We start from the raw sequence: 119685 nt of genomic DNA, 5'->3' as shown, positions 1-119685 counted from the left end.
TCTCTCTCTCTCTCTTTCTCTTTCTCTCTCATTGTGTGTTTCCCCTCCCCCTCTCTGTGTGCACACAAACCTGTGTAGGTTGGAGATTAACCTTGGGGAGTTGTTCCTCAGTGCCAACCACCTTGATTTTTGAGATACAGTATCTTATTGGCTTGGAACCCTCTTATTAGGTAAGGCTGGCTGACCAGCAAACTGCAGGGAGCCTCCCGTCTGCCCCACTGGTGCTGGTAGTCAGGTGGCTTTTTTTGCTTTTTTTTTTTTTTTTTTTAAAGACTAGTCCTGGGAATTGAACTCAAGTCTTGTGCTTGTAAGACGAACACTTTTCCAACTGACCTGTCTTGCTGGCACGATGTTTTCTTCATGTGCCTTGGATTTATACACATTCTCACCCATGGATAATTTTACAGCGATTGTTTAAAAAAGAAATACCAGTTTGAAATTCAAGAGACAAAAATGAGAAAAAAAAAACCCACAAGTTATGCAGACAGCTGGGTACAGTAAAATAGTCTGGTCTAAGCCATTTTTTTTTTTAGTTGTAAAATTTTGGGAGGAAGTGAACCTTACAAACGCATGTTAGAATGAACTATACCAGCGCCTGTCTAAAATGGAAACTCCTGAGTTATCTTGGCTTAGGAAAGTCCCTAGGGAGGCGTGAGCTCATTATCTCTACCATTTACCTACCTGATTTCTCTCTCTTTTCTGACACACCCTTAAAAGGCTGAGGGATGTTAGTGCCCGGTCTAAATGTACACATTAGCTCCCCGGGAAGAAAGTAATTTATTTGGGCTGTTAACATCAGTGGACCTCTGGCTGCTCGGTACAGGCGAGTTATGTTTTAAAGGCTGTTTTGAATGTTAATTCCACTTCGAAACGCTCACAGTCTTTCCTGCAGGCAGCCATTTGGCAAATGGAGCTACAGGAGCCAATGGAAAACTGCGAACGCGAGGGAGGGCACCATTTACACAATGTCCGTTTAACAGGCATTCCCTGCTCCCACAAGCAACTGCTCTGTATGAGGCTAAGGATGTGAATATATATGGATTCATTCCTTCAAGAGCTCATTGTTTGCAGAGAAGATGACTGTGGTCTGTACGGTAAATATAGCCTAGAAATAACTCCAAAGACGAGTCACCCGCTCTTCCCGTGGGATCGGGGGTATTCCTTAAGAAGTTAACATCTACAAGTATGTATGCCTACAATTAGTATGAATTGCATATTGTTATAATTATGTATCAAGGTATTCAGCTATCTGGGAGAGAGACAGACATGTCTAACAAGTTCGTGTGGGGGCTAAATAGCTAGAAATGGGCTTGTTCACAGCACTAAGAGCCATCTTGGAAGAGAACTCAACTTGAAGAAAGACACAAAACAAAACAATAACAAAACTTGACTGTTCTATAGAAAGCCTTAGCTGTCACACACCAGGGCAACGCAGTGTGTCTATGCACCGGTTAATAAGGTTTTATGTGTTATCTTTAGAGGACGTCTTGTAAGTGATGTTGGGGCTGGGACTCTGCCAGTATTGGTGGCGGAAGATGGACGGCTTTCAGAGAGAGAGAGAAGGGACATTTCTGCTCCTTTGTTCTGTCTTGTGTCTCCGTGGTAACAAGGAACCTGTTACTTCTCTTGTTGGTGGTGTGGACCTGGGAGAGTGGGGTCTAAGAACAAGGTGGACTAAAGTCTCATGCAATAGCCAACCTTCCTCAGAGCTTTAGACAACTTATGCTCTGAGAGTGAAGAAGAGCAACCTGAGTAAAGCAGACGAGCCACACATGGTAAAAAAACATGTTTTTCCAGAGAGGCCTATAAACACCAACAGCTGGAGTGAGCGCCCTCCTATTCCCTACACCTGGGAGGGGCATGAAAACTCATTCCAATACCAATTCCGTGTTTTCAAGAAGCCGAGGTCACAAGACTCTTGTTTTCTTAAGAGTTTTTCTCATGAGCACCCAGAATTCCCCCTGTTGCGAGATTCCGTTCTTGGCCTATGCTGCAACAATCCCAAGCACCCCAGAGAGCTGTCAATCCTCACAGGGACCAGTTGCTACTGGGTGGTGCTGTTCTTTAAATGTCAAATCCCAGCTTGGTAGGCCACCTCCTCCAAGCTACTTTAGGACTGAAAAAAAAAAAAAAAAAATATATATATATATATATATCAGCCTTCCCCCCTTGTTTCCCAGCTCTCCGCAGAGTAGCTTTTTCCTGATATTATTATTTAAATATTCCTTTGATCCTTTGATGTTTCCTCCTTTTTTTGTGACCCTCCTATACCTGTGTAACTAATCCTCTACAAGGAATTCTTTTTTGTTGAAAAGATGAGGTCTCGTCCTTTTTGTATCTCCAAGCCTCGGCACAATTGCCTGGGAGATAGCGAGTGTTCACTAAGCTTTAATGCCTGACTGAATGGGCGAGTCGGTGTTTAAGAGCCAGACTGATCTGTGTAAACGCTTGCGAGTTAGACGCCTGTCCATCATCCTGCCGAGTGACTCTGAGAGACCACTTAACTCCCTAAAACTTTCTAGCCAGTGAAACAGAGATCCTGCATCTTCTGAGGTTTTCAACTTCGATTATTTACTAAAAACTCCCAACTTAAGGTCTTTTCGCTTTAGTTTTTAGTCTGGTTTTATTAAAGTCATTCAGGTGAAAGCGTCTTGAGGGGTGGTTATTCTAATTACAGGCGGTACAGAGGGCTCACAGTTGTCTGGTTTCACAGCCTGCTCTGCATCTGTGGCAGAACTAACCCTGATCCCAATCCAGAGCATCGTAGTCCGTCACTATGTCACCTGCACCCGCTGGCAAGCGTGGAGAGGATTCAGTTATTGTATCGTGAACACTGGATTGCATTCCCCTCCAAATCATTCATCTACACAGCACATTAAGCCACCGCAGGGAGGAAAGCCTTCCAGTCTCCACATTAGCGCAGCTTTGCTCTTTCCCATTGTTTGGAAGGGTGAGTATTTGATGGGTTTTTCCATTTCTGCAGCATCTAGGGAAATGATCTGAGCAAGCAGAACCTCTTCTGAAATGTGCCTTTTGGATTTCTTCCTAGAAATCATGTAGCTTACCCATTCTCAGGTTATGTCAAAGAATGAAGCCCAGCGCACCACAAGGTTGTGAAGTTTGTGGCTCTGTGGTCCCATAGAAACCACGCCTTCAACTCTTCGCTTTGGGCCATCTTGGAAACAGTCCCACCAGCTGCCCTGGTGCCCAAGGTCCCAGTCTCTCCTGTTTTCCCCAGTGCTTCTCCTTCGTTGCCACTGTTCAGTCAAATGTGAACTTGGTTTGTTGATGGGAAACTAAAGGTTAATTGACTTCAGTGAGTGCAGATCCTGGGGAGACAGGATCCACAGAGTTAGACTGATTGAACTGAATGTGTTTGTCATTCCTTTGCTTCAGGGTGACCTGTATCTGTCAGGGCAACAGCTTTTTATAGATAACTTCTAGCTCTAAGTCTTCTTGGCCATTGTCCCCCACCCTCTACCTCCATCCTCACATCCAAGAAGGAATTCCAAAGCTTTGTGTCTTAGTTAGGGTTTCTATTGCTGTGAAGAGACATCATGACCACTGAAACTCTTAGAAAGGAAAAACTCTTAACTGGGGCTGGCTTCCAGTTTCAAAGGCTTGGTCCATTATCCTCACGGTGGGAAGCATGGCATTGCACATGCAGACATGGTGCTGGAGAAGGAGCTGAGAGTTCTACATCTGGATCTGCAGCCAGTAAGAAAAGAAGAAAAACTCACTGGGCCTGGCTTGAGCATCTGAGACCTCAAAGCCCACCCAAAGTGACACACTTCCTGCAACAAAGCCACACCTACTCCAACAAGGCCACACCTCCTCGTAGGACTGCTCCCTACGGGTCTATTGGGGGCCATTTTTATTCAAACTACCACACTTTGCTATCCTAACTCTTCTAGTTACCAAGGAAACAGACCTCTCTGTAATATACCCTGCAGGAGTGACTTTCATCTTTAGTTAGAACTTTTCTGACTGAGTGAAGAGTTTCTAAAAGTTTTGACACAGCCAGAGAATAGGCATTCCCTAACACTTTGGAGAGGGGTAAAGAAAATAAGGAAGAAGAGGATGCACCTCAAAATCCTAGCAATGCCTTTTTCATTTCTTAGAACTGGAAAAAGGTGATTTTCAGATCTTGTAGAAATATAGGTCACAAGAACCAACACAATTTGAGATAAGAACCAAAGCAGATGGTTTATACTAGCTAGTTTTAATCATTGTAAAGCTATCAAAACCAGACAGTGGTTACTGTCATAAAAATGACAACCATAGGCCAACAGAGTACTATAGATTCCATGAACAGATATGCACATGACAGCTAGCTCGATTTTGCAAAGGGTGTCAAAGAAATTCAGTAGGGCATCGAGTAGTCTTTAACAAACAGGCCTGATATGACTGGAATTTAGTCCAACGTCTATCCTTAGCTGACAAAATATATCACTTTATAATGCCTATGGAATGGGTTATAGATTTGATTTCAGTGTAAAGAACCAAAAGTATAAAAGCCTCAGAAGAAAACATATGAGAAAAAATATGATGTCAGTGTAGAAAGAATTTACTAGCTAGGCCACAGAAGCACAAACCTGTGATATTAAAGTATCTCATCAGCCGGGCTCAATAGACAGAAACACGGTCAATCATTACTGCTGCTCCTGTGCACAGGTGGCTTCCGGGTAAGACCAACATTTCAGTAATGTTGATGTGGACAGGTCTCATCTAATCATTAGAAGAATTTGTGGAACACAGATTGATGAAGCTCTGTCACCAGAAAGCCTTAAATACTCTTGTGGAGTCTCCATTCTCCCAGCCCATCCCATCAGATACTGGACTCAACAAACCTCCACAGCCGCATGAGTCAAATTCTTGTTGATCTCTCTCTCTAGAGCCAGGACTAGATAACCATTTGTACAGACAACTGCAGAAGGATGATAGCAGGGGGTGTTAGGAATAAGGATTGCTGCTGGAAATATAAAGTGGTACCAACGCTTTGGTATGCCTTGTAAAATGTAAGCATATAGTTACCGTATTAGTAAGGGAGCTTGCTTCTATATAAGAGCTTCAGCAAAAGGTCTAGCAGAAAGTAAGTCTCTAAGCAGAGTCTGTGTATCCATATTGTGGAATATCATCCTGCAATACTACAAAACACGGCAGAAATAGATGGATTAAAAAGCCAGTCTCACTGGACGGTGGTGGCACATGCCTGTATAATCCCAGCACTTGTGAGTCAAAGGTAGGTGGATCTCAGTGAGTTTGAGGCCAGCCTGGACTCCAAAGCAAGTTCTAGGACAGCCAGGGCTACACAGAGAAATCCTGTCTCGAAAACCCAAACAATAAAATAAATATATAAATAATAATCAGGCTCAACAAAGGAAGCTACACAAAAAGGTGTATGGCTTATGATTTCACTTATATAAAATTCTGTAAAATGTAATCACATGTGTCATGACAGAAAACAGGACAGTGGCTGAGAACAAGGCTGGAGGAGGCATGCATTTCAAAGAAGCTCAGGGACATTTTTGGAAGTGATGAACTATTCTGGTGTCTTAATTAGGATGACAGCTTTCTGAGAAAACGCCTCATTTTTTGAGGGCTGTGATGTAGCTGAGTTGGAGAGCGGCTGCCTAGCACACCAAAGGCCCTGCGCTCCAACTCCCTTACCACACACAGAAATCATTTGCTTCAAATGCGTGCAGGTTACTGCACATAACTGTACACTAGTAAGGCATAAAGCTTAAGATTTTGCTGACTTTGATTGGCATACCTTTAATGTCAGCACTAGAGAGGCAGACGCAGGAGGATCTCTGTGAATCCGGGCCAGTTTTGTCTTAATATCCAGCTCTAGGTCAGCCAAGGCTATGTATTGAGACTCTGTTGTCGTGGGATTCCCCTCTGTACGCTGTGAGTATGTTTTATTACCATTGGTTAGAAAAGAAGCTGCTTTGGCCTATAGCAGGGCAGAATATAGGTAGGTGAGAAAACTAACCTGAATGCAGGGGAAAAGAAGGCAGAGTCAGGCAGATGCCATGTAGCTGTTGAAGGAGAAAGAAGCGAGAATCTTACCCGTAAGCCACAACTTTGTGGGGATATACACATTAATAGAAATGGGTTATTTTAAGATGGAAGAGCCAATCTAGAAATACGCCTGAGCCATCAGCCAAACAGTGCTGTAATTAATACAGTTTCTGTGTGATTATTCAGGTCTGGGCGGCCCAGAAACAAGTGTAGTCTGTTTACACTTCGTCTCAAAACAAAACAAAATAAAACATACAAACAAAAGCAAGCAAAAAACAAACAAATGTAAAATTGTAAAAAACCATTAGTACAAACACTTATTTAACACTGTTATGTAAATGGAGGAAACAGGAGAAAAAAAACCATTTTGAAATTTACTTGGATTTTGCTGGCAATTGTGTTATCTAGATTAAGATAAAGGGCCACACCCTTTGTATAAAGAGCATGCCTTATGAGCAGGCCATGTTGTGTCTCCATCTCAAAATATCACTTTAAAAACATAAAATCCATTTATAGCTCACAGGCTTTTAAAACAGGCTGTGGGTCAGATTTCTTTCAATCCACGGAGATGACTCAGCCGTTACTTACTCATGATCTATTCTGGTTTAATATCAGATTTTCAAAACGGCCTTCCTCTCATCCTCTTTTTTGAGGAGGTAACAACGATTTTTCAGGATGGTAGGGCAGGCTCTTCATTTCACCCCCCTCCCAGGAACTGGCTCCCCAGGAGCTCCCCAGGAGCGTAAGCAGACGGTCTCATAGTTAATTCCAGCCTTAGAAGGTTAGCTGGAGCATTCTACTTTTTAGGACATAATATTTAGATTAAGAAAGCAACAAAAGAGCTGTAGAAATGGCTCAGTGGTTAAGAGCACTGGCTGTTCTTCCACAGGACCATGGTTCAATTCCTAGCACCCACATGGTGCTGTAACTGGCTGTAACCCCAGTTCCATGGAATCTGGTCCCCTAACATTGATATAGTGAATACTATATCATGCAAGCAAAACACCAATGTACGTAAAGTAAACCAAATATTTAAAAAAGAGAGAAAGTAATAGGAAGACAGCCTAGCCTTTGTGAGCATCTTAATACGTAGACCCGGAGTAATTCAGCTTTCCTTCTTTATGATTGCATTTTGGCCAGAAGAATTTATATACAAGGATAATGTATAGTTATTTCGTTTTCAGTCCTGTCTGTGTTTGAACTCTAGAAAGTATGTTTGTATACTGCTATGCCCATATCACCAGCAGGTGCTTCCAGGGTGAGATCTACACTGTGTCTGTAGTATAGGCAAAACTGCTTCATTACTATGTTGTCAAATTTTATATTAATTTTCATCTCTTTTGTTAAAAGGAGACAATACTCATGCAAAATGTCCTTAATATTCACTATAAAAATGAAGATGTTGCTTGAAACATCTTATGAGTGATGTGTCTAGTACCTTGGTTGCAGTGATGGTTCCATGGGAATACACAAATATTCAATTCCATCAAATTGTTACACATTAAATATCTGGCTTAGGGGAATCAGATTTATGACAACCACATTTTGATGTAGGATTCCCCTCTGTATGCTGTGAATACCAATGATTAATAAAGAAGCTGATTTGGGCCTATTGTAGCCCAGAGTAGGGCAAGGTGGGAGTTCCGAGCAGACAGAGTAGGAGCAAGGAGGCAGAGTCAAGGAGAAGCCATGTAGCTACCGCAGGAGACAGATGCAGAGGACGGAATCTTACCAGTAGGCCACAACCACATGGCTATACACAGATTAATAGAGATGGGTTAATTTAAGATATAAGAGTGAGCTAGAAATATGCATAAGCTAATAGGCCAAGTAGTGTTGTAATTAATACAGTTTCTGTGTGATTATTTCGGGTCTGGGTGGCCAGGTCTCTGCCTATAACATTTTGTTTTTTAAATGATCTAAAACTTTACAAAATCAATTGCAAAGTAGAAACTATACGGGTAAAGTCTTATTTAGTATCCTTTGGTGTACTCTCGGCAGAAAGTAATTAGTTTCAACTAACAATTTCCATTTTATAACCTATAAAGCAATAAAATTAGTAGTAGCAGAAAGCCTTTAAAATGTTTAAGTGTACATGTGTGTATGTACATATATCTTAGGTATAGGTATGGCTCCAGTATCGTATTTGGTCAAATTACATACATCTCAAGGTGCTAAAGCATTGCTCCTACAGTTCAAATATAGACATGATTAGAAGTGAAACAAAACAAAGCTTACTTGAAAGACTCTACAATTACTAAACAACAGACTCAGACTTGATCTCCTTAGATAGAACAGTAGGAAAAAAAGTGAGTAAAATGCTATTTTTAACCCTGGATATTTTTTCGATAGTTAAGACTATGCCTAGAAAGATACTTTTAAAAGTGTTTGAATAAGATGAATTATTACATTATTAATGTCTTGAACTCATTGTAATTTCCTAAAGATTTCTTCTTGACTTTTCTCTGTTAGGTTAAAAATAGGAAAGTGAAAATTACACGTTGAAAGAATGATGAGTTGTATTATTTTCTCTGCTGCTTTCTTGACGTAATTGATTTGGGCGCGTACATAAACCAGGGACAATTGATCTGGTTTGTGTAGAATTGTAATCCCCCTATGTAATTTTGCCCAGTTTCTGCAGAAACTCATTTTGGATGAGCCTCGATGGCTAATACATCATTTGAATGAATTCACTTTGGGATCTGTGTAATTAATAATCAGGACTTCCAGACCCATTCCTTCAAAGCTTTCTGTGCTAATCAAATTACGTACATTCATAAAGGCATTTACAGGCACCGTGGACTTTTTTCAGGATATATAAATTGCATTAATGATGAATATCATGGATGCATAATTATGCTTTTCCAAGTCTATACTTCTTGACTCGTGGGGTTTGAGTTGAAAACAGCTGTGGACTTATTTGAGTCAATTTGATTTTCAGAAGAATGAAATTGGGGAAATGGAGAATACTGAAAACTCTGAGAGGGTTTCTGAGTTTGAATCTTCTTGAGGAATGACAAGGGGGAGAAACATAACATTGGGGGATATTTGGGGGAATGTTCTGAAGAAACTTGTGCATCATCATCTTGCCTTTTGAAACACACATTGCCGTTTCCTAGAGGATTTGGTTTTTTTTTTAGAGTCCATTAATGAACCCTTCCATTAACTGGATGGAAATTCAGTGTGGAGCAGGCTTTCTTTTCTTTTCTTTTCTTTTCTTTTCTTTTCTTTTCTTTTCTTTTCTTTTCTTTTCTTTTCTTTTCCTCTCCTTGTCATTGGTATTGTGGAGATGGGCTTGTCCTCTGTAGCCCAGGTTAGCTTAGAACTCGGTAGGATCTCAGGCAGACTTTGAACTCATAGCAGTCTTTCCAACTCAGCTTCTTCAGAGTTAGGATTAAAGGTTCTGTCATGGTGCCCAGCTAAGGTGTCCAGTTCTTGATCAGGATCAAGCCGCGCTTCTATCATGCCTCGGTAAGCCCTCGAGAAAGGTAAAACAGATGTCCTAACAATCCTAATAACCCTCATGTGTTGGCTTCCACCAGGCAGGGCTGTTAGTAACTCACAGTAAGAAAGTATGCCAACCACACTGTCTGGAAGCCATTATGTATGTAAAGTTGCATCTCTGGTATATGCAAAACCACTGCTGATGCCTGCGATTCCAGGGCCCAGGCCATCTGCACCCCAGATCTGGTTGCCTTTGTCTCTGCTACATGCCACTCAGGAGTGGCAACCTCTGGTGGCAGATACGGAGTTTCCAGGCCTGGCTGTACAGAATAGCTCATGTTCAACATAAAACAACCACTGGCACCCGGGATGACCTTCTCTTCCTGTCAGGGTTTGATGTCCTTGTGGCTAGTTGTGTCTGGGGAAGAGATTCTCAGGAAACCAACATTACTAGTAATTTTTCAAGACACTGGATGTCACTAGATATCTTAACAGGTATGTCCATATGCGTGTATGAACATGCACACAGGAACACATGTTCTCATTCTCATACCCACGCCTTCAGACCACCAATAATGTTCACAAACCTGTGCACACACACTCATACATGCACATACCCCCCTACATACATGCCCACATACACACCACTGACACAAACATACACATACCATACACACTTATACCATTGACATAACATACACACATCACACACACACACACCACTGACACACACACACCACGGATATACACATACACACACTACAACACTCACACCACTGACACACACATATACATACCACACTCACACACACACACCCCATTGACTCACACTCTTATCACTGACACACACCACACACACACTACTGACTCACACACAAAGAAATAACAGACAGAAATAGGGGCCCAGATGATGACTCAACGTGAAAGGCTAGCCCTGCAGTCCTGAGGACCAGTCTCATCCCCGGAATCCATGCTAAAATTCAGATGTGGTGGCACATATCTGGAATCCCGGTGTTCCTACAGTAAGATGGTGAAGACGGAAGAATCACCTCGAAGCCCATGAGCCCGCTAGCCTGGAGTACACAGCGCAGCAGTAAAAACAAGAACCATGCCTCAACGTGTGGGGGTGGGGGGGCAGACTCGACCTACCCTCTGCCTCCTCTAGACGATACTTCCAAACTGTGTCCCAGAGTGCATCGCACCACTTTTATGGCAATTGAACTTCACACCTGGGGAAGCCTCCCACAGCTGTTTCTTAGGGTTTAATCTAGACTAAAAATCAGATGTAAATTACATAGGGAAAATCTGCAATGGGATGGATACAGATGTAAGCTCATATTCTAACTTATAAATGAATTGTCCTAAATCTGGTAATATTTTTCTTGCATAGGTTTATTGTGAGGTTAATTAAAATAACAGTGCTTATCTACAGGGTAGTTTCTCAATAAAATAAGAAGTTAGCTCATCTATTCATCTATTACTCCCATGGTAATACAATGGCGGACAACATGGAACAAATTGGTAATTTGACTTCCTTCATACTAAGTCTCCGAACAAAGGTCTCCTTGGTAGACTATGTGGAAGACAGCTGGGAACTGGTTTGTGAAGTCTGCATTGCAGCAGTTGTGGGGTACAGGAAATCGGGGCTCCCATTTAGGACTGCCCAGGTTGTGCGCTGCATAGCTCAAAAGGATATCATTCTTAGAGCTAACGGTGTGAGCGACACCCCCACTACCTGCCTGCTTAGGGACACAGGCATGAGGATAATTTGACTGCACTTGGATGCAGCAACTTTCTTAGTCTTTTTTTTATTACAGTTCAGAGAAATAAAGTTTCCTAGCTGGTTGTTTCATATTTTTTCAGATCTGTTTGAATCATTTTATTTTAATCTTTTAACACATAAAGCAGGATTCGAAGGGAAGAGAAACAATGTGTGACTTGTTTACAGATAATAATAAACATTACATAAATTTATTTTAACCCAAGCTCATTGATCAAAAGGAAAAGACAACTAGAAAAAATTTTTCCTTCATAATTCTTACACAAGTTATTTTCTCAAAACAACACATTGGCTGACTGATTCGAGTTTCCTGGTTCAGCAGCAACAACAACAAAATGTATTTTCTCCTCATTCCTAGCTGTTGTTGCTCCATCTGAACCAAGGCTCCCCTTGGCAGAGTTTCCCAGACTTGTTTAGAAAATACCAAGAGGGAGTGTGTTCCATTTGTAGATATTAGTGTACTGGAAGTGCCATGGAAAAAGACAATCATGCCTTGAATTCATTCATTCCCAGTAGAATAACTGGTGTGGGTTTATATAGTGCTGTCCCTGGTACCATATGGCTATGAACGTTTTATAGATTTTTGATACAGGCCAAAGAAAACAAATGACAACAAATCCCCCTCACGTTGTCAATTAGGTAAGCAGATGTGACTTCTCCGAGGCAGGGTCTTTGGAGAGTCATTGCTGTGTTATCAAAATTAAAACTGGGGTAGCTGTGAGGGGCCTCCAGACCCCTAATTGTATTTAGCGAAGCAAATCTTTAAAAATTAAAAACCCTCAGTACTGCTTTATTGGTACGATCCAGAAGGTCTTTAGTAGTCCATTAAGGATGAAGACAAAATGATTAGATGTCAATTACTACTATTTTTACACTTTAGGGCACCAGGGCTCTTTGGTGATGTTCCTATCCTAACGTTCGTTCCGGAGAAAATGAACTTGCCCACAGTGACGCTGGCTTTGCTACCTGGCTCGTTCTCTGACATTTTGACAACTCCCAAATGTCTGACTATATCCTTCGGATTCAGCTCTGCTGGGCAAGAAATGGAATCATTTGGAAAACAGTCTTGTTAGCGTCATGTGCTGTCAAACCAATAGAGGTCGTGCTCCTGTGGGTAGCTCCTTCACCCCTCTTCACTACCAATGAGAATTTCTTTGCCTGGCTTAAATTTGTGTGTGTTCTGGCTTTAGCCAAGCTCTGTCCATTTTTTAAAATAGAAACTTAATGAACATCAAATTAATGTTAGAGCTAATTATAGTGATTTACATAAATTAGAAGACATTTTTATTGATTTCTGAGGCCCTATCTCCACAAGAGAGGACATATAAATTTGGATGCTAATTAAGCCAAGATTATCTTTGTTAATGCGTGTTAGCATGCATTAGGCTTTCCAGCATGGAGGAGGGGGACAGTTGGCGAGTGAGGATGCTCAACCGTTCATGTTGGCAGAAATGATCACACCTCATCCCCTGACCAGGGTTTCTTTGTAGTAGGAATACTTGGTTGGTCTATTAGTGATTCTCAGCCTTCCTAACGCTGTGACTCTTTAATACAGGTTCTTATGTTGTGTTGACCCCCCCCATCCAAAAATTATTTCACCGCTACTTCATAACTGTAATTTAGCTATAGTTATAAATGGCAACGTAAACATCTGATATGAGACCTCGAAAGGGGTCACGATCCACAGGTTGAGAACTGCTACTCTCTCTCTCTCTCTCTCTCTCTCTCTCTCTCTCTCTGTGTGTGTGTGTGTGTGTGTAGGATGTCATTTGCGTCGTTTTCCTCTATCTCTACCTTATGCTTTGACAGGAGCTCTCAGCGAATCCCATGCTTACTGATGGGTGGGCTGGCTGGACAGCCACTTAGGGCTGTCTGTCCACTTGTCTGCCTTCAGCCCCAGGGTTGCAGACCTGTGGCACCTTATGGACTAAGTCATCTCCATGACTCTCACTCTGCATTTATTTATTTTCATAACAAATAAAGCAGAAATAATTATAGAACCATTTATCTTTGTGGGGGAAAGTTTGTAAAAAAAAAAAAAAAGGCATGCTACCTGGACAGTAAAAAGAAAAAAAGGAAAAAGGAATGACGTCGCTGGAGATAACCCAATCTTCCTTCTTGATCTGCTCCCGATTACAGCAATCACCCTCTCCAGTTGGCCTCAATTTGAAATGGATACTCTGTGTCTGTTTCTTCAGCCGAGTTATGATTACCCAACATTACTGGCCGTCTGTATTTTATTGATGCTACAGAGAGATGTGGAGCACTCGGAGCAGGTCAGAGGCAAAGTCTTCCAAGAAAATGGCAGTACTTTACAGCAGAGTCAGGGAAGGCCAGCTTTGTAAATTCTTAGCCGGGTAGAACTGGCCTCTAGAATTTTCTCTTCTTTGTGTGCGTGCATGTGTGTGTGTGTGTGGGGGGGGTGTCCTTACACACACCCACACCCTTGACCCTTTCATCTTTCCTTCTACTTTTCTTTCCCTAATGTGTTTCTGCTGTAGGCTTGCCTCAAATGAGGAGCCAGCCATCCTATTCTCTGAACTTCTCTCTCTTTCCTGTCATTGAACCCTGGTGCCCTGGTTTGCTGGGTGACTGGCTAAGTGACTGGATCAGAGCAAGTGTTGGTGCTTAAATGAGTTACTTCCCTGAGACTAGAGGCAGGAGTCTTACTGGGCAGCACCCTACCTGGAGCACATTGGAAATATTGTAATTTTACGAAAATCAGTTAGGTTGTTAAAGTTTTGGCTCTGGGCTGGAGAGATGGCCAGTTTAAGAGCACCTAGTTATCATATGGGCAACCTAGTTATCATATGGGCAACAGAAGGAAGAGCATCTGCAGGAATCTGTGCCAAAGGTCAGGCCTCCTGGCCTAGGGACACTATCCAAATAGGGAGGAAAGGAGTCCTGTTGTAAAGGGGAGTCCCCCATTTTGCACCAAGCCCAGTGAGCTGTCTGGACACAGCAGACTGCAACCTGAAGAGCACAGTACCCCATTGTTCCCCTCTGCCTTCCTGGTCCCTTTCTCGGGTCCTTCCTCTCCCATCTGTCTGTCCCACAGACTGAGTTGGGCACTTCTGCTCTTTATCTCATGGCACTGGTGGCACCGATTGCTGACCTGGCTCACAATCCCACCCCAAACCTTCCACAGCTCTGAAGTTAGGCATCTGAAATCCAAAGCACTTCTATCTTGACAAACAACTGTGTTCACACTGGGTTGGGTTTCATGTCTCAGGCTCAGAGACAAGAAGAAAGAGGGAGAAGGCTTGCTGGAATCCCAGGGGTGGAACGGATCGAAGGCCTCAGAACACTGCTAGTATATTCTTATGTCTCCCATCACCCCACAGTCTGAGCCTCACAGACCCAGAGGGCCCCAGCACTACCCCAGTCCAACAAACAGCATGTTCACATTCTCAGTGATTATCTCTGCAAGATTCCTCACTATATCAGGTTTCCCTCCCTGGGGAATTTATCCTAAGGTCCTGTGATAAGACCTCGGCCTGGTATAGTTGAAATCACACCCCTAGCTTCCTTCACGTAAGTCCCCGTGCTTGCCTTACTGGACAAGTTTTGACTAGTTATCCAATTGTCTATAACCCATTAGCTACAATTACATCAATGTTTTAAAACATTAATTCCCAGGGTACCAGCGCCGATTTGCTATAATTGTTACCAGCTTAGATATTTGGAAATCCACCTCAGGCAGTGTTAGGAACAATGCTTCTGATGTAGTTGAATACAGAGGGTAGTCACGACCTGCCCAGTTGCTGTTTAAGGAACTGAGTTCCCTCAGCGTGTTTTAAGCATGAACAATAGGCACAATTTCATTTTTCTTAGGGTGGGTGCCTTTCTGTTGTGAGCTTCTGGTTTTACTTTTAGCATCCTAAGTAGAGCAGACAACTTTGTTGGTCTTGAGGATGGCCCAAGATGTTGCAGGCTGTTTTGGCCTGGTTCTTCCCTTGCCTGTAGGCAACTTATGTGTCTCCTCCCCCACTTTGGTTTTTGGATTTTTGAGACGGGGTATTACTGTGTCACTCTGGCTGTCCTGAAAATCACTCTGTAGACCAGGCTGGCCTCAAACTCACAGAGCTCCATCTGCCCTTGTCTCCAGAGTGCTGAGACTAAAGCCTGGGCCACTATGTCTGGCTTTTGTTCTTTTTTTTTTTTTTTTTTTAACTTATCGGGTGCCTTGCTTTCTCTTCCTACAGTATATCCCCTCTGCCATCATGTCACTGAATGTGGTGGCTTGAAGAGGAATGGCCCCATAGGCTCATATATCTGTATAATATTACTTGGACATTAGGGAGTGGCACTACGTAATAGGGCTTAGAAGGTGTTGCCTAGATATGGCCTTGTTTGAAGTAGGTGTAGCTTTATTAGAGGAACTGTGGCCTCAGGATGGAGGGTGTCCTTGGGGGTGTGCTTTGAGGTTTAAAGGGACTACTAAACGGAGCCTAGCGTCACTTTATCTTTTTGCTGCCTGTGGATCCAATGCTCCAGCACTATTTCTGCCTACATGCCACCATGCAGGAACACCCCTGCATGACGATAATAGACTAAACCTCTGAAACTGTAAGCCAGCCCCAGTTAAATGTTTTCCTTATAAGAGTTGCCATGGTCATGGTGTCTCTTCACAGCAAAAGGACACGAACTAAGACTAAGTTTTACAGAATACTATTTTTATCGTCTAGGCTGGGGTGGCGTCACTGTGAAGGTTTCCTGAAGCCTTTTCACTGAAGCAATACATACAACCGCAAATATATTGGCGCATTTCCCTCCCTTCCCACCCCAAACCATCTCCTTTTGTTGTGTCCTGCACAGAAACGATTTGTTGGACTTGAGCCCATTTCCATATTTTTTTTATTTTGTTTCATTTTATGCTTATCCGTGTCTACGCTTCAAGTAGACTATGAGTTTGTTTGAGCTTAGAGTGCTTCAGACTGGTGGCAACAGAGAGTTAGACTCCATTGGTGTAAACAAATAAATAGGGCTCTTTTTTCTGTGCAAAACACCAGATTGGAAGCAGCAAGATGCTGGCCCGTTTTCAGTAGCTCTTGGTGGAGCTCCGGTATCTAACCTACTTCTTCTTTGTGGCAGGAGAATACCACGATCTAATACTTTTTTTTTTATTAAAAATTTCTACCTCGGGAGCTGGAGAGATGGTTCAGAGGTTAAGAGCACTGACTGCTCTTCCAGAGGTCCTGAGTTCAATTCCCAGTAACCAGATGGTGGCTCACAACCATCTGTAATAAGATCTGGTGCCCTCTTCTGGCCTGCAGCAGACATGCAGACAGAATACTGTATACATAATTGATAAATAAATCATAAAAAAAATTTCCACCTCCTCCCCGCCTTCCTTTTCCCTCCCCCTCCCCCCACCCCCCACCCACATTCCCCTCCCCATCCTTCTCCAATCCGAAGAGCAGTCAGGGTTCCCTGCCCTGTGGGAAGTCCAAGGTTTTCCCCCCTCCATCCAGGTCTAGGAAGGTGATCATCCGAACAGGCTAGGCTCCCACACAGCCAGTACATGCAGTAGGATCAAAACCCAGTGCCGTTGTCCTTGGCTTCTCAGCAGCCCTCATTGTCCGCCTTGTTGACAGAGTCCGGTTTTATCCCATGTTTTTCAGTCCCAGTCCAGCTGGCCTTGGTGAGCTCCCGTTAGATCAGCCCCACAGTCTCAATGGGATGGTTGGGATAACGGAAGGGCAGATATGGGAGCAGGGAAGTATATATCTTAATTAAGGGAGCCATTTTAGGGTTGGCAAGAGTCTTGACTCTAGAGGGGTTCCCAGGGGTCCAGAGAGATGTGCCCAACTAGGTCGTTGGGCAGCTGAGGAGAGAGAGCCTGAAATGGCCCGATCCTAAAGCCATACTAATGAATATCTTGCATATCACCATAGAACCTTCATCTGGCGATGTATGGAGATAGAGACAGAGACCCACATTGGAGCACTGGACTGAGCTCCCAAGGTCCAAATGAGGACAGAAGGAGGGAGAACATGAGCAAGGAAGTCAGGACCGCGAGGGGTGCACCCACCCATGGATCTAATACTTTTTATACTTTCATGCTTTGGTGATACCAGGCTTTAAGAGAAAGTAATTTGAATTTTTGCCTTTAAATAAACATGTAGGGGAAAAAAATCTTTTCTGTTTGAAGGACTCAGATTGGACCTGTGAAAGAAATGAATGTCACATAAAGTTGCTTTTTTTTTTTTTTTTTTTTTTTTTTTTTTTTTTTAAAAAGACTACCTGTTAGATAAGAACAGAATCCAGTCACAGTCTTCTTTTTAAAAAGAGCCAGGCTTGGGGGCAGTTAGTATAAGTTCTCTGTCTGCCCTGTCAAGTGAGAAGGACTGAATACTTAACAGGTGGCTTAGCAAATGCTGCACAGAATAAAGAATTGCAGCGCCGTGACTGCTTGCAGATGGCCTGGGTGCAAATATCCTTGCTGCTTCTGTTGTGTGGTATAGTCATTGGCTGTCATGCTGCATCCTTGGTGGGGCTGTCTAGAAATGATTCCACCTGGTTTTCTATTTATAACCAGGTGAATTCAAGTGTGTGTGGGGTGGGGTGGGGAGGATATGTCAGTTTAAGGGAGCGAATGGGAATTGATAGACTCACAGTGAGAGTTTGGTTTTTATTGGTGGAACTAAGAATGTGATGGAGTAGTGGGCACAACAGAAATCCCATCTGGATTCTGGAGTTCTCTGATTCCCGAAAGAGCTACTCTGATATCTGCAACCTTGTCACTCTTTGTTGCTCCTAGCAACATTACAAAGCTAAGTATTGTCTGGGCAGCCTGCTGTGGTCCCAGTCCTCACCTTATTGACTCCAGTTGGTCTTAGAGTGTGAGAGAATGTATACCAATAAGGAAAAAAATGCCCTCTCCACAAAAAGAAAATCAAGAGTATGCCTTCATTATTGTGAGAATTGGTATAACCCCCCCCCCCCCCCCCGCCCCAAATGCTGACACAAATCCCCAGTGAGGTAAGAGGGCTAGGGAAATATCATCTGGGGTTGTTCACATCCTAGAACAGCAACAGGATGTTTTGCGATTCCTCCTGGAAGTTTGCAGTATCACCTACAAAGCACAATCAGATATGGTGGGTGCCTAAGTGGGTGGGTGGGACGTCCTCAATTATTACCTGATCAAGATTCTAGTTCTAGCTGCCAGTTTGTATTGAAGGAAAGGAGTTAGAAATGAAGAAAGGAAGAACAGAAATCGAGTCAGTAAAACCAAAAATTTGAGAAACCACAAAGGACAATTCGGTGAATTGAATAATAAATTATAAGGATGAAAATGTGCAGAGCTTGTAGATAAAATATGAGAAACCACAAAGGACAATTCGGTGAATTGAATAATAAATTATAAGGATGAAAATGTGCAGAGCTTGTAGATAAAGGCTCTTTAGTATTAAAACAAAACAGAAAAAAATATTGAGCTGTCTTGTTTAGGGTCAAATTGGTATAAGCCATCTACACACGCTTTTGCATTTAGTTATTTGTCTTGGCTTTATCAATGCGTGTGCGCATGCACACATATGTGCATACAAGGGTGAGTGTGGTACAGCGTGAGCGTGGAGGTCAGTTGTTGGTTGGTCCTCTGTCAGATTGGTTCTAGAGACTGAACGCAGGTCTAAGACTTGGCAACAAGCGCCTTGACCTGCTGAACGCCAACTCATTGGCCCAACACGTTTTAAATTAGCACAGTTGGGGGAACCTGCCTGTTGAATAGCTTGTTATTTAATGCTTTTTAAAAAATTTTATACGTGATGATAACAATGAGATTTTTATTTGCAACGTTCTTCACTTTTAGAACTGTATACTTCTTGTCTTGTGAATTAAACAATAACCCTTTATAAGATTGTCCATGGGGAGTTGATGTTTAGATGGAAGATGGCTGACTGTGACAGATTGTTAATGCCGTCCAAGAAGCATTTGGCGATGGGGATTTGTTCATGCTGTCCTTTTCCTGTATTTTACATTCCCCAAATTCAAAGCAGACACGCAAATTTAACCACCCTCTCCCGACCCCCAGAAACCATTTCTCAGACTCTGTCCCAACAGCCTCCCTCCTCGGGGCTTCCCAAGCTTTTCTGGCTCTCACATTGGGATTGATTATCTGGAGTTCTTCTAGAGGTGGGATTTACCGAGTGCCTGCTTCTCCGCTCTGACTTTTGTTTGACATTGTGTTGTAATGGCTGAGTCCGCGGCAGGGTGGAGTAATACTTTCCAGTCTTGTTTCCTGTTTCTTCTTATCTCTCAGCCTTTATCCCATTCGGACAGCTATTTTAGTTCGGTGTCCCCAGGGGAAAGGTGACAGAGAAGACACGTAGCTTCTGACTCTCAGCATCCTAAACAGGAAGATCGCATGTGGAGACAATAAAGTCAACGCTCCGTATGAGGTGTTTGAGAAGAGCCAGGATTCTCTGGCTGAGATAAGTTAGGGACACAAGAAGGGAACATAGGGAGACAGAGAAAAGCAAGATCTTGACTGAAGACCTGGAGGACGCAGATAGGTCCAGGGCCAGATTCCAGAAAGAGTGTAGCTTATAACTGGACTTTTCTCTACAGCCAAGGCTCTCAATCTTCCTCATGCTGTGGTGACCCCCAACCATAAAATTATTTTCATTGTTACTTCATAACTGTAGTTTTATGAATTATAATGCAAATATCTGATAATCAGGATATCTGGTATGCGACCCCGGTGAAAGACTGGTTCGACCCACAAAGGGGTCACAACTTGCAGGTTGAGAACAACTGCTCTGGAGTGTGCTACTTTGTTGTCTGAGATTTCTGTCCTGCTCAGTTCCTATGCTGCCTGGTTCCCACAATCGTTAAGTCCCAAAGAAATCACACAGAGATCTGCATTAACTATAAACTGATTGGCCCATTAGCTCAGGCTTCTTATTAACTCTTATAAGGTATATCAGCCCATTATTCTTGTCTATGCCAGCCACATGGTACAGTACCTTTTTCAGTCGGGCAGTCACATCTTGCTTCTTTTCTGGTTGGGGAAAGGACGGCAGAGGAATGGGTTTCCTTCTTCCCAGAATTCCTTGACCCACCTCTACTTCCTGTCTGGTTGTCCCACCTATACTTCCTGCCTGGCTACTGGCCAATCAGTGTTTATTTAAAACATAATTGACAGAATATAAACAAGTATCTCACACCACTGCTTGGCACCAGAACCAGGAATACGGACAAGACTTGGCTCCTTACCCACTCATTACCCAGCCATCTGATCCAAGTGGGACAACCAAGTGGAATTTCTAGCCTTGTCCCTCTTGGATCCTCTCTGCTGTAGGGATGGAGCAGTAACTCCTAGGGGTTTGAATTTGAGATCACTCCTGCCTCAATGTCCCAAGTGCTGAAAATAAAGATATGTATCACTATACTGTACCAGACCTATTTGTTCTTGACAACATTTGTTCTGTATATCCTTTCTTGTCAGGGTGGCCAGATATTGGAAGATATTCATGCAACAGAAAGAATAAAAGGCATGTGGCTGCCTGTCCTTGGAAAATATTACCTCAGCTCACTGAGGCGTCCGTGACAAAGCTACCCTCAAGATGACTGATGGGGTTGGCTTTAGAGTCACGGAAGAAAAACTGCTGACATGTTACGTTAAGCTAAAATAGAGTCTAGTAAGCAGGTTTTTTCTGTAAGACACCCTGCCTTTGGACAGCTTGGTTCTGTTAGGAGTCTGGGGAACGTGTACACTGCCTCTGGTTTGGGAGTAACTATCACTGACTGTTGCCTGGTATTTCCAGGCTTTCCCTCCCTCTGATTTTATCACACTAGGACTGCTTCAAGGTGGATTGGTGCTTTCAGTGACCCTGAATGCTGGCCACAGCAGGCATCAACTGTCAAATGCTTTCAATTTCAAGTCAGCTCTGTGGTTATTGTACTTTACCTGTCATGGCTTGAAGGCTCAGTAAATAGTCGAGACTCATATCTCAGGAAAATTAGACACTAATGATTTTTACAGCTAGTGTGGATACTGTAAAAAACACTTGCAAACTCTACTGTGTGTTCACCATGAATAGCCTGCATATGGCTTGCCTCACCACCATGGATGGAGATTGATGACATCATTGGCTTCATATGGACGGCTGCTTAGGAACAGGGCTGGTAGACCACTTGATTTAGGGTCTTATCTGAGACAGCAATTCCAACCAAGCTTGCGAGATACCACCAGGTCCTGGCCTTTGTGGGCTCCACAGTGCGGTCTATGACATCAGCCCTCTCCTGCTTGTCTTCCACGGCTCAGTTGTTCTTGTTATTGCTGCCAGTGCCCAAATCAATCACGAGATACTTGTTCCTGAAGAAAAACATGACAGGACACGGATTGTGCACGTCACATGTTCTGTTAAAGTCAGGCACTCCTGCAATATCTGTGAGATAACTGCAAACGTTTAACCTTTTCAGGGATGCCGTACAGAGCCGCCTCCATTTCTGCGCATGTGGGGTTCCCGATAGTGTTCAAAAGAATGGTCAGCCACTGTGCTGGTGAGGGGGCATGCATTGCCACCTGCTGAGAGCTGCCTCCTGTGGGTCCCTGTGCCTGACCGTCTGGTCCTCCCTGCAGCATCGGCACCACAGGCACAGAAGGACCTCCCAGCACGTTCGCTGACTTTGGCTGTATTCTTTCAGCTTAGCTTTGAATGATGTCCTTCCTCCTATATGTCTCCCTGGCTAATACGTGTGGCCACCAGTAAGACTTTGCCAAATTTAGCACACTTCTTGCATTCCACGTGACTGCCTGCTGAGGCAGTGGTGAGAACGGGTCCCTCCTCAGGCGAAGCACACGAGGGCATTTTTGGAAGAGCTTCTGTGTCAAGCTTCCATGCCACCGTCCGTAGAGACTGTACTCCTGAGTTCTCTCCGCTTATGGTGTACCCAGCACCTGCTCACGTCACATCCAAGTGTCTCTCTGCCTGATCAGTCTCGTCTCTCTGATGACTGTTCTCCAAGAAGGAACATCATCTACCTGGCAGTTACTGTTAACCATGTCCCAGCATGGTCGGCTTGATGTAGCTGGTGCCAATGGGTGGTCATTCTTGAACTCAGGGAAGATCAGATTTTCCAGGTCCTATCTCTCACTGTTTCTTTTATTCTCAGCTCTTACTCTCACTGCAATAGCCTTAAAAAAGATCATGACTCTATAAGTCACAGGGAGACAGATTTAAGCTCTCTTCCCCCTCAGCTCTACAGAGTGGTTTGTATGCGTGTGTATCACTCATCAAAGCCAGCTCTGTGCCTGTTTGTTGCACTGGAGCTGGGCCACCTCTCCTACTGGTGCCGTCCCCACTCGGGTGTGGTTATGTCATAGTGTGTAGTAGTAATAATTGATGCTGGTTGAGGGCCTGCTATATACCAAGAACTCCATACATAATATAATATTTATAACAACTTTGATACGGGTTCTATTATCATTCACATTTTTGAGACAGGCTAGTAGTAGCCCAGGGCTTGAGGAGTGCCCAAGCTGGCTTAGAGTTTGTAGAGATCTTTCTGTCTCAGCCTTGTGAGTAGCTCTGATTACAGGAATGAACCATTGTTCTCGCTTTAATACCAACATTTGCTGAGCGGTGGTGGTGGCACACCTTTAATCCCAGCACTCAGGAGGCAGAGGCAGCCGGATCTCTGTGAGTTCGAGGCCAGCCTGATCTACAAGAGCTAGTTCCAGGACAGGCTCCAAAGCTCAGAGAAACCCTGTCTCAAAAAAAAAAAAAAAAAAAAAAAAAAAAAAAAAAAAAAAAAAAAAAAAAAAAAAAAAAAAAAAAAAAAAAAAAAAAAAACAAACAAACAAACAAAAAAAACCCAACAACACCACCAAAAAAATCCCCGACATTTTACAGACGTCTAATGTCAGAGTCCCTTCTGTGTACTGTGATTACCATTAATGAATAAAGAAACTGCTTTGGATCTATAGCAGGGCAGAACTTAGGTATGCAGGGAAAGCTAGGCTGAATGCTGGAAGAAAAGGGTGGAGTCAGAGAAACGCCATGGAGCCACTAGAGATAGATGTGCTAGAGATAGAATGAGACTGAGACTGAGACCTTTCTCCTCTCGTTTCATAATTCTTTCTAGGGCTAGGATTAAAGGTGTGCACCACTAGGATTAAAGGCATGCACTGCCTGGTTTCTATGGCAATTAGTGTGGCTACTGGGATTAATGGTATGTGTCACCACTGCCTGGTCTGTAAGGCTGACCAGTGGGGCCTTTTTACTCTCTGATCTTCAGGCAAGCTTTATTTATTAAAATGCAAAGGAACTGTCCCTAAATAAACATTGTGATTCTACAAGCACAAATTTAGCACCCCTATGACAAGTACAACATTACCTCTGTGTTTAGTTAAGCCGCAACCCATTCTTCCTCCCTTTTTTGTTATTATAAACTCAATGGAGTTCACACTTCAAGTGTATCGATGTCTCTAGTCTCTGCATCAGCAGGCAAATGGGTGTGAGGCTTTGGGCTTAAACCGGAATCGGGGCTTCCCTTGCTGTCGCTTGCTTGGATGTGACTGTAGCAGCATCACCTCCGTGTGTCTGTCTGTCTGTCTGTCTGTCTGTCTGTGTGACTGCAACCGAGGTGAGGGTGATGATTGTTTTTGAGATGTCTTGAGACTGGAGACTGGATTAGGAGAAAAATAAATAAAAGAAAAAACTATATAACCCATAACCCAGTCCCCACTCCATCCCACCTCCATGTGCCGGAAGTGGAAGTTCTTTCGTGTTATCATTTTCTTCCTGTTTGGGACTTCTTGGCGTGATCTCTTAGGAAGATGCAGTACTGCTGCTTCAAAAGATGCAGACTCCAACCTAAGGAGTCACCCTGGCAGCGTTTCCTCCTCCTCCTGTTCCTTTTGAACATGCTGGGACCTGGGAAGGAGAAACCTTAATTCAGGCTTCGGCCTCGTGCAGATTTTGTCAACAAGCATCTTATTTGGACGAGGACCCCCACAGAGCCGGTTCCTTTTGCTTTTGGATGAGTTTGGCTTCACAGCAAGGATAGCTTTGAAATGCTCTTTTGTTTTATTTTTCAGACTTCTCTTTTGAAGCATTGGGGTAAGCGAACCCCTCCCGTAGATGATTTGTATTGTCTTCCATTGTTTCTCTTTCCTCTATGGGTAAAAGGAAAAATTAAAAGACTCTCCCGCCTATTTCTGATGTTAGTGATTTAAAAAGCTTGGGCTTCTTCCTCCAAAGAGAGCAAGCATGTTTGGTCTTTGGGGCCACACAGAGTTCTGATTTGCTGAAGGGATTAGAGCTCGGTCTGGAGTCCTGACAGAGCTTGTTGATTGGGGTAGAAGGGCTCAGGAATTCTGTGGCAACAGCTGCTGTTTTTGCAAAGCTGTGAGAGCAATGTCACCTTTTGACCCCCAAGCCATCTCTCTCTGTCCCAATCGAGTTACAGAAGCCATTTTTAAAAAAAGAAAATGGGTGTGGCTATCAAACACAAATCGTTTCACTCCTCAAGTACATTTAAAATTGACAATTTTGCTGTCTACCATAAACTTTTTACATTGTGAATTCATCCAGTCAACATATAGCAGGGAACGTGGGGTCAAATACGATGCTAGAACAAAGAAGCATTCCTGTCTTCATAGTTTATATATTAGTAGATAATAAAAATCAACAAAGAAACTTATGTTACATTTCAGCTTTTAAAGTAGTAACAGAAAGATTATGTCAGAAACATATTCTGTCCCACAGTTGAGGAATCAGGCATGGCACGTGGCCACCAAAATGATCTTTGCATAGTTCTGAGAGGACAGTCCAATAGTTATTGGCACACTAGATTTGTTTGTTTGTTTGTTATGAAACAATGCCATTCTATTCTGCAGCCCATTTCCTTCAAGAAGGTGGAAAATTAATTTCTCAGTGACTGGCTCTGTAATAACCCATGATAAGCTTATTGGGGTTTATGACTAAACAAACGTAAGTAATCATAAGTCACTTAAAATGGGAAATTTGAAGGATGCAGCTGATGCCCATGATTTCAGTACTCATGAGATACAATTTTATGAGTTTGTCAACTATGAGGTTAATCATCAAGTTGATAGGGTTTAGAGCAACCTAGTAGACAAACCTCTGGTGTGTCCACAAGGGTTTTTCCAGAGAGACTGAAGTTGCATGACATCCCCTTCCTTTGAGAGTACGGATAGAACCATTCCGTGGACTGGGGTCCTACATCGAACAGAATAAAGAAAATAAATAGACCATTGATTTCTCTTTGCTTCTTTTTTTTTTAAATTACCTTTAAATAGTGTTTAGTATTACAATATAGCTTACCGTTTCCCCTTCCTTTCCTCCTTCCATACTCTCCCATGCAGCCCCCACCCTTGTTCTTTTTCAAATTCATGGACCTTTTCTTAGTATTGTTGTGCGTCTGTGTGGGTGATGGGATGCAGGGCCAACAGCATCACCCTTTGCTACCACGTCGTGTTTGCTGTGGTGGAGTGCACTCCTGAACATGAGCCAAACCAAACCTTGCTTTCCTCACGTAGCTTTTCTTGTCCATTTTGCCACAGGAACGAGCAAACTAACTAATATGGCAACTTTTTAAGACTCTGGATACATACATAGAGTCTCACGTTCTACATCAGTGATTCAATTTGTAAAAGAACAAACGGGCTCTTTGACATGAATCTCCTAACGGTTAAAGCTCTGAGAGAAAACTGAAAACATCAGTGAATCTAATTCACTATAATTTTAAGTGGTATGGTTTATTTTTAAAATTATGCATATATACATGTGTGTCTATGTGTCTGTGGTATGTGCATATGAGTTCTTGTTCCCTGAGAGACTGCAGGCGTTAGATCCTATGGAGCTAGAGTTATAGTTATATGGTTGTGAGCTACCAAATTGCCAGGAATGGAACCAGGTCCTCTGCAAGAGCGGCGTACACTCTTAATCGTTGAGCCATTGCCCTAGCCCTGTGTCTAATTTTATTTTGTTGGTCCCCTTAGAAGTGTAGTCACATCTACTTTTGATCCAGGTCAAGCCTCTAGGACTCTCAGTTCTAGACGGAGATAGAATCCCTCCCTCATCCCTGCCAAGTTTCCAAAAGAATGACCCCTTGGAAATCAGGGCCAAACAAGAGAATCTATCCCCTCTGAATGTCTATCATTGAATCATAGTTCTTAAGTGTATTTTTGTCTCTGGAGGGAACCAGAGAGGTGATATCATTTCTGATATAGAATCTGTTAATGCTGAAGTGGGTTTCACCATAACTTTACTGTGTAGAGCAAGCACACAGTGCTTTTATAGAGCAATCCATTTCCCAAACCAGTTTTAAATATAGCTTATATTTAATTACCTCATTATAAACAGATATTTACCAGTTAGTGTGAGAGCATTAACTTTAAAAGGGCCTCCCAGATCTAGCTGATATATGGATCCTCATATTTCTTTTTAATGATCTTATTCGTAGCTTCCTTCTCTCCTGACATGCTCAGTCTAATTTAGAATAATTCAGATATTTGAATAGTTCGTACAAGGAGTTGAAATTTCCGTTTTGGGTGTTTACGTAATTGCTCGCTTGCATAATTGACCTTTGCAGGGGACCAAGGGGGAAAAACTAACACTGGTAGTTGGAACTTGCAAGGAGCCTGATTTGTACTGCATCTAGGATTTTCTCCCGGTCAGAATTGTCTTAGCATGGAATAGTCTGCTTCGGAGGGTGGTGTCGAGACAGTCGTTGCTGGAAGGGTTTCAGGTAGGCTGAAGGGCGCTTAAAAGAAATCCCACACTAGCTCAGAATTGATACCAGTATACTGAAGAGGTCATGGGCAGAAATGCTGTACACAGGATTCAAGACATTGGGTGTCGATAATTAAAGGAACACCCAAGCTTGACATAATGTCCCAGGCATTGTGTCTTACCGCTTTCGGTATAGCTGTTGGACTCTCGCATCTGACGTCTCCATCACGTCTGAACATCATTTCAAACTGAACACATCTGAGACATCTATTTTTGATTTTCCTTTCTAGTCCTGTTCATCCAACAATCGTCAGGTTTTTTTTTTTTTTAAATATCTTTAAATAACTCCCCGTGCAGCACCCAGAATAATTCCTTACAAACGCCTGCTGCTTCTCACCCTAGTCCCCGTTGACTCACCTGGAACTTGACTCTAGTTTTCCATGTGTTTTTATGGCTAATTTCTGATTTCCTTGGCCTCTGTTCAGATAGTAAAGTACCATTGCAGACTTGCTGCTGGACCGGGCTATCTGATGTGACACTTCCTGTCACCTTGTCCCCACCCGCTCTCCTTTACCTACTCTAATTTTCCATGATAAATTGAGATCAATGTTTAGCCTTTGTTGAAATGACACAAATGAAAAGGTGTTAAACAGGAAAGCTAAGAAGGCTATAGGATAAGCTATGACCTATAGGACAAGAAGGACCGTCCTGAATTGTTTGTTGTAAAGGGAGGTAAATAAGGGCTTTAATGCTTATTTACATGATTATTCTGTCCTAGTGGCCTTCTTCCTAGGAGCCTCAAGTGGATATTAGTGAACATACATAGTAATGGTCTTCAAAAGGAATTTACAAATCGCTCTAAACAATACAGGTTCCTGGAAGTCTTGCTTACTGGAGGTGCTTGATGCTGGTGGGTGGCCGGGTGGGTGGAGCTATCATTGGTTTGGTTCCTGCAGGATTGTAGGTGGGAGGTATCCATTCTGCCTATCTGGAGAGAAGGGTCTGCTTTCTCCTTCCACAGACACGTTCTTCCTCACCCCAAGCCCTCTGCGACTGGGGCTTCTGAGCTGCACAGTTTTTTACTTATTCAGCAAATTTCCTATCTTAAATAATCTTAGATGGGATGACGAAACGGCTTCGGGCTCACAGAACCACGTGGGTTTTTATCGCGATGTTTCCTCTCTGCTCTTCAGTAAAACAGTTTTGTCCTGAATAATAACTAATGGCTTGGATTTTTTTTAATATAAAATTGATACTGCTAGATTTTAAATTCATTTTTTAGTTTCTATTACCAAGAGGAAACAAGTGGGTATTATCAGAATGAATGAACTTTAAAACTTCCTTATATTGCAATAATTTTTAATGCTAGTGTGGAAGGCATTCCATTTTTATTTTTTCCTGATACCTGACTATATCATCACATAATTGCCAGAGAATTTTAAAATTGTTCTTCATAAAATTTTGTGGGCATTATTTATTTCAATTTTCAAAGACCCTTGTAGTTAAACAAGAGATACAGAAGAAAAAAGTAAAGAAAAAATGTGCCTGGATTCTCAAGGAATGTCGTTTTAGAAGTCATAATCAGAGTTAAACGTTAAACCAACGGAAGGATGTCATAAATCCATGGACCTTTCTGGAACACATTTCAACAACTTGGAAAAATGTTGATTCTAGGTATTTCCCCTGTCAAGATAATGACAACAGAATAAGATTTAAAATCATGCATGTTTTTTATGAGTCTGTTTTTAATTTAGAAAAAAATGGAGATTTCCCAAAAATCCCTCAGTAGGGGACTGATTAAATTATATATACAAATAGTAAAATTTACTTCATTTACTTAGTGAAGTCCAGTGTTTACTGGCATGGAAGGATATTTGTAACATACTGTTGAGCAAAAGAAAATACAATTCCATTTATGTAAAATTCTATCTTTTTTTAGGAAGGCATTCATTGAAATATTATTATTTATGGGGAATGAGAATTTTTTATTTAGGCATTTTTGGTTTTTGCATTTTGATTATATATGTATAATCATAAAAATGATGCAAATTTATAGTTATATTTCTTAAAATGAGCAAAATCTAATTGTAAATATACCCTAGAATTTTTTTTTTAGTAGTGAAATCTCAGTATCATTAATCTTTGGTCTATTTGTTCAATGTAAGAAGCAACTATTTGTAAATAATATTGTATATTGAGTTTTTTCATAAAAATTAAATTTTTCTATCTCTCTCTTTTATTCTCTCTCTCTTTCCTTCTTTTTTCTTTTTTAATATTTATTTATTATGTATACAGTATTCTGTCTGTGTGTATGTCTGCAGGCCAGAAGAAGGTGCCAGATCTCATTACAGATGGTTGTGAGCCATCATGTGGTTGCCGGGAATTGAACTCAGGACCTTTGGAAGAGCAGGCAATGCTCTTAACCACTGAGCCATCTCTCCAGCCCCTTTTTTTCTTCCTTGTATTTTGAGACAGAGTCTTGCTTTATAGTTCTGACTGTCCTGAAATTCATTATGTAGACCAGGCTTCAAATTCACAGAGATCTGCTTGACTCTGAGTCCTCGGAATAAAGGCATAGTGTTACCTTGCCTGGCCATAAAAATCAAGATTCAGAAACAAATTTAAGAGATAAGAGTCATGACAAAGTATGTCATGCCTGCGTATTGATTGAGAAATATTAGCTGTATTTAAGGTAAACAATATGTGCTTTGATATATATGCATTATGAAGTAGCCACCAACTTCAATAGGTAAATAACCCATCACCTCACCTAACAACGTTTGTAACTGTGGTAAGGTTAACATTTGAGCTCTCTCAGCATGGATCAAGTATTGAAGATACTGTCTTAATAATGAAGTCAATATGCATTAGGTCTTTAGAATGTGTTTATTCTGTAACCGCAAAGTTATACCTCTGCATCAGCATCTCTGTAGCAATCTCATAAGATTAGCTGAAATTCTTTACAAAAAATATGTATCAGTGACAGCATACAGAATTTCTCTCTCTCTCTCTTCTCTCTCTCTCTCTCTCTCTCTCTCTCTCTCTCTCTCTCTCTCTCTCTCTCTCTCTATCTCTCTGTGTGTGTGTGTATGTGTTTGGTCTGACTTATTTGTCACAGTATCAAGTCTTCCAGGATCATCTAGATTGATATACAGAACAAAACTGCCACAAATTGGTGTCTACATATTTGACGACACCTCCCAGTCTTAGGGACTTGTTTGGGTAGCAAGCATCCTTCACAGATCTCAAAAGTCCATGAGAGGTTTGTTTTGGGCAAGTGTGATACATTACTGCCTAGCTCCATCCAGTGCCATCTAAAGTCTGGATTCCTAAGAGTATCCATGTAACCTGTGTTGCAGAGTCTCTGAGGCCAACTTGAGTCATCATTGAACCCACTGGTGTCTTCCCTGTTGCCAGAATAGGTTTGTCACCCGAATCGTCAGGACCAGGCCTGGGTCTTTGGTTGGTCTAGTAAGGCCAGGGCTTGAACTCAAGTGTACCGTGGTCATTCTGGTCTTTGGGTCCATGGTGGCCAAATTGACACTGAGATCTTCCAAGGTGGCCTTAACTATTTGTCTTTTTGGGTAGACGTGGTTTCTGAGCTCACTGAAACCGCTGGCCACAGAACTAACTATTAGTATCTGGAACTTGCTCGAATCTGGAAAGGACTTGATGTCTGGGTCTACGGAGCAAGGATATTGTCCAAGGTGACAGGGACTGTCTTAAAGCTGGAGTCTGTGGCTTCCAGCCTAGCATCAGGGGAGAGGCGGAGTCTGAATTTTCCCTGGGCAAATTCTCTGGGAGACAGCCTGAGGCAAAGGGACCAGCCAGGCACTTAGTATGCTCAGAGCCTATACCTTAAGGCCTAGCCTGGGACTTCTGTGTGTTTGTCTGTTGCCTGGGATCATGGGAGAACAGCCAGGTGCCCCAGTTCACAGTAGTTCCAAGTGCTAACTTCGTTCTCCTTTTCCTAGAGGGAAAGCATCTTACTTTGCTGTGCTGTGTTTTGCTGCCGAGGCTCTGACAGGGGTGGGAGTGCAGGGGTGGGGTGGAAGGATGGGGGTTGCTGCTGCCACACAGGTATATGACCCTACCTTTTCATTTTATCTGTTATATCCAAGACCTCTCACGGGCATCCCTTCGTTCTTTGAAGGTGTTTTTGTACTTGAATGCAATGTTATTAATCACTTAGTAATTATTTACTGGTTCTTCAGGCTGGATGACTAAGAAAATAAATATTTAATTGGTTCCTTAGTTCCTTTCTTTACTTGCCCTCTTAAAGCACAGACCTCAATGAAATCACACCAATAGCTCAAACTGCTGCTTGTACCAGGGGTGCATGTTGCAGCCATCTGGCTGATGTCACCCTTCCATCTTTCCCGAGAGAGGACCCTATGCCTCTTCCTCTGTTCCCCTAGACCCCTTCCACTGCACCTATACACCCTCCCCCAGCCTTAATGTCATTATTCTCCTAACAGTTCTGCCCCGACTCTTCCAAATGTCAGCCTCAGCTTCCTGGAGCTGCTGTGCCCACAGACACACAGGAGCCTGAGAATTGATTACCCTCTAGCACGGTGGTTCTCAACCTTCCCAATGCTGCGATCCTTTTACACAGTCCTTCATGTTGTGGTGACCCCCAACCATAACATTATTTCTGTTGCTACTTCATAACTGTAATGTTTGTGTTTTCCAGTGGTCTTAGGCGACCCCCGTGAAAGAGTTATTTGGCCCCCCCCAAAGGGGTCGCAACCTACAGGTTGAGAACCACTGCTCTGCGTGATGCTTAGCTAATGAGGAACCAGTCTGGGAGACCAGAGTTTAGCTTCCCTCTGTTATAACACAATGTGGAGGCTGCCGCCGTATATTCCAGAGATCTTGTCTAGTATCTGGCTAAAACCACTCTCCTGGGAGTCTGCTGAATTCATAGCATTCTTGGCTCTCTTTTCGGCTTTGTTGGGCTCTCCCCTTCCCTTACCCATTTCCTAAGAGAACAGTTCTTGCAGACAAATACTCGTGTAGGAGTCTGCTTGGGGGGAGTCTAGTATAACAGCTGGTAATACGGTGCTTTCCAGATGTTGCAGATGATTTTCCTGAACTGAATTCAGTGCTTGGAACATCTGTATTTTGCGCGCGGAATAAACGTCTCTGTTCAAAGGTGGACTGGTGGAGTCATAGTTAATTTGGTACTTTCTCTTATCTACTGGAAAGAAGGGTTTCTACTGGGGAGTTAAATGAGTGACGAATTAGAAGGCATGGGTCCGTGTCTGCCTCTCATGTAGGGTGTTAGGAAATCTGTGTTTCTTGTCATAGCTCCAGCACGTAAATTAGCCTTGTATCTTCAAACAATAGATGCTTCATTTATATAAGCCACTGTTAGGGACTGAATGACAATGATGCGTGTCACCTCGGACTTGTTTCAGTTCTCAAGAGTTAGATGAATAAAGATAAAACCACCTCCTCACTCATGATAAATTGCCTCTCTTTTATACTGTGTTAGGGAAGAAGGGGAGTGACTTTTCTTCTGTCAGTCTGTAAATTTATCTTTGCCAGCACAGCTCTGGAAATGGAGGACATATATTATTTGTGACGTGAAGCCTGCAAGCTTGTAATCAGTGTGGCTTGGTGATATGTCACCTAACTGAGGTCTGTTCTTCTTCCTTTTCTACATGATGGGGAACCAGCAGTATTATGGGATATTAGGTTAACTGGTAGAACTTTGCTATTCAAGCTGGGCATGAAAATCAGTTTCCCATTGATTTGATTTAAATCTGTGCAGCAGGAAGCGGATAGAAAAAGAATTAAAGTGGTTATTAAATGTGATTTCCTTTCTTAGTCGTTCATTCTTAGAAACTGATAATAGCACTCTGTAGAAAAATGAATGCCCTTTGGATAAAAATTTCCTCTAGCGGGTGTGGCGGCACACACTTTTAACCCCTGCACCCTCAAGGCAGAAGAAGGTGATTGTCTGTGAATCCCAGGCCAGCCAGGACCACATAGTGAGTCCTTGTCTCAAAAAGCAAGACTTCACTTTGTACAAGTGGTTTTTATATCTGAATATATATTTGCTATTCAAGGAGCAACTGGTTAGAATTCTAGACTAGAATTTGTCTAACAATGCGACTATTCATTGGGATGTCATTTTGATTTGATTTCTCTCTTTCTATTCCCACGTTTCTATTCTCAAGAACATAGCACAGGAAGAGCTGGGCACTTTCTCCTTGCGTCTGTCAGTGAATGTGTGCAGATGACCCTTTTCAGGTGGAAAGCTAAGAACTTGGAAACTTGCTGCCATAAGCACACACCCTTCTGAAGCTTGTCATTCATAGTGAGCATGCACCCCTGAGACATCGGCCAAGTGACTAGGGAAGAAAAGTCAAAAGTTTTCTGGAAAAATCTGGTCTTCGCTGTGCCATATTTGTTTCCTCCTCCTCCTCCTCCTTTTCTTCCTCCTCCTTCTCCTCCTCCTCCTCCTCCTCCTCCTCCTCCTCCTCCTCCTTCTTTTCCCTGAAGTAGTTCTTAGATTGTGATTCTTTCTGAGATGCTTAGCTTTAAAGGAAACACTATAATTATGCTAATTGAGTCAAGTTATTTGACAAATACAAAGAGCTTAGAATAGCTCGGTGGACATTACACATTCTCGCTGCAGATTGATTACCTGAGAGCCCCCAATTCCTTGCTGAGATCATTGAAGTCACATCTATTTCTTTTCTTTTCTTTTTTTTTTAAAGTTTTATTTATTTATTATGTATACGGTGTTCTGCCTGCATGCATACCTGCATGCCAGAAGAGGGCATCAAATCTTATTATAAATGGTTGTGAGTCACTATGTGGTTTCTAGAAAGTGAACTCGGGTCCTCTGGAAGAGCAGACAGTGTGCTCTTAATCTCTGAGCCATCTCTCCAGCCCCATGTATTTCTTAATTTGGAGGGTTTTTTGTTTGTTTGTTTGTTTTTGTATTTTAAAATAAAAGTAAGGTGCATATGCTGTATCATCTAGAATAGCTGTAGCAGCCCCAAATCAAACGCATGGGTATTTCTGCAGTTACATGCAGAATTTTTGTTGTTGTTATTTTGTTTTCAAAATCAGTTTTCAGATTTCAAAATTGTTTTCAGAATATCAGTTATATTCACACACACACTATAATATAACTGATAGTCTCAGGTTATTTGTCAAACTCAAGTGTGAGTTTGTCACCGTGAAAGTTTTAAAACTTTTGGGTTATAAAAGTTCATGGATCTTGCCAGATGGTGGTGCACACCTTTAATTCCAGCACTCAGGAGGCAGAGGCAAGTGGCCTTCTTGAGTTCAGGGCCAGCCTGTTCTATGGAGTGAGTTAGTTCCCCAACAGCCTGAGCTAAAAACACAGAGAAATCCTATCTTGAAAAACCAAAAAAAAAAAAAAGAAGAAGAACAAAACAAAATAACAACAACAAAAAGCTTCAAGGATCTTATAGGCATAAACAAAGATTTTAAATGTTCTTAGATAACTTTGATTGGCAATGTTTTTAAGTTTTTAAATGCCAAATAATCCCCTTCGTCAGACACTGAGGGCTTCAATTAATCTAAGACTAAGAGGTCCTAGTAACCAGAGGGAGGAGTGATGTAGAGGTTTAAAAGAGGAAGGATCTCCTTCCCAAACAAGTGTAGCTCAGTGCTCCAACTGTGCCCTGACTGAGAGACAACTGAGGTTCAGAAAGAAACAGATCTGGAATTCAGAAAACACAGCTACTCTGCTGAAGGACAGGCTTCTGGGACCCTTTGCGTACACAGTTAGTGTTCGGTATTTGTTACCATCCTTCCTTCGCCTTTCCCTCTCTTCTCAGTTTTTCTTTCTTTGTGATCCATTCTTCTATATGGATATTTCTCATGCACGGTTCTAAATATAGATGACAATATAATAACTCTACAATTGAAATCAGAACAGAAAAGTAAGATTTCTTTTTAATTGTTTTTCATCGTTTTGCTTTTGAGTCAGGATCTCACCATGTAGCCCAGGTCAGCCTTGAACTTCTCCCATAAAGGGAGAGGCAATGCGAGAGTTATCTTGATGACGCTTCAAAGGGAATGGGGATTCAAAGGAAAATGCAGACTCACAGAATACAGGACCAAGGTGGAAGCTACCTTGTCTTGCTGCTCTGCCCCAGAGCATAAGCTTGCTTCTGCTCAGACCTTCCTAGAGAGCAAGAGAGACCCCTTCTCTTCCATATAAGAGATCACAAACAGAAGTCATGTCCTAAAGGCTGGTACCCAAAAAGCTATTGATGGAAATGAATTCCCACAATACTTTCAAGTTTTTTTTTTTAAATTACATTGTTTTACCTATTTAATATGTGTGAAGGACACACATCTTGTGGTGTGTGTGTATTGTGTGTATGTGTGTGTGTGCGTGTGGGTACGTGTGGGTGTGTGTAGGTAAGAGGACAATCCTTGGGGGTCTGTTTCCTCCTTTCATCAAGTATGTCCTGGGGGTTGAACTCAGGTCATCAGGCTATGAGACAAAGCACCTTTTCTTACTCAGCCATCCTGCCAGCCTGGGTTGTTATTATTGGCCCTACCCAACAAACAGTAGCTACGCTAACTGTAATTTTGACTTCCTCCTTTCTGTGTTGTCAGTAGCTACAGAATCACTGGCTCTTTAAAACACAGCATGGAGAAATAATGGTCCATTCCCAGACGGCCGTGCCCTGCTTTGTTATTTTTGATATTCCCTCGAATATCGTCATCTCGCACTTGGAAAGGCCTCTCCAGGTCAGTTTGTCACATTTCCTCGGTTTAGAGATGAGCACAGTACTATAGAGCGTCTTTTAAAAAAAAACCATCACCCCGCCCGGCAGTGTCAGCGCTGGGGCCTTCACTCCTAGTTGAGCTGGCCAGAAAGACTCTGTCTAAAGCTCACTAGGGAGGTGGTTTTCACTATCAAAGTGCAGCTGGGAATGGCTTTGAGCTTCTAGGAGAGCTTCATCACTGTGTGAAAGTGTCTGATTTCTCAGAAGGCTCATGCCAAGGTGCTGATTTTTACCTTAAAACAGTATCACTGGGGATTTTTTTTTTTTAGTAATTTTGTCAGTTTTCCTGAATAATTTCAAGGAAAGGAAACTATTAGGTTTGCTGTTTGCTGAAGGAAATCAAGTGAAAATTGAAAACTGTCCAAACCAACCTGAAGAAAGGAAGAGAAAGAGGGGGAACTCCCGGGTGAGGCAGAAGGCATTTGCCGAGGGCAGAAAAATGGGTGCTGGAGGTGATGAAGGGGCACCAGCAGCCAGGAATCCTTAAAACGGCCTTGAAAGTCAAATGAGAAAGGCTGGTTTGGCTTCTTTGCAGAATACACGAGCGTCTGTGTGGCCACACTCTCAGAGGCATTTGGTCAGATGTTAAGCCTTTCTGAAAATGAGCATATATTAATGCTAAAAAATAAAATAAAAAGGGCCAAATGATACAGTAAGGGAACAGCAGAACTGAGATTCAAATCTGTTCCTTCAACCTCAAATCCCATCGTCAGTGACCATATGATCACTGAGGGAACGGGGAGTCACCGAAGACAGACTCGGTTCCCAGCAGGATCTCAGTTCTGGGCCGAGGGGAGACAGGTAAAAGCTGCCCAGTTATCCTCCACCTCCGTCCACACGGCTCTGCAGTGCCTTCCTACCAGCTTGTGGGGTCTATTTCTCTGCCTCTTAAATTCGGCCAGCCTTGTGACTTGACTCTAGACATCGCCGGAATTATGACTGATCAGGAAAGAGCTTGCTGGCAAGAGCCCTTCCATACGCCTTGCTCCTCTCTGCTTTGAATTCCTGCCTTATTCTCCACGAGGAAATGTCTGAGCTAGCCAACCGGAAGACGGGATGCCACTTAGAGCTCATTCCATCAGCCGTGGACTTGCAGAACCAGCCATCACCTAACCAGCCCACCGGCTAATGGGTAACATGTGAGAGAGCCCAGAGCACAGCTGGACCGCCAGACCTTCCCAGTACAGTCGGAAGCTGCTTCAGCCATTGTACGTCGGGATGGTGTGGCTTTAAGCAACTGCTATCTGACACAAGGGGAATCTTGCTTTGAGAGCCCAGAATGATGATTAGGTCATAGGAACGATTCATGAAATGTCCCCGAGCACCATAGGATTGTACAGTTCTCCCTGGGTACTTATAAGACAGATTCTAGACCCCTGCAGACACCAGAATCTATCAATGTTCAAGACTCTTCCAAAAAATGCATACCCTTCCATTCACCTTACCTGAGGTCACCTTCAGCTTACCTACCACACCCAATGCGACGTAGACGGTACACGAATGAGCATCGTTCAGTGTCGCAGAACAAGAAGAGAACTGCCAGAACGTGATCAGTACAGAAGCAGTTTTCCCCAGCAGTCAACCTATTTTACACCCACTTTTCCTCATCTGATCTTCTCCCGCTCCCTCTCTTCCGTCTGCTCTCACTCTTGTGTCCCCAGACTGTCCTGGAACTCACCGCAAGCCCAGGGCGACTTCAAACTGGTACTGATCCTCCTGCCTCAGCACCCTGAGTGCAGGGATTTCAGGGCCAAACCACCTCAACTGGCTCCAAATATTGATCTGAGGTCACTCAAATCCATGGATATGAATGTATGTATATGGGAGAATAGTTTGTAATACTAGAAATGCATTCTGGTTACCTCTGGCTCCCATGGTTTTCTCTTATAACGATATGGTTCCTGCTTCTGACAAAATAAAAACCCTACAGTGAAAAACAAACCTTAGCTCTTCTCACTCCTGTCTATGCCCTCATTAAGTTAACATCCAACGGATAGTGTAGATTAAGCCATGAGACGCCAAATCAGGAGTGTGGCCAAGGAGCCCGATTGTGCTTATCTGGTTGCCTGCTTTGTACGTAATCATGGCTCATACAGTGCTCTGTCTTCCTGTCCTTGGAAACCCTTGGGGAAAAAAAAAAAAAGACACGAGGAAAATGTTATCCTAGCATAAGATATGTTGTTAGGATTTGGAGAGGTAACATCAGGACAAGAAGTGATGGGTCAAAATACGACGTCCCGGCTTCTGTCTTCACAGGCTAACTTCCTTCCTGAGAGTGGTCCTGGACCACAGCCCCACACCCACCCCGCACTTGGCAATATCAGTTCCAGACAGAAGCTCATCCCCAGACGCTGCTGAGCTTGGAGTTTGGAGAGTAGGGTTTCCAGAAAGCCGGGCAAAGTCATTTCTGTGCTACGTGAGGCTGAAAAATACATATGGTTTCTGACTTATAAAAAGTAAAATAATATTTTCAAAAAAAAAAAAAAAAACAAACCTCGATCTTCTCTACCCCAGCCTGTTTTCTTTAAGTACAACCTCTCTGTGGTTACTCGCTAAAGGGAAGTATTTTAAAAGGTCTCCTTTGGAAAGAGGAGACGTTATTCAACTCAGAAGTTTGTGCTGTGTCAGCAAGTAGGAGCCGGGACTGCGTGCCAGGAGGCTGCTGGCACTGAACAATCCCGCAGTGGCTGCCTGCCTGCCTTCAGACCTCACTGAGAAAGGAGATGGAGAAGGATTTGACAGCTTCATATATTAGGTTATAATAGCCTCAGTTCTTACAAGTCAGGAATTAAGCCAATTATCGACCGTTCCCCATCCTTTCACTTCAAGGCAGAAATGCTCTATAGTTAAAAGCAAGGACTTGGGATTCCAGTTTCATCTGCGAGTTACTGCAGTTTTCTCTGCAGAATGGGGATAATGCTAGGAGATTTTAGGAGGGTATGCCGGATTGGTAATAATAGCTAATACTGAGCTGGGCCCTGCGCTAAACATAGAATATTTTGAATTATGTCAAAACCGTCATACTTTGGAGTCCATTGTGTGATATGTTGTCTGTGATGGCCGAGCCCCCCGCCTTTGGGAATAAAGCATGCGTGAAGGGTGATGGAGCAAAAGCTAAGCCCATGGTCTTCCATTCCAACACCAGGAATTTATTTAACCTCCACGAGCCTTGGCAAGCCAGTTAGAATGTGGGGGTGACAATCACACAAGGGTTTTGTCGGGACTGAATGACTCATGACTGAGTGTTCAGTGCAATGACTGGACCCTGTAACCATAACACGCTAACAGCAGTGCCCCAGCCAGCAGGGCAGGGGTGTTCTGACAGTTTCTGACCCCCTGGACCATTTCTTGTTTCTGCATCACCGCTCTTACCCTTCCTCTTTGCAGAAAGGTCCTTCATCTACTATAGCAGCAGCGTGCTCAGGGCACAGCATCCTTCCACAATGCATCTGGACTTGATTAGCCTCCTGGGCCCCACCACTCTTCTTGACCTAGAACAGACACTTCTGTGTTTTAAATATTTTTTCTGTGTTTTCAATATTATAGTTACTGACTCACTTCTAGAAAGGCAGCATTCATTGGTTCCCCTTTCCATGTTTTAACACGCACTCCCAACTTCTGAAAAATCAAGTAGTGGAAATTAAACTCAAGGTTTGTGCTGCCCACTGATCAGGGGGAGGATGCCCAGAAAAAGAATATTTCCATATTCTTGGGTATTGCGTAGAGGTGGAGTAATTCTCAGATCCTGGCACTAGAAAACAGCCCCATTTGAAGTTTTTCAATCAACTCCAGTAATAATGACAGCATTCCTGTGGCTCTGGAATACTCCATAGCAATGAATGCTTGAAGCTGTAATCCACCATACTTATCTGGGGGACAGCAGAATCAGTCACAAGCAGGAACAACCTCAAAGGGGCCTATGTCCCCCTACCTAAGCTGCAGCCACTATGAGACAACCAAGTCCTAAATTCTGCTCTTTGTTCATTTCTTGGGCTTTTGTGCTACAGATCACAGCAGACGGGGTGAGTTAAATACTTTATCTCCTTCCATTTTCCTTCTCCTGTGCGTCTCCCACCTGTGGCAGCTGTGTGTCACCTTCCAAAGGTAAGAACCCCCACCCTGTGAGGCCACACTCATGACTAATGCTGTCCATGCATTTCTTCTGGGTCTTGTTTTAGTATCTTTTGTAATGGGCTTCATAGGGCCATTAATAAGAGTGCTGGTTCCTCACTCAGGCAAACTTGCTCTTATTCCATATTTTTAAGTATGAAGTGAAATCCTTTTGGCTCCTCTTGGGTCTAGTCAATATGATTGTAATCGCACTTCCAAGTTCATGAAAACCTTCCATAACATTCAATGACACTCCTGTGCCCTGTTTTTTTACGTGGCTAATTTGGCCCTGCTTGGATAGAACATGGTGCCTGTTGTAACCCCGCCATTCATTTTATTGTAAAATGCTATTGACCACATTGTGTTCACGGTGACACTCAGCTGGGGTTTTATCTCCGATACACCCTGCACACCTCAACTTTGTCCTCCCATTTTGATGCTTTCTGGTATCTGGTGTAGAAGGACATATGGAAGTTATTCAAATCATGCTCATAATCCTGGGATTTATGGTAGCGAACTTAAATTTTCTTCTGAATTGCAAATAAACCCAAGTTTTACTGGGATTCTCTATCTAAGTTCTAGGAAATTTAGGTAGCACCCTCTCATCAAAATCATTATTATTTAGCAGTTTCTAGGTGTTGTAGTTTACTTAGGCTACGGCAAAGTGTATCTAGAAGGTGAATACAATCTGCAGCCTGCTTCTGGAAACAAAGACACAACCTACCATGCCTGCTCTGTGTGTGTGTGTGTGTGTGTGTGTGTGTGTGTGTGTGTGTGTGTGTGTGTATTTTCCGGGGCTTTTTCATGCTGTAGCAGTGAAGCTAATACATAGGGAAGGAATTTTTAAATTAATGTGGGTACACAGATTATGAAGGCAGTGTATTCATTCATAGTGTACTCATATTTGTTTGTACCAATTCAAAAAAGATTTTTCCTACTGCTGACTCTGGAAGATAGGGAGCATTCCTCCCTCTGCTGAGGGCGTGCCTGTCCTGACACAGCACCACCACCCCTTCGTGGATGCTTTCTCTTGTCACCTCATCACGCACACAAACACACACCCCTGTGTTGGGTCCTGCCTTAGACTGTTTGCCAGGTTTCCTTCCCAAAATGTTCATTGGCATTTTTCTACCTCCCTCCACAAAATATGGGTGCTACACAATTAGGGTTGTCTGCTTTCTCTACAAAGTTCTTTCCTGCACATCTGTGCTAGTGAAATAGAAGCATAGAGAGAGGGTGGCATTGCCTTAGAGTCCCATTCTGAAACTAGATGTGTGGTCTTTGGTAAAGTTTTGTTCTCCCTGAGCCCAAATAGTCTTCTGAAGCAGAAAGCAACCCATGGTAACATAGGACTGATACACCCTGAAAGCAAATATAATTTTGCTGTAACTGTCAAGATATGAGACATATGATATGCCTGTGGATCTCTGTGAGTTCGAGGCCAGCCTGGTCTACAAGAGCTAGTTCCAGGATAGGCTTCAAAGCTACAGAGAAACCTGTCTCATAAAACAAACAAACAAACAGAAGATATGAGCCTGGAAGAGATAGTAACCCCAGCTGTCACTCTACGGCTTCCAGCATGTATGAATGTCATCACATAGTTGTGGATTTACTATTATGGAGCTGACCTCCAAAAATTATTTCATATCCAGAAATATGCAGAGTGATTGAGCTGTCTCCATTCGATTCATAACCATTCTTAGAGTCTAGAGATGACTCATTTGCTATCTTTCAGGTGAAGATAAAGATCAAAGCACCCTGGGTGTCTTAGGTGAAAGGAGCTGTTTACCAAGCAAATGCAAATGTGTTATCCTAGGTAAGGCCATTGTAGCCTTACCTAGGCTCTAAAGGTCCAGATGAGAGTGAGAAGGGTAAAGGCCCTCTCTCCGCTCTCTCTGCTTGTTCTCACTCTGTCCTCCTCTTTGCTTCCTCTGCTTCCTGCCCCATTTCCTCCCAGTTTAAGACCTACTTTTCTTGTCTTCTGCAAAAACTCACTGGTTGCTAGAAGACAAATGTTACGTTACGTGATGGCTCAGATTAATCACCACGTAACAAGCTAGCACCGTATCTCAAAATGGGATCTCCCCAGTCTCTCCTGGAAGTACTTGTTGAAAATGGACAGAATCCCCACGTGTGGAACCGGATTTTCCAATTATGAAAAATTATTTCATGATCCTTAACCTTGTGAAATTTAACAGACCACATAATCCATAGCTAGAATTTATACTCTAATTCTGATTATGAGAAAGTGTGTGTGCGTGCGTGCGTGCGTGCGTGTGTGTGTGTGTGTGTGTGTGTGTGTGTGTGTATCAGGGCTTGGGAGAGAGGATGGAGACTCATTGTCCTAGCTAAACATGTGTTATTCACCAAGGCCAAGAGGAGACAGTCACAGAGTATACAGCACCACAGGGACCATGTCTAGAATAGAACACCAATTCTTAGGAAGAGGAATAAAAACCTTTGCCAAAGTTGTAACTGCTCTGACATATCTGGGATATTGCTGTGAGGAAGCGTCACTTTTCCAGAACCTTGCAGTCAGCAGCGGCATCCTAGAGACACAGGAAGATGAATTCTACTCTCCCCATCTTCCACTTCTCTCTCGTTCATTAGTTGGCAGAACTGAAGTCATGGGGCATCTAGGAGATATGGTTACAGCGTTTCAACCTCTCCACCTGGCAAGAAGGGGAAATGGAAGTGGCTTGATTGATTTTCTAGTTATCTTCTACACAATGTTTTTAAAATGCAATATTTTATTAATTCTTTGAGAATTTCATATATGTATACAATGTATTTTTATTGTAATTTCCCCAGTCCTCCCAGGCCCATCTGGATTCCTCCCAGGTCCACCTGAAACATTTCTGCACCCTAATAAGGTGCTCTGCCGATACAATAATTCAAATCAGACCAAATCAAACCAAATTAGAAAAGGCCCAGGTTTAATGGCTACAAATGCTCCTGAATGGCTTTCCAGCCCCTTAGAAAGCATCCGGGAAAGGAAGTCCAGAAAACCATGTGTTGTTCTCTGGGGGGCACCCTGTGGGAGTGGTCTAAAGCATCTCTGGGGAGGGGTCATCATTTGGCGGGCTTTCTTGGGCAGAGTCTGGACCGAGGCAGCTCCCAGGGGAGGGAGCTCGGGGTGGAACTTCCATCCGGACACCACCCCTCACCACCGTCCCCCAACTTCATTCTCTCTCTCCTCCACTTTCCATTTCCCTGTCTCCTTCTTCCCTCCTTCCCCTTCTCCCTTTTGCTATTCCTCCCCGCCCCCCACCCCCATCTCTTTTAATAACCCACTGAGTCTAGTGTGTGCTAGCCATCTTTGATGTGGAGCCATCCACCTATGGCCAACCTAACAAGGGTTGCATTCTTCTTTCTTTTCTTTTCTTTTCTTTTCTTTTCTTTTCTTTTTCTTTTTTTTTCTTTCTTTTTTTTTTTTTTTGGTTTTTCGAGACAGGGTTTCTCTGTGGCTTTGGAGCCTGTCCTGGAACTAGCTCTGTAGACCAGGCTGGTCTCGAACTCACAGAGATCCGCCTGCCTCTGCCTCCCGAGTGCTGGGATTAAAGGCGTGCGCCACCATTGCCCGGCCAAGGGTTGCATTCTTAAAGGACACAGATTCTCTTACTCCCTCCCCTTGCGCAGTTTCTTATTGGGGGAGGGGCTCCTGAGCCCCGCTTCATGTTGGAATGCTGATTGCCTCAGTCTTGGGCAGGTAGGCGGTGCACAGCCAGCCACAGTTGCAGCGAATTCAAGAGTTTATTAGTCCCATCACCTCCAGAAGAATCCCTGGTTCTCCCTGATATCTGGTTCTTATGGTCTTTCCACCCTCTCTTCCCTGAGCCTTTCGGGGAGGGGCACACGCAGAACCCTTTATTAGCTCTCTACTTATGTAGCACCAGCGAGAAGAACCAACTCACTATTTAGTGTTAGGTTTCCCTCTCTTTAGGAAAGGGGAAAGAAGTCATCCTTCAAAGCACTCTGTTAGCTTAGTAGAAAGATACACCGTTACAACTCTTTAGTCTGGCCAGTTTGCTACAGTGTTGTTGGATTTAAGCCACAATCCAAATATTATCCAGAATCCTTCTGACCCCAAATACCCAAGCATAATTGACTCAAATCTAGCCCTAGATTACGTAACCCAAGCAAGCCTTACTCCTGTCCCCAGCGTCTTATGAATCCTATGTGGATTTATGGCCCTACGGTCATGAAGTTTTTGTGGACTTATGTTCTTACAGTCATGAAGTCTTTGTGGATTTAGGTTCCTACTCTCATGAAGTCTATGTGGACTTACATTCTTACGGTCATGAAGTCTATGTGGACTTATGTTTTTATGGTCATGAAGACTATGTAGACTTACATTCCTATGGTTATGAAGTCTATGTGGACTTATGTTTTTATGGTCATGAAGTCTGTGGACTTACATTTTTTATGGTCATGAAGTCTATGTGGACTTATGTTTTTATGGTCATGAAGTCTATGGGGACTTACATTCCTATGGTTATGAAGTCTATGTGGACTTATGTTTTTATGGTTATGAAGTCTATGTTGACTTATGTTTTTATGGTCATGAAGTCTGTGGACTTACATTTTTATGGTCATGAAGTCTATGTGGACTTATGTTTCTATGGTCATGAAGACTATGTAGACTTACATTCCTATGGTTATGAAGTCTATGTGGACTTATGTTTTTATGGTCATGAAGTCTATGTTGACTTATGTTTTTATGGTCATGAAGTCTGTGGACTTACATTTTTATGGTCATGAAGTCTATGTGGACTTATGTTTCTATGGTCATGAAGACTATGTAGACTTACATTCCTATGGTTATGAAGTCTATGTGGACTTATGTTTTTATGGTCATGAAGTCTATGTTGACTTATGTTTTTATGGTCATGAAGTCTGTGGACTTACATTTTTATGGTCATGAAGTCTATGTGGACTTATGTTTCTATGGTCATGAAGACTATGTAGACTTACATTCCTATGGTTATGAAGTCTATGTGGACTTATGTTTTTATGGTCATGAAGTCTATGTTGACTTATGTTTTTATGGTCATGAAGTCTGTGGACTTACATTTTTATGGTCATGAAGTCTATGTGGACTTATGTTTCTATGGTCATGAAGACTATGTAGACTTACATTCCTATGGTTATGAAGTCTATGTGGACTTATGTTCCTATGGTCATGAAGTCTATGGGGACTTACATTCCTATGGTCGGCTTGATGCTGGTCTTTCACTTCCACACCTACTGCTAGACCTCTTGCTAGTGAGAACTGCAACTCTAGCCTAGTTTCCATGCATCCCATTCATAAAACTCAGAGAGGATGGCAGACAGAAGGATAGCCATCCTCCACTGTAAACAGCATCTAGCCATAGGCCTCCCATTCTCAAAAGATCCCCTAGTCACTCCATGCCTGTGAATTCTAATTTCCTGCTTTCTTTTTTCTACCACACTCTGTCCTGGGACAGGATGGGGATCCTCCCTTATCTTACTCGGGATGGTTTTCATTTTTATTAATTTGATATGAATGTATTTGTCTGTAAGCAGTAGAGATCAAGCTATGGCCGCAGGGGCGAATAAGGGATTGTTTTTCTGACATAGCAAGATGTAAGAAGGCAGCCCGGAGCTAATATAAATCTTCCATCAGGACCCTGGCCCCAGTGTCTTTCTGCCCCGCTCCTCCCCGACAACCCCTTCTCTGTGATAGTCTACGTCTATTTTCATGGCCACGAGACACAAGGCCTACTTGCCAGGGTAAGTCCTATCCTAAGTGGGTCTATGACCTAAAGTCAGCTAAGTGCTCACCGTGGCAGCCACCACATATCTTTGAAGTACCAAAACGTTAATTACATGCAAAATTTCAGAAATGAAAAACAGACGTGGTTTTCAAATATCAGGTAACTCCCTAAGCATATGTGAATTGGCATTCTACTGGTAGAAAACACACATCTAAGAAGGTGAAATGAATGTTGCTATGCCTCGAATCCAGGCTATGTGTCAGGGCCTGGGGTTCATCGTGTGCAGTAAAAAATGAGACTCAGAAATGCTAACCCATGGGCAAAGGGCCACAGGGATCTTAACCCTGTGAATCTAATTCCCAACGTCATGTAGAGCCTCCAGGGTCAGAGCGTTCTTGTTTTTGTTTTTTGTTTTGTTTTGTTTTCTCAAAAATCTATGTCCCTGACCTGGCGCACCTCCAGGGCATGCTTTGTGCTTTGAGTCTCAGCGTTTTCTGAGGAAGGAGGTACCCTTCATGAATTTTCTCATCTTGCTTAGTGCAAAGGTCTTCACGTCAGCCTGGAACTATAATCACAATGTTTTCTTCTGAGATAGGCTGTGTCTCTATCTTTAGATTGGCTTTTTATAGTTGAGACATCATACCACACAGTATAACCATTGTGTCCGTTACAAACCGAATGTAAGGGAGAAAATTAAGTCAAGGAAATCTCATTAGTAAGAAAAGAGCTGCCATGTTTGCTCTGACAAAGTAGCTTTCTGCAGAGCACCCAGGGGCAGCAGCCCACGCTACACATGGGGTAGTGTTTCCACTGGACATGGGCGGTGGTTCCTCTGGGCACGGGTAGTGTTCCTTCATATATTTTTGCTGAAATATTTCATTGTTGGTGCTTTTCCTTCTCACCCTTGTAGAGTCCCCTGTGCCAGCTGCAGTGAGACCTTTAGTTCCCTTGCTGCCTTATCAAGCAAGAAACGGCTCATGACATCCGCCCATGTGTTTGCAAAATGGCAGATAGCGCTTTTTGCTGAAACACATTCAAACTAAGCATTGCTTCACCTAGTTATTCGTGGTTGGGGTCTCTCATTGAACTATAAAGTTGAGAGATTTTCCGCAATAAAGGAAATTGACACCAATGAGTAAGGAAATAGGCGGAAAGACCCGGCAGAGAGGCCCTTAAGACGGGAATCTGGCCTCTTCTGTTAAACTCTGACCGTGGAAAACCGATTTGGCTCTTCCAGGGATTTGCGGAGGAGAATGGTAAAAAGTGTCTTTCCCCACTGTCTTCTCTTCCACACGGCACAATTTCCCAGCAGCCTCAGGACACTGATCAGCTCTCTCTCCTCTGTTTCTGCAGACTGTATTCCTTTATCTGCAGTATCAAGAGAGATCTGAGATCCCCTCCTCTGAGCCAGTGTGTGTCAGCAACACTGAGAGAGACAAGAGGGGGAAGCCTAGGCCTGGCAGTCCTGTGCCAGGCGCACGCCCAGTGTCGCACGGACGTGGAACACAACTCAGTTCCCCAAAGGACAGATCCCGTCAGAGTGACTTGGGGTGCCAATTCCTGGGCTTGACAGTTCCAGCCTAAGGGAATTTATGCACCACCATCTTTTCCAAGTGCCTAATGTAACTGTCATCTCAAATTTACCAATGAAGTTATAACGTTAAGACAGCTCTCCATGGTCTTCTGTGAGCTATGCAGCAGGGGCTGGCTCATAGCTTTTTCCAAAGCCTCTAGCCAGTCCTGTACTGAGGGCCCCTACTGCTGTAGGTTCCTTGGGTGTGTATTCTCCTTCCCCACTTTGAAGGTCAAATCATACAGTGTGTACAGGTAAACATTTCTATCAGCCCGTGTTCAAATCCAGGCCCTGCCGCTTGAAGCTGGGCGGCCCTGGTTCTCCTGTCGATGCTTGGGGATAATGCTAGGACCTTCGTAGGGTCATTGTGAGGTTGGAATGAATTACTATGTGGAACTGCTTAGAGCAGATGCCTGGCTTATCTCAAGAAAACAGTGTACGCAGTGTTTAACCTGAGTCTAGCCAAACTTCCAAGGGCTTGAATCTTGAAGTCTTTTGCGCGTGGCTATATTGATTTGCCTGAGCTTCTGGCTGATAAGGTGTAAATGAAAGCAAACTGTCCTATGTCTAGGTCTCCCTTTAACCACCCCTCCCCATTCTTCTCCTTTCCTCTCCTGCTTCTAGCTTACGTGGGTGAGGATGAAGCCTCGGGTAATCCTGAAGGTAGCGTGTTAAAGATGGTGACACCACTACCAGCTTGTCACTCTGAAAGGGGTGTGCGGTCAACAAGAGGGAAACCTAAGTTTTGAGTGATTATACATGTGGGACTCATTCAGCATAGGAAGAAAGCAAATTGTAATTAGTATACGATGCTAATCTTCAAATTATGCCCACGAGGAAGATAGCGCTCATTTTCACTCTTACAGAGGGAGAACCAAAGTCTAAAAAAGGGGGTCTACCTTCCCAGGTTGTACTACCCCAAACCCTAGCCACCCCAGTCCCTTCCTGCAGGGGCTGCAGATTTTCACAAGCTTCAAGGTGACCTGCCAGTTTTAGTGCAGAGATTCCCATCCCATCTTCCTATCTTGCACAATGGTATAGAAGAATAGTAGCCCCTGAAACATTCCAAATCCAACGTGAGCAAGAAGTCAAGTGCTCTTTTGTTCTGACTGTGGCAGGATACACCTTTGCCACTTTCTGGTTCTCTGAAGGACAAATATTTTAATTTCCGTGGGTGCCGCATCTCCAGTCTCGAATATTAAAACAGAATAAAACAAAAAACAATTATATAAAAAATCCTACAAAAAATAGGCCAGGCATGGTGGTGCCTTTAATCCCAGCGCTTGGGAGGCAGAGTCAGGCATATCTGTGAGTTTGAGGTTAATCTGGTCTACAGAGCAAGTTCCGAGACAGCCAGGGCTACACAGAGAAACCTTGTCTTGAAAAACTGAATATCGAAAAATAAATAATAAATTTGCAGGCTGGAGATATGACTTGGTAATTAAGGGTGCTGGCTGCAAATCAGAACAACTCTGAGATTCCATCTTACACCTGGTAAGAGTGGCCAAGATCAAAAACACTGAGGACAACTTCTGCTGGAGAGGTTGTGGAGTGCATTGCTGGTGGGAGTGCTGGGTCAGCCCCTTTGGATGTCAGTGTGGCAATTTCTCAGAAAATTAGGAAACAACCTTCCTCAAGACCCAATAATATCACTTTTGGGTATATATCCAAAGGATGCTTGATTGTGCACAAGGACATGTGCTCAACTATGTTCATAGCAGCATTGTTTGTCATAGCCAGAACCTGGAAACAACCTAACTGCCCCTCAACTGAAGAATGGATAAGGAAAATGTGGTACATTTACATAATGGAGCACTACACAGTAGGAAAAAAAAAAAAACCAAAGACATCTTTAAATTTGTGGGCAAATGGATGGATCTGAAAACATCATATTGAGTGAGGTAACCCAGATCCAGAAAGACAAATATCACATGCACTCAGTCATAAGGGGCATTTAGACATAAAGCAATAAAACAAAAACAATACAAAAAAAACAGCCTACAATTCACAATCCCAGAGAGCCTAGACAACAATGAGGACCCTAAGGGAGACACACATGGATCTAGACTACATGGGATGTAGAAAAAGACAAGAAAATTGCGAGCATGGGGGCCATGGGAGAAGGTAGAAGGGGAGGAGGAGGAAGTGGGGAGCAGAGAAAAATATATAACTCAATAAATGAAGAAAAAATAAAACTGTAAAAAAAATTAAAAAAAGAAAGAAAGAAAAAAAGAGCTCTGGCTGCTCTTTCAGAGGACCAGAGTTCGATTCTGGCTTCCACATGGTGGCTCACAACCACCTGTAACTCCAGTCTTAGGAGATCTTTGCCTCATTCCGGTCTGCTTGAGCATCACACACACAGTCCCCAGACATACATGCAAGCAAAACCCCCACAGACATAAAGCAAAAATGAAAGAAATTTTAAAAATGATACATTTACCTCCAGGCATTGCTACATGCGCCTGTGACGTCAATACTTGGGAAGTCGAGGCAGGAGGACCAGGAACTCAATGCCAGCAGGGACTGCATAGTGAGACCCTGTTTTGAATAAATACGTGCGTATGTTCCCAGTATGCCTAAGATGGCTGTATGGATGGCTATTTGGGTAGTGTTTTCATTTCCTGCTCTCAAAATGCAATGCCTTTCATACAGAAAGCAGAGTGGAGTGGTTTGGGTTTTTTTTTTTTTTTGCATTTACTATTAAAAGAAATATACATGTTGCAGAGTATCTTGGTTGTAATAAATGCTCAATAAAATTGTGATCTTGTTCAGGCAGAATGAGCCCTCAGTGCAATGCGTGAGTCCTGTGTGTGGAGCGGAGCGTATGTTCTGAGTTTCCTTCTCCTGCCTTTACCCTTTGTGATGCGATTTACCATGCTATTAACGTAAGTCATTAGCGTCCTGCCCTGGGATTTTAGAAAGAGGCGGGAATCTGGTCGGCAGCCATGTTCTGGTTTAGAGAAAATGAGGGCAGTTTAATGTCTAGTGTTTAGGAAAAACAAAGCTCTCTTAGTTGCTTAGCAACTGGAACGGGGGAGTGAGTCGAGTGTGTAAGCTCTAGGGAAGACAAAGGCAGCAGCGTGGTATATATAAAAAATGAATTGAACGTGCCGGACTGTCCCAGGTGGAGCAGAAAAATCCCTGGTATAGTTTGTCACATGACAGGAAAATTTAATGAAATATTTTGAGATCCAGCGGTTATTCGCCCTGGATATGTCATAATTCGAGGGCGATGTGAAGTTTATTTAATGTATTGGTTGCAAGGGAAATGGTTTTGAAACATCTGGCTGTGGAGACCGGCCACGCTGTGCGGACACTACCGCCACCTCGTGGACAGTGCTGGGAACCCGCCGGGAGCGGGAGGAGGTGGCAGGGCTGTGCAGTTTGAAAGATCCCATGAAAGTTTCCCGGGGCTTGTGAAAATATTCACAAATATTAAGACAAAACTCATCACTCTGCTCGTATATAAAATACAGTGCAATACCAATAGAATGGCGACTTGATATACACCAGCTGTTTAAAAAGCGTTTTTAGATGAGTAATTTTCACATATTTCTCCTTCTTCCTTGAGCTGATTGATCTGCAAATCTCAGTTCCCCAACAGACTTACCATTCTCGTGTTTTGTACGGCAATGTTTCAAACGCCTTGTGTTATACACATAGTGGTGTGTGGTTTGTAAAAATCCATGCACACATTTCTCAAGCAAAATAAACGAACTAAATTTAAGTGTCACTTTTTTTGCTTGAATTCGAGGCTTTAGCTATGTCCATTTTCATGACTCATAAAAATGCAAACGTATTTAAAATGTTGATCAATAATTAAACATTCAAAACAAATGTTGCTTTTTGAGATTTGCCTCTTCGCTAGTTGAGGCTTTAGATCGTCACTTTACACGCCCAGGCTGTACCCTTGTTATTGCCACGTGACAGGAACCAGCTTCGATGATCGTCCGTATTTATTACGTTTTCTACATATAAAGCCTCAAGAAATTTAAACCCCAGAAATATAACGGGAATGGAAGACATTTTATGAGGCAATGCTAATCCAATTTGGAAAAATAATCTTTAGTTCCTTAGCTTACCTTTTCTGTTTTCAATAATTTTCTCTTCCATCAGTGGACAGCAGGCTGGGTCCTATTTAAGACATTGACGGCAAAATAGTTGGAGACCCTGGGACCTGGAAATATATTTGATCCTCACTTGTTGATTGACAGACAGGTTCTCGGCGTAGTGGCCCTGCCGTCACCCCTATGACAGGGGACCCTGTGGTCCCCACCCCCAGGCAGTATAGACGTCACCTTCCAGTGCGCTCGAGATGGTCTGTATTTTTATGGTGGGAGAAAGGACTTAGAGATGGGGGAGGGAGAGATAGCAGCTCACCAGAGACCACCTAGGCAAACAGATCTTGGAATACAAATGGAGTTTGAGGGCACAAAGTGAATGATTGGTATATTACGAGTCCTTTCCAAAGTGTGCTCACGTCTGGCAAAGCCACCGGTTTGCCTGTAAAGCCAGTCTGCGATGAAGCTCTCCAGAAGTAGTGGGGACTTAATGACATTCCCAGTGCCGGGGCTGAGATGATGGCTGCCGCCGTAGTGCAAGTGTGAAGTCCTGAGTTCAAATCCCCAGCACTCATGGAGTAGCCCTTCATCCTGCAACTTCAGTGCCGTGGGAGATGGTGGCCAAGGGTTCCCTGGAGCTAGCTGGCTACCAGCCTAGCTTTGGTTCAGCGAGAAACCCTGTCCCAAAGGAACGAGGTGGCAAGTGATACAGCAGGGCCCAGACATCCTGCTTTAACCTGGTGCCTATGCAGACACAGATGTGTAACTACACCACATGCACAAACGTGCATGCATGCATGTATACCACGTTTTCAATATTGAATTTACTGAGTTCTTTAATGTCTTATGAATTAAAGAAAAAGATGTTTGTTGGGAGATTCATACTCATGCTGAAAACCTTGTCTTTCTCACAGCAATTGTGTCCTGTTGGATCCTGTGTTTCCTATGACACTCTGAAATACTGTCAGCCGGCATAGCCATAAATTAGACAGAGGTAGCAGGCAGCCCCAAACCGCCGAAGCTTGAAAAATGTATTCCGTCTGCTCACTGGCATGCTCCCTATAGGCTGGCCTGGCCATGCATCTGGTTCTTGTTTCAGGCCCAGTGTGGTCTGGGACAACAGGTTTCCTGGCTAAGGGTAAAAAAACGGACATACAAAGCCATGAGCTCTATCTCCGAACTTCTGGCCCAAAGGCATACACATTGCTTCCTCCCGTATTTCTGGGCAACAAGTAAATCGTGGCCTCTCAGAGCTCTGTGTGAGAGGATGTGCAAACTTCCCGCCGGAAGATGCAGGAGATGCTAGGGCTAGCCTGATAACCCGTGGCTCCATGCAAAGTCCATGGAAGTCCAAGTATAGGAGCCTCACAGGCAAAAATGGGCATAATTTTTATAAAATAGTTCATCACACAGAGACGTACAGACACAGGTATTTGCTTATCCCGGGATGATGTCTGCCATTTGCCAAAGTGACCTCAGTTCCCTTTGCTTTAAGGGAAACAGGATATTTCAGTTGAAGACCTCTCAGAAGCCCCTCCCCCTCCACGCTCTTCCAGTTTGGAATAATCTATTGTTGTCAGGGTGTGTGTGTGTGTGTGTGCACGTGTGCACTTGTGTATGTGTGTGCACTCGTGCACTTTATCCTTGCCTATATTTGCTGTAAACGTGTCTTAAATTTAAAATGTTGAAAAATCTAATCTCTGTATCATTTCTATTCCCACTCAACCGTGGATGTTTTCAGATGTGTCCATATTGCCGTGTACAGCTCTAGACATTCCATTTATTCAGCAGTAGTGCATTGTGTGGATAGATACAATTTATCTATGTCAATGAGGCCTCCAACTTTTGTTTTCATGGGTTTACAATAAGCATCTTTATATATTAGTTTTTTTATGCTTCTCTGAGATGCATGCCCTGGAAACGATTGAATAACTTGACCAAATCAGGCTTGTGGGTTGAAAAACCCAATCACTTTTGCATGCCAAGTTGAAGTTTTATTGATGACAGCCCCAAAGGGCAGAAGGTGGGCAGAAAGCCTGGTTGAAGCTCTGGATCTGGATGAAGAAGGCCCAGAAGTATTTTATAGAGTTGGTCATGGTAGCCAAGGAACTCACAGTGATGTCAAAAGGGATAACGGGGACCCAGGAGCAGAAGGGAATGCATATTTCGGTTGACAGTGGTTTGTAAGGGCAGGGACTGGCCATCTGATCATCCCGTCTTACGGTTTGATGTCCTGCCGCCTCAGGGAAGGGAGAACAGACAGTGAAATCACTGTAGTTGGCCAGCATCGAGTTGCTTCATTTTCCATTTCAACTGGGCTGAATTTTGTTCAGGGGTCAACCTCCCTTTATAGAGCCCATACACTTCTGTCCCATGAGCAGTTTCATCCAATAGGAAAGAGAATCTTGTCTAGACCTAACTGGTCCAAAGTGAGTGTTGTTTCAGCCATGCATTTTACTGTGATAAAGCACTGGCATTAGCTAACTTATAAATGCAAACCATTAATTGAGTTCACAGTTTTATAGATCCAAAGGCAAGGCCCTTACATTGGCTCACTTTTGAGGGCAGTAGATGATTGATGGCAGGAACATGTGTCAAAGAAAAAGGTCACAGTGCAAGCGCTGGAGCAGAGGGAGAGAAGCGGTGACCAGGGGCTTATTCTTGCGTCAAGGACATGTGGTATATTCCTTTATACCATGTGAATATATGTTGCTGTGATTGGTTTAATAGAGAAACGGACTGGTCGATAGCTGGACAGGATAACGTTAGTTGGGGGAACCAGACTAAGGACACTGGGAAGAAGGAGGTTGTAGTCAGAGGAGTCTGAAGCTGGACACAGAGGAAGCAGGGTGTGCAGAAAATGAGGGAAAAAGCCATGAGCCACATGGTAGAACCTAGATCCGAAATATGGATTAATTTAAGATGTAAGAGCTAGGCAGTAATAAGCCTGAGCTATCAGCTAAACATTTATAACATTAAGTCTCTGAGTGGTTATTTGGGAGTGGTTGCTGAGACACATAGAACTCTGCCTACAAGGATATATCTTTCAATGATGCAAGGATCTCCTACTAGGCCAGACCTTCCAAAGATGGCACCATGTGCCAGTGATGCTCTCCTTGACATCAAGGGGCTAACATATGGACCTTGGGGAAAACTATGTATATCTTTAATTTTATTTTACTTTTAATTAGAATGTAACTGCACCATAGCCCCCTTTCTTCTCCAACTCCCCTCAAGCTCCCTTAACACTCTCCTCAAATTCATGAACTTTTTAAATTATTGTTATATAACAATATAATATATGTCTCAATACAACCATTTAATGTTGATTATATGTATGGTATGTTTTAGGGCTGACTACTTGGTATTGGGAATATAATTCGGGGACACCCGGGAGGACTCACTCCCTCTCTCTGCAGCTGTTGTTAACTGCCTGCAGCTCTTTATCTAAGAGAGGGGGCCCTGTGAAACCTATATGTAAACTATAGAAGATGCCTATTCCAGTCAGGGTTTATGAGAACTGAAGAGAGACTTTCTGAGGAATCCGGAGGGGAAGGATTTCCAAACAGTTACCTGTTCTCTTCACTTGAACTCGGCTTGTGTGGGGGCTGTACCTGCTGCAGCCTAGGAGGAAAAAAAAAAAAAATGGATGCAGGGAGCAAGGCAAGTCGGAAGGAGTCACTGGAACAAGTTGGATGGAACCGTTGGAAATGATCTGGCTCCTCCTACCTCAGGCCCTCACTGGGACTGTCGTTGTCTAAGTCTGTTTAAGCTATGTTGAGGAACACTGGTCACTGAAAGCCTCCCAGTTGCCTGAGAGTAAGTAGCACACTGGTCGAGATTCTCCACTAAAGAGTCTTCAAATAAAATGCAGGTTTAAAATACAAAATTAAGAGGCTGGAGAGATGGCTCGGTGGTTAAGAGCACTGGCTGCTCTTCCAGAGGTCCTGAGTTCAATTCCCAGCAACCACATGGTGGCTCACAACCATCTGTAGTGAGATCTGGCGCCCTCTTCTGGTGTGCGGGCATACATGGAGGCAGAATGTTGTATACATAAGAAATAAATAATTCTTTTAAAAAAATACAAAATTAATTCCAGTCACAGAATTTGTGATATACAGGCATACCAGCATCATGCCTAGATACCATCAACCTTTCAGGAACCTGGTTCAAATTTCAGTTACCATAAAGTATATTAACTGTAATGAAGCCCGATTGTGCTGGCTTTGCCCACAGATTGCTACATCAAAGAAGATGTCCATTGTGCTCATCAACCAATCACTTTGCTCCTTTCCAAAGTTTTTTGTTCAAATGCATCCCTGCAGCTTAGGCTGCTTCTCCTGTGAGAACAGCCCCCCTGTGTCCTTCTGTGATGAGTAGACGTGTCAAGATCATTTCAGAGGTCTGGCAGCAGTGGCATCTTGGAATCAGTTGCCAGGTTTTCAGTCCCTGTGGTGAGAAACAGACAGGGAGTGGGGATGAGTGGTGGCTGCCAGTGGCGGGTGACTTGCACGGCTGGCAAGGCCAGTTGGAAGCACCGTGGGACTGGAAAGCGCATGACAGCGAGTTACAGAATGCTGTCCAGGATGTGTGAAAGTTAAAGGGAAGACTATCAGGACCAAATTCATCTTATAAGCATTGGTTATACCGCAGAGCCCATTCTTCTGAATTAAAATGAAAATGCCTCGTGATAGTTTTAGGTAATTGTTGCTACTAAAGCCATGTAATGAAATAGCCCTCTGAAGCGTTATTTTTTTTTTTAATATAACTTTTATGGCAACACCGTTACTCCAGTGTTTTGGAGCTATGCCTTTGAGGCAATCATAAGTCATAAAGATAAAAGTCACATATGACCTCTACCCTTATGAATTAAGTATTAAGTTAGCTTTAGAGGGCTTGAGGCATCGATTCATTGCTTTTCTGAATAGTGTCTTATAAAACGTGAGAACGTTTTCATATTCAAGTCAGTTTTTAAGTCAAATACACTCACTAACTGAAGTCTGTAATCATGCAGTGAACTGTGAAGCTAGGGCGGTGGCTCAGTGGGTAAAGTGCTTGGCGTGCAAGCATGAGGACTGGAGTTCAAATCCCAGGCACCCACATAGCGCACATCTGTAACTCCAGAGCCAGAGGCGGGATGGCAGAGACAGGTAGACTGTGTGGAATTTTCCTCTGTATGCTGTGAATATGTTTTATTACCATTGGTTAACAAAAAAGCCGCTTTGGCCTGTGACAGGGCAAAATAGACCTAGGCAGAAAAACTAAACTAAAGGCTAGAAGAAAGAAGGCAGAGTCGGGGAGATGCCATGTAGCCGCCGGATGGAACCTTACCATAGGCCACAGTCACGTGTCGATACACAGATGAATAGAAATGGGTTAATTAAGATGTAAGAGTTAGTTCATAAGAATCCTAAGCTATTGGCCAAGCGGTGTTGTAGTTAATACAGTTTCTATGATTATTTTGGGTCTGGGTGGCCGGGAAAGGAACAAGCAGTCTCTGCCTACAGTGGACTGTGAAGGCTGAGAAACACCTCCTCAAAAACACAGAAGTGATAGAGGAAGGACAGATGTTGACACCTGTCCCCGCCCTCTATTTCTGTAGGCACACATGAGGAGTGCACCCCCTCCCCAGACACTGTCTGATGGATTAATGTTTTCCACTTTCTACTCTTAACACCCATTTACACCGGAACACTGGCTTACAAGAGCCACTGAGATGAGGGGTTGCCAGTCGGCTGCACAGAGTCACAGACTTCCATGTGGGAGAATGGAAACCATTTTAGTTTTCGGTATGATTTCCTAAGTTTGGAAGCACTCAGGACAGAAAAGACACAGAATCAATCTGACCTTAATGCCAACCAAATTACCCACCAGAACCACTTTGTTAAGTATGAGATATTAAACCTCAGTGGCCATCGACTGACATGGGCCTCCTGGACGAAGGGAGGACATTGTGATGATATTAAATTGTAAATTGTAGCTAGAGCACCAATTACAGCAAATACTCTTTTAGCAGGTGCTGGGCTCCGCAGAACTGATGGAAGTTTTGCAAAAAACAAATCCCATATCTATTGAGTCCCCTCACCCTCAGGGTTGTGAAAAGCTTGAGGATGCAGAACTGGAAATGGATTTGGTGAGGGCGCCAGAGTCTCACAGGTCTCCTTGCCTACAGGGAATGAGGGGAGGTGTTCCCTGTTGCTGGCCTCCAGCCCTTCCTGAAGCAGGATGCTGATCCTGGTGACTCACTTGCCTGGGGAGATGGGTGGACCAGGGTAGAGTTCTGTTGGGCCTTCTTAGTCAGGAGAAAGGACACTGGCTTTGGGTGAAGGGGATATGGTCAGCCTGGGGCTTGTTTATGTGGAAACCATGAAGGAACAGCGGCTGGAGGAAAATACATTGCCTTTGTTATAGATGTTCGGACACAAGCCCCCCTCTGTGTAAACCAGCTGTCTTAGTTAGGGTTTCTATTGATGTGAAGGTACACTATGACCATGGCAACTCTTATAAAGGAAAACATTCCCATTGGGTGGCTTAGTGTCAGAAGTTTAGTCCATTATCATCATGGTGGGACACAGTGGCATGCAGGCAGGCATGGAGCTGGAGAGGGAGCTGAATGTCCTACATCTCGGCTTGCAGGCAACAGGAAGTGGACTGAGACACTGGTGGTATTTTGAGCATATGTGAGACCTCAAAACCCTTCTCCACAGTGACACTTCCTCCAAGAAGACCACACGGGACTCCAACAAGGCCACACCTCCTAACAGTGCCACTCCTTTTGTGAGCCATCGTCTTTCAAACCATCTTACCAGCTCAAGTATCTGCCTGCTCCACCTAACTACGCGGCGGCGGCGGTGGCGGAGGTGATACCCCCGGCACCATGGACCTCACCCTGTGAGTCTAGAGCTGAGCAGCATCCATGCGAATAACGGACTTTGGGACGACAAGTCCTTAACCTCAGGGACACGAGGAGCTGGGGAGGTGGTCTCGTTTGTGGCTGCTGAGTTGAATGTCAATCCAGTCTGGAGGCTCTAATCTTCCAGCTGGACACAGCCAACGCAAGGCCAACAACATGGTCCTAACCCTCCCAAGTTCTCAGGTCAACCCGATGCAGCTATCTCTGGTGTGTGAGAGCCACAGGAAGCATCCAAGTGGCTGTTACGGCCACTGTTAGCAATTTTGCAATAAGCAGTAGCAGAGAAAACCCACCAGGAAATACACAGGGCCTGTGGGGTGGCTCAGCAGGCAAAGGGGCTTGCCAGTGAGCCCAACCAGGACCCGCAATTGAGGGGTTAACTGACTCCTACAAGTTGTCGCCCGACCGCCACCCACGTGCCACGGCATACCACCGCCAACACACACACAAAATAAATGAAAACGTTTAAAAGAGTAATATAACATTTCTTACTAAATGCCTTTATTATCATTGCTACTTTATAAAGCTTAGTATTTTTCTAAAAGGAAAAGTCTGGTTTACATGTAGGAAAGTTACAAGCAGATGGCTACAGATAACATAGCCACTGGGAAAGAGCAGAGCCGAAAACCATGGAAACAGAGCGGTAAGCAGCAATGATATTAACACCTACAAGAATCTAGCAGTGCAGTAAGGTAAGCAGGAAGCAGCCTTATATTAACGTTATTTAAATACAGAAATAGCACCTTACATTGAGCAATGTAAACTTGGTAGGTAGGTTCAAGTATAAAAGTTATACCCCCAACTCTTGTACCAGAATGCAAGGGTTTCGCAAACCCTGGACAGCATCGTTGGAGGTCACGCACCCCTCCGTGCTGACTCAGAGCTCATGTCCTCTGCGGGATCACTAACAGTTTATTTCTTCTTGCCCTAACTTAGACTACGACAGACTCTACTCCGCCTCAGGTACTCAAGTCCAGCCGGGCAGCGGCAAAGGGTACCAGGCCTTCTGGACGAGTCAAAAGCCAGAGCATGCGGGACCCTCGCATAGAAGTAACTTTGTGTTTCACTGATGACATTGCTTCTCAACACCCTCTCAAGAATCACAAATTCTCTGAGGTTAATGTGGTCAATTTGCAAACAGTAAAAACTCTAATAGTAAAGAACAGCACATAGTGAAAAATAAATGAACATTGCCCGGGAACAAGGGAAGAGGTTTGTGTTTCGATGGAGATGTGGACGTCTTGATGAAAATGCTTTGGGGCAGGTTTTACATGCCAGACTTCGGCGGACCCACTGGCTGCATGTTCGATTATCTGAGAAAGGGTGATTCCCCTGTTCCGGAAAGGAAACAGCGGTTCAGAGTCATCACTGCCATGCAGTTTTCACCTAACTCAAGGAAAAACCAACTTTTAAAAAGGGGAGTAATGCCATTTTACAACTTTAGAAGCTTAGTGTTTATAAAAAAAAAATTGGATAAGTAGCGAATGTATTACATCTGGCCACTCATTTCCCGTTTTCCAAAGCTGTTGTTGGGGTAGTAAGACCACAGATGTCCTGTACTGAACATAAAACTGTGTTGTTCAGGCTCCCAGAGTCTCTTAAATTAATATTTTTTATACTTTTATATGGTATTTCACAGGGCACAAAAAATACAGAGAAAAAGCAGCCTTATAGTAAGACTCTAAGTTTCAAGAGAGGACCACAGGAAGAAAAGAGGGAAAAGGGAGCGGAAGGAACAGGAGGTTTACTCTTAAGAGAGAAGACTGAGGTAAAAACACCAATCAATGCGGAACCCTAAAGCAACGTGGCTCACAAAGGGAGGCGCGCGACAGCTTCCGGGACTGTATCTGTTAGCACAGACACCCCTGTGCCCGCCGTTCCTTTTCTGGGCCACAGAACTTACGGACACTCTTGGAAATGGGCAGAATGTGCCCATTTTCCCTCATCTCCCTCCAAATCTGAGGAAAATCAGTAAATGAAAAACAAAAGACTTAGCTATTGCTCTTTATGTTTCTGTTATCAATATGCTTCATAATTCAACCAACACTCTCGCCTGGTTCCAATCTCCTCCGTTCCTTCCTGTCACCCTGATTCAGCTGACTACAAATGGCCACCGTGAGAAGGCACACACCTGACCCTGGACAGTGAACGTTCAACTTAAAAACCACAGGGCGTGGAATGGAGCAAAGGAAGCTGAGCACAGTAGGTTCGGCTTTGTTTTAAACAAACAGTAAAACCTCACTATTCATGGTTACTGGAGAAACAAGCCATAAGGCACCTAGACTTCGGTTTCGGCTCCCGTGTCCCCAGACAGGCTGAGCACAGTACATCCATCAATAGCTAGGTGGAGGAGCATTCACAGTTATTTCGGTCTTGACATCTGTCACGTATATACATTTATCCACATTATTAATAAGTTGTAGAATAAGTGCAGGGCAAATTATACCAAAAAAAAAAAAAGTCTTAAACATTCAAGTCGCGATACCCTGAAAAAAAAAATACGTGTTAGACCGATGTTGTAAACTTTGTGCAGGAAGTCCCCCTTCAGAAACAAAATAAATAACACCGTAGGATTCGTCACTGAAGGCGGCTCCCCGGAGCCTGAGGATGCAGTAGTGTGTTTTAGGCTGCAGAGAAAGTTCTCACTACAGACTCACTCAGGGCAGTGAGACGCACATCGCCAATGCTTGCCCCGGTTAAGTGCTAGACAGCCCCCTCACTTCAGAAAAACTGCAAGGCTCCAGCAGCCTGTCAGGAATGACTTCCAGCACTCGGATGATTCTCGAAGCAGACCACACCAGTCGGCCAGTACTGCCGCTGTGACAGGCGGAGCCCGAGCTCTAGCTGGTGTTAGATGCATATATTAGTAACAATTACTTTCAGGCAAATAGGTGAGTCGTGATATTGGGAAGTTAGCAGAACCAGTGGATGCCAGAGAGGAAGGACACAAGCCGAGGACCAGGACAGCTTGTGTGTGTTCCATGCCGGGCATTGTCTGGGGCGCGGGAAACTTCAGGGGCCGAGGCCACCCCACCCACTGAAGCAGCAGGTTAGTCAGGCCCGCTGCTTGAGATTTCGAGTCGTCTCTGGGCCGAGCTAGTGTTTCGGGATTGGTTCCTTTCTCTTCTCCTAAAAACAGGGTCTCCAAGGCTGCCTGGAGTCTTGAAAAATGTCTCCCGATGTCTTCGGTGGATGCTCTTGGGAGTTGCTGGTGCAGGAGACTAGACAGAAAGAGCAAGAGCAGAAGTAAAAAGATCTTTCAAACTCCAAGATGGGAATCTCTTCCTGCTAGGTGTCACCAGGTTGCCTGTCCCTTCTGCTCTGCTCTCCCACTAAGGGCTTCCCACCATCCAACCCTGAGCACAATGCTTGAGTATCTCAGATACAGAAAAAAGCACAGCCTACCAAAAATGGTACTGATGTGGCTGAGGTCTAGAGCCAGGCCCTGGGCTCTGCCATCACTTAGCTGTGTGATGCTGGACAAATTAAATTACTTCATTTCTGTGTCCCTCAGTGTCTGCATCTCCATCAGAGATGAATAACAACTTCATAGGGCTAGAAGAACTAAGTGAGAAAATCTTGGTAGAGTACGTTAGAAGATGCAAAGCAAACACGCTGTGTGTCTGTGGTCCCTTCTGCTCAGTCATCCTCTCTGTGTGCCCTACGATCCTGCCGATTCTCTACTGGCACTGCGCGGATCACTGCCTGGCCCATAACTAGCTCTCAAGAGGCGCTGTGCTGACAGACAGACGGCATATTTGACTGCACACACAGAGCTATATGTAAACTCAAGTAGGACCAAAACTTGTCTCAGGGAGCCCACAACACAAGACACAGAACTATAGGTAACTACGGAGGAGGGGAGTGGGAAAAATCGTGTTTCTCAGGGAGAGCACCCAAATCGGTTATGCCGTACCAAGTGGTCAGCCCTGAAATTAGACACACAAGCGCCATGACAAGGGCCGAGCAAACTTCATATACATATTTGGGAACACGTAACATACATGTAACAACAGTTAAGGAGATCGAGGCCCTGAATTGAAGAAAGTGGGGTGTGTGTAGGAGGTGGGCACACTATCCCACCACTAGCTGAGGAGCTCCTGGCCTCGGCCAGCTGCTGTGAGAGGGAGGGGCAGTGCTCTTTGACGCTGTGACACCAGCCACACTGACCACACTGACCACACTCTGGGGCAGGCCCCATGCCCAGGAAGGTCTGGCCAACACAAAGTGGACTCAGGGAGCTTAGGAAGACAAAGGGGGAGAAAACCAAGCTGGACAGGGACGGAAGGGGATGACTATCATCCAAATATTGCAGGAAAATCCTCAAAGGTTTAATAAAAATATCAATTTAATATTTAATAAAAATAATAAAAACATTATTTTTTTGAAAAAGCATATGTTGGGCAAGGGGTGTGGATCAGGGTCAGAACATTTGTCTAGTTTATGTGTGGCCCAAGGTTTGGCTTCCAGCGGTGCAAAAAAACTGAACCAAAACAAAATCGAGTCAGAAAACTAATGTGACTATTTAAATATACAGTACACTCGGAACCTCTGAATAACCTACCTCCAACGACTTTTAGTGACACATAATAACATTTCTTGAGAGGAATGAGTGACTCTAAACACGGAGTCTTTAAGAAGCAGATAACACAGTTCCCACTGAAAACCAGGCAGGACCTGAGGTAATACCTCTGCATCAGTCAAGTGACTGAGAAGAAAGCTAACTATATGCCGGCATCCCCCATCATGGAGTGACCAAGCCTCGGGTCTTACCTGTTCTACTTTTACCATTGACACCGGATGTCTCCTGTAACTGGGGGACTCGGGATGGATGACGCCGTGTGAGCCTGGCATCCCTGGGCTCAGGTTGAGGGAGGGCTGACACCGAGGCTGAGAATCTGAGGAAGGGACGGTGGGCGTCGTCGGGCTGACCATGGCTGCAGGGCTGAGGAGAAGGTGCGCTGTGGATCCCAGGGTGGACAAGCCGAAATTCATGGGTCCGGTGTTTGGGAGATTGGCGGGAGCTGAAGTAATGGGCGCGGGTATCGCCGGAGAATAGAGAACTGGGAAGGGGGCCAAACCTGGAGACGGCAAGAACATGCAAGGAACGCCGAAGGACGGCAGCTGACCCGACGGGGACGTCCCCACAGCGTGGGGCGTCTGATTGCCTGGTAAGAGCATGTTGAAGCCGTTTAACCCTGAAACAGAAGGAGAACCAGGTGAAAAATCACAGGACAAGATCCCCTTCATGTTCACGTCCCTCATGGCTCCTCCAGCGGGGTTCATAATAGATCAACGCATGATGGAACCGTCTCTCTGGCGAGGGTGAGCATACTGGCTGTGCTCTTCCAGCTGACACAGCTACCTCACACTGGTGACAAGACTGCACATCAGCCTTTACCTGCAGGGTCTTGTGGTCAGTGCCCACGGAGAACTCTTTAATTTCTTTCTCCGGGGATGCATGCATTTGTGTGTGAATGTGGGTGGGCGTGGTGATGAGGAAAACTTTGGGTGCTGGGTCCACCTTCTACTCTGAAGCGGAGTCTCTTGTTTACCATCGCACAGACCAGGCTAGCTGTCCTGAGAGCTTCTAAGGAATCTCCTGCCTCAGTTTCCCATTTCTCCACAGGAATGCAGGGAATATGGAGATATGTACCACCGTGCCCAGTTTTGTGTGGGCTCTGGGGATTTGAACCGGGTCTTCATGCTGACTCAATAAACACCTTACTCACTGAACCGCCTCTTCCTCCTCCTGTTGAGGGGTTTTAGTAGGGACTGCACCGAATCCAAAATGAAGGGGAAAATAAAATTTCGGTACGAAAACCTCTACTTTGATTGCTATGAACTTCTAGCCAAAAATTTCTATTTCCCTCAGTGATCGCAAGCAAGAATTCCTAAGTGTATGAATGATACTTTGGCAATACTGAAAAGTACAGATGTGGGGCCTGGAGAGATAGCTTTCTTGAGAAAGTGCCACAGTCAAGGAAGAAGACCTGGATCTGAGCTGACACGGCTACCTCACACTGGGACTCTAGACTGAAGGTCTTATTATTATGTTTAACAATCACAGCTTTGGAAGTGTGTGATGTTCTGGACTTGCCGCTGGGTGTCTTATTTCTCTGTGTAGCCCTGACTGTCCTGGACCTCACTCTGTACTCCAGGCTGGCCTCGAACTCAGAGATCTGCCTGACTCTGCCACCCTATTGCTAGGATTACAGGTGTGTGCCACCACTGCCCAGTTGCTAGTGGGTCTTATTAGTGTAGATAACTAAAAAATTAGCTTTTTACTTTAATCTTACTGGAATTGTTTCTTTATAGGCCCATGTACTAAGTTGTCTGCTTTGAAACATTCTGAGGAGTTCATGTGTTTCCTTCAATCGCCTAATAATGGCTTATATTAAAGTGTCCTCAACACTGAGATGTCCAGAGGTAACAATGCAAGCTGAGGACATGGCAGATGAAGAAACACCCTTCTCCTCTGCCTGGCAGACCAGACTGAAGCCAGCACGGGACCGGACCGAAGGCATCTCAGAAACCTGGTGGCCAATCATTGTTATCAACTTGACGGAATTGGGAATCGTCTAAGAGACACATGCCTGACCATCTGTCAGGCTGCTGCACTGGAGGTTCACCGAGGAGGGAAGACGCTCCCTAAACGTGGGCAGAGCCAGCCCCTTGGCTGAGGCCCTGGCATGAATGAAAGCTAGAAAGCTGGTGGGCAACAGCATCCCACCCTCCCGGGTCTTCTTTTATTTTATTTTTAATATGGGACGCTTCACAGATGTGCACGTCACCCTTGCACAGGGGCTGTGCTACTGTCTCTGCATCCTTCTAATTGTAGTACACAATTCTACACTGCCAAAGCGATTACCCCTCTGGGTCTTGACTGCAGACACAATGTAAGCAGCTGTGCTCCTTTGGCCACGCCCTCCCAGACCACACGCCAAAATAAACCTTCCCTCCTTTAATCTGTTCTCCAGTGGAAATTCCCTTCTAACACAGTAAAGTAGCTAAGACAGTATCTCTGTATCAAGAACAACTTGACGTACACAGGACAAACCCGACCAGCTTTTCGCTCTAATTCGGTTTATTTGAAATAACAACATGATCTGCCGAGTCTTACTTAGTTAGTGCCAGTACTGGCTCGCTCTAGGTGCTTTAGATTTCTTAGATCCAGTTCAGTCTCTCAGCACTCCAGAGAAGCAGGCGCTATTACTATTCTTCTACTAACGAGAGTATCTGAGTGCTTGTTTTAAGTTGACGTAGGTCATGAGTGGTTTTAAATGTCAAGTCCTCTTACAGGAGGTCACGGCGACGCACTCGGTACTGCTCGACCCTGAAAATCAGAATGCCCGGCTGTGTACGATCGCCGACACATTCATACTGAACTGAGAGTCTAAACCCGTGCTAGACTTGCTTGAATCAAAAAAATAAACTTGTCTTTTAAACGGGTGGTTTCTTCGTCAGATAAAGTGTAACGCATTTAAAATGTATCCCTTTACCCCCCCGTAGTTGTTGAACAGAGGACAGGAGCCTCGACCTTTGTTTGTGGAGACCGGGAACGAGATGGGCACAGCCCGACAATTTGCTGTTCTCCCTGGTCTGGTGACACGGGCAGAGACGGGAACACGTGGTGTGGCCGGCACGGGCATCCCTTACCTGCTGGGGACTGCACGTACAGATACTGCAGCAGGGCGGGGTCTTTGGTGACGTCATTTCCGTTTGAAGGCTTCTCTGCGTCTGGATTTCTCGAAGGGTTTCCACATGCAGAAGCAAGGAAGCAGCAGTTTGCCACGGCCTTTCCTGAAACTTCTACATCCGCCGGGGGCTGACTCTTTTCACAGGCGGAGGCTTCCAGGGGCGTAGATCTCCCGTCTCCCTCAGTCACAGGAGAGGCGAGGGCTGTGGAGTTTGACGGTCTCTAAGCACAACCAAACCAGAAAGCACAGAAGCCAAGTCAGGATTCCAGGAGTCAGTTTTAGATAGAAGAGTTCTCTTAAAATTGATAGCTCATGCACGAGAAAACAGCCAGGTGTCACTTGGATTAATGGCTCAGGTTTTTGAGACAGAGTTTCTCTGTATAACAGCCCTAGCTATCCTGAAACTAGTTCTGTAGACCAGGCTGGCCTCAAACTCACAAGAGATCCGCCTGCCTCTGCCTCCCGAGTGTTGGGATTAAAGCGCCACCACCGTGGGCCTCTAATTAAAATTTGATTTACTTTTTGTTAAGCTACTTCTTTGACAACTTCACGCAGGTACACGATGTGATGCGTTCTGGTTACTCTCTCCTCTACCTGCTGGTATCTCCCTCCCATCCTTACCAACTCTATTTCCTTCTCACACTTCTAATCTGCAATGCTGAGCTATATATAAAACTTGAAAAAAACCACTTTGGCGGGAGAAAGGCAGAGGGAAAGGCTCTTAATGGAGTAATCTCCACGCAGCGCGCCGAGTCGACCAGCGAGGAACGCGCTCTGGTTCTCCCAGCCTCACTGGTTGGTTCTACCTCATTAACTTCTGCACGGCTTCTGTGGGGAGGTGGGAGGGCGCAGACAGCTCATCTTTTTGTCTGCTTCATTCTGTAGCTAAGGAACCAGGATCACTGGGCAGCGCAGAGCACTGACCCAGCCCAGAGCCGGCTTTCCAGAGCCATTCACATCCCCGATTCAGGTACCCCACTGTTTCCAAGACCCAAATGATTCCAAACTTTTTTTTTTTTTTTTAGTTCATGAAACAACACTGAGATGGAATATACAAACACACTAACAACGATTACTACCCTGTACTAACAAGCAAGCTTTTTTCTTCTCTATACTTTTTTGGATTTTTGTAAGAAGTGTGTTTTTTTATTTTGTTAAAAGTTACTTTTCTTATAGTATTATCTTATGGTAAGATTTTTTGGGAAAGCCAGTCTGGAGCTTCATTAAATACATTAGGACCGCATGAAATACGCTTCTAGTCCAGAGTCTACTGCCTCAGAGCATCTGTCTCCATTAAGCTCCAAGCCAATGAGATGACACCACACACATTTACCCACAATCCCTTACCTTGGGCATGACTAGGGATAAGGGGCTGTCTTCAAATTCCTGACTTTGCCTTTTCATGGCTGGCTCATCCTCCTTGTGGGGATTCCTCTCCTCACACAGGCGCTTCTGAGCCGAGGGTGCCAAGGACAGGTCAGCCGGGACTTCTGAGCCACCATCCTCCTCTGCTCTCAGCTCTGCAGGAGGGGACAGTCCCTCCTGCAGGCTCCCACACAGCATGAACAGCGAGGAGGGCATGTAGACCAGGGGCTGGCCAGCAAGCAGAGCTGGCTTCAAGCTCTCTGTGTCTTAGGCGGCGGGAGGAATGTGGCCACCTGCTTGTCCGTGGAGGCCATTCTGAGTGGAGGAAGCCTGTAAATCTGCCTGAGCAACAGAAAATACTGGGTGGGCTAAAGACTTGACGCAGTATTCTGAGTCAGCGGGGAGGGCAGGGTCCAAGCTGCTTGCTGGAGGCACCACTCTCTTGCTGGCAAAGCCTTCCCCCCTGTAATAAAGAGAAAAGATGATTACCATCAAGTCACCGAGTTCTACCACAGCCCCCGATTCACTGCTGTCCACGTCAGAAGTGAGGCAAGACTGCTCGGACGATGTTCAAATGTCCTCTCTGGGCACACAGAGGCAGACCAAGGAACTCTTGATGGGTGGCTAGGGACGACATGAGGCCAACATGGGAAGAGCTGTTGGGCTCTCAGATGACCGACCACTGGCTGACACTGGTTCTCCCACAGCTCATGGTTATCAAGTATCAAGCACTTGGCCTGTGACGGACATTTGGTACAATACTGTAGCCATAGCTGCTCCTATTCCCACTTACTGATGAGGAGAACCCAAACCAAGCTCAGAGTTAATCCACCTGCTCCGGTTCTAAGGATCTGAAGCTGGACCTCACTGCAGGGCTGTTTGACGGCAAAGGCCAGCTTCCTGGTTACTCGAGAGAGTACGGGTGGAAGGGAGGCTGGGCCGGACTGATGTAAAGGAAAGCTAGTTGAGTTTACCTAGAAAGTGGGCAGCGAGGAAGAGCATGTATCTACTGGGGTTGGTACTTTGTTTTTTCCTCTCCGTTTGCTCAGTACTAATAAAGAATGCTTAGGCAGCCCTCAGCCCTCATTCAAAACTAAGCCCCGCTATGAGATTTTAATGTTTTGGCCATATATATATATTATACAATACGCGAATGTGTTTCGTTCATGTTTTGAACTAGATTAACCTCTGGAAAGTAGAGGATGTGGGTTTCTTCTTGGCTGCACACATGACTGAGACCCACTTCACCCAGGACCAGTTTTGCAGGTTGAGTACTTCTCTCCAACCACGGCCTCCCTAAGCGAGAAACTGAGCTCTGAAGGTCAGAGTGAATCTATCAACCGTCAGTGTGTCCGCTGGCCAGGGCTGTCAGCCTCTCCATCTTGAGCAGGAAGGGCAACACGACCTGACCATGACTGGATTCTTAAAGGCGACTTACTGTGATTTGTCTTCTACTTTCTGTCTGTAGATAGCTGCCAGACTTCCAATTTCTAGGGAGTAGGCTGATCCTGCAAGGGAACGTGAAGGGTTAACAGACGCAGTGGGTGCCGTGCTGTGCAGACACACACAACACAGACAGTTCCTCCAGGCTGAGGGGTTGTGAAGACCACTCCAAATCTGCTCTGGCTTTGTTTCAGAAAGGGCAATTTTCAGACCGTAGCTATTAACGGTGATTTCAGGTCTCATTAAGAATAAGTAAGAGAGAAAAACAAATGTTGTTTCCCAAGTTATAAACTTCTGTGATATATCAAAGGGGCCAAGCATAGCAAGCCAATTGATCAAGGCTGACTGGATCAATTTTAGGCGTGGGGCTGTGCTCACACACTGTGAAGTCAGTGTCTCTTTTGCAGCCAATAACTGTTTGACTTCAGGCAAGTGAAGAGTTGGCTGTTGAGAAAAACGGCATGGTCTAGAGAGATCATTTGAAAACGCCTGCGTATCACCAAGGCTACTTTTCCATGGCAACTCCCGGACTCCAGAGGTGGAGCGAGGGCCCGTACCTTGTTTTCCTCCCTGTGGGCTGCTGGGCTCCGAGCTCACTTTCCTCTCTATCTTCTCAGACGTCTGAACCGTGTTAAAGGAACCGTACCGAGCCAGCCTCTGTTTCGCACACACTCGGATCTGGCCATATGTTTCTCTCTTCCATTCCGGTAAGACAGAGGCAGAGACATCCAGGAGCTCTTCGTCTAGGGGGAGAAAATCAGAACGGCAGTGCAGTTAAACAGCTACAGTCTAGGGTAATTTTCACCTTTTTAAGGGATGGTTCTGAGCGGCAGGAGAGATGGCTGCCCTTCAGGAGAACTCAGGTTCGATTCCCAGCACCCACAGGGCAGCTCACAACTGTCTGGAAGTCCAGTTCCAGAGGATTGGACACCCCACACAGACATACATGCAGGCAAAACTCCAAAGCACATGAAATAAAAATAAAAAATAAAGAGATTGCTTTAAAGTTACAATTGAAATGGAGTTATCCTATAAACAAACAAACAAACAAACAAAAAACTAAGACCATCAAAGGAATTTTATGAGCTATCTCAAACCCCAATTTCTTTCCATATACTGGAAAAGAAAAAATGGCTAACTATAACATGAGAATGAACCCATATGCATCCTAAAATTATCCCAACTGCAACCGAAGTGGAGCAAGATGTTCTGCAACTTGAATTAGAACAGACCCAACATTTTTATGCTCGGTTAGGGTCCGATAGCAAAGGAAACCCGGCCACGTTCAGCTCCGCATGCGTGGTTTGAGATCCACTTTCAGGATGAATCGAGATCAGCTTCTCACTCCAAAGCTTCAGGGCAACACAGAGGAGAGTCTCACTTTCCTACTTGGCTTTATTTGTTTTTTTTTCTTGCACAGGTAGAGGCTTGGTTACCAAGTGACCACAGGAATAAGGTCAGCAGACGCCGGGGTTGAAGTGCTGATGAACAGCGAGAGTAGGGATGGAATGTTGGGCCCTGAAGACCATTTTATGTTTCAATGTAAAAAGATGGACATTTCTGTAGCTCAGGCAGCCATCCCACGGTCTGGCCGGTTGTTCCTGCCTTGTTTATTTGTGTTCATTTCTTATATGCGCCGAGTGTACAGTGTACAGATTTTAATTATAAATCTGATTTGACATGCTGAAAAAGTCCAGCTAGACTTTTAGAAAATGCACTCTGACCTAATGCGACTTTGAAACCGAACCAAAAATAAATCTTGATGGCTTTTGCTGTCATGCAACAAAAGCCCAATATATGTTGCCTTTATATAATCAGAAGTACAAGACGAAAAGAAGAAGAAATAGGTCGAGTCAGTCCCAGGGATCATAGCTCCTCGCTCTCCTGAATCAAATAAAACACTGAACAGGAATGTATACCCCGTGGCTCTTAAGACACTAGGCAGGGGATGTGGGAACACGACGACCCCTTAGAGCAGACGTGAAATTAAGCAAGCATAGACTCTCCTAAATTACTGCCAGAAGGATGTTTCTAGGTTGGGGTGCAGGAACCCGAGAGTCTCCCCAAGCTGAGGTGCAGCTGGAGGACCAAGGCACGGTGGCAGGCAGCTAGAGTTGGCAGGGCAGGACAGTGGTGGGGACATCAGTATGCATCTAACATTTACTCTAATGGTACACTTTCACAAGGACGTTCCCTCATTGATAAAATCTGGATGACACACCATTGCTAAGAGCAGCGAAGCCTCCACCATTCATTCATTCATTCATTCATTCATTCATTCAGAGACAGTCTCTCAATGTAGCACTGGCTGGCCTGAAACCCACCTTGTAGACCCAGGGTAGCTTCGAACTATAGAGATCACCTGTCTATATCTCTCAAGTGCTGAGTGGAAAGCCAGCCACCACTGTGACATTACAGCCCATTTCTCCTTTGACACCTAGGAGCATTGGCTTTATATACTTGGGTGCTTCAGCGCTAAGGGCATACATAAACACTTTTTTTTTCATAAACACAATTAAAATTCCTGGCCGAATCGCTCCTCTTATGACTAAATGCCCATTGTTTCTTGTTACTATTTGCGACATTAACCCCGTTTTATCTGATGTAAATATAGCTACTCCTCACTTCAGATTCTAACTGCGGGGTATATTTTTTTTTGCTACTCCTTTACTTTCTGTTGTCAGGTCTCTTAATGGTGTGTCTGAGTGCTTCTTAAGACTGGATTTCTGTATCTTTCACAAGACTCAAGGACTCTATGGCAGTTTCTACATCAGTGTTGATTTCTCAGGCTCTTTCCTGTCCCTCCTCTTCCGGAATACAGTCATATGAATGCCTGCTTACTTATGGCGGAGGAAGGAAATCTGATCATTGGGTCAGTGTGGCCACTGCGCAGGCTTTATCTTTTAATGGCGGGGAGGGTGATCTGTGCACATTCTTTGCCATCACAAATAGTTCATACTGATCATTTTGTTCATTCTTTTCCGTCCATCTTCCCTTATGTCTTTGAGGTTTGGTTTGCTACATCAATTAAGTTTGATTCCTTTTCTTCTTTGTAAAACTGCTCTGCTAGTATGTTTTATATCCGCAAGATATACTTATCCTTTGCTTCTAATGTTAAGACTTTAGGCATTTAAATGTTATTGCATTTATTTTAGAGTTTTGTGTGCATGCGTGCACACGTGTGTGTGTGTGTGTGTGTGTGTGTGTGTGCGAGCGCGCATGCGCGCATTGGAGATCAGAGAGCAGCTTGGGGGGAGGTGGTTATTCTTTCTGTTTTGGGTTCTCTGCATTCTCGGACAAAATTACCAGGCTTGGCAGCAAAAGCCTTTCTTTACGTGCTCAGGCATCTCACTGGTCTGAAAAATTTCTGACAAGTCTATAAAGCTGGTCCAGTGGGGACAAATTTAATCAGGTTTTGCTTGTTTTATATATATAAAAAATCTGCCTCATTTTTCAAGGATTACTTTCCTGGAAATAGCCTTCTCATTATTATTTTTGTTAGTTTGAGACAGGGTTTCTCTGTGTAGCCCTGGCTGGCCTCGAACTCACAGAGATCCACCTGCTTCTGCCCCCCACCCCCGTGCTGGGATTAAAGGTGTGTGCCACCACCACCCAGCTCCAAGGATTCCCATGTTTCTGGCATCCGTGCTCACGGGTGCACTCATCTGCACAGGTATGGGTGACTAATCATGTACATGATGTTTTAATCCTAAAAGGAAAAGAAATGTTAATTCTACATTTGAAAAGAAAATGTGAAGGGGTGCTGGGTGGTGGTGGCATGTATCTCAGAATGCAAGCCTATCACTAAGCAAGGCACGACTATTTTGAATGCTGATAAGGAGAGGGTATCACAGGTGAAGAGAAGCCAAAGGCACAGAAACAACAAAAACCATGAAGTCTTTTCTTTCACGTAGGCAGGGACCACTCCACACAAAAGTTAAATCTCTCGTGGCATTAAGTATAGTAAACGGCCTGCAGTCTACACAGTAAATTCTTGCTGGCTTGAAGTAGTTATACTTGATTTTAAGGGGATTTTTATCTAGATCCTAATATGATGTGTGATTTCCCTCCTCTGTATGCTGTGATTACCATTAATGAATAAAGAACTGCTTTGAGCTATAGCAGGGCAGGGTGGGGAGGAGCAAAGCTAGGCAGGGAGGACTGGACTGAATGCTGGGAGAAAGAAGGGCAGAGTCAGAGAGAAGCCACGTACTCCCTGCCGGAGACAGACGCTGGAAACTTTAGCTGGTAAGCCTGCCACTTGATTAACGAAGATGGGTTAAATTAAGGTGTAAGAGTTAGCCAATAAGAAGCTAGAGCTAATGGGCCAAGCAGTGTTTTAAATAACACAGTTTCTATGTGATTATTTCGGTTCTGGGTGGCCGGGACGAACAAGCAGCTTTCTTCCAACACTAATATGTTACCAAGGAGGCAGAGAGCTGTATCTTTTATAAGCCCTAGTTATGTGACACAAATTTGTATCACCATACCAATATGGAAAGGGCAATTCAAACATTATCTGAATGGCTGGTGCTCAGGCAGCATGGCTGCATGTAAGGTTCCTTGCGCAGAAGATCCAGTCCCTGGCCACACATATATTAACTGTTCCTTTGATATGGTTTAGCAAAATCATGGTATGTTTAACCTTTTAACTAAATGACATAAAAGGCATCCGATATGTCCCTACCGTGCCAGCTTTGATCATAGTTTTTAAACCCTATGCAGGAGTTCCCTGAAAAACAGTGGCTTATTTTACAGATGTAGAAATCACCCAAGTTCAGAAGTGTCTCTTTAAATTTGGAGTCCCAAATTTTTCAGGGAAAAGTTCCAGAACAAAATAAAAGCTCACAAATGAGTATACTTCAGCAGTTACGTAAACCCGTGGTCTCCTAGTATTTTCCTTCCTGATGTGAATGAGGCAACAGCACCTACATTTGCTGGGCAGTAATTATAAGTCCAAGAGCGACGTCACTAGTGTAACAGTCAATGTGACATAGAGAACGGGGAGAGGTCGATTTTGCTGGAACGCCACAGCAGGTCCTCAGCAGAACCCATCTCCTTACCAATGGAGCTGAAGTCCACGGGCCCGATCCACTTGAAGGCTGGTTTACGGCCTCGCTCTTCCGTGACGTGCACTTTCTTTATCAGAGCCAGGCTGGTCAGGACATTGGCTATGTCATAGAGGCGCCGTACCTTTGCTTGAAGATAGAAAACACAGCTAAGGTCATGCCATGTGCAATGCCACTGTATTTTAGTTTACACAACAGGGGACATTCCTTGGCTACCATGTGAACCTCCAGAGGACAGGGGACATGAGATGGACGGCTGTCATGGTATCAGTAAAGAGCTATGCACACGAAGCACATGCAGACACACAAGTATCAGGGGAGGACAATGTGCCCTTCCTTGCCTTCCCACAACATCACATCTTGTGTTGGAGCCCTTTGCAGACAGGCAGGGAGCTCCATGATAGCAAAAAATACCGGGGGAGACAGGCTGGGATGAAAGGCTTTGTGAATATCACTCTGGTATGTGGCCACCAAAAGCTTGTCTCGCCTGTCCCCCAGCAAGAGGTGGTGGCGCCCGCCTCACAGGCGCTGACCTGTGACAATGACAGGGATTCCCCAGGGTCTCTGTGAAGCCACACTCCTGGTACACAGGATGCGGAAGATTCAAGGTCATGGGGTACAGTTTTGTAAGAGAGCAGGTGCTCACCTGAAACCCCGGCCAAGCCGGAGAGGCGTGATGGGTGAGATCTGCATCGAAAAGAATATTGGAGAAACTTTGGAAAATGCATGTATGGAGTGTGTGTGTGTGTGGGGGGGGGGATGACACGACTCAGACGGTGCGTTCAAAAACAGGACAAGACGGCCTGTCTGCTTTTCTAGTCAAGAGTTGAAGGAAGGGTCACACGTCTACTTGATGTCAGGGTTACTGCCAGGGTCGGGCTTTATCTTAACCATTTCACCAGCAGGATGGCTATTATTCCAGCCAAAACCAAAACACTACCGGAGAATGATAAACCCCTGGCTCCTTACCAGGGCACGGACCCTGCAGCTAAGCTCAAAGGGAAAGGAGGGTGCAAGCGTGGGTGCGACACCCAGAGGCTCTCTCCTCCGGAGCAGCCCTGTCCCCGCCCCCCACCCCAGCCCTGGCCATTCCTTGGGTGCTTACCTGTAGAAAACTTTCACCTCCAGCCTTCAGAGAAGTAGGCGGGGGATGGGGAGAGAAGGGGAAAGAAGACTCAGGCATTCTGTCTCGGATGTAGCATCACCAAAGAGAAATGCTAATCGTTCACACCCTCCCGGGCTCTCGGGGGAGCATTCTGATTCGCCCTGTCCACTATAATGGTGGAGGGAAAGGCGCTTGACGTGGATCTGGTGGGGGGGTTCTATTAGCTGATTGACTGTTTACTGCACGCAGGGCTTTTATGAGCACCAGGGCTACATTTCTCCAAAACCACCACCGTCAATAAAAACCCTCTCTGGATATATTTATTTCGGAGGCAGGAAGCAGCGTCAGCAATCCGGCCCTTTTGTGCTGATACATGGATTAGGTGAAAGCTCTTACTTTTGAATTTACTGTGGTCCGGGGTGTCTTGGCTTTCTTCTATGAGGATTTTGGCAGCCACGTCCAGGGTAACAATCTTGGTTTTGGAGACAAGGAACAGCATGACAAACTTCTGGCTCATAATTCGGAGAGATTTATCTTTCCGACTGTTTGCAGATGCTAAAACGGGAAGGAGAACAGAAATCACCAAAACGCGGCTTTGCCACAAGAAAGACTTTGCTACCAGTTCCCCAGCTCCGCCACTCCTCACTCCGCCAGCATTGGCGGGATCATCGGGTAACGGGCAGATGCCACTGGAAGCACATCACAAAAATAAGCCCGTAAAGAAATCGGAAGGATCTCCCCGCATCTCATAAAAGGGTTGTGATTTTCCACTGCTCTTAATAGTTCATGCTCACATCACGTGACAGAAGCCACATGGCAGGTTTCCTTAAGCCGCTCTGAAGAGATGAATGCAGACAGATAAAAGGACAGGGTAGGGACCAGGAGCTGCGTTTAGAACACCGACCCTCCTCTCAAAAGCGAGAACTCCATTTATGTGTTGTGTGTGTACGTGTTCGTGTGGATGGGTGTACATGCTCACGTGGAGCGGGTATTTGCGCATGCGTGCGGAGCCCAAAGGTCGACAAGTCGTACTTCTCCAACTGCGTACAGTTTTAATTGTTGAGGCAGGGTCTCCCACAGAACATGTAGCTCACTGACTATTTAGGGAGCCCCTTGGATCCTACTACCTCTGCCTCCCTAAGTGTTAGGGTCATAGACACACACCACCGAGGTACTTGACTGTACTTGGTACTGGGGATCTGAATTCAGGTCCTCAGCTATCTTCCCAACCCAAGAACCCCATTTTTCTGTCATTACCATGTCTAGAAGGCACCCTAACAGTAGGGCCTGCCTTTACACAAACAGGACACCGATTATCTTTGTGCTTCTGTGGATGGCAGAACCCCCATAAGATGACTGTCTCCTTTGGCTATAGGGTAAGTACTTCCTTATGGGGTGGAGCTAGATGGCATGAAGTTGTGGAGCTAAAGAAAACCATTCTACCCTTTGCCAGCGTCCAATAGTGCAAGGTAGCGTGTCAGTGATGCCTGTATGTGCCATTCTCAAAACGGGGGGATGTGGGACTGATGGGTATCAATGCTTCAGCGAGAAGAGACGGAGAAGTTGGAGTAAAGGAAGAACAGTGAAGACATAACAGACTCAACGATGGGGGTTGTTCTTTTTAGCAATCTACTCAAACAAGATAATTGAATAAAATGCTTTGAGAAGAAAATGCCTTCAGTGTGAAGTCTCAAGGCAAACAGTATGTGGTTATCAGTCTCTATGGCTCCTACATTCTGACCAGGAGAACTGTCACAAGTGAGGAGGAGTGGGCAGCTCAGCTGGCGGCCAGGGCAAGAGTGCACCCCACCCCGCCGTCAAAAGACTCTGTTCCCAGCTTCCAGAGACCATCACTCCCTTTGCTTTTTCATGAACTCATAGTGGACTCACAAGAAGGGTAGTCGGACTCAGAAAAATCAAGTAGGTGTTGATCTTGGGGATCCGGGGAGCCATCTTTCCTGCGCTCCCCGAACCTGTAATCCACCAAGTCCAGCTCCTTCTGCTGGAGGCAGGCCATCTGCTCTTCGTACTTCTGCTCCTCTCCCAGTCTTTGCAGCGTCCTCAGGGTTCTGGGCAGGCTGTGTCGACCGTGCCAACCATACTGATTCTTTGCCACCCGGCTGACCAGATGCAGGGACTCCAGCACATTGACGATGTCATAGATGCGTCTTCTCTCCACACCTGGTGGCAAAAGGAGAAGGTGGATGACATCACACAAGTGGACATTTCTGCGTATCCACTCCCGAAGGGTCTGGATAGGTTCCGTGAACTATTTGACTGATGTTAATGTCTAGCAACCATGCCTACTGGACACCAGCTGGCTGCGAGTCACCTGCACTCCTAACTGGTTGGTGGACTTGCATAAGTTCCTTGTCTCACTGACGTGACAGAATATTTGACTGAGGCAATGGAAGGTTTGTTCTGACTCATTGTTCAGGGAGGCCAGCCCAGCATGGTGAGGAGGGTCACAGTGCCGGGATGGGAGGCGGCGGCTGCACCTATAGTCAGGAAAGAGACGAAGCTGGCCTGCCTGCCTTCTCATTTTAGTCTGCTAGGGACCCTCCCCCACGGGACTGTGCTGCCACATTCTGGGCGGGCCTTGCCGGTGCAGAGCTTTCTGGAGATACCCTGGAAGGCTCACCGAGAGGATGTGTCCCTGTGATGTGCCTAAATCCTGTCAGCACACTGACAGCAAAGATTAACAATCACAGCGCTAAAAAATAAGACTCTCACCCCATCACCAGACAGGTACTGTCTTGTCTTGAGGGTTTGAACGGTATAACACGATACACTCCCTCTCTGCAGTCTGGTAAGGAAAGTGGATGGTAAATATTGCCTCCGGTTTTGAACCGGCTGCTCCAGATTCAAGGGCTCGGTCCCCTTCGCATGTCCTTTATTTGCCATGGCTTGTAGTAACCCTCCTTGCGTTCTCGTTCACCATTGGCTAACGAGCTGGCCAGCAGGGAAGCGCAAAGCACAGCACAGGCCAACCGCGAAAATGAATTCACCGCCCCTTCCCTGCAGGCCCCCGAGCAGGGCCTCTAATGTCTGAACATACGTTTGCTGGCTAAGCGTGGAAGGTTTTAGAATCAGACTGCCTGGACATGAATCCTCAGTCTATCCCTTATAAGTCAAGAAGCTACCTAACATCTTTACAGTATAGTACTTCCCTTACAAAGTAATTAAGTTTGAACACAGACGTAAAGGGTCCTCAACAGTTGTTAATTTTATCTAAATACGTGCAGGATTTGGAGACAGCTACCCCCAAATTAATTAAGTTTGAACACAGATGTAAAGGGTCCTCAACATTTGTTAATTTTATCTAAATACGTGCAGGATTTGGAGACAGCTACCCCTGCCCCCCAACACAGAGTCACAGTGGAGGCAGATTTTAAGCATCTCTGGTCCAGGACTCACTCTCCTGAGTGACGGGCCCCAGGGGTGCTGTTCCCTTTGCTCTAAGGATCCACATTGAAGCCTCCAGGCCTTTGTAGAAAACCCAGACTGGCTAAAAAGAGGCTCCATTTGTTGCATCTGCCAGAAACAGACTCAGTGAGGGCAGCTTCGGGTTCTTGAGAGATAGAACAAAGACACCAAATAACAAAGACAACTCGGGACTGAGGAGGAGTCCGGAGTCCTCTTCACCACACACACGAAGAGGCATTTCACGGTCAATCAGAACGTTTCCACTCATGACCCCGACTGGCCTGTCCTCCACCCCAGGCTTGGCGTCAGCTGCCTGCTGGAAGGTCCTGGCAGGAGTCTCTTGTCCAGAGTGGTCTGGTTCTTTAGTCGGTTTCCACACAGTCACACATCCTGTGTAGCCTGTACCATCCCATAAACCTTCCCATTAGAAATGTCATGTGAAGGCAACCGAGACACCCCGGAGCTGGCCAGATGCCTGCCTGCTGTGTTATTTTGTGCTTGATCGTGAGCTGTTTAGTCTCCACCTAGTGGCCAGGCATCACAAGACACGATTCGGACTGCTTCGAGAGTAAGTTAGAATGTGCAGCTGGGCACTTGGTAGGCTGTTTTGGCAAACGCCAAATGCGGCAGCCCCTTGCCAGCTTAATCACTTATTATTTCAATCATGCCCAAGTTTCGCTCTTTAGGGGGCTGGGCGGAATTTCCACTCACAGGTCTCAAGCCTGTGGGCTCCTCGGCGGCTTGCTGGGAGGACGGTTTTCCCTGGAATTCTGCCTTCTTTTGCACTGAGGTGGTCTTATTAATTCTACTCGTGGCCCCAACTGTACATATAAGGACTTAAAGACTACTACTGTTTTTTCCTAAGTCTACTTTCCTAGGAACTGAATAAGAACATTACTCGACTCAAATGTTGTCCTGTTTTCTATTTACTCAAGTCGTTCCCAAGGTCTTTAAACGCTTCCTCATTAACTCTGGAGTCAAATCTCCATCGCACGACTCTGGGAACAACAGTATGAAACTTTGCACATATTTGGGTAGATGGCGGCCTTTTAAATTAGGGAGCAGGGGATTCGGACTCAAGGCCAGGAGATGATCACTGAGGAAAAGAGCTTCTAGGGAGAGACGCTAGCTTTCAACCCTGCATGAGAAGAGACGGCAACACATTTTACTTTAGTGGGTCTGTGTCGTCATGGGGCACCAGGAGGCTGTTGTGAAAATTTCTGGCTGAACTCATGGCAAAGGGGTGGGGTCAGGGGAAGACATCCTGAGGTCTAATGAGGACACAGGATGATCTGGTACTTAACCCTCATTTTCTGCAAGACTGTTTTCCAGGACCCCGCCAGGACCGAGTTAAGCACGTGACTCGCATTGGCTCAACTCTGTGACATCTTGGCAGTTTATGTTACAGACAAGAAAGAGTTAATAACTTCTCAAAGGTCTTACGAGGTGGGTAAGTTCAGAGCTGGGCCCTGCTGACCCCGGATCCTAGCCCGTGCCTATCCTTCACCTCAGTTTCCAACAGTCCGAAGGGCTGTCAGCTCGGGTAACTCAGACTGACAGCCCACTACTCTGGCGTGTTTCTCTGGGTTGTGGAAGACAGACAGCTATGAACATGACTATTAACCGTATTTAGCTTATCCCCCATATGGAAAGCTCCCTGGTTTATTCAGTGGATAGCCCAGCATACTCCCAGACTAGCGTGATTTCTATTTAATCACAATCAGCAATCCAATCATCCTGAAAGACAGTCCCTGTCCACTAGGGGTCTCTCATCCAAAGCGACGGTATATGTATTTGCAGCTGTGCAGGCAGGCGTCCCACGGTACACACGCTCCTGCCACGTGAACACACGCGTTCTTCTTTGTTAGGAAGCCTAGCTGTTTGATTTATGTCCAGCTGTGCACTTCCCGTTCTGACAGGCTGGCCATGAAGACCATGGCACAGGGTTTCAAGCAGCATGGTCTTGCGCTCAAGTTTTTGCTTTATGAAGGCAATGACACTTGTTCCAAACTCTTTGAAGCATTACTAAAAATAAAATCTGTAATTTTCTCTAGAGACAGGGTCTCACTGGCCCCAAGTGTACAGTCCTCTTGCTTACTGGGGTTATAGGTATGTGCCATCAGACCCAGCTTATATTGTTAGATTAACATAAAATATAAAACAGTTAAAGAGCTTTTTTTTTCTGTATGGTGTTATGTATTGTATTTGTGGGTAAGCCCATTTTCTACATGATCAGCGAATTCTTTACCACTCAGCTATAGCCCTGCCCCCTGACATATTTAAGATTGAAAGCCCTAGAGTTTCTTTTTGGCCCCGTGGGTTCCTTGAACTCTGTGCACACTGAAGGGAGATCTGGTGGCGATGGAGGCAGCTCCATCCACTCCCTACCTGAAGCCTCTGGCCCACCCCAGGTGACCTGCTTCCCACTGTCACAGACGACAGGTCTCCGGTTAATCGGGCGATACATACCAAGACTGACGGCGACTTCGTCTAGGGAGATGGTGGTTTTCTCAGTGGACAAGGGGTAACTTGGGTAGCGAGCGAGAAACTTCTGGCACAGCAGTCCCAAGCTTTTCTGCTTTCTGCTCGGCCTTTGCTTTTCATAGTCATCCACGACACCGTCGCCAACGACGTCGAGCTACGGAGGGCGGACAGGAAGGGTGGGGAGAGATGCCAGGTTACCACCTTAACTGCTGATGTTTGAAAGCCCATTGGCAACATGGTCCCATACACACCATTCAAGATTCCGGCGAAAACAATAAAAATTAGAATGAAAAAACTTTTAAAAAAGAAGGGATTTATACACAGAGTCGTCTTAAATATAAGTTCTGTGAGCTGAGAACCATCAGAAAGGGGAAAAACAAATACCAACTGAACCAGGATATATGAAACACAGTGATTGATGAGTTTAGTGTGCAGAATACACAACCATCTCCTAGAAATCACTATGAGAGAGAAAAACAACCCAGTACAAACCAACACACACAAACGGCCACCACAGAGAAGAGGAACAACCATGGCGGCCAGTGGTCACATAGAAAGACACAGAAAGACACAGACCACCCGGTAACTTGACAGAGTGATAAGTGACAGTTTCAGCGACACGGATCAGTCAATGTCTCACATACCTCGTGGAAATGGGCAGGCGCTTGGGAATCCATGTGGCACCCACCACCCTGTGAATGTGTGCACGGCCAATGATGGTACTTCCACTAATGGTGAATATAATCATTCTTTGCAGGATCAATATACGTTCCTGAAAGATTCTCTGCATAACCCTGGCTTTCCTGGAACTCGCTCTGTAGACCAGGCTGGCCTTGAACTCACAGAGATTGATCTGCCTCTACTTCCCGAGTGCTGGGATTAAGGACAGTGGCCGGTGTGAGTGTTATCCCAGGAAAACTGGAGCAGGGAGCACCACAGACCTCACCTTCTGGGCATGGAAGCTGATGCACTCAGCCACACCCACTCGTGACCCCCTGAAGCTGGGATTCTTGTGGTTTTCAAAGCAAATAAAACACAGAAAGGAGGCCAGGGAAAAGAACAGACGTACAAGATGAACGATGAACAGTTTCTGGCTCTGAGGGCAAAGTTGTTGCTCTCCAAACTGCATGATCTGCATGCAGCCACCCAGAGGAACCTCTGCCACGGCAGTGGCATGTGTGGGAGAGTAAACGCCCTTTGCTCTGTGAGCTTCAAGCTCTAAGTTGAGACATCTCCTTTTCTTTCCCGATTTCTATATTCTGGCAAATTCTACAACGTTAAAAAAAAATAATACACCACAGAAGGGGAAAAATAGCTAAGAAGACTCTAATCTGGAAGTCATCTTCCTTGGGAGGTCTCAGAAAAAAGGTGGGTGGGAGAGAAAATTACTGACTGTTAGGTCTTTTAAAAACAGTACGAAGAAGCTGTTCACTGAGCAGCTCTACGTCTTTGCGTGGTATGTAATTTAAAGATGGCCTGAGAGCCTTCTGAGTTAAGAGTTGGGCATGTGGCTTGGTGGCAGAGGGTTCGCCCACTATGTATAAAGCCTTGGGCTGAATCACTAGCAGCTGTGGTGGTTTGAGTTACGAATGGCCCCAGATTCTCATATATTTGAAGGCTTAGTCATCAGGGAGGGGCACTATTTGAAAAGGATTAGGAGGTGTGGCCTTGTTGGAGGAAGTGTGTCTCTGGGGGTGGGCTCTGAGGGTTCAAATCCACACCAGGTCCAGTGTCTTCCTTTTGGCCAGCGGATCGGCAGGCCAACAGCTCTTAGTTACTTCTTCAGAGCGATATACGCTGCCATGTTCCCCACCCTGATAATAATGGACTAAACCTCTGAAACTGTAAGCCAGCCCCAACTAAATGCTTTCTGTTATAAGAGTTGTCTCAGTCAAGGTGTCTCTTCACAGCAACACAACAGTGTCTAAAACAGCAGAAACACCCCCCATCCCACACCCCACCAATCAGTCAACAACAAAATAAAAGAACTCTCCCAACCAAAAACCTAAGCAAATAAAATTAAAGAAATACATTAAACTAGTTTAACTTGAATAAAGTCCCCAACTAGCAAACAGAATAATAGAACTTTCCTAGTCAAAATTACTGAAATGAAAAATTCTCAACAGTGCTTAAAAAAAAAAAACAAAAAAACCAAAAAAACCAGAACCCAAGTTTCTTTATTGAATCAAATTACTAATATGTTATTTTTAAAATGCGGTCTGAAAAGGAAGAAAGAAATTAATTATGAAAAATAAGAATCTAAGAGAAAATTCAGCTGTTAACCGAACGATTCCGTGTTTCACACTGTATGTGACCGGACGGGCATCCTTTTTCTTTTTAATAATCTCATAAATCTTTGCGGTTTCCCAAGGCCTCCGAGCACAGCTAGTTACCTGCAGCGAGTTCACAAATGCATCCTCCTTATTCTCGATGGGTCTGAACAGCCCCTTTTTCTTCTCCCGGTCTCTGATGTCGGGGCTGGCAGCGCTGATAAGCATCTTGAGGTTGGCTGTGGGCGTCCATGGCTCCACCTGCTGCTGCCTGTCGACCAGCTTTACTGGCGTGATGGGATTTCTTTCTGGAGTAAAGATTCTCTGCTTTGACAGATCAATTGGCTCATTTTTCATCGGAGTCTTTGGGGTCATCCTTGATCGATCAACAAATATATTTTCCTATTTAGAGAAAAGAGAACTTTCAGCTCGGTTAAGGAGGGGCAGGAGTCGGCTAAGTGTGCGGAGTTTGTTCCACTTCGACTTGGAAATTCAAACACGTGATCAGGGCTGGAAAGAATTGGGACTGAGCTCTATGGGCACCGACGGGTGGCTCCAAGGAGACACCCATTATAGCTGCTACTCCCTTTACACATATTTCCCATGAAGTGTCGGTAAGAGAAATCACAAACGTATCTAACACCAACAGATGCTTATAATAGCTGTAAATGAAGAAGGCCAGTTGAGTCTTTTTTTTTTTTTTTTTTTTTTTTGTTCCTCAGGGCCATATTTTTTATAGTTTCAGACCCTACTTACAAGTTTGAATTTACCAGTAAAGAACAGCTATGTCTTTGGAGTTAGGTGTTCAAAAGCCACCAGTAACGGGACAAGTCAAAGGGACAGAAGCCAACAAAATACCAGCGTATGCTAACCTGAGAGCTGACTGCTGTTTTCTGAGCAGCGTTTCTTCAACCATTCAGTGAACGACCAGTTTTTCGCTTGTTTGTTTTGTTTTCTATTTCCTGAGTCCTACATACTGCTAAGCCACATTTCCCTCATAGGACTAGCGTGGAATTCCCACAACATATGATTGACCATTTGAGTTTCTCACTTAAATCAACCTCCAGCCTCTGCAACAAGTCATAAGACGAGATGCCCCAAAGGCAGCATCAAATCGCTAGCACGGTTCCTAAGTGCTCAGGGCCAAGCTTTTGCTCTTTAGCTTTTGCAATCTTGGAACAGATGGTAAAGCAGCACCTGCTCCCACACCACACTGCATGTATGCTGCCTTAGACAACGATAAGAAAGGGTTCAACGCACTGGCACAGGTGACACTTCCTAAATATAAGCCCAGCAGCACAGACACTGAGAGAAACAATGAATAAATGGGACCTCCTGATACTAAAAAGCTTCTGTAAAGCAAAGAACATGGTCAACAAGACAAAATGACAGCCTACAGAATGGGAAAAGATCTTCACCAACCCCCACATCAGACAGAGGTCTGATCTCCACAATATACAAAGAATTCAAGAAAATGGTCATCAAAAGAACAAATAATCCAATAAAATATTGCAGTCCAGCCCTAAACAGAGAACTCTCAACAGAGAAACCTAAAATGGCTGAAAGATACTTAACGAAATGTTCAACATTCTTAGTCATCAGAGAAATGCAAATCAAAACAGCTCTGAGATTCCATCTTACACCTGAAAGAATGACCAAGATCAAAAACACTGATGACATCTTATGCTGGAGAGGCTGTTGGGTAAAGGGAACACTCCTGCATTGTTGGTGGGAATGAATGCAAGCTGGTACAACCCCTTTGGATATCAATATGGTGATTTCTCAGAAAATTAGGAAACAACCTTCCTTAAGACCCAGCAATACCACTTTTGGGTATATACCTAAAGGATGCTCAATTGTACCACAAGGACATGTGCTCAACTATGTTCATAGCAGCATTGTTTGTCATAACCAGAACCTTGAAACAACCTAGATGCCCCTTAACTGAAGAATGGATAAAGAAAATGAGGTACCTTTACACAATGGAGTACTATACAGCAGAAAAAAGTAATGACATCTTGAAATTTGCAGGAAAATGGATGGAGCTAGAAAACATCATTTTGAGTGAGGTAATCCAGACCCAGAAAGACAATTATCACATGTACTCACTCATAAGTGGTTTTTAGACATAGAGCAAAGAAAACCAGCCTACAATTCACAATCCCAGAGAACCTAGACAACAATGAGACATACATGGATCTTACCTACATGGGAAGTAAAAAAAGACAAGATCTCCTGAGTAAATTGGGAGCATGGGGACCATGGGAGAGGGATGAAGGGGAGGAGAGAGGCAGGGAGGGAAGCAGAGAAAAATGTAGAGCTCAATAAAAATCAAAAATGGCAAGAATAACAACAACAACAACAACAAAAAAGGGTTCAAATGGAGAACATGATAAAAAAATAAAAACGCATAGAGAGCCTGCATTTGGCTCCTACAAGTAATGGAAGTAAATATCTTTCCGATTTTTTTTTTCTATTATTTGAATCCAGAAAGATTTTTCCTCAAGTGGAATTCTCTTCCCGTCAACACACAAGTCAAAAGACGACAGGGCTCAACATGTCACTTTTCCTGGGCACGCATCTCCCATCCTGCTGCTATTGTATGCTCCAGTTCTGGTGGACCAATAGCTACCACAGTCCTGTTCTATAAAGAGGTAGACGACCGGGAGAAATTGGTGTTCGTGTTCCCAGGCCACCCGACGTTTGTTCCCTGGGTCAGCAGAAGCTGCCAGCTAGCTGCGGTGACACTCTGTTGTGCTGGAATGTGGCAGAAAGGTGAGGTGGAGGTGGTGAAGTCTCACAGCTCAGCGGCGGCAAACAAGCAACAATCCTGGTAGCAAGTCCCTGCTGGTGAGCCGTTCTGATGGTGCTTACAAATGAACCCTCAAGGGAAATGATGGAGCGTTTAATCCATGTCACACCCTGTTTCCTGGACTTGTATCAATCTCTAATCCTTTGGTGAAGGTACTATTGTTTGTTCCAGCTAACATAACCACAGGTACAGAGGTTTAGCAAGTTGCTTCAAGTCATGTAGCAGCAGCCCCTGGGAAAAGCACAGCATGCAAAAGACAGCTGAGGACAGTTTCTGAAATGGTACATCTACAGATGAGCTTGTTCTGGGTGCAAATTAGAAGGAAACTACCTTCTCCTAAGTTCCAAGAAAGGTGCCCAGTAGAACCTGGAGAGGCAGCACATAGGAGTGGTTATATATGCAGGGTCTCAGACTACTGGGCCAGGTCCTCCTCCACACCTCAGTTATTCCCATTTATTCAACCGAAAGACGAAGCTCATAAAAATACCAGCTTCAAGGGTTCAGACTTGTTCACGAGTGCATATTGAACACCCAATATAACTCAGCTATTATCTTTCTCCTTTTCCCCATTCTCTCCCACTGGCCCTGGCACTTAGCTCTAATAGAACATAGCACACTGCATTGTTCTTTAGCTTCCTAGATGGCTGGGGGACAATGGTCTTGTACACTGTAAAGATTTGTCACTTATAGTGTTTTAATAAAATGCTGATTGGCCAGTAGCAGGTGGGGTAACCAGAACAGGAGAATTCTGGGAAGAGGAAAGGCTCAGTCTGGAGTCATCACCCAGACACAGAGGAAGCAAGATGAGAATGCCTCACTGATAAAAGATACCAAGCCACGTGGCTAACACAGACAAGAATTATGGGTTAATGTAAGATATAACAGTTAATAAGAAGCCTGAGCTAATAGGCCAACCAGTTTATAATTAATGTAAGCCTCTGTGTATTTCTTTGGGACTGAATGACTGCAGGATCAGGCAGAAAAGAAACCTTGGTCAACACTGGATGTTTGTCTTTGTCTCAATAATGAGTCTGCACTTCTGGAGCCGGTCCCCCACATCATATTCGCTAGATGCCTTGCCCATTGCAGGTGCTGAATGGACACTAAGTCTTGCCAAAAGGTACCCTCAAGACACAAGGTGTGTCCTAGGCTTATGAGTAGACAGATTTACTCTCTTTCCCTTCCATTTCCAGGGTATGTGTCCAGGGTATGAGTTCTTAAGTTTCTCCATAGCGAGGGAGCAACTCAGGATGAGTAATCTCTTCATACACGGGTGCATTTTTAAAAATGCAGTTTATGTGAGAGAGTCATAGTGAAGTTAGGTAATGTGGCTGAGTTAGGGCTGTAATCCACCTGTGCTGGCTAGTCTCACGTCAACTTGACACACACACACACACACACACACACACACACACACACACACACACACCACACACCATCTGAAAGGAGGGAATCTCAACTGAGAAAATGCCTCCACAAGATCCAGCTGTAAGGCGTTTTCTTAGTTAGTGATTGACAAGGGAGGGCCCAGACTATTGTTTGTGGTGCCATCCCTGGGGTGGCGGTCCTGGGTTCTTTAAGAAAGCAGACTGAGCAAGCCATGGAGAACAAGCCAGTAAGCAGCACCCTCCATGGCCTCTGTCTACATCAGCTCCTGCCTCCAGGTTCCTGCCCTGCTCGATTTCCAGTCCTGACCTCTTTCAGGGATGAACAGCAGTGTGGAACTGTAAGCCAATTAACCCTACCTTCCCCAGCTTGCTTTTTGGTCATGGTTCTGTTGCAGCAATAGAAGCCCCAGCTAAGACAACACCTCTACACCAAAATTTAAAAATGGCACACAAATTGTGAACTCCCAGATAGGCAAGAAATAGATCAGGTATGATCTATTTACATGGTTGTCACCTGTCTGTACTGCCTTCCGGACACTGTGTGGGGCAGAACAAGGGATTAGAATAGTTCCAGATCTGGGTGTTCATTTTTCTTGATTCCATGTTTCCATATATACACAAAACACGGGGTTCAGACGAACCTTCAAGACTTTCTAGTAACGTGCCTAGCTGTATGGTCGACACTAGATGTACCCAGCTCTCTTCAGGAATGCATGAGTCATCTCCCAGCTGCTGGAAGCCATGCCAACAGTACATGCCCTTGGCTGGATCGCTTTGGCTAAGGAGAGCCCATGAACCCAGGAACACACCCATTGCTGGGAGGCCACCAGTGAACTCGGTGACGGGTAAAACTCCTACCAGTATGCAAAGATCTGGTCTTTTTGCCAACTCAGGACTACTCGTAGGGGTTTGCCTTGAATTCCATGTAGTGTTATATCAGAATTCTTTTGCGACTCAACTGCAGCTCAGTCTCTTGCCCTGTCCAATTTTGCTCCTTTCTGCCCTCTTTCTTCCTTTGCTACAATCCTGGGTACCTACAGTTTTCTGTATATCACACTCACGTGAGAGCCGCTCACTAGGAAATGTTGGACATCACTTAGGTCAGAGGATCCAGAGAAATGCGAGCCATGAATGGTCTCACAGCCCTCAGGTATAAAGGAAGGAACGAACCTGGGTTTATCTGCTATAAGGCTGCTGTGATACAACAAGGTAAAACACAGCTACCTGGGAAATGCTTTGCAAATGTTCACCACTGGTGTGGGACGTCCTTCTGTCTATGCGTTGCTTTTATTGGTTAATGAATAAAGGAACTGTATTGGGGAACAGAGCTGCTGGGGGGGGGACTAAATGGAATGCTGGGAGGAGGAAGGCAGAGTCGAAGAGACGCCATGGAGCTGCCAGAGTCAGACATGCCGAAGCTTTTCCAGTAAGCCACTGCTATGTGGCAATACAGATTAATGGAGATGGGTTAAAATAAGATGTAAGAGTTAGCCAATAAGAAGCTAGAGCTAATGGGCCAAGCAGTGTTTTAATTAATAGTTTTTGTGTGATTATTTTGGGTCTAAGCTAGGCCGGCAGCTGGGAACCAACAAGCAGCCCTCCATATTACACACCATTATTATTAATAAGTACCGGTACTATGGCTATGGGGAAACATGCTGTATATTGCCACAGAAAAGGCTTGGAAGCTAAAAGACCTGAGTTCTCAACTTGATTATGTCTCTCTATAGCCTTGATTATGCAATCTCAAGTCACGTATATGACTATCAGCTTTGCAAGACTCTTGATGGTGTCTGACTGATGTCTTCTCCAGTCCCGTCTGCATACACAGCTCACACATGGTCCCATTGGCTTTCTTCAAACCTGTCCTCCATCACACTCTAACCCTTCCCTGAACATTGCAGAGCCCTGCCTGTGGAAACCCCGCCTGCTGCTCAGGGCTCACAGCAGAGACTCTGTGTCAGGAAGTGTCCCCTGGCTATGGGCCATCAACTCTCCTTCCTGCCAGAGCACACTTTTAGAAAGAGCAGTCCACAGTGAGACCTTCTTCCTGTCATCTTCCACGACGTTCCCCATCCATTCGTCTGTTCTAATCCATGCTGTTCACTCAGATCACCTCTTGGCTGGCCACCAAACTAGTGCTGAAGCCATCTTGCTTCCCCACCCCATCGAAGCAGTAAGCGGGACAGTGAGTCTTGGCTCTATAAAATCTAGACTTCAGCTCCTGAGACACTGCACATGCGGTCTTTGCTCTCCGTATTTCTGAGAGCACCTTCTCAATCTCCCTCACTGGGTTTCCTTTCATACTCCTACAAATTACACGAGTCCACATCCAGACCCCTAGCTCTCCTCACTCTCAGGTTCACCCAGCCTCATACACGCGGCTTTAAAGGCAAACTATGTGCTCACAATTCGAAATTTGGGTTCACGACTATAACCTTTCAAGAATTCTATATCAGCCAACCAGCTGATTCCTGCTATCTGTCTGCCTGTCACACAGGTGCAAGCATATTCTAAGCTGAATCTGCCATCTTCCTTGGCCACTCCCCAAAGTCGTTCAAGGCCTTTAAAGAAAACACATGGAAGCTCGTGGGTGGTATGAGCCTGTTATTCTAGCCTCACACTTCTCCGGCCTCAGCCTCTAGGGTGCTGGATTAGAGGCATGCACCGTCAGGTCCAGCATGCTTCTACTTCTTTACCGGTCGCCCTCTTCTCACATTCCAGGGCCTTAGCATGCACCAGCCATTTCACCAAGTCCTCTTAATAGCTCCATCCTCTCTGCCCCAAACTGTCCATCAGTCTGGACACTGGTCAGTCTATTTATTATACCATAACCAAAAACAGTAAGGTCGGGCGATCATGCTCCACAAGTTCCCTTTTTCAAAGTAAGTTTCTCTGAGAGTGATGAGGGGATGTGTGCATGCCAATCTGGACCAGAGTGTATGTCAAGGAAGAGGTCCTCTAAGGGACAAGCGATCCAGTGATGCCCTCCCTGGTAACCCCCGAGGGATCTTCGGAAGGAATAGCTTTGCCTCCCTGGCTTCTGGCCACTCTGGATTTCTCAAACCTTTTTCAAAGTCTCAAACGTTGTTTCTTTTGTCTGAAATGTTCCTCTCACTACCTCTTTTTAGTATAGATTGACTTTTCTTACCTAGTAAGGCTCAACCCAAATCCTGAGGGAAAAAACAAAAACAAAAAAACAAACAAAAAAAAAAAACCAAACCCAAAAACTCCCCCTGAAGCCTTCCAATGCCCATGCATGCATTTCTTTGAGTTTAATCTAGTTGGCTACTTTTCCATCTGGGTCTCTGAAAGCCTCTCACACAATCAAAGGGCAAGCTATGATCGGACCGTTATGATGTAGGATGTCCTTCTGTGAGTTCCTTTTATTGGCTAATGAATAAAGCTGTTTCGGCCAATGGTTTAACAGAGTAAAGCCAGGTGAGAAATCCAAGCAGAGATACAGAGAAAAAGAAGGCAGAGTCAGGTCAGATGCCAGCCAGCTGCTGAGGAAACAAGACATGCAGAAAACGAGGTAATGCCCAGTCTTGTGGCAGTACAAAGACTAATAGAAATGGGTTAACTTAAGATGAAAAGAGCTAGCTAGAAATCCTGGCCAGTGTTGTAATTAATATAGTTTCTGTGTGATTATTCCAGTCGGGATGGCTGGGAGAGGACACGACAGTTCCTATTTATACTCTCATTTTAATTCAGAACAACATGAAAAATGTATACGCTAGGCACTATATAAAAACCCAACGAGCGAGGTGATTTTCACTGGCTCCAGTTCATAGGGGTAACCAGCAGACTAAGAAAGGTTAGGTGATACTAACCTTCCCTATCTCTAGCCTTCGGAACACAAATATTTGCTGGAAAACCTTAAAAATATGTTTATTTGGGGTCATGTAGCTAGTTAATGGCAGGGCAGGAAATCAAACTCGGGTCTCTGTGACTATACACCCCATGTTCCTATCATACTTAGGAAACTTCTTTTATGTAGCAACGGGGAGAGGACAAAGGATCCCCCAATGTCCCCACAAAACCACTCTGTTCTCATCTCTTGCCTCCTCTCTGAGCTGAACCCCTGCTTATTCATTCCAGTTCAAATATTGTAACCGCTTTCCCAATCTGTTGAGTCATTTAGGTTTCTCTGCACCCCCATGAGGGTTCAACAGTACTAGCTGAGACAAACTGAGCAGCCCTTGGGGAAGGTATCGGGCAAGTCATTGACCAGAAAGAGAATGGAGTACTGACTGGGATGATTTTATATATTATTACACACACACACACATTCTCTTTCTCTCTCTCTCTCTCTCTCTCTCTCTCTCTCTCTCTCTCTCCAGAACCATCCTAATTACAAAGGAAAACAGAAAACCTGCCAAAACAAAATTTGGAATATATTCTTAAGGTCATACTCTTAGGTGATGCTTAAATCAATAATGTTTTGGCATATATCTCCTCCTCTGACAAAAATACAGTATCATATGAAAGGATGTTCTTTGCCACCAAGCAGGTTCACTGTTGACCCTAACCTAAAACTAACACCTGGTATCCAGAGAGGTTCAATGCCCAAGGAAGTTGCTACTATAGATGTACATTCAAGGTTCCTAAAACTGGTTTGTTGTACCTCTTTGCTTTTGCTTAAACAAACGCTCAGACTTCACTGCTCCAGCTTTCCCGCAGGGCATCCACTGATGGGCACACCTGTGCCATTGCAGGCCAAGGTGACGGCGTAGACATTGCTACGGCCAGTTTAGTCGGTAATGTGTTCAAGATGCACAGACGTGCATCAGTGTAAAAGGAGCAGAAGGGCTGCTAACTGCGCAGAATAGCTAGTGAGGGCCAGGCACGTTCGCCCTGTATGGTAGGCAGACTACACTCTTGGCAGAACCTCTGTATAAGATTCACTAAAATGAGGTAGGTATTTCTCAGCATTTTAACATTAAATCTGGTACTAAGATTTCTAATTTCTGCAAAGCATTAGCTAAACTGTCCTTGACAACTCTAAGCACTACACACTTGATTGCTGCACGCGGCATATCTTTGACTTTAGGATCTGGTTCCAACACTAGTGACTAGGTGCAGAACTGAAACAATGGTTCTTTAAAACTTCTTTTTTTTAATGGTCACCAAAACCGTGCTGTGCATAAGATGAAAGCCAGGCACCACCATCTAAAAGACGTTAGAGATTCAAGTGTTTATATGTGCTTACCTTTTGTGCACTTTCGGCATCTTCGACGGCAAAATCCAGTCTGGCCTGTCTGGGGCTCATCAAGTCTTTTAGTGTTAAACAATTTACCTCCATCTGGAACACACAATTATATCAGAAAACGATTTCACATTTACCTCCCGCTCCAACAACAGAAATGCCATTTGTGAACATCCACTTGCTCTTCCCTAGAGCATTCCTGGGAATTCCCAGGAACGCAGACACCCTCCGACCCTCATTAAAAACTCACTGAACAAACGCTTAAAACATACTTAGAAGTCACAGAAAATCTGGGAAGAAGAAAAACTAATCAAACCAGTAATTCTTTACAAAAACCAACAGGCGAAAGAGTTACCACATTAAGGAGGGTGTTGGGCAAATGTCAGAAACTTACAGGGTCTCCCAGGTCAGTTAATTTTGGCGCAAAGAACTGGGAGGAATTCAACTTTGAGTGGGTTGAACTAGGGGGTAGACTGAAACCCGATCTCGAGACCAACCCGTCTGGGATGCACGCAAGCCCCTCCCCAGGCAGGCATCTAAGCACACACCAAGTTGAACTCTTCCCATGGAACCCCCTAAATCGTGGGGAGGGACCACTCTCCTTCACCCAGGGCTGCAGTCACCACCACCGCCGGGCCACTCGGATTCCGGGCCAGTGGGATGGCAGCCCCGGGCGGGCGGGTAGCCCTTCTCCCCATTCCCGCCTCCCCATCCGCAGGGGCCGCACGCTTCCTTACTGCCGCTGTGCGATGGAGGCTTTCCGTCTCCGGGGACACCCGCAGCCACACGCGTGCGCGGGCAGGGCGTGCGTGGAGATCTCAGCGGCCGGCTGGCGACATGGACAGAGCCGGGCCAGGCTCGCAGATCCCCGACTCCAGCCAGCCAGCCAGCCCAGCCAGCCAGCTAGCGGCGTCCGTCCGTCCGTCAGCAGCGTTATCCTACCCGCCTTAGCCAGCTCCAGCCCGGGACCGCGGTCCCCGCTAAAACACCTCCTCTGGCGCCTTGAGACTGAATTTGAGCAGTCACCAATGAGCGGCGGCCTCAGGGGCGGGGCCGACCAATGGCGTGGCGGCACGGCCCGGAGCCCCGCCCCTCGCTGTCTTGGCGCTCGGCGCCGCGCCTTTCCCCTCCGCCCGCCCGCCCGCCCGCCCGCCGGATTGTTGTCGCCTCGCCCCCTCCCCCTTCCGGGTACCTGGAGGCGGTGACGCGGGTGCGATTCCCGCGGGGACGCGGGCGCGGACGCGGGAAGCCGGGGCGGGGCGGGGCGGGGCGGGGCGGGCCGGCGCGCTCTCCGCGGGGCGCCTTTTTGTTGTGCGACCCGGGACCCGCGCGGGTCCCCGCGGAGCAGATGGAGCCGGGGAAACGAGCCGCGGGCGCTGGATGCTGATCCTGCCGCCCTGCCCCCCAGCGACCTGCGGGCAGCGGAGTTGCCTGGACCTGCCAGGGCGGCTCCCTCGCACCGGGTGCCGGGTGACACGTGAACCCTGGTTACCACCTGGGCTGGGAGCAGATGGCACGCCCGTTAGCCCTGGGAACAAGCCTGGAAGCCACACCAAAAGGCTTTTTTTGGGAAGGATTTCATGGGTGTTTTCTTCTTAGAGCCTTACGAATGGTCGAGGAGGTGTTCTTAATTAGTTTTTCTTAAGCTTTCGGGCAAACAGTCAAGGATACCCCCGGACTATGCCGAGTTGTATGAGATGTTCGCTTCTTTGATTTCTTATTTAAGTATGAACATAAGGAAAGATGGCTGTTTCAGGCCTTCTTGAGAAACTCCTGTTTAGATCCGTTTTGGATTTGCAGAAAAATGGAAACGATACTTTAAAGAGTTCACACATCTAGTACCCAGTTTCTAGTATTTGCATAAACACAGGGCGTTTCTTAGAGTCACGATTTATTCAGGTTTTTTATTTTACCTAATGGTTGTTTTCCTGTGCGAGGACATCGTTTTTGTTCATGTCTCCTAAGCATGACAGTTTCTTGTAATGATCTCCGCGTTTTCCACCAGTACTGGTATTTTGTAGGGTACCCTCAACTGGCATTTAGAATTGGCCCTTTTTAACGCATACCTACCAGTCCCCCATCCCCAGTAATTTTACTTTGAAATTATCATTCTCATTATCCTTTCTTAGCCTTTGCTCTCCAATATGTACAGTAAACCATGAGCAGAATTCAAAATGTTCAGTCAAGTCCTGCACATTTTTGTTCCAGGCTGCTGGTAAATACAGCCTAAAAATGGCCACCGGGCCATATCTTAGACAAGACCAGAAAACATGTAAAACCATCAGCACGGACAAATAAACAGTAGCAAAAAATATTTATCTGGCAAATAACACTTTGAAGACTAGAGGGATGGTTCAGGCAAAAAAAGTGCTTGCTATGCAGAAAGGGTTTGCCTTTGATTCCTGGTACAAATATTACCAAGCTGGGTGCGGTGGCGCCCGTTTGTAATCCCAGCATCAAGCAGTTAGGGACTGATTCCTGGGGCTTGTGGGCTAGCCAGTCTAGTCTAATCAGTGAGTCCAAACAAACCCTGTGTCCAAAACAAGGTGGGGGTTGGGGAAAAGGCTTAATCCCCCAGTGCCTGCTGAACAAGCAGGAGGACAGAGTCAGGATTCCTGGTGCCCACTTAAAAAGCTGGGGGTGGAGTGTTCTGTAACCTAGGCTGCGGAGACCCGATGATTCCACATGCTCACTGCCCAGTCAAGCTACCTAGTTGATGAACTTCAGTCTCTGGATGAAAAAAAAAAATGGATTAATGAGTAAGTAAATAAAATGAAGAGAGATTTTGAAAAAAGACATCCAATGTCTACCTCAGGTCTGGCATTTATACATACATCTCCCAATCACACACACACACACACACACACACACACACACACACACACACACACTGGCTAGAGAGATGATTGAGGCAGGTGTTAAACGCATTTGCTGCTCTTGCAGAAGATGGGAGTTTGGTTTCCAGCATCCAAGCTGGGCAGCTCACAGTCTTAGGGCAATGGCTGCTCTTTCAGGATTCCTTGGGCACCTGCGTTCGTGTACACGTGACACCTCTCTCTGCACACACATTAAAAGCGAATCTTAAAAATAAAACCCAGGTGAATGGTTTCTAAGGAACAACACTTAGGTTGTCCTTCCTCTGACCCCCCCCCCACAAGTGCATAACATACACCAAAAGAAATGAAAATCTAAAATCCTTCCTGTAGACCGATAGAGGAACATAGCGAAATGTAAGGGGTAAAACTGGAGCTTCCTGCAGTTTTTTTTCCTCAGGTAGATGCAGAGAATGTAGATAAGAAAATGCATTATTTATGACTAGTAGTTTTCTGTGACCGCTACAATAAATTAACCCCCAAAAAGACTGACTTAAAAGAACAGAAGTTTGCTGGGCGGTGGGGGCGCAAACCTTTAATCCCAGCACTCTGGAGGCAGAGGCAGGCGGATCTCTGTGAGTTCAAGGCCAGCCTGGTCTACAGAGTGAGTTCCAGAACAGTCAGGACAACACGGAGAAAGCCTGCTTCAAAAAACCAAAACCAAAACCAAACCAAAACAACAACAAAAAACCCCCATAAGTTCATACATATCACACATATAAATATTATATAAATATTTTAATTATCACATGAATTAAAAAAAGGTTATCTAAATAAGGTAATGCCCGTGGGTTCCAGAGTCTATGATATGAATATACATTTTGATGGGGTATTGTTCAAAATCTATACACCAAAAACCCAAAGCCCATACAGAATTGATACAATTAAAATCCATTTATTTCACTAATGTCTCAAAACTCATGTGCTTATTTCATTTCGATTAAACAGTGTTGAAAAACAAAACAAAAAGAGCGGGGTGGTAGTGGCACACTCCTTTAATCCCAGCACTCTGGATGCAGAGGCAGGCAGATCTCTGTGAGTTTGAGGCCAGCCTGGTCTACCCAGGACAGGCTCCAAAGCTACAAAGAAACCCTGTCTCGAAAAACAAAAACAAACAATCACACACACACAAATAAAAGAAGAAAGAAAGAAAGAAAAAGAAGTCCTCTATCAGGTTCAATCCAAGAGGGGCCTCTACTGAGTTAAGAAAAATTCGATATGTTGTAGTTTTAGAAATAAGAATGACCTTAGGTTTGGAGAAAAATTGGAAAAAAAATCGTAATTTGATGGCCATGTTCAAAGATACCGAACACTTATTAAAATGGATCCCTTTAAGTTCTAGAATCCTCACCCTACCAGTGTCTCAGATGGGGAGTAGGCTGTGAGAGCCCCTACATATGGTTTCTGCACGTGTCCTGAACTTCCTTGTAGGCCGAGAGCTCCAGGAAGCTGGACTTATACGGTAGCCTCGGGGATCCAAAATAAGTCTCAGCTGGCAACGTGGACCGCCTGTCATGGTGCAAGAAGGAAGAGAACATAGATGCTGTAATACTTTTCTAGCTGCAGTAGGTCAGAGTTCGTCTATATTCCAGGAGAGAGGACGCACACACTCTTCCTGACCATGGAAGAGGTATTGAGGAACCTGGGGTCGTTTAAAAAATGGCCGCATCAGCTTTGAAGGGTCACTGACTAGAGTGGCCTCGGATCCCGTGTCTGGCATCACTCCCCAGCTCACCAGGACGTACTATGCTGAGTTTGTAGTTCTCAACCTTGTGTATGCTTCAGCACCACTTCAGGGGATGCCTAATTATTCCAGCGCTTGAATCCCACACCCCCGTACCCCTCATCCGCTTGATTTTGTGCTGGACTCGAGGATCGAGTGTTTTAAAACGCTCGGTGCTCGCGTGTCCGCATCCTGCCAGCTGCACGCTTCTTCGTCGGCTCCCGTGGGTTCTTCGGACTCCGTGGCTCAGAAGTGGGACCCACAGATCCCACCAGTGGCAAAGGTAGGTCGATATGCTTACTCTGAAGCAGACGCAGAGGTTTTGAGCATTGGGGCCCTCTGTCTCGTGGATGAAAGAGCCGCGGTTGTGAATAAAAAACTTTGATGAACTTTGAAGAGCGTGAGAGAGGGTGAGAGGGCTGGGAGAGCCGGGCCTAGCCGACTTCCTGTCTTAGGCAACCCCTGTGAAGACCCAAAGGGGTCTTGACCCCACTGGCTCAGAACTGCTGCCTTCTTTTCCAGACTTGCAAGTCGTCTTTTACCGTGTTTGGATTCCTACCATCAAGATTTTCAGAGACACGGTATTAATCACATTCCAGGGAAAGAATGCCTATAGGAAAATAGGATTCATGGGGGTCGGCTCTAGAGCAAGATGGTCCCAGTTGTCCTGTCAACGTATGGGCTTCCTCTGATAGTTTACTGCCAGGGGCAATGAAATTAGATGGCTTTTCATGTGGCATCTACACTCCAAAGGACAGGTTCAGGTTTCGGGTAAGAGAAAGAAGGCTTTGTGTCCTGGCACTTCTCAAACCTCGCTTAATGGATCTGTGTAATAGCTCCCCCTTTTCCCTCTCTGCCCTGGTATGAGGGATTAAACCCAGGTCCTCCACCACTGAGCTACACGCTCAGTGTAGCCCTTCTTCACATCTGACATCTATTATTCACTGGGTTTTATTTTGTGTGAATGGGTGTTTTGCTTGCACGTATGTTAATGTGCCTCTTGTGTGCTTGGTGTCTTAGAGTCCAGAAGAGAGAGGCATTGGACCCGTTGGAACTAGAGTTACATTTAGTTATGAGCCGCCATGGGGCTGCTGGCAATTGAACCTAGGTTCTCTGGATGAGTAGCTAGTGCTCTTAATCACTGAGTCATCTCTCCAGGCCCAACATTTATAATTTTGAGACAGGGTCTTGCTAAGTGGCCCAAGTTTGACATGAATACATTTTATAGCCTAGGCAGTCTTGAAATGGTGGCCTGTCTGTTTTACCTTCTGGGATAGCTGAGTGATAGACCTTCATCTCCAGCCTTGGCTGGAGTTCTTCTTAAACTGAAAATAGCTGTTTGACGTAGCCTTTGTGCAGGGCACGGTGGCTCACGTTCATCCCAGCACTTGGGGGCGGGGCAGACATAAGCCTGGTCTACATAGCAAGCTCCAGGTCAGCTGGGGCTACACAGTGAGAAGCTGCCTTAAAAAAAATAAAGGCCTTTGTCACCAGCTACTCATGGATCTGAGAACCTGGTGCATTTGCTTCTCTAACGAGAAGCAGGTCAGAGAAGGCAAACATTTGCTTCTGACTGATTGTGAGCAACGTAAGGAGCGCACATGCATCCCTGACTGGCTCATGACAGCGCAAAGAAAACCACAGCAAAGGGCGGATATGGCTCCCATCCTCAATGGTTTCTGGATATCCAGGTGTGCCAAGGGAGGCGCCCCCACTGTGAATGCAGGTCCTATAGGGCACAGAAGAATTCATTTGTTGTCATCTGCGGACTCCTGTGATCATTAGCACAATGGAACAAGTCCAGTTTTCTTAGTAATATAACTTGCACTCTCACGACATGAAAACATATTTGGGATGTATATGTGTGCATCGATATCTATTGCTGTGTACTCAAGGAAGGATGGGAAGAGATTTTGCTGGAACTCGATCTAGATTGGATGACTGGAGGTGGACCTTTCTGTCCTGCCATCCAGTTTGCAAATTACCACAGAGACTTAATATTAAGTATAAAAGCTTGGCCAATAGCTTAGGCTTATTTTTCAGCTAGCTCTTATAACTTAAATAATCCCTTTCCTATTAATCTATGTGTTACCCTGAGGCTTGTTTACCTCCCGTACACACTTCCCATCCTGCTTGCTCTACATCTCATGGCATCTCCCCTGACCCCCGAGACTCCACCTCTCTTGTCCCCAGTGTTCTCTTAGTTTGGTTCTCCTGCCTAATCTTATCCTTTTTAGCTACAGGTCAGTGAGCTTCTTTATTAAACCAATCGCAGTGTCATCTGTTCCCACACTGCAAAGGAATATTGCACAGATGACTTGAAGTTGAGTGGTTATGTGACTAGTGGAGGAATGGGTGTGTATACTGGGCCCTCTTTTACGTCAAGCATCATTAATATTGCAAGCTTGAGCACTGTGTTTGGAGGCATCACCCTGGGTAGTGACATGCTGCACTGGAACTGAGAGTCCGGAAAAAATAATCAATCAACTTCCTTTGAATATTCAGTCTTATCAAGAAAGTCAAGAATTTCATTTGAAAAGAAGAGGTACTTGTATTTGAGATCAAGGTTGGCCATGAACTTCATCATGGAACAGTTGGTGTTGCCTACCTAGGCCTGAGTTTCTTCTACAAGTGGCAGGCTAATTTGGAAAACCCTTAAAAAGTCTGAAATGTTTTTTTTTCAATTCTAAATATTTCTTGATCACTTAGTTTAGTTTCTGAAACCGCTTACTACTTCTTAAAATTATTTCTAGTTACTTGGTGAGGGATATGTGAGGTTATTACTTGAATCAGTTTTTATTTCTCTATTTGATTAAGTGGAATACATCTACACTCATTAACTCACTTTATGTATATTCATGTACACACATCTATATTAATAGCATAACTGTAGCACGAATTCTAATTGTTCTTAATAAAATCCTGGAGTCAGATATTATGGGGTGAAAGCTGAGAGATGAGAGAAACAGTGCAGCCAATCACTAGCGAGACCTTTTACCTCTCCTGAATCCTCAGACCAAGGGCAACCCCATCCTCCTCAGACTGCCTCCCAAAACTGCATTCTCTGACTGACTGCTTCAGACTGCACCTCCAAACTGCATCTCCAGATTGCATCTGAGCTCCTGTCTCCTCCCACCTTGTATTCCTATCTCTGTCCAGCCACAGCCCTTCCTGTCTCCTCCTCCCTAGCGCTGGGATTAAAGGTGTAGGACTCCCTCCCAAGTGCTGGGATTAAAGGTGTGTGTCACCACTGCCTGGCCTTTAGTGGCTTAGCTCTGCACTCTGATCTTCAGGTAAGCTTTATTTATTAAAACACAAACAAAATATCACTACATTAAGCTGTTAAAAAAATCAGACCAGATACTGTGTGACTTTCTTGCTTCTCAGTTTAAAATTAAATGTCTCAGTGTAACATTTTATTACCCATAAAGTGTATTACTTAGTAGCATTCAATTATCATAATACTTTGTAGGACCAAATCAGAATATTTCATTGTGTGGCAGAAAGATGAGTTTATAGTAAGGGAGAAAAGAATGGGGAATTAATTTCATTTTAAATATGAGAGATATTTTCTATTCTTTTTAAAGTATGTACATAACTGCTTTATATGACATTGTATAATGAGCACTTACATGTACTACTTATTAGATAGTAAGTCTATAAAGTAAATTACAGAAATGAAAATGCATGCATAACCTATAGTAACATTACAACTTCCTTTTTTCTATTTTTATTATTAATTATTTATTTTACAACCTGTCGAGTTTCCTCTCCCTCCTTTCCTCCCATTCCCTCACCCTACCTCTACTCTACCCACCCCCTCAATCCACTCCTCCTCTGTTTTTGTTAACAAAGGAGCAGGCCTCCTATGGGTATCATGTCATATAAAGTACGGGTAAGACTAAGCGCCTCCCCTTGTATTTAGGCCAGGCAAAATAGTCCAGTATGAAGAATAGGTTCCTAAGAGCTAGCCAAAGCATTTGGGATAGCCACTGTTCCCACTGTTAGGAGTCCCACAGATAGACCAAGCTATACAGCTGTCACTTATCCGTAGAGTGCTTAGGTTGGTCCCATGCAGGCTCCCTGGTTGTTGGTTCAAACTCTGTGAGTTCCCATGAGTCAAGTTAGTTGTTTCTATGGGTCTACTTGTGATGTCCTTGACCCCTCCGGCTCCTATGATCCTTTCTCTCTTTAGTGGGATTCCCTGTGCTTGACCTCCCTCCCTCTTCACCTTCCTTCCTCCTTCTCTCTTTCCTTCCTTCCTTTCTTTTTCCTACTTCCCTTCAAATTTATTTGGTGCTGCCCGTATTTGTATGGCTATGAGGTCATCCGCTAAGGCCTGGAAAACCCATCAGTGACCACACTCCCAAAGACGAATAGTTCCTCTCCCCTGCCACTATCAGCTGTCAATCACTCCCCAGTCAGAGATGAGGCTTGTGAGTTCTTCCTCCATCTCTGTGGGAGTTTTGACTGGCTTGAGTGTGTCCTGTTGTACAGGTAATCAATGCTGCTGTAAATTCATGAGTGCAATAGCCATGTTCCATGCAGAAGACAGCATTTAGAGGCCTCTTTCTTTCTGTCCCCTCTGCCAAAATGTTCCCTGATCCTTGGTTTGGAGGAAGGGAAGGGGATTGGTGGGGGGAGGGGTCACTTCATCATTTGTTAGGCGATGTATTGTTCCCAAGTGATCGATCATAGTCCCGGTTGCCATTACATCATCTATCTTGTTAGGGTTATTATTGCTGTGATCAAACTCCATGGCAAAAAGCAAGTTGGGGAAGAAAGGGTTTATTTCAGCTTATTGTTCCACATCACACTCTATCAGTAAGAGAAATTGGATTAGGAACTCAAACAAGGCAGGAACCTGGAGGCAGGGACTGATGCAGGGTCCATGAGGGAGTGCTGCTTACTGACTTGCTCCTTGTGGCTTGCTCAGTCTCCTCCCAAGACCTCCAGGCCACGGGTGGCATTGATTACAGTGAGTCGGACCCCCCCACATCAATCACATACAAATCATCAGTCAGGAAAATGTGCCACAGGCTTGCCCACAGGCTAATCTAGTGGGGGCATTTTCTCAGTTGAGGTTCTCTGTTCCAAAATGTCTATTGCTTGTGCCAAGGTGAGATAAAACTAGTCAGCACACCTTCTGTACAAAGACTTCATACAACAATCTGTCAAATGTGAACTTCCTGATAAAAGGGAATCATTTGACCAACATCATCCATGTAGACTGTGAAGACATTTTTCATCAGAACTTTTAATGGAAGACAAGTAAACCTTGAAGTGAAGACCACGATGTTTTCTAAAATTCCATGTACAAAATAGAGAAGCTTCTTGATGCTTCTTGACTTGTTTCTTAGTTACTTTTCTATTGCCACGACAAAACACCATGACCAAGCAGACTTATGAAAGCCTTCAATTTGGAGGCTCAGGATCCAGAGGGTTAGAGTCCATGACCATCATAGCGGGGAACATGGCAACAGGCAGACAGTCGTGGCACTGGAGCAGTAGCTAAGAGTTTACGTGTTGAAGCAACAGCCATCACACACACACACACACACACACATGCACGCACGCACACACAAACACATACGCATCCACACATGCATGCACGTTCACACACATGAGAGAGACAGAGGCAGAGAGAGAACATGAGTATTAACAATGGCACATATCCCCATAACAAGGCCATACCTACTTATTCTTTAGAAGCAGTAATATCAATATGAGTCTATGGGTGCCATTCTCATTGAAACCACCACAACTTGTTATGGGCTTACACCATGAAAGAATCAGAAGTGAAGATGCATTTACTATCTCACTTAAAACCTTAGCTTATGTTAACTTACCTTCAACATGCTCAGAACACTTATGTTAGCTTATAGTTGGGCAAACTCATCTAACACAAACCTACAGGGGAAAAATCCCTTAACTACCTGATATAATGTATTAAATGCCTGGACTCAAAAATGACTGGCCACAGAGTACATCGTAGAGTATCATTCATTTACTGGCTGGGAGCTATGGTGCAGTGAGCCACTCTACATGGCAAGGTAGACTCAGCCTGCACAGCACCAGCCCAGGGAATATAAAGGTTCATAATATCAATCCCACTAAATATGTATCGCTTTTATACCATTGTTAAGTCTCAAATTGCAAGCCAAGCCATCAAAAGTCAAAAAGTGCCTACAACATAATCTCTAAACTTAGTTCAAGACATCTTTTCTTCTGAAAGAAATCTTAAAACTTTTTGTACATTATTTATTGTGTGTGTGTGTGTGTGTGTGTGTGCATGCACGTGTGTACCATGAAGCACATGTAGAGATTAGAGACAATTTGCAAGCGTTGGATCTCACCTTCCACAGTGTGAGTTCTAGGGACTGGATCCAGGTCATCAGGCTTGGTGGCAGGTGCCTTGGCTCCCTGAGTCATCATCTTGCTGGCCCTCTCTGAGTGAATTTTGTTAGTCTTCTGTCACACATATTCCTAAGAAGTCTTTTAACTGCTCAGGGCACCTAAACCTTCCTCTGCCAAGTGTTGGTTTCTTTTTGCCCTCACTGGTGATGCGAGGAACCAGGAACCTCCATGTACTACAGCTCTCTCTTGCCAAAATCCTCAAATAGAAGGCGAGAGATGCTCTTTGATGCCGCTGTTCTCTGCATCAAGGGCATCAGCCACGGCTACTGCCATCAAGTGAAAACAGATTTGGATCTTGTCTGTTTTGAGGATGTGCCCTGTTCCTAGTTCTGCAGGGTGCCAAAGTCCAGAGATTGGAGATTATACTGGATCTCTTCCGCACCTCATATGTCCAGTACAGACAAGACATAACAGGGTCTTGTATTAGTCTCGTATTAGTCAGGGCTCTGTAGACTAGCAGGACTTGTAGGATAACCACTTACATACTTTGGTCTAACTAACCCAGCAGTGGCGGGCTATGAATGGAAAGTCCAAGCATCCAGAAGTTACCCAGTCTACAAGGCTGGATGTTTCATTTGGTCTTCAGTAGACACTGGAATCCCACAGAAGTAGTCTCTTTGGGTTTGCTAGCAAGGCGTGAACAAGCAGGCAAAGAGCAAAAGCTTCCTTATTCCCTGTCCTTATACAGGCTTCCAGCAGGTGTGGCCCAGATTAAAGGTATGTCTTCCCACCCCAGATCCCCATCAAAGGCTGGTGTCTTCTGGAAGTGGATCCTCCTCCTTCAAACCAAGCAGAAATAACCTCTCACAGGTGAGCCCTCCATTTCTGGATTGTAGTTCATTCCAGAAGTGGCCAAGCGGATGGCCATTGCATGACTCTTAGCATTTAGTAGTTTTCGTCTTGATTTAGACCTAGGTCTCTTTATTCAACTTTTTCTTAGCTGATGCAGTTAAATTCTGTCTACTCTTTTGATCCAAGTAGGATTTTCTTCTGATTCTCAACATCAGGATTTCTCGCTGGCGAGTATTCCCATGAGATCACTTTGCTATTTTCTTAGGCGTCCTGACATTTACTCTAGGAATTTGTTTTTTCAGTTTACTGGTTACTTTCCTTGTAGCTATTAAATATTTTATTGATATTTGCAATTACAATGACATAATACAGGCATAACCCTTAGGGTAAATTGTTTTTGTTCTTTTCCCAAACTTTCTGTAATTGTTTGATCTTTTTAAATAATTAAATATTTCGGGGATTAGACCATAGTCAGAACCAATATAAATCAACCGAAATGGCTAGTTTAAGAACAACACAGTTACATGAACATCTTGTCATTTTTCCAGTGCCTCTTTTAAAGGAGAGAAGTGTTATAGTGCACCAGATACACAGCTGAAAACAAAGAAAAAGAGACAGTGTGAGGTATCACAATAGCCGTGGGACTAAACCTTACAAAACAAGAGCAAGAGATGAATTAAATATTTTATAATAGTAAAAACTATTGGGATCTGTAGCACAATTAATAAAAACCCAGAGACAGAAATTGGTGATCAGCCTGAAGGTCAGAAAAGCATAACAGCCAGTCACTGGCTCTTACCTCTACCTTAGTCTGAAATGGCGATCCTGCCTCCAGGAATCTCAGAAAAAGACCACGTCTGTGAGCTGTGTCCTCCTTTCTTATATTCCTCTTTAGTGCTGGGATTAAAAGCGTGCACCACCCTGTTTCTATGGCAAACTTGTGTGGCTACTGGGATTAAAGGTGTGTGTCATCACTGCCTGGTTTGTAAGACTGACCAGTGGGGCTGTTTTATTTATTAAAATACAAAAGAAATATTACTACAGGGCTCTTATTGTCAAATGACTTTAAAAATATTATTGTATATGTATGCTTGTGCATGCGTACATGCACACACACACACTCACACACACATACACACACACATACACACACACACATACACACACACACACATTTTGTGGAATCAGTTTTCTCCTTTCACCATTACATGAATTCTAGAATGAGACTCCAGTCACCAGGCTTGGGATGCAGAGCCATCGAGCTGTCCCCAGTGATTTTGTTGTTGCTGTTGATTCTTAATATTCAATTAGACTTTAAGAGAAGGAAAATGCCATGTGATTGCTGAGAGGCAGAGTTCACTGAAGGGCTGCAGATAGGGCTCCGCAATGTTCTACCTCACAGTGGCAGTCTGGGAGCTAATTGTTTATCACCTCGGCTGCACCTCAATGCCCAGATAGTTCATTAAACTTCATTATGGCGGTTTCTGTCGAAGGTGCTTCTTTCTCATGGAAATTGGTTAGAAAGTAAAGCAGAGAGACTTCCATAACACAAACGGGCCTCATCTAAGGAGTTGAGGACACGGACGGAACTAAAGGGTGACATCTTCCACATACAGGCTTTAGACATACGCCACATCTGCTCTTTTTGGTTTAAGGTATACTGTCTTTGGACTTAAACTACAACGGTTTCTGGAATTTTCCACCTGCCAGCTGCTCCCATTCTGAATTGTTGACCAATTCCTTCAGATTGGCCTATTTCAATACATGCATCCTATTCTTCCTTTGTATGGGAGACCCCTAACTAATTTAGGCAGCCTAATTCTTGTTTTTCCAGGAAGTGGGCAAGAGTAATCATAGGTGGCATTCTGACATCCCACCCTAAGTCCTGTCTTCCAAGCCACTGGCAATCTTGCTATCTAAAAAGAACATTAAATCTCAATGAAAAATATTTATAGGCCGGGCAATTCAGTGCACATTTGTAAGAGCTTCCGCTGGTCTCATTGACTCTTTACACATTAATTATTAACACTCATAATGAAATAATAATAGCACTATCATGTATTTTCACCAGAGAGGACACCCTGCACTTTATGAGCTGCTGGGAGCCAATTTCTGCTTGTAATGCGCACAGTCGTCTGCTTTAAGCCAGCCAGGCATATAAAAATAAGTACCGCTGGTGTTTGGAGTTTAGACAAGAAGCCTTTGGCACCATCACGGAGTCATGTCCAGGATCCAAATACAGTTTATGTCCTCCACAGTCCCACCTGATTCTTAGTCCCTGGCACCACGCTCCCTGTATTGGTTTATAGTCTCAGAAGAGAGCTTCCTACCTGGAATCCCTCTGTGACTTGTTCCTGACTAACAGGTAGAGTGAGCCAATGAAAATGTCACCCCACGTCTCCCTTCTGCTCCAGACATTCCAGAAACCGTCCACCTGACCTCATGCAAGGACAAGGAGAATGTCCTTATGCTGGCGTTGTTAGAGCTCAGAGGTCTGGCTTCTAGTCTACTTCTTTGATCATCTCTCCTTAAGTTCCTCTCCGTGTTTATTGTATTTCAGTCCTGCTTGGATCCCTGTTCATCTGTGCAACCCTTCTTATTCCGCCCACGGGACACACAGCAGTTGCTCCCTCTGATAGGAGGCTTTTAGTTTGGAGAGTTGTGTAACTGTCTCTGTCACACCTTTCAGGAATACATTAATATCGATACCAAATGAACCTCTGAACTTCAGTGGCTTAGCAAGGGTTGTTCATTTCTCATTCGTGTTTGCTGTTTCTGGACAGCAGATGCCTTAGCGACTCTCATACCCAGCTCCTTCCACGGTAGGGTCCTTAGGTGCAGCTTCAAGCTTTCTATGTCAGCTTGTAGGACACAGACAAGACAGTAGGGGAACCGTCTCTCACTCATCTTGCACTCTTGAGAGAGGAAGCAGAACTTCATGCCACAATGGACTCGAGGTGAACAGTGACTGCTGCCACAGTATGATGGAAAAGAGCAGGAACTCTTGGGGGGGCAGCTAGATATTTCTGTCACAGACTGCACTCTGGCCAACAGGCTCCTTGTTTAAAGATGGCTACACGGATATCTATCCAGGTACCACATCCAGGACCAAGTCAAGGACCTGGTCCTTTGGTTTTGGATTGCTGTTAGGACCTCAAGGTGCATCCTTGGGTCATTTATTTGATTTTTTAATGTCAACATAATATAAAAATTCCTGTAAAACTGTATCTTGAAGGTCCTGGAAATTTATTTTTTTAAGATTTATTTATTTATTATGTATACAATGTTCTGTCTGTATATATGCTTGCTGGCCAGAAGAGGGCACCAGATCTCACTACAGATGGCTGTGAGCCACCATGTGGTTGCTGGGAATTGAACTCAAGACCTCTGGAAGAGCAGTCAGTGCTCTTAATCTATGAGCCATCTCTCCAGCCCCCTGGAAATTCATTCTTTAATTTTCATTTGTCTCTAGAAAAATTTTAATTTTTTCCTTGATTTCTTCATGATCGACTGATCGTTCAAGGACATACTGTTCACACTCCATGTGTAGTTTCCTGTAGGTTGTTTATTTTTCTATTGACTTTTGGTTTTATTGCATTATGATCTGATATGACTGATATAAGAGGTAATTTAAGTTCATCTGGATTCGTTAAGACTGGCCTTAGAATGTGGTCTGTTTTAGAAAGGGACCCATGGGCTGCTGAGAAGAACGTGTGTTTTTTTGTGGGGTGGACTGCCCTGCAGACACCTGCTTAGTCCATTTGGTAATGGTGTAGTTTAGCTCTGAGCTTTCTCTGCTGGATTTTAGCATCCATGACTCTCTACAGATGAAAATGAGACACTGAAATCCCCCATTATCATTGTATCAAGACCTATTGGACCTTTTACATATACTAGTGTTTGTTTCATAAGGAACCCCAACATTTGACACGTATCTACAGCTGTTATACCGTCTTGGTAAACTCTTTTCATTAACATATCCTTATGTGATATGCCTTATATCTTTTGACTATTTTTGTTTTGAAAAATCTTTAACATGCATCATAATAGTGTCCACCACTTTGTTTTCAGTTTCTGTTTTGTTTTTTTCATTAAAATGTTTTCCTTCCCTTGACTCAGTCTGTGGGAGTCTTTACCACTCAGTCTGACAACTGAAGGTTGGATTTTTTTTTAAATCTAGTCAGAGAGTTTGTGTCTCTTTATTGGCGAGTTGATACTTTTTACGTGTTAGTTAATTTTAAGAGGCACTTACTAATTCCTGTAGCTTAGTTATTTGCCTGTTAGTTGAACTGCGTGTTGTCTGTTTTCTTCCCTATTAGTATGAAAACTCTGTAGACGGACTATGCTGGACAAAATGGATTCCTTCCTCCTTCCTCTTTGTTCAGGCATTCCTCTAGAGGAAGGGAAACTTTCTTGTGCTCTCATGATTGAGGCTCTCTTTGTTCCTCTTCTGTGTATAATATTCCATTAAGCATCTTCTGCCCTGCTGGGATGGTGGGGCGGGACTCATAAACTGTCTTTGTTTATGTTCATCTTGAGAGGTCCTGATTTGTTGGTCAGTTTTAAAAGAGAACTTTGCTGGGTGTGGCCCTCTCAGCTGGCAGTTACTTATTTGCAGGGCTTGAATACGCAACGTATTTTATGCTTCCTGAAACTGAGGGTCCTGATGAGAGATTTGATGGTATTCTAGTGCTCCTCGCTTTTTTAAAACTAACTTAGGTTTTTCTTCCCACTTGTAGCTTTTAAAACTTTCTTACTTTGTATTTTTGACACCTTTATAGTATTATGTCACCGAGTGCTTCTTTGCTCATGTGGGTTTGGGTTCTGAATGCCTCTCATGTTTGACTTTCTCTTTCTTTCTGTAGACTTGCCTCTTTTTCTGCAACAATGTCAATCACCCACTATGTTCTCTATGGGTCCAGTATTTCTCTCACTGATTCTTCCTTTCTGTAGAGTCTTAGGTTCACCCTCTCGATCATGTCGCAGAGCTCCTTGTCTTGCATTTGCTTGCTTGCACTTGATTGCATTTGCTTTTCTTTTGTTTTCCTGTTAATACTCTGATACAACTTTCCCCGCTTTCCCTCAGCCTCGTCCTCCATAGCTGACTGTCCTTCTTCTGCTCACCTTTCTTCTGGTCGCCTTATCTCTGATTGTCAAATCTGTTGATGATCATTTCCACTGTGCTATTTATCTGAGTTTTAAAAGGTTTCATTTCCACTCCTCATCTCACTTTCCTTGCTGAATTCCTCTCCATGTTTTTGTCTTTTTCATCTGTATTGCTGATTTTCTCATACATGGTGCTGGCTTTGACCGCTATGCAGTTGCCATTTCTCTCTAGGCCCTGGGCTGGATTCCCCTGATTATTTGCATTTTCTTTCAGATCACTGGTTGTTTTGACCAGAAGACTTAGGAGATTGTCACCTGACATTCAGCACATTTGCATTCAGTAGCAGAGGAATTCCAATTTTATGAGAGTCTCACTTTCCACATTAATTTTTTGCATTTTTCTGTTGTGTATGTGTCAGTTTCAATAGCGCTTTTGGTTTTTAGGAGGATCTTCTTTTGAACAGCCACTTGTGAAGGTGCAAGCGTACATCTCATTCTGTAATAGCAAAACTCATGCTAGAGCAGTGACAAGATTCTATCTCTCTTTTTTTAATATATATATATATATTTATTATGCGTATAGCATTCCTTCCCTGTGTGCCCGCAAGCCAGAAGGGGGCGCCAGGTCTCATGATAGATGGCTGTGAGCCACCATGTGGTTGCTGGGAATTGAACTCAGGACCTTTGGAAGAGCAGTCAGTGCTCTTAACCACTGAGCCATCTCTCCAGCCCCAAGATTCTATCTCTTGTAGACAAGAGATAGAAATACATTAAAAATAGTTACAACTCTCTAATATGCCAGCAATGACCTTAAAAAGTGAAATTGACCAACTTACTCTGGAATATGCTTTCATCTTAACAATTGATTCAGGCAAGTGTGGGAATAGGAAATGGATGTGGTAAAAGAAGTAGATAAGGAAAGAGGAGGAGGAGGAGGAGAAAGTGTTAAAATGGAAGGATGAAGGGGAAGAGGAGCAGGGACTCTTGAGAGAAAGAAAAGAGGGCAAGAGGGCAAAGAAAACATAAAATTTCCCAATAATGAAAAAGCTCAAAGCCAAAAATAAGACGGCTAGAAGAGGGGAATACAGAATAAAACTCCCTTTAAAAATCAAGGAAGCGTGTGGAGACCGCTCAGCAGACACAGTGCTTGCTGCACAAGTGTCAGGAGTGAAGTTTCCATCTTCAGAACCTACATAAACGCCAGGTGGGCATGGCAGCTCGCTTTCAATCCAGCACTCAGGAGCAGAGGCCGTGGATCTCAGAGCAAGCTGAGTAGCTAGAATATTTGAATCAATGAACTGCGACTCCAAGGGAGGGGACCTGCCTCCCTATATAATAAGGTGGACAGTGATCAGAGGGGACACATGGCTTCGTTCTCTGGATGTTTTAACACGTATGCATAATGTACCTACCCTCTACCTGTGTGTGTGCCTCTCTCTCCACACACACACACACACACACACACACACACACACACACATGTATGTGTGCATGCACACACGTGCACACACACAGTAAATCTGAAATGCTACCAGATGTAGAGTGTGAGGGAAAGAAAGTGTATGGGGAAAGGAAGGAAATAAGAAATCAAAGAAGAGAAAGATGTTGCTTCAGTGTGGTCAAATGTGCAAAGGAAAATTAGATGAATGTATGAAAAGGAATTACAAATAAAAACAAAACATCTAAAAATGCAATAAAGTAAAAATCCTTCTAGATATGTAGTTAAAAAGCAATGACAACAAAAGGGAAAAAATGAATGAAAAAAGTATGTAAGATCGCAGAAAGGCTGGTTAAGGCTGCGTTGAATCAATAGAACAGTTCAGAGAACTTAAAGCTTTCAGGACTTCCAGGTGACTTGAGGAGGCATGCTTCCTGGTGAGCCCATGAAGGAGGAAGCCAGAGCAAGAAAAAATAAACTTTCTCTTAAGAGAGAACTGGAAGAAGCGCTTCAGAAGTGCAGTAAGAAAGAGATGAAGAAAAGATGACCGAAAAAAAGTTAAAAAAAAAAGTAGTTATTGGAACAGTCTTTCTGGCCCTTTGAAAGTTAGATCCTGAGGTCACTTGACCCTGTGGACTGTAGTCTTTCCTGTGGTTTATGCCGTTTCTGGCTCTGTATTCCTAAGTAGCAGATATCCAGCGGAGAGTTCATCTCAGTAGCAGTATCCCTCTTCTGCACACCAGTGGCCTCTGCTGGCCACACTCGGCTTTGCATTCTTTAGCCGGTGGGCGGCAATCGTCGCCTTGAGATTGGTACAAAGGACTTGCGAGATCACTTGGAGGCTGAAGAAAGGGTGAAGTGGGTTGGGCAATCTCCACTCAGCTGCTCAAAACCCTCTTTTTATTTTATTATGTGCATTGGTGTTTTGCCTACCTGTATGTCTGTGTGACCTGCCTGTATGTCTGTGTGACCTGCCTGTATGTCTGTGTATGTCTGTGTGACCTGCCTGTATGTCTGTGTGACCTGCCTGTATGTCTGTGTGACCTGCCTGTATGTCTGTGTATGTCTGTGTGACCTGCCTGTATGTCTGTGTGACCTGCCTATATGTCTGTGTATGTCTGTGTGACCTGCCTGTATGTCTGTGTATGTCTGTGTGATGCTGTCAGATCCCCTCTGACAGAGGTACATACAGTTGTGAGCTGCCATGTGGGTGCTGGGAATTGAACCCGGGTCCTCTGGAAGAACAGCCAGTGCTCTCAACCGCTGAGAGCCATCTCTTGATTCCCTCACTATCCTCCTTTATGAGGCTCACTGATCCTCCTGCTCTTTGTTCTCCTCTCCTGGTGGCTGTGTCAGGGCAAGCTGAGTCCCCTGGGTCTGTGAATGCCTGATTTCAGGCCCCAAGGGTGACTTCCATTTCAATACCGGATTCTTTCTGAAAATGGCACCTGAGGGCTTCCCTCTGAGTGACAAAATAGGATTTCCACCTCTTTCCCATGGGCCAGGTAGCACTGTCTCGCTATCACTGGCACTGAATTTGAGCTCCAGAGGGCTGTGGGTTTGCCTTGAGGTTAGAACATCTGACCTTTTACTCTCATACCTTTTGGCTCCCTTCCCGCAGCCAGGAGACGCTCGGCTGGCCTGGGTTTGGCTTAGTTTACTTCATCAGTGCGTAATAATCTAAACGCCTTCTCCTTTTGAGTCTCCCTTGGCTTCCTTCGTGCACGCCCGAAGCCCTTCCTCTAGTTCTCTCTTGGGAGAAAGTTTATATTTTTCTGGCTCTGGCTTCCTCCTTCGTGGGCTCACCAGGAAGCATGCTTCCTCACATCCGCCGCCTCACCTGGAAGTCCCGAAAGCTTTAAGTTCTCCGAACTGTTCTATTGATCCAGCACAGCCGTAACCAGCGTTTCCGCGAGTTTACATTTGTAGCGGTTGGAGCTGTATTGTGCAATTTATAGGGAACCGCACAGGTCCAAGAATAGCAAATATTATTTTGAAATCGAGTTAGAGAACACAAACTATGTAGTTTCAAGATGTTTCGATGCTTCTGAGTTTCTAAAAATGAACACACACACTCCTATTTCTACACACTCAAGTTACTTCATTTTTGGCAAATGGATTAATCACAGGGTAATAGTCTCAACAAATACCACTAGAATGGCTGAACATGGTGTATGGTGTAATATAAATACTACCCTTTCATTTTATTACTAAGCACACACACACTTAAAAACAATATTATAGCATATACAAAATAATATTTTCAAACGATCATAGATCAAGATATGAAAACATAAAACTTCTGGAATGAAGAAGAACAAACCAGAAAAAAAATCATAATAGAGTAGCCTATCAGATTGCAGCATTTGTTCTAAGGACATTTTACAACATGGGGACTGCTACTCTCAACACACACACATAAAGAAAATGCGCTTTCCAGAATACACGATGAGCCCTTTCCATTCAGAAGCAGAAGCCAAACAAATCAATAATGCATGAGCAAAAGACTCAAACAAAACAGTTTCCAAAGAGATGTGCGAATGGTTAATAAACACACAAAGAGGAGCTCAATATCTTCGTCGCTAGTCATCATTAGCTCAAGATTATTAACTGCCAGGAAAATGTGTAGCAAAGCTACAGCGTCGAGCCACTAGCCAATCACCAGAACATCTTGTGATACAAAGACAGGCAGGTCTTGCCTGCATATGGCCACATAGCTCACACATGGTCAGGGCGAAAGTGAAACAGCACATTCACTTAAAAAACAAAACCAAAAACAGTTCTGCCGTTTTTGAAGTTAAGCATGTGATTTTGTTACCTAGGAATCCCACACATAAGTATTTGCCTGAGATAATGAAGTTCACGTCCACACAAATTTACACAATTCATAGCAATGTTATTCATGATGGTGCTGGGTTGGAAGTAACCCAGATGTCTGTCAACACGTGGACGGCAGAGGAAATGGTAGCATAGGAATACATTTAGCTGCTCCTCGGGCAGAAAGAGATCCAGGACACAGCAAGGTGGTGAGAACGTCAAAAATACTTAGTGCAACAAAGCAGCCCCACCCCAAAGAGTGTATTTTGTGTTATTTCGTTGACTTGAATTCCAGAAAATGTAAGATGAACCAATGGGAAGGAGCAGACAGTGGATAGGTTCCAAGCGCTTCTCTCTTTCATGTATGGCTCTTTGGTTGATGTGTTTCAGTTTCAGTGGTTGCAGTGGGTTCTAAATTGTCAGGATGATTTTACTGGAATTTTTTTTTTTAAAAAGTTACTTTTTCTCCATTTCTTTTGTGGCCGAGTGGATAAGTGTAAAGCCTTGGCCAGTCAGTTCTCGTCTATTTTATTGTCTTCCTCCAAGACTAATGATGAAGATGGACTCTCCACGTGGTTTTAGGTTATACACTGACAACTGTATTTAGAGTCAACTTGTAAACCATAGTTCAAGTTTTAGAAAGAGGAGAAAACGGTAACAAGCTAACAACACTTTTTTTTGAGAATGATAACAATCTAGTAACAATTTTTTCCTTTTTTTATTGATAAAAGGAAATAAAAAGTTTCCGCCTCCTCCCAGCCTTCCTTTTCCCTCCTGCTCCTCCCACCTTTCTCCCCCTCCCCCCACTCCTCTCCCCCTCTCCCTCCAATCCAAAGAGCAGTCAGGGTTCCCTGCCCTGTGGAAAGTCCAAGGTCCTCCCCCCTCCAACCATGTCTAGGAAGGTGAACATCCAAACTGGCTAGGCTCCCACCAAGCCGGAACATGAAGTAGGATCAAAACCCCATGCCATTGTCCTTGGCTTCTCATCAGCCCTCATTGTTCGCCATGATCAGAAAGTCCGGTTTTATCCCATGCTTTTTCAGTCACAGTCCAGCTGGCCTTGGTGAGCTCCCAATAGATCAGCCCCATTGTCTCAGTGGGTGGGTGCACCCCTCGTGGTCCTGACATCCTTGCTCGTGTTCTCCCTCCATCTGCTCCTCATTGGGACCTTGGGAGCTCAGTCCAGTGCTCCAGTAGTAACAATTTTTTTGAGACAGGGTTTCTTTGGGAAACCCTGTGTTGGGACTTACTCTACAGGTCAAACTGACCTTGAACTCAGAGATCCTCCTGCCTCTGCCTCCAGGAACACTGGCATTAAAAGCACGCATGACCACACCCGGCCCTCAGCTAGTGTCTATGATTGTACTGTTAATTATTTTCTAGTTAGTTTTCACATATATCACAGTTTTCATATATTCTTATCATTTTTGAGCTGTCATTATTTTTTATTTTGTTCCCTACCATTGCCTTTATAATTAATTTATAATTAGTTATACTTTCCACTGATAATTTCTTTCTTAAGGGACCTTGCCAACATTAATCATGAGATACTTTCTTCCATTTAGATTTGTTTACATTTTATCAATCAGGTAACGTTTTCAGTTTTCAGATGTATTTTCGACTCGGCAAGAGGTTTTCAGAAATTGATGTCTGCTGTGCGCTAACCCTGGGCTTTGAGGAGGACGAATGAAGGATATGCCTCTATTTGAGCGCATGCTCCCCGCAGGGAGATAGACACATAAATACTGTTCTGAAATGTAGCCCCAAATGTAGCTGTTCACATAACAGGCTGTGAGAAACAACTGAGGGAACAATAAGCTCAGGTTCTGCAAGGAAAATTAGTGATTGTTAAAGCTCAAATTACTGAGCTGTGAAAGAAAAGAACACTCATCCAGAAAGAAATGGAAGAAATAGCATTCTGGGTATGAGTGTTCCTATACACTTGCAGATCTTTTGCAGAATCGGCTTTCCATCTGTGTATCACTGGAAAACAGAAGCAGGGGGATTTTATGGTGCATGTTCTGGGCTTTAGAACCCCCGAAGAAACCAGCCTGTCACTCACGTAAATGTTCATCTTCATGCGTATCTCAATAGGAGACACATAGAGCTGTAGGCTTGGACTATCTAGACAGACAATCAAAGCATTGCAGAAGACATGATAAATGGCACTATTTTATAAAATGAAGCTGAAGGGAAGCACCCACAAGGCAAGCGCTACTAGGCACAATATGATTAACAACACTCTTGCGGACTCATATTTTCTTCAAGACTTATGTTTTTGTGGGCTTGCTTCCCGGAGAAGAGAAGTGCCATGGTTCCTTTACAGAGGATGGTCCGATTCAGAATACAGACTACCACATCACTCATGCTAGATAAAGTGTAGCACAAGGTTTGGCAAACTGGTCCAGATTTGAGCAGATACCCAAGATGGCAAACCTCACCCAAGCTTTGTAGCTTCAATCCTCAGCTGTCTATTTTTCTCCATGTGGTTTGAATTTGAGCTTGGTGAAGCTACAATCTCCCTCTACCTCATTGGACTTTATCTGGGGTCATCTTGAGGATGAATTCAGCTGGGATTCTGGCTGGAGTTGCAACATGTAAAGTCCTTTGCCTCTCAGAACTATGTTCTACATTGTTCTGGATTTAGCTTGAGCTTCCTCATACCTGGGTGACTGGGTGAGAGTTTGGGTCATCTTTCCACCCAAGCTCTCTTGTTTGTCCCTTAACTCTAGTCCTTTAAAGGATACCAATGTTGTGCAAGACACATTCATGAATTCTCTCCTGTCCCTGTTTATCAAAACCATTCCCATCTGTCAATACTCATTGAAACGATCATTTTCCGGATGAAACCGCATACTGTCTTTCTTTCCATTCCCTGGATCCATACCCTCTTCTGGCTATGCATCAACTCCTTCTATCCCATTATTCTACCTCTTGTTGCTTTGTGTTTGTTCTGGAAAAGGCTGGCTCCTCCCTCAGTGGTTATTTTAAAAAGTACCTTGGTGTGGTCCTGAGATGGTCTTCTCTTCAGATACACATTTATTTAGATGTCTAAGCTTGCATGAAAAATCTTAATGGCATGCAGACTAATTAAACATGACAGTGACGGTAGTAAAGTACCTTGTATTCTAGTTTCTTGTCAGGCTATAGAAGCCTAAAAGTTGTACCCTAGAGATCCATGCTACCCAGAACCTATGGAAAGGTCAGGTATGAAAAGTACCATAGGCGAGAATTGTCTGGACGGTGGTTAGCAATCCATCCTTTCTCTAGTCTCATTGAGTTTTATCCTGGCCTACGCTAAACTGGAAGTGAGTTGCAGGCTGAGATTTTTTTTTTGATAGTTTCTCGGGGAGTGGCCTTACTAGAATTCCCTTTGGTTTTATCATTAGCTCTCATTTTGATGCATATTATGAAGAAAAACTTACTCATTTTTGCCAATACATTTCAAAATCTATATGAAATGCAGCACTTGCTAAGACATGACAAATGATTTTAACTGACTCAAGTGAAATTAGGAAAACCTCAATAGGTAGGGAATGTACAGGCTCCAAAGATTTACGCCCTTCTCAGTGATGTTACACCACTTATGGGTTTGCCTACTGCTGATTTATCTAGCAATTGTGTGTCTCTCCCTCATTCTGTCTCTGTCCCTGCCCCTTCTGTTTCTTTCCATTGCCACTCGTAACCCCAATGCTACGGCACCAGGACAGCAAAGCCTACAGTATACTAGGCCAACTGCTGGCTTCAGGAGTCAGGCTCCTGTTGATAGCATTTGCATATGGCCCTGTTCATGTCAGCCTCACAGACTGACTCTATCTGGCCCTGCAATGTTCAGTGAAGAACTCACTCCTTTACTTGGCTGACAAAGAAAATCCAATCACATTGCTTCTTCAGAACAGACATGGATTCATTATGGTGAAATCCTGCATTTTATTTAAAATAGTAAAAACATTTCTTGGATACACTACTGAACACTGGCTGGTGACTTCTTACACGAGATTTCAAAATACCAGCCACAGTGATTGCTACAAGAACAAGGAAATACTGGAGCTTTTTGGTTTGTTTTGAGGTGGAGTCATCCACGCCGTTCAAGTATGTCTCAAGTTCACAGTCCTCCCACCTCCCCCTATAGAAGGGCTGGAATTACAATTACAATTCTCATATTCTCATCTTAAGGCTATGCTGCAGAGTTGATTCACCAATTTCTACTTATGTATGACTGGTAAAGGCAAGTCACTTGACTGCATTGTACTTTTGAACGTTGGTTAAGAGATAGATGTGGAATAGTTACTAATAGTCCTAATGGTTATCAGGAAAATATTTTTTTGGTGCCTAATTATTTTGTTCACTCTCAATTTTACATTGGAAATACAGCTACTCTTCCCAACTTCAACTGCAGTGAGATAATATATTTCTATCATTTATACTGCTCAATTAATGATATTCTGTTATAGCCAGAAAAAAAAAACAGATTTTCGTTTATTGTGATCCACCAATGTTCCTTTCACCTTTTATTTCCACTTCTTAATCTAAAGCTAATTTTATTTTTTGAGACAGGTTTTGAGCCCTGGCTGTTCTGGAACTTTTTTTGTAGACCAGGCTGGCCCCAAACTCACAGAGTTCCACCTGTCTCTGCCTCCTGAATGCTAGGATTAAAGGCGTGCACCACCCAGCAATATTTACGTTTTTAAGACACAACAGTGCTCCTTTATGGGTCACTGATTTTCAGATCAGTTTGCAGAAGCTGGTTGTGCTGTGCTAACAATTACAGTTTCTGCTGCCTTACTATGGCAAAGAACGTTTCCTTGCTTACAATAGGTGTATCATATCACGGATCAGCACAGGCTGTTTCCTATGTCGTCCTCACTCAGGTTCACCGATCGTTGGAAACCCTGTAATTTTGAGAGGGAGAGGGGATTTGGAAAAGCATGCCCTTATACTTTGTTTCTCTGTCTAGAAATGGCGCATGCCACTCCTCCTTTGGTGTAAGACCCCTCACTGTAAGACACGACTAATTTTAGGACATCGAGGAAGTAAAATCACACCACGTGTTTGGAAGGACAGGGAGGTAGAGTATCTGTTAAGACAAACACCCACACAATGGATACCAAGATTAATAATCTTGGCAGGTGTTATTGAAAACATGGCGGGATCAAGAGAGGAACTGGGCTACAGGATGTGCAGAATTTTGTTAGAAGAAAGCCCTCCCCCAAACTCTCCCTGCCCGGATTTCTCTTCCTACCCTTCTCGTCCTTCTTTCCCTACTCCCCCCTTCTACGTTTTCCTTCTCTGGGTTTCTCTTTGGTACTTAAAATTCAGTGCTTCTGCATCATGGAGAACAAATTTCATTATGTTTATTATTTTCACACTCCCTCAAAGTCTTTCATAGCGCCCCGAGAACTAAATGTACCCTACCTTCTGAACTATGTAGTGATTGCTCTAATAAGAATTCTGGTGAATGCAGATTTCCCCATCTTATTACATTGCTAATATATTAGCAAGTCAAATCTAGCCTTTCAAGGAGACTTTGTTCTAGGACTAGACAATGTTTTAACATATTATATTATAATACCATATATGAATAGATTCAAAAAGGATGAATCTTCTCTGTCTAACATAAAAGACACTAACCACATGCAGTTATTTTAATTGAAATTTGAATAGTTTAAATTAAGTTATTAAAACTTTGAGTTTTTGTTACTTATTAGCTACATTTTGAGAGTTTAACAGCCACATACAGTGGGTGGCTAAAATGCTAATAAAGATAAAGAACATTTCCACACTGAGGGAAATTCTACCAGACAGATTTGGTATAGGTAAATACTGCTGATCTTTTGGTAAAAGTAATAGTTATTCTTGTGTAAAAATTTTTAGTCAATTAGAGTTAGTACAAATCTTTTCTTAACTGGATAAACATCATAGATAAGAAACAAAGTATAAATAAAAAGTAAATAATGAAAGCCAAGGTGGTATTTTCACTATATTCAGGAAAAATAAGTGACTACCTCTGTCATTATTTTTTCCATTTATATCGGTTTGGTTTTAATTTAAAAAGTTTCTCTTTCTTTTTCTCCCTCCCTTCCTTCCTTCCTTCCTTCCTTCCTTCCTTCCT

At 44.3% G+C, this 119685-nt stretch overlaps 1 protein-coding gene across 1 annotated transcript; it reads right to left on the bottom strand.

Annotated features, from left to right (window-relative positions):
• Positions 1 to 58657: 58657 nt before the first annotated feature.
• On the bottom strand, positions 58658 to 93375 carry E2f7 (E2F transcription factor 7). Its single transcript, XM_050135606.1, is given in 13 exon segments — positions 58658 to 61357; positions 62910 to 63334; positions 65796 to 66057; positions 67184 to 67664; positions 68640 to 68709; positions 69202 to 69387; positions 73708 to 73842; positions 75215 to 75373; positions 76709 to 76999; positions 80714 to 80882; positions 83122 to 83400; positions 92411 to 92503; positions 93145 to 93375. Coding segments are annotated over 12 exon segments (2721 nt in total). The 5' UTR covers positions 93145 to 93375; the 3' UTR covers positions 58658 to 61186.
• Positions 93376 to 119685: the final 26310 nt, after the last annotated feature.

This window comes from Alexandromys fortis, unplaced genomic scaffold, assembly GCF_014885135.2.
Source record: "Alexandromys fortis isolate MF-2015 unplaced genomic scaffold, M_Fortis_MF-2015_v1.1 scaffold_24, whole genome shotgun sequence".
In the NCBI taxonomy this organism is placed as follows: Eukaryota; Metazoa; Chordata; class Mammalia; order Rodentia; family Cricetidae; genus Alexandromys; species Alexandromys fortis.
This window is presented reverse-complemented; position numbering and strand designations above follow the sequence as displayed.